At 35.6% G+C, this 115,159-nt stretch overlaps 4 protein-coding genes across 5 annotated transcripts; 3 read left to right on the top strand and 1 right to left on the bottom strand.

Annotated features, from left to right (window-relative positions):
- Positions 1–2,571: 2,571 nt before the first annotated feature.
- Positions 2,572–7,065, top strand: ND-B15 (NADH dehydrogenase (ubiquinone) B15 subunit). Its single transcript, XM_089637210.1, has 2 exons — positions 2,572–2,809; positions 6,776–7,065. The coding sequence occupies exons 1-2, from the start codon at positions 2,666–2,668 to the stop codon at positions 6,986–6,988; spliced, it is 357 nt and encodes a 118-aa protein (XP_089493336.1). The 5' UTR covers positions 2,572–2,665; the 3' UTR covers positions 6,989–7,065.
- A 1,984-nt stretch (positions 7,066–9,049) lies between these two features.
- Positions 9,050–30,557, bottom strand: Trs31 (trafficking protein particle complex subunit 31). Its single transcript, XM_089637209.1, has 5 exons — positions 30,192–30,557; positions 13,270–13,396; positions 11,287–11,370; positions 10,916–11,014; positions 9,050–9,304 (listed from the first exon to the last, which is right to left on the bottom strand). The coding sequence occupies exons 1-5, from the start codon at positions 30,341–30,343 to the stop codon at positions 9,206–9,208; spliced, it is 561 nt and encodes a 186-aa protein (XP_089493335.1). The 5' UTR covers positions 30,344–30,557; the 3' UTR covers positions 9,050–9,205.
- Positions 30,558–35,205: 4,648 nt separating this feature from the next.
- Positions 35,206–78,056, top strand: iPLA2-VIA (calcium-independent phospholipase A2 VIA). 2 transcript variants are annotated; one of them, XM_089637197.1, is made up of 12 exons: positions 35,206–35,313; positions 41,047–41,251; positions 43,694–43,784; positions 47,971–48,138; positions 49,324–49,455; positions 51,622–51,805; positions 53,473–53,917; positions 55,180–55,353; positions 57,815–58,083; positions 58,777–58,905; positions 65,418–65,660; positions 71,807–78,056. In XM_089637197.1, the coding sequence occupies exons 1-12, from the start codon at positions 35,301–35,303 to the stop codon at positions 72,139–72,141; spliced, it is 2,388 nt and encodes a 795-aa protein (XP_089493323.1). In that variant the 5' UTR covers positions 35,206–35,300; the 3' UTR covers positions 72,142–78,056. The 2 variants fall into 2 exon arrangements, with proteins under 2 accessions (XP_089493323.1, XP_089493324.1); XM_089637198.1 differs by lacking the exon at positions 35,206–35,313 and having other exon boundaries at positions 41,088–41,169.
- Positions 78,057–78,400: 344 nt separating this feature from the next.
- LOC149419632 (uncharacterized) lies at positions 78,401–91,959 on the top strand. Its single transcript, XM_089637201.1, has 6 exons — positions 78,401–78,614; positions 78,748–78,814; positions 78,901–79,086; positions 83,491–83,630; positions 85,595–85,786; positions 85,979–91,959. The coding sequence occupies exons 2-6, from the start codon at positions 78,775–78,777 to the stop codon at positions 86,828–86,830; spliced, it is 1,410 nt and encodes a 469-aa protein (XP_089493327.1). The 5' UTR covers positions 78,401–78,614; positions 78,748–78,774; the 3' UTR covers positions 86,831–91,959.
- The last annotated feature ends 23,200 nt before the right edge of the window (positions 91,960–115,159 follow it).

Below are 115,159 nucleotides of genomic sequence, written 5' to 3'. Positions count from 1 at the left end.
TTGTGATATCCAGACACGCAGATATCGATTGCCTTGTTCGAATTATCATCCATCAGTTTTGTTTGGTAAGCGGAGGAGCCAGTCTTAACTTGAAAAAAATTCATTTCTTTTCCTCTCCTTCCCCTCCCAAAATATATACATGGATGGCGCCGACAACTAACACCATAAATTTATCGTATTTATATATCACATATATAAAATCTAACACTTTATTATATTCACATTACCCTACGATAGGTAGAATCGAGTAGCTAGTGGGGGGGGAGCAGGCGACTTAGAAGATAAGGTTTATAAAATGGTTTTAAAACACAGCGGTAATGAATTCAACTCACTCTATCTCAAAAGAACCGAGGGATACCACACATACATACATAACTAGGATTCTAAACCGAGAAACAAAAAACCAACACAACGTTCGGTGAAGCCTTTTTATACTTACCCGTCACGTGAAATGAGTACGTTCAAGGTCGTACGTCACGTAGACAACCTAGGATGTACACACTTGAAGGGGTGTGTAAAAAATAGAGGAGCAAAGGCTTATAAAGACCACAGGGAGGATATTCCTACCCCGGATATACATAACCAAAGCCTTATGGAAAAGTTACCTACGGGACTTAAGGAAAATTATCGTAGAAAGTAGAGAAGGAAAAGTTTGAAGTAGAAAGGGCAGATCATTACAAGCTGTCCAACAGATCCAGCAATAGGCGACAAGTATCATCCATTTCGAAAACGTGCTCAAGCTGTCAGTAAGTAAAGTTGTCACTTTGACAGATGAAATTATGTTCCTCGGCCGCTCTCGAATTCAACTGACCCCCTCTCCTACCATAGGAAGAAATATTTGATAGCGTCGTGTGTCGGTAGAAAAGATGATGCGCTGTACATTAACTTTTGATGTGAGCTTTGCGTGTGGCAGCAGCTTAATTATGGACGTCTTTGATGCGACTGGCAATAAAATCGCTAATTGATTGTTCATTGAGTCAATTGTCAATTGAATGGATATACAATAAGGAACTCCAGTGAAAAATATATATTATGGCTTATAAAATTTAATATATTCATATAGATCAACAAATGCTGATTCTGGATACATTTATAATATTTAATAATATATTATAAAACGTAGAATATTTAAATAGTCATTTAAAAAAAAAAAAGTACCATCCTATTATAACACATCGTTTGATTGGTACGACTGGACTTAACTGCTATTATAACTATAGCAATATATAATATATTCAGGTGTTTATATTAGAACGTTATTATTGATTTTTTTTTTTAAATGGAGTGCATAAGCCTTTAGTCATAAATGGGAAGTATTTTTTATCAATATCCTGAACAAATTCTATGTTTTTCTGCTCGGACATATTGCAAAGTTCTCGAAAACTGACAGCCATCTGACAGCTTGTGAGGCGCAACGGCGCAACATGGGTGCAACCATAGGCGCATCATAGGTGCACCCAGGCGCAACTGGCAATTCAACGCACTATATTATACGACCGGTCAGTGGTTGAGTGGGCATAGCGCTTGGGTCTCACCCGAGCGTCGCGTGTTCGATTCCTCGGCTGGCTAAGTCCTCCATCACAACACAAGCAACATTTTCGGCTTTCTGTGGTGGTAGTAGGAGATTTTCAAACATTGTTGGGTTATTCGTAACCTGGGAATGTTTGTCTTTCTTTTTAAAAAAAAAAAAAAAAATTATACCAAGCACGGTGCACGGCTAGCAAGGTGACATAAATGAACCATGAATGAACCACTCACAAAATACCACACGGTGATTATCGAGAAAGTGGTTGATTCGGCGTTGAACACTGATATTTAAGAAGTTACGTAGCGTGCGGATCGCCCATAAATGAATCACTCTAGACCGCTATTGAAATACACAGGACAGCAACTTTAATTGCCAACTGGTTTTTTAGTTGCCCAATTAGCGGATGGACCTACGGTTTAAAAAAAATTACAAATCTCATTCTATATTTTTTTAAACTCTTTATTATTACCTATTAATAGGAACCCACTGAGAATCTACGTGATTAAATTCAATTTATAAAGGTCACGTTTTGATACTTTCAGGTAAAAAAGGTTGGCAATGTTGGGTTTCGATGTTACCCAAATTTACTGCCTTGCAGTTGGTGCCTAACCATTAGGGCTGCCAATTCGTGGGAAATTCCCCAAGTTGCGGGGAATTTCTAATATTTTTTAAGAGTTTTGTATTTTGGGGGGGGGGGAGAACCTTTTTGTTGTGAAAATGCGAGGATTCTGGGCGATTCTCGACCATCCAACCATTATGAAAAATAATATTTCCATTAATGTTGAGAATGTAGTATGATTCTGTTTTATTTCGCATCCAATTAATAAAAATCTACTTTAACGACTGAACGAAATATAAATTCTGAAAATAACTATATAATAAAAAATAAATGCTAATTTCAAAAGAGTTTAGTTTCATTATGGAGGTGAAGGATATTGTGGGGATTTTAAACATTTATTGTGGGTATTTTAGAACATACGCATTGGCAGCCCTAAATACCATAGACATAAATAAGTGGAATTGTGGCATAGACAAATAATTCTTCCAGCTGTTCTGTTTTTTCTTGTCAAAAGTCAAAAGATATAATATTTATGGTATAAAGTTTTCAGTGGGAACTGGGAATTGAATTTATCGAAAATGGCAGATAATCAGTACGGTTTGTCTGCTAAGCAGATTGAAGTATTGAAGGACCAGGCAGCTAGGAGGCTCGTAAATCGCCAGTATTTCATAAAAGAAACTTACAACCCTCACAGACATGCCTCCCCTCACTGTGAACCAGTGGTATGAGCTTACTTTTTGATTACATAATAATTCACAATATCTTGTTTTGGAGTTTATAATCATTTAAAATTTAATAATTTATGTTAACAACGATGCTAGCAACAACTGAGAAATCCCAACTTGGTTTTTAAGGTTAATATTTTGATTATTGTCAGTTGTGATGTCACTTGACAAAATTTTCTATCCCTCTGCCCTATGACAACTGCAATTTCTTTAATAAATATCTTTGTTCCTGTCTTCGGTAATTATTTCCCTAACCACCGCACTTTTAGGCACAGATTATGGAAATTACACTTTGTCTCAATAATTACTACAATAAACAACTATTTACGTGCACAAAATAGGTTATTAGCTTCTCAGTTTGGGTTAGTTAAGTAACTTATGCGTATTTAGATTACCGCCGCACTTTTAGGCACAGATTACAGAAAGTATACTGTTTCAATAATTACTATAAGAAACCACTATTTCCATGCACAAACTAGATTATTATTATTAGGTTCTTAGTTTGCGTTAATTAAGTAATTTATGCGTGTTTAGATTGAAACGAAACTATCGCAGGAGTCATTCCATAGTCAAGTCCAAAATGGCGACAAACAGATCGAATTCGGAACTTTGATTGAATAAAAATGTAATTGTAATGCATCTTTTACCATCCTTAGTTGTTTCTTGTAGTAATTCAGTTGGAACGAAGTGTAAATATACCTACTAATAATGCAGTGGTTAGGGAAATATTTACCGTTTAATTTGTTTTTTTAAATTAGTCTCGCCACTGTCAAACAATGATGTATTACAAATATTTAAATAAGACACGGATAGAAAATATTGGTTTCACGTTTTTTAACTTCAATGCTTTAACAGTAAAGACCCGAAAGTACCGAATCCGTTCCCCGCACACTGGTTCTCGCATGCTAATAGTGGAATACGTTTTGAAGAGATATTAGTATCCAACAGCGCCTCTAATTGTATAGATCTATATAACGTCTCTATCAAATGTCATACATATCTTTGTATTTGTTTAGTTTACCTTTTATCACATAGACCTTAGAGCAGTCGCCTGTGTTTTTTTTTAAGGGCGGAAACGGTTTATATATAGTTCCCGTAAGCACTTAGGTTATAGGCCCATCTCCCATTTTACCTCAATCCTTTAACAACAACCCAGTCCCTTTAATAAAGTTCACCAGGGTTGTCATTGGGTATGTGGCCATGTGTTCTGGTTCTACTGTATGTCTCCCCAGGTATCTGAGCCTAGTTCCCACCAGGGCAGGACATCGGCACCATAGGTGAATTGGAGTATCTTCATCCTTTTTACATTTCCTGCATCTATTGTTGTTTTCCACTCCCAATATCTACATGTGTCTCCTGAAATGGCAGTGTCCCGTTAGTAGTCCTAGTCGCCCAGGTTACAGGTGGTATTGGCAATTTCTTTCGTCAAGGTACATCAAACAAACTTACTTATATTTGTTTATGGTGGTTAATTCCCAAGGAATCGATGATGGCGCAATGCTGTAACTACTAAAAAATTCGCTTCTTTAATGACAGAACATTGCAATTTAAAATACGGCATTCTGCCAGGACAACCCCACAAATACGCTGTTTTGCCATAACAACACTGTTGAAGTGCAGGAGTCAGGATGTTTGTGTTACAGCGTATTGGCCTCACATATCGACAGCTATCTGTGCCACGTAAGCGTAGTGTGATGTGTCAATATGCTGTATCTCCACAAAGCTAGTTTTGAGATAATTTACTTTTAATTCTAAACTTTTTTTGAATATTTTGTTATTTTCCTCGCAAAACTAATAGTAGTGACAATTTAGAAATTAGCGAATGGTTTGATTGAGAAATAATTTGAAATGCTTAAAAAAAACGAAACAATATATTTTTTAACATTTTAAATGAAGGGTTAATCTAACCTTTCACCAATTTGAAATTGTTACTGCTCTTATTTGGGAAGCGGGTTTAGGTACCGCCGCCCCGGGAACAATGTATAGTATAACCAACACCTCTGCTATAGGTCACCCTAAGTGGTTCGCTGCGTTCGGCGCCATTTTTAGTGGTTCGGCACCTTTTTTTTGCTAAATCACCTCAATATTCGTATGTCAAAAGACCCTTCACATAGCATCCAAAAAGATGACATAGGCCCCGAGGAAAATTATTTTCAAGGGCCTGCTGTGCGGTGTTAATCTAAAAAAAACATATATGTATTTTAAGTCATTATCTCAAAACTAGCTTTTTGGAAATACATCATATTGCCACTAAACGGGCACAGCGATGATCAACCTTTTTTGTTGGAGGGCCAATTTATTCACTTTCAATTTGTTTGCGGGTCGCGGGGGTAGCTTACATACAACTTTAATGGTTAACTTTGCAGTCGGTGGTGTCACCAACCAATTTTTCATTTTTAAAACGCAGAGTTTTGTTTAAAATAAAAAAAAATGATTTGAAAAATTTGAAGACTGAACGCAGTTGGTGCTAACAAAAAATTGTCCAAAGAAGCGATGCTAGCAGTCTACAATGGAGTTCTGGTACCTACCCTGATGTATGGAACTGGCAGAGAAAGGATGAAAGTAAACTGAATGTTATAGAAATGAGATTCCTGAGGCGTATCTGCTGTAAAACCACGCATGATCGTGTGAGAAATGTGGAGATCCTCAAAGAGTGCAAGGCTGATGTAAGCGTAACGAGTGAGATTAAGAAAGGGACGCTTAGATGGTTTGAGCATGTAGAGCGAATGAGCGAAGAAAGGAGTGTAAGGCGAATATATGACGCAAATACGAATGGTAGCAGAAGTCGGGGACGCCTTAAGAAGACATAGTACGATCAAGTGAATCAGATACTTGAGCCGGGCCATGTCAAGAGTCAGAATAATAGAAGAGTATGACGATGTATGAATGTGAATGAGGCAGGGAATGTGTGCCAAGACCGAAAGAATATTTAATCAAAAGGAATCCATACTAAACCTATACCTGTAGAATGGGTAGTAAAATCCTCAAACTTGTGGCAATGGAGATGCAGAATTGAAAGAATTTTGTAATGATTTTGTACAAAAGTAAAAATCATATTTTTGTAACGTATTAAAATATGTACATTTTTTTACACACCAAATGGCCCAAAACTGACTTTAACTTCAGTCTATGGAGTTGTATTATAAAGAAGACTTTAATTTCAGACATTACTTTTATAGTTGGGGTGTGGTGAGACTATGTACAAAAAAATCAAATATATGTAATACTTTCAAAGACATAGCCGTTTAAAGCAAAATACATTTTCTCAAACGGGACCCTATTTTTGCCCACTTGAAGGGTGTTAACCTACACCAATACAATCAACTGTGTGACACTGCTACGCGAAGAGTGTGCGAGGAAATGACACGCTATTGATGTCCCGTTTTTGTTCGCTATGCGGGAACATGAGAAATCCACACGTCCGCAGTTTTATTTTGATCTAGACCATCGATACCTACGACCGCATAGCTGTGTGTGTGCGTCATCCGGCCGTCAGTCGGTCGCGGGCCGTCGTTAGATATAGACTCCTCGCACGTTTTTTTTAGCATTTGCCGATGGTTTTTTTCATGTTTTCAGCAATTAAATTACAATTATTATCACTTTTGATATTAAATATAATAAACATAAGCGATTAGCTATGAATATTAATATTTTTCCGATATTAAATAGCTTATTTTGAGATGTGTATTGACTACACAGCACCAGAACGCGTGGATTTTTTTAGCACAGTAAGGGAAAGGCTAAGGTTGAAGCACGAAATTCTGTCTTTTCAGGAATACCAATAAAAAACCTTATTTTTTGAACAGCCGGTTTGAAACTTTGAAGTTTACAGCTAAGACGCAAAGAACAGAAACCGCTGAAAACATTTTACTACCTTTTTAAAAATATTTTATTTAGGCTCACGGGCCGCGGATTGCTTATCACTGCTTTAGAGGAAGTTTACTAATTGTGTTTTGTTTTCAGTTTGACCCGGCAATCCAGAGGTTCCAGTCGATGCAGGTGAGCCACTTGGATCACTTCAGGCCCAACCCAAAGACGACCTTCTTAGGCCTGGCCTTGTTCGTGGTGCCCTTGGCCCTGATGACCTGGATCGCCACGTCCGAGAGGAAGAGTCGCATCGACCTTTACAAGACCGGACAGGTGGCCTACCGCGATAGGACCTTCAAACTGATTTAAGCACATACCTACACCCTATACCATAGCCAATACATACATTAATACTTAAATCTGTACTAAATAAACATTCTGCAGTATTTTGGCTTTTTATTTGGAGAACATAATATTTTTTAAATTAAAGATAAACGTAACATTAGTTATCATTTATAATCTTCATGTTCGATGGAATTCATTTAATTATTTTGGAAAAAATACTTTTTGCACGTTGAAATTTAACCTTTTGAACGCGTTAATTTGCTCCGTTTTATCTATACCCGCACGCGGTACATATTTTCAAATACCTATACACGCAATTAAATGTCAAATTATAGCATTCTGGCATGATTTATTGGACTATATAGACAGAACAGATTATTCTCCACAATATGAAAATAAATCCTCGTGTGTCAACACTCTTAGATGTTTATAAAAACAAAAACATAAAATTTCATACAAAAACATACCGTATCTTTTGAATGTGGTCCCGCCATTCACTCGGCGTGTGTGTACTTAGGTGATAGACACAAGTGGGACACCATGATCACTCATCATTTTTAATTATGAAAAGTTGTGAATGACATACTAGTACTAACGCCATCCGTTGACAAAAATGTTAACTAAAGGACTAAAAGGCGCACTTGATTATCGAACTTTTTTTATGAAATACAATTTTATTTTTGAGAAATTCTTGTAGATGTCAGCATCGTGATAGTTCTACAAATGTCCAAGTGAGCAAGAAATACATTTATGACGAAAGAGCGCTGGAATATCGGCCGTCAAAGTTTCCGTATCAACTGTTGATACAGCCGCGTGTGAGTATAGACTTTTCGTCGTAACAACAGTTGATACGGCCGCGTGCAAAGAGTTAAAGTATTAAGATGAACTGTTTGTTGATGGGTGCACTATTGTAATATTGGATTGAATCATCAACACAATATTGTATTTGAATTTGTTTCTTGAAAGACAAAACTATTTATTCATATTCGTTATCTATATGTACACCCGCCTACAAACAATTCATAGCAATATTTGGAAGTATAATGTGCCAAATAGTTTTTTTTTCTAAAATATTTTTCTCAGCGTCATCCGTCAGCTCCCTTGAGGTGATTTTAAATAAAAATGTTTGTTCAAAATCTTAAATCTCCGAAAGTTCTCTATCTGCTCAGACAGACTGAGCCAGAGCAACGCGTGGCGGGGTACAGCTAGTATTAAATATTATGAATGCGAAGATTATAAATTGTAATATTTAATTATTGAAGATAATATTAGCGATTCTCAAATAAAACAGAAAAATCTAGGACTTGAACCCTTGCCAGAACAGTGTTCTACCAACTGCGCTAATCCGTCCTTATTTCCTTCGGTCATATTTAAATATATCATACCTCAAATAAGAACTACCAACATTATCATAATTCATCCCGGCAAGACAAAGGTCCTGAGTCCCAGATGCGCCCATGTTTTTTTCAGATTTTTCTGTTTTGTTTGAGAGTCGCTAACATTATCTTCAATAATTAATAATTGTTCACTACTTTGGAGAATTTATATTAGGTCGGGGAATACATTGTTACTGGAGGGAGATCTCGTGCACCAATTTACGCTTCAAAAGCGAAAACTTTAAGCACATCAGAATGCGCCAATCAACAGATCGGTTCAACTGTTTAACAATGCTTGACCGTTTGCTGTTTTAACATCACATACAGACAGTTTATGGAATATCTTTTTGCCGCATGTCACAAGATACCTATAAAGCTCTCGTTTCATTTCTTTGTGTTTAAATTTTGAGGTTAATTTTTATATTGCACTATTTCTTTTTATCTGTACTTTTTTGGTCTACACTTTTGTAATCTCTTTATAAAATAATCGCAAATAACTGTCTTGTTGAGAGCATGATAATTAAATAAAAAATAGAATAGGTTTTAGACCGATCAGTGGATGAATTGGCATAGTGTCTGGTTCACATCCAAGCGTTGTGAGTTCAATTCCTCTCTCATAGCACAAGCAACATTTTCCGCTTACTGTGATGGTAGTAGGGGATTTTCAAATTTTGGCAATTTTCCTACTGTACATGCATTATAAAAGTGACTAATAAATAAAAAGAATATGTTGTAATTTTCTTCCGACAAATTATACTTAAGAAGAAAAGTTGAGGTATTTGAATACAATAAGTAACATGAAATTAAATACAATAATATTTATGTAGACTTGTGACAAGTATGTGAGTCAGATCTGTGTACATATTTATCTGTCTTCAAGCATTTTGTCTCTGGCTATAACTGTGTCGTCAAACTTGACCATGTATGTTGTTCCTTGATGCCAATGAGCCGTCACTTTTGCTGGCTAGAAACAGAAAAAAAAGAAGTTATAATAGCCTCAGTAGCTGGGCGCAGTGTACCAAAACTTCCTTGTGATCTACGACATTTTGAGTGTACAGGGCCCATAGATGCTTTAACCTCTTGAGTGCCGACGTACCGATATGGCACAATCAAAAATTCATTTCTCTTAGTTATTCTGGGAAATTACTTATGGTAGATTATATGCTATTTTTATAAATATAATAACACGTTATCTGGTAAGACGGTATAATTTACAAAAACATAGTTTGTGTTGAATTTGGTAGTTTTCTGGTCTGGAGTCTCAAAATGCCAGAAATAACACTTGACTGCAGAAATGAACAGTCCGTTTGATATATTGCCCTATCTTAACCACCCGAGCAAGGGCTACCCAAATTTGGGTAGGGCAGTTTTATGAAATAAAATTATTTATAAATTTAACTTTTTTTTTTGTATTTTATAAAACCTAAAAATATGGGATAAATGGTTAAATCTAGAATTTATTGGCTTTAAACCGCAGTTTATATGTTTCCATATTATTGTTTGAAGGTATCATATAAATTAAACTGAACACCCGGAAATCTCCATCGCTCGAGTGGTTAATAAATAATAATAATATTTGGATGATTTGTATAGCACCGTTTTAAGGGCGCTGTACAAATATATAATACATTTCTACAATGATCTATGTTATTACTACCTAAATATGGAGATAATACTTACCTGGTAGGTCTCTTGAGATTAACACTTAATTAACATTAAATAATTGTTTATTAGAGAAATTTAGATACAGGATTTAGGACGTAATTGGAAAATTGGCTATAACTGGACTATCTATCAGGAATGGTATATTTAATTTAAGGGTATGACAGTATTAAGAGTAAAGATTGCAAACTATGGAGCACAGGATATGTTGACCTTGTTCTGCTGCTATTTCAATGGAAGATGCTCTAAGGAACTTTTGTCATTGATCCTTTTGGCACTGGTGCACAGCTGGGAAATACCCGCCTAACACAGTTAACATTTTGTCACTTCAGTTGGACAGGGTTCTAACTTCACTTTACCTTGTTCTGAGATATGAGGTGTCAAAGTTTGCAAAGACGATTTCTCATTTTGAGATAGAATCTTGTATAATTTATTTATGTTTTAACATATGGTTAGATTGAATATGGTAACACGAAGTTAGAACCCTATCCAACTAAAGTAACGAACTTCACTGCGCCTTGTAAAAACGATCAGAAACAAAAAACTGTCAGATACAAATAGATTGGAAATTGCGAAAGATTCAAAGTGATGTTAGAACCTTGTAAAATTAATGAAAGCTTTTAAAATTTGACGTTAGAACTTCATCGTCTGAAAGTTATTTTGGTTACAGAAATGAGCCAAACAAATGGTTTTGCTTCCAAAGGTTATTTTTGAATGTCGCCTGAATGGGTCGCCTCTACGACTCTTTCTTGTGTTCAACAGCTCGGTTGTGGAATGTTTTCCCGGCGTTTGTTCCTCTCTCCTACAACATGGGTCTTTTCAAATTATAGTGATTGAGAGTTGGAGAGGCAATAATAATAACTAGCAAATAAAAACCTTCAATATAATACTCATCAGATTAAAATATACTTACAAATCCACTCTTGGTTAGAACAGCCTCAATGATCCCAGCATTAAAGGTAGCACAGTTGAGGGATCCCTTGTCTTTAGGCACACTGATATATTTATTGACCTAAAATATATAATAATACATAAGTACAATCACAGAGAGATAACGATGCATGATCACGCAAAATGTACAAAGTACGAAGGTGTAACTTAATCCTTCAAGCTTCTTAGGGCCAAATATAACCCGGTGTCCCTATAATATTATTAAAGTATTTTAATCTTTTTTCCTATCATGGGGAAATACGTGATTTTTTTTAAGAGAAATAATAATTGTTCTCAGTTTGTCTGAAAAAATATTGAGTTGGCTAAAACTTATGTATTTGAATAATTACTTACCAGAGCTTCTTTTTCAATGATGTAATAAGTTCTTTCATCATCATTAGCATGCTCCAGCTTGTCAGCTTCCTTCCCAAACAGGGTCTGTAACATAACAACAGAAGAGTTAACAATACATTACAAATTATTATAAGCATTAATTACTCGCCTTAATATATTTATGCAAATTGAAAATATCTCTAGAGTAAATTAAATGCCGCCGACGGGAATTGAACCCGCACCTTCTCCGGTCGGGCAGGTGCTCTGGGCCACTAAGCTACGTCGGCTTATTCCCAACCAAATAATTCAACATGTACAAATACTTCAATCGACAATTGCTGCTTATTATTTTTTTTCACCTGCAAACAACCAAATTTATTTTTGTAGGAAAGGCTTTGTTAGTGCTGAATTTCCCACTAGATGGCGTCGAGATATAGTATATACGAGAGTGGTCTGAAAAGTTTCCGACCTCAACGCAAAGATGGCGGTACTCGTCAATAAAAGCTAGTGAATGTAGTTGTGCATCTTTTGACAGTTACTCACCAAAGTTTCGGCCATTTTGGACAGGCAGTTTTTAGTTGACAGTCGTTTGAGTGAGTCGATGTGTGTGTTTTTATGAAAATGGAAAAAATATAGTATCGAGCTGTTATTAAATTTTAGTTTTTGAAACACAATGCGCCTACGCAAATTAATGATGAGGTGAACTCTGTGTATGGGGACTCTGCACCATCATTTACCATGGTGAAATTTTGGGCAGCTGAATTTAAACGTGGCCGTAAGAGCTTAGGAGACGATAAACCTTTGGGATGTCCAAAAACTGCAACTACTGACGATAACATTGCTAAACTTCACCAAATAGTGTTAGACGACCGCCGAATTAAAGTGAGAGAGATAGCAGAGGTTGTGAAAATGTCTAAAGAACGTGTCTGTCAGATATTAAATCAAGATTTAGACATGAGAAAGCAGTCCGTGCGTTGGGTGCTGCGTTTGCTAACGTTAACGTGTTCGAATGAACATTTCCAACGCTCTGTTGGCGCAGTTTAGGCGCAATAAAACTGAGTTTTAGCGCCGATCAATTACTGTAGACGAAGCTTGGATACACCATTATACACCCGAAACAAAAATACAGTCAAAACAGTGGACTGCAAGGGGGGAACCGGCTCCAAAAAAAGCAAAAACTGTTTTCTCGGCCGGGAAAGTGATGGCGACTGTTTTTTGGGATAGTCATGGAGTTATCTTAATTGATTATCTTTAAAAAGGAAAAACTATAACAGGAGCATACTACGCATCATTACTTGACAAGCTGAAGGCAGAAATTGCGGAAAAACGGCCACATTTGCAGAAAAAGAAAATCCTGTTTCATCAAGACAACGCGCCGTCTCACACTTCAGCGGTTGCCATGGCAAAAATCCACGAATTACGGTTTGAACTGCTTGACCATCCGCTTTACTGACCAGATCTAGCCCCAAGCGACTTTATTTTGTTCCCTAATCTAAAAACTACGCTCGGAGGACAGAGATTTTCGTCAAATGAGGAGGCAATCACCTTTGTGAAAAATTATTTTGCAGAGAAAAACGTCGAGTACTATTTGGACGGGTTAGAGAGATGGGAGCATCGCTGGGAGTAGTGTGTACATTTACAAGGAGACTATGTAGGAAAATAAATAAAAAACTTAAGAAAAAAATACTTGTTTCATTGTTAGGTCGGAAACTTTTCAGACCACCCTCGTATCTACATTTATTGGTGAAATATTTTGACTTGTCAAATATTACCATTTTTTTAATCATAAACTAATGATCGGACATCACAGAAGGTGCGGCTTCAATTCCCGTTGGCGGCTTTTATTTTTACTCAGGAGATATTTTCAATTTGTATGGGTATTTCAGGCGAGTAATTAATGTTTATAATAATTTGTTATCCTTTGTGCTATGCATAAAAACCTCGTCTTATAAAATAACAATACATAATATGTATTTATTGAGGCCACTGGCAACTAGCACTTACCTTCCACAGGGTGGATTTGATGAAAAGTAACATGTTTAGCAGCTTGATCTCTCTCTTGCCATTCCGTTCCCTCATAAAATATAAATCTATCACCCGGCTTCCAACATCTTGTCCCAATTCTGCTAATCTGTAACAAAACAACGGGTTCTTAGTTAAAGTATGGGAGATCCTGATTGAACATTCAAATTTATTTTGCTGTCATTTATTTGTATTATAGAAGAACTGCAAGAGGCCTTAACAACCATGCAAAGCATTCTTCAAAACAACTACAACATGAAGATAAATAAAGACAAAACAAAGCTGCTGACTGTAGGCCGAACGCAACATCAGATGAGAGTAGAGATGGCAGGAGTTCCACTAAAGAACACCAAGGAGTTTGTCTACCTCGGGAGCAAAATAACATGGGACGGTCGGTCTAAGAGCGAGGTCGACAGCCGTATACATCAGGCTAGGCTTGCATTCAATAAAAGGTCGAAAACAATAGAATCGAATAATATAGACCTAAAACTGAGAATACTCCTCATCAAGACCTATGTATGGAGTATCTTGATGTACGGCTGCGAAACATGGTGCCTATCCGAAAGAGATAAACGGAGACTAGAGGCTTTTGAGATGTGGTCCTATAGAAGACTGTTAGGAATTTCCTGGAGAGACCATATTACAAATGAGGAGGTTCTCGAAAGAATCGAAGGAGGAAGGCACCTGCTCAGGACCTTGTCCGAAAGGCGTGCAAGATGGATCGGCCATGTTATACGACAAGAAGGCCTCTTGCATGTCATAATAGAGGGTATGACCGAGGGGACCAACTCTAGGGGACGCCCACGCCGAGAGTACTTGGAGGACCTGCTGGTGGACGTGCGCTGCTCATCATATGCACAAGTCAAAAGAGCCGCACAAGACAGGAAAGAATGGAAGAGGAGATTAGATAAAATTGCTGCAAACCAATCCCAGGATTGAAACCAGAGAGAGAGAAACAAACAGTACATGATTTACAGTGATTAAACAATATACAGGAATTATATACTTCATATTGGGTTCCATGATAACTCAACACAGTGACTATTCAACACACATTTCAAAAGTGATATAAAGTCATTAAAAACAATGAAGAAAAAAAAAATAAACCTAACCTAACCTACTTAACTCAATTAAAAAAGTTTTTGTTTCATCACTTTCCATGTATATATACCTATATATATATATATATATATATATATATATATATATATAGGTCCCACAACATTTATTGCGTCCGTGCGTAAATCCGTCTTTGGGCGTCCAGCACTTCTAGTTCTTTTTTTTAGATTGTTTTTGTGAATATTGCACTATGTTTTACTCACAATAATCGCTAATATCATATTTTTTTAATATTCATAATAATGCAGGTTTTGATGTTTATTACACTTTCATACATTTCTAGCGTCACGTACATACTCACGTCCGGGTGTATATTTTTTATATATTGAAGGTTCCTTTTAATATAGGTTTCACGTCCGTTCACTCTAATTCAATTGTTACGTCTTCCGTATATTGCTGACTATTCTAATAAAGGTTTCACGTCCATACTGAATAATTTATTCTAGCGTCCGAGTGTATATTATTTGTTTGTTACATGGCGTTTTGAAGGTCGATTTCATTTTTACGTCTTCCATATATAAGGCCCTTAAGACTCTTGGATTTGTTTTGAGAGTTTCAAAAGGTACATTTAGGCCGTTGTTATGCCCCTTATATTATAAAACCCCTTAGGATTGCATGACTTATTCTGATATGGGAGATATATTTTACCTTAAAAATAATCAATATAAATATTGTTTATTTTAATTCTTTTATATATCTAGACAAATAGACATATATATTTTTTGCAATCTTTTGTTGATTTTGAATATCTACTTATTTGAGACTTCTTATCATTTTTACCAATGTATCTTATTTTATTATACGCTTTTTTGTAACATTTTTTTTTCATTCTATTTTGTTTTCTCTATTGTTTTAATTTTGAAGAATTTATAATAACTGCGATACTCAACTATTAAACTAGAATGTAAAAGTCTATTAGGTGTAATAAATAAATTAACAAATAAATAAACAACACAAAATATTTCTTACTCTTCTAGTGAACTTTTCACGTTCATAGTGAATTAATTAATTAAATACAGCATCTGTGGTTGAGAGGTAAGACTCTCAACTCGCAATCCGAATCCCGTAATCTGACGGTCAAACCCGGCGTGCCCAGATAATTTTTTATTTGTTTCTGTTATTTCACAATTAATACATTAAACATAATATAAAGTGTGTTTGCAGCACGTTCCAGAGTGAAATATACTCTCAGTATCGCCCTGATGTGAGACCACCATTCCGAATGGAAACGTTATTTCTAAGCTTTTGCCGTGTTTGGTGACCAGATATAAATAGCCAGGTACTTTTCTACATTTCTCTTCCCCATCTTCTTCCCCCCCCAAAATACCTTCACCCTAGTACTCAGATTGGGGATGCCACAGTCTCGCTGTTCCAGACGGGAGCGGTTGAGACTCTTGTGCGGTATATAAAAAAATATATGTATATATATATATATATGTTTTATTTTTTTGACATCCAGAAACACACCAGACCTGACAAAAAACTGTCTATTGATAGTGAGAATTTTGAATGAATATCTTGTTGCATCTTGTATACAAAAGTATCTACTGGGCGCAGGCGTGCGACAATCATTTTTACAACGATATCCTGAATAAAAATGTATCATTTCATAATTCGCCAGTTTGCTCCATTGCAGAGGGCGGTCGGACCATTTTAGGTCGGGATATCAATTTACCGTCTACTGTAAACCATCTTACAAAAATGTCCACCCGCGCAGGGTGATTTTTAATTCTGAGTGCTACGTGGCATCGTTGTAAATGAACTGAATGTTGCCAAATCTACCGTTTTGCTTCACCAAAGGCTCAAACAATACATAAAAATGTATATATTCGCAAACTGACACGAGGACGCAATACTATCGACGTAATGCGTGGACGCAGCACGGCCGTCGTTATGTATACAAAATAATATCTACTCGTGATCGGTCACGAGGATACAATACCATCGACGAAGCACTTCCGTCGTTACGTATTCAATATCTGTTTTTTATATCTAACTTAATTAGTTCAACCTCGAATTGTAATATTTTAATTAATGAGTTAAACTTATTACTATCATTAAGTTAAAAATAAAAATATATATTTTTTTTTAACATCTATTTCTTAACATCTTTAGCGTTAGAATATTTACTTCATAATATTATGTAATATTTATGTAAGTGACATCGTTGTAAATGAACTGAATGTTGCCAAATCTGGCGTTTTGCTTCACCAAGGACTCAAACAATACATAAAAATGTACGAATTCGCCAACGGCCATGGGGACGCAATACTATCGACGTAATGCGTGGACGCAGCACGGCCGTCGTTATGTATACAAAATAATATCTATTCTTGATTGGTCACGAGGATACAATACCATCGACGCATCACTTCTGTCGTTTCGTATTCTATATAATAATATCTGTTTTTATATTTAACTTAATTAGTTCAACCTCAAATTGCAATATTTCAATTAATGAGTTAAACTTATTAATACCATAAAGTTAAAAATAAAAAAATATATATTTTTTTTTTGTTTCTTAACATCTTTGGTGTTATAATATTAAACAACATAATATTATATAATAATTCAATCACTTTTCTGATAAATCAGATGCTTGTGCTTAGGAGAGGACAACTATATATTTTTACATATATTTATATTGCAAATATTATTACAAAAACTCTTAATAACCTTACAAGAAAATACAATAAAAGTAATAAAAACAGGTTAGATATAAATAATACCAAGAAATGATACGCAGAAACATAATATGTGGAGTTTATTAAGCAGAATTGATTTGAAAGTACCTACACGGCACACACGCTCATGTAATCTATTTAAAGAAAAACACTGTAAAACCAATTCAAATAAAAATACTTGTCTTAGAAGAATATGTTCAACATATGTATAATAACATTCTCTCTGATTCTATCTTCAATGTAACCAAAATAAATTTAAAAACTCAATTTAAAATGTATTAAACGTGTACCAAACTGCATAAAATGTAATTATACTATATAATGACTAATGACATATATTATGTTATAATAAGCTCCCTCTTGAATAACGTTATATTTTTTACAAAATAAAACCGTACTTTGTTTTAAACCACTTTATATTTATTTATCACAATATTTGTGTTCAATCCAAACCGGTCAACGAAATATAAATTAAAATAAAGTCTTTTAAAACAAAGTATTTGTTTCATTTTGTATAATGTCAAGCTACAAAGTGTTTGTTTTCTTCGATAAATTTAGTATTTTTTAGTTCTTGTAAGTATAGTGTTTTTAGATACATAATAGAATAGTATATTGAGGAAATCTGTAATTGGTTTCTTAGTTAGGTAAATTACACATGTATTAATGAACCACATTGTAAACTGTTGATTTCCCTGAAATAAAATAAATAATATGAAACAATAAGAAAAGTTATGAGGTGGTATTAGAGAATTTTAAATCGATTTTCTTTGCAATTAAATAATAATTTAACAATAACTTTGTAAACACCACTTTTATTTTTTATATTTTGTTTCGACCGGGTTTCGCTACCACCGAATGTTCTTCAAAAAACAATATTGTTTCGTTCTTCGTTCGATAATGATTTCAATGTAAAATAGTGTGTTTGTGTAAACTCCGCTCATACGAGTTTTGAAAACATAGTGTAGAGATATAATATAAAATAATAATCATCCTAGACATGAAGAAAAGTCAATAGGTGTTGCATATTAATTAAAAATTGATAAATGTATCCAAGACACTATCCAGATAGCATTTAGTTCGGGTTGAATCCTGCAATGATACATAAAGATAGCAGCCAATAAAAATATGCATTAAGAAAATTAAGATTAAGTATGTTTTATTTTTATAGTGAATATCTCACAAGAGTCCCAACTGCTCCCGTCTGGAGCTAGTGAGACTATGGCATCCCCAATTGGGGTATATTGAAAGGGGAAGAGATGGGGAAGAGAAAGGTGGGGAAGTACCTGGCTATTCAGATCTAGTTACTAAACACGGCTAAAGCCACTTGGAGCAACGTTTCAATTCTGAATGGTGGTCTTCCACCAGGGCGATACTGGGAGTAACTTCCACTCTGTTGGTAATTCTTAGTCGAAGTATATTACAGTAAATATGACCGAATCAGATAGGGACACATTATCTCAGTTGGTAGGGTCACGGCTCGGAAACCCAAAGGTCCTGGGTTCGAGTCCCAAATGTGACAGTGCCTTTTTCAGATTTTTCCGTTTCAGATGTTCGATTGAGTTTCGCTAATATTGTCTTCATTAATTAAAAATAATACCTAATCTAGATCGGCCACGGGTACGCAATACTATCGATGTAATGCGTGGATATAGCACTACCATCGATATGTATTAAAAATAATATCTATTCGTGAACGGACGCAATACTACCAACGTAATGCGTAGACGCAGCACGATCGTCGTTATGCATTAAAAACCACGCAGGATGCTTCTTAGTTCTAAGCATCAAGCGGCATCGTTGTAAATTAACCCAATGTTGCCAAATCTGATGATTTACCCAACCAAACGCTCAAATAATATACAACAATGTACTCGCAAATGGCCACGGGGAAGCAGTACTATCGAAGTAATGCGTGGACGCAGCACGATCGTCGTTATGCATTAAAAACCACACAGGACGCTTCTTAGTTCTGAATGTCAAGCGGCATCGTTGTAAATTAACCCAATGTTGCCAAATCTGATGATTTACTCAACCAAACGCTCAAATAATACATAACAATGCACTCGTGAATGGCCACGGGACGCAGTACTATCGAAGTAATGCGTGGATGCAGCACGACCGTCGTTATGTATATTAAATAATATCTACTCGTAATCGGTCTCGAGGACGCAATACTATCGACGTAATGCGTAGACGCAGTACGATCGTCGTTATGTTTTGAAAATTATTTCGACCGTCGTCGTATATTCAAAATAATATCTACTCGTGATCGTTCACTGGGACGCAATACTATCGACGTGATGCATGGAAGCAGCACGATTGTCATTATGTGTTAAAAATAGTATATTCTCATGAGCGGCTACGGGGACGCAGTACTATCGACGTAATGCGTGGACGCAGCAAGACTATCGTAATGTATTCAAAATAATATCTACTCGCGAACGGCCATGGGGACGCAATACTATCGACGTAATGTGTGGATGCAGTACGACCGTCGATATGCATATAAAATAATATCTACTCGTAATCGGTCTCGAGGACGCAATACTATCGACGTAATGCGTAGACGCAGCAAGATCGTCGTTATGTATCGAAAATTATATTACTTCGTGGACGCGGCAAGATCGTAGAAATGAATAAAAACATACACTGCTCGATATATACATTGTGTAGCGAACCTGTCGGCAAAATGTCAAACGTTCAATATTCGTTTCCAGACATTCCGAGAGATTTTTTGCTTCCACAAAAATTTTTGCCATACGATTCTACATGGGGTAAGCATCGTTCTGGCCAATTTTGACGTCAAAACATTGCAGCGTCCGTATATCGGACGCTGTAAGTCGGTGGACGCTACAATGCTATGGAGTTTTTAGGGGTCGGACGCAACAAATGTAGCGGGATATATATATATATATATATATATATATAGGTCCCACAACATTTATTGCGTCCGTGCGTAAATCCGTCTTTGGGCGTCCAGCACTTCTAGTTCTTTTTTTTAGATTGTTTTTGTGAATATTGCACTATGTTTTACTCACGATAATCGCTAATATCATATTTTTTTAATATTCATAATAATGCAGGTTTTGATGTTTATTACACTCTCATACATTTCTAGCGTCACGTACATACTCACGTCCGGGTGTATATTTTTTGTATATTGAAGGTTCCTTTTAATATAGGTTTCACGTCCGTTCACTCTAATTTAATTGTTACGTCTGCCGTATATTGCTGACTATTCTAATAAAGGTTTCACGTCCATACTGAATAATATCTTGCGTCCGAGTGTATATTATTTGTTTGTTACATGGCGTTTTGAAGGTCGATTTAATTTTTACGTCTTCCGTATATACGGCCCTTAAGACTCTTGGATTTGTTTTGAGAGTTTCAAAAGGTAAATTTAGGCCGTTGTTATGCCCCTTATATTATTAAACCCCTTAGGATTACATGACTTTTTCTGATATGGGAGATATATTTCACCTTAAAAATAATCCATATAAATATTGTTTATTTTAATTCTTTTATATATCGAGACAAATAGACATCTATAATTTTTGCAATCTTTTCTTTATTTTGAATATCTACTTATGTGAGACTTCTTATCATTTTTACCAATGTATCTTATTTTATTATACGCTTTTGTTGTAACATTTTTTTTTCATTCTATTTTGTTTTCTCTATTGTTTTAATTTTGAAGAATTTATAATAACTGCGATACTCAACTATTAAACTAGAATGTAAACGTCTATTAGGTGTAATAAATAAATTAACAAATAAATAAACAACACAAAATATTTCTTACTTTTCTAGTGAAGTTTTCACGTTCATAGTGAATTAATTAATTAATTACAGCATCTGTGGTTGAGAGATAAGACTCTCGACTCGCAATCCGAAGCCCGTAATCTGACGGTCAAACCCGGCGTGCGCAAATAAATTTTTATTTGTTTGTGTTATTTCACAATTAATACATTAAACATAATATAAAGTGTGTTTGCAGCACGTTCCAGAGTGAAATATACTCTCAGTATCGCCCTGGTGTGTGACCACCATTCCGAATGGAAACGTTATTTCCAAGCTTTTGCCGTGTTTGGTGACCAGATATAAATAGCCAGGTACTTTTCTAAATTTCTCTTCCCCATCTTCTTCCCCTCCCCAATACCTTCACCCTAGTACTCAGATTGGGGATGCCACAGTCTCGCTGTTCCAGACGGGAGCGGTTGAGACTCTTGTGCGGTATATAAAAAATATATGTATATATATTTATGTTTTATTTTTTTGACATCCAGAAACACACCAGACCTGACAACAACTTGTCTATTGATAGTGAGAAGTTTGAATGAATATCTTGTTGCACCTTGTATACAAACGTACCTACTGGGCGCAGGCGTGCGACAATTTTTTTTAAAACGATATCCTTAGTAAAAATGTATCATTTCATAACGCGCCAGTTCGCTCCATTGTAGAGGGCGGTCGGACATTTTTAGGTCGGGATATCAATTTACCGTCCACTGTAAACCATCTTACAAAAATGTCCACCCGCGCAAGGCGCTTTTTAGTTCTGAGTGCTAAGTGGCAACGTTGTAAATGAACTGAATGTTGCCAAATCTGGGGTTTTGCTTCACCAAGGACTCAAACAATACATAAAAATGTACAAATTCGCCAACGGCCATGGGGACGCAATACTATCGACGAAATGCGTGGACGCAGCACGGCCGTCGTTATGTATACAAAATAATATCTACTCGTGATTGGTCACGAGGATACAATACCATCGACGCAGAAACTTCTGTCGTTACGTATTCAATATAATAATATCTGTTTTTATATTTAACTTAATTAGTTCAACCTCAAATTGCAATATTTTAATTAATGAGTTAAACTTATTAATACCATTAAGTTCAAAATAAAAATATATTTTTTAATTTTTATTTCTTGACATCTTTAGTGTTACAATATTTACAACATAATATTAAATAATATTTAAATCACTTTTCTGATAAGTAAGATGCTTGTGCTTAGGAGAGGACAACAATATATTTTTACATATTTATATTGCAAATATTATTACAAAAACTATTAATAGCCTTACAAGAAAATACAATAAAAGTAATAAAAACAGGTTAGTTATAAATAATACCAAGGAATGATAAGCAGAAACATAATATGTGGAGTTTATTAAGCAGAATTGATTTGAAAGTACCTACACGGTACACACGCTCATGTAATCTAGTAAAATAAAAATGCTTGTCTTAGAAGAATATGTTCAACATATGTATAATAACATTCTCTCTGATTCTATCTTCGATGTAACCAAAATAAATATAAAAACTATATTAAAAATGTATTAAACGTGTACCAAACTGCATAAAATGTTATTATATTATGTAATGACATATATTATGTAGTATTACGTTATAATAATCTTCTGTTTTAATAATCTCCTGTTATAATAATCTCCAGTTAAAATAATCTCATGTTATAATAATCTCCCTCTTGAATAACGTTATATTTTTTACAAAATGAAACAATACTATGTTTTAAACCACTTTATATTTATTTTATACAATATTTGGGTTCAATCCAAACCGGTCGACGATATATAAATAAAAATAAAGTGGTTTAAAACAAAGTATTTGTTTCATTTTGTATAGTGTCAAGCCACTAAGTGTTTGCTTTCTTCGATAAATTTAATATTTTTTAGTTCTTGTAAGTATAGTTTTTAAATTTTTACATACATAATAGAATAGAATATTGCGGAAATCTGCAATTGGTTTCTCAGTTAGGTAAATTACACGTGTATAAATGAACCACATTGTAAACTGTTGATTTCCCTGAAATAAAATAAATAAATAAATAATTTAAAACAATAAGAAAATTTATTAGGTGGTATTAGAGAATTTTAAATTGTTTTTTTTTGTAACTGTCATAATTTTCCTCAGATATATCCAGGAGTAATTTATTGAATAATTTTATACCGTTAAATAAATAATGATGTTTTGCTGTTGTAGTTCGAACTAGTGGTACGGTTAGTCCTCCAATATAAATAATTATTTAGCTTAAAATTAATTATGGAACATTATTTTTATCAAATAAATCTTTATGTAATTGATGTTCTTAATGTACGAGTATTTTTGTCATAAATTTTTGTGAGAAGGGGAACCGGGAAACCTTGGAAAACATTTATTGTTGGATAGTTATATGGCTTTTTTAAATATGATTTTTATTAATATTTTTTGAATTGTCAAAAGTGGACGTAGGTATGATTTATACGCACCCCCCCCCCGCAAACCACGATTTCATATTGTAGTAGTGTAGAATGTGCAAGTGCAAAATAAATACCTTTAAGTATTTTTAATGATACAGTATTTCTAAGTCTTTTTTTTATTTATTTTTTATTATTTATTGAGTTAGTTTATACATTTGAATATAAACAAGATCATATTTCATTTCGTAATTTTACATATTTTTACAATAAATATAACATTTCTTTTTAAATACATTCATTCTTCCTTCATTCTTCAGACTTTCAGGCATTTCATCATACATTTTTAGTCCTTTGTACATTAGGCAGTTCTGTGATTTTGTTTTTTTCATATGTGGCAATCTAATCCTATTTACATTTCTGGTTTCGTAATTATGAACATCTCTATTAAAAACAATTTCATCCTTAAAATATTTTGGCATTTGGTTGTTCATGATTTTATGTACAAAAATTAACACATTAAATAATAGTCTCTTTTTTATAGAAATCCAATTTAGCTGTTCTCTCATTTGATCTATGCTTGCGTATTTTCCTTGTCCTACTATACATCTCATAGCTCTATTCTGTATAACATCTAGCTTGTTCAAGTTTCCTTCATTGGCCAAATACAACACAGTAGAACAATAATCTAAATGTGGAGCAACTATAGTTTTATAAATCAGCTCTGTAGTGTTTCCATTTAGTTTATTTCTTAATCTTCTAAGAAAATTGACTTTTTTAGATACCTTCTTTAGCACATATTCAAAATTTGCTGCGAAAGTTAGTCTAAAAAACATAAAGATGAGTTTTCTCATTCTGTCTACTGTGGAGTTTATTTGACTTTTCCATTTGATGTTATTATCGATAATTATTCCAAGATGTTCACAGCCTAAGCACCCTGATCAAGTTTCTGAAGGAATCGCTTGGGTACCTACTGGATTATAAGGGTATAACGAGCTATGTATTCGATACATGTGATTATATTAATTGGCTAATTATTTAGATTCATTAATTGACAAACAGTTTGCATTACATATTGGGATTTCGTTAACATTGATATCAGTAAATTTTTCTTTAGCATAGACTACAATTCCACTACTTTTAATTTTGTGATAATTTGTGATATATTGTTTGTAGTTTGGAATACTTGGTATATTTTTATGTATTGCATGCGAGTGTGCCTCGGATAGTATTAAAAAATCTGGTTGTGGACATGATGTTAAATACATAGGTATACCAGAAGTTCGTCCATGTTTCAAATTATACTCCTTATGTTCAAGTGCAAGATTGTTAGTAGATTTATTATATTGTTCTAGATTTTAGTGCATTCGCTGTATGTTTCACATACGTATTCTTCTATATTTTGATTTTTTGTTGATTTCATTTAAGTTAATGTTTTCATTGCATTTATGAAGGTGTGATAAAATATATATTTATAATTCTATGAATATATTAATAATAATCCTCACAATTTGTGTTACGATATTCTTGCTAGATTTCAATTCATATCTTGAGGTTTTTATTTTATTCTATAAGATTTATTTTATATTCAGATAATATTCGGGAACTTATAAATTGTTTGTTTAATTGACAACAATATTTAATTTAAAATAAAACAATAACTTTGGTAACACCACTTTTATTTTTTATACTATGTGCCGACCGGGTTTCGCTCCCAAAAAAAACGCTTTTTCTTTAAAAAAAAACAACAACGGACGCAAGACTACCAACGTAATGCGTAAACGCATCACGATCGTCGTTATGCATTAAAAACTACGCAGGATGCTTCTTAGTTCTTAGTGTCAAGCGGCATCGTTGTAAATTAACCCAACGTTGCCAAATCTGATGATTTACTCAACCAAATGCTCAAATAATTTATAAAAATGTACTCGTGAATGGCCATGGGGACGCAGTACTATGGAAGTAATGCGTGGACGCAGCAAAATCGTCGTTATGCATTAAAAACCACGCAAGACGATTCTTAGTTCTGAGTATCACGCGGCATCGTTGTAAATTAACCAAATGTTGCCAAATCTGATGATTTACTCAACCAAACGCTCAAATAATATTTAACAATGTACTCCGAATGGCCACGAGGACGCAGTACTATCGACGTAATGCGTAGACGCAGCAAGACCGTCGTTATGTATTCATAATAATATTTCAACGTGATCGGCCAGGGGGACGCAATACTATCAAAGTAATGCGTGGATGCAGCATGACCGTCGTTGTATATTCAAAATAATATCTACTCGTGATCGTTCACTGGGACGCAATACTATCGACGTGATGCATGGAAGCATCATGATTGTCATTATGAGTTAAAAATAGTATATTCTCATGAGCGGCTACGGGGACGCAGTACTATCGACGTAATGCGTGGACGCAGCACGACCGTCGTTATGTATATAAAATAATATCTACTCGTAATCGGTCTTGAGGACGCAATACTAACGATGTAATGCGTAGACGCAGCATGATCGTCGTTATGTATCGAAAATTATATTACTTCGTGGACGCGGCAAGATCGTAGAAATGAATAAAAACATACACTGCTCGATATATACATCGTGTAGCGAACCTGTCGGCAAAATGTCAAACGTTCAATATTCGTTTCCAGACATTCTGAGACATTTTTTGCTTCCACAAAAATTTTTGCCATACGATTCTACATGGGGTAAGCATCGTTCTGGCCAATTTTGAGGTCAAAACATTGTAGCGTCCGTATATCGGACGCTGTAAGTCGGTGGACGCTGCAATGCTATGGAGTTTTTAGGGGTCGGACGCAACAAATGCAGCGGGATATATATATATATATATTTTTTTTTTTTTTTATAATAACTCCACACGGGAGGCCCTGAAGAAAATAATTTCCCTCAGGGCCTATGTCATCTTTGGAGATGCTGTGTGGAGGGTCTTTTTGTGGAGAGGAAGGAGTGAACATCTTGAAGAGTCCCATGTTGTAGGAGGGAGGAAACACAGAGGCCGGCAGTTCGTTCCACAGCCGAGCTGTTGAACTTAAGAACGAATCGTAGAAGCGACCCGTTCTCATGTGACAAATGTCAACCGTGTACAAATGTTGGGCGCGCGTTTGGCGTGTATCCCGACTACGCACCGGTGCCGAAGGGATCAATGACGCTAGTTCCTCAGAGCATCTTCCATTGTAATACCGATAGAACAAGGACAGCATACCTACCTGACGCCTGTGCTCTAAAGATTGCAGTCCGTTTGTTAAGATTGGGGTTAAGTTAATTATTTATATAACTTTTTAAAGATGTGATGAATTATCATTTTGATGCTTTATCCGGTCACCACCATGATATGTTTCCTTGTAATGTCTGCTAAGTGGTATGTTTATTCCTTAATTACAAGATGACGTGTGTAGTATGTAGGTGTGTGTGTAATGCAGAGATGTGCAAAATGGGTACCCAAAACCATTTGAAATGCAAAATAGAAAAGAGTCAAAATTTTTCCATTTGAAAATGCAAAATGCAAAATGGTTTTTAGAAAAGCATTTCAAATGCAAAATGCAAAATACCTATTTTCAAAATGCATTGAAAATGCAAAATGGTTTCTCAGGTCAAACAATTAAAATAATTATAGAGTTTTTAAACATTTTTGTCATTTAATAATGGATATCAATGTAGAACAAACATATTACATGATGGTAAATCCAAAAACACCACGACTACAGATTATGAAACCACAAAAAATTTGCGCGGGACTAACGTTGCCAACGTAAAAACATAGAAACTGCTATCTAACTTTTAATATTACAGCGTCATGGCCCCATGTTCAGTATTTGAATCAGTATTTTTTTTAATGGTATCACTCAATTGCCAGGGCTCCTACCAGGGAGCAACTTGACAAATGTAAATTATCTCTCATAGCGAGGTTGAGGACCGACTGATATTTGGGGCTTATGAAAAAAAGATGAGTGGAGATAGTAGGAAGAATGTTGCAAAAAAGCATTTAAAATGGAAAATGCATTGAGAAAAGCATTTAAAATGCAAAATGCAAAATGGTTTTCAGAAAAGCATTTAAAATGCAAAATGGAAAATACCCATTTTGCATTTCCATTTGAAATGGATTTATTTGAAATAAAGCACATCTCTGGTGTAATGTATGTGTGAGTGTTTGTGTGTGTGTCTGTATGTATGCGCATTGAATAGTTTAAATTATAGATATGATGCCACGTTTGAATTTGGGCAGTGAATCCGAAAAAATGTCAATGTTAGAGTTAAGACAAATATTATTTAGAGTTGTATTAACTTAAGTATTTCAGGTTTAATTTAACCACAACTAATTTACTTTCCTTTACTCTCAGGTAGATGTTCTTCACACTGACTTTTCTAAAGCCTTTGATAAAGTTAACCACCCAATCCTTATGGCCAAACTACATGTCATCGGTATAAGAAATACATAATCATCCTTCTTTAATTCTTACTTGAGAGAAAAGAAGCAAAGAGTTAAAGTAAATAACTTTGAATCTATTAATATTGAATGAAAGAGAGAGTACGAAAACAGTGTGCAATATAGTTGTGAATGAGGAATACTTGGAGGAGGTGGGTGAGTTTGTGCATTTAGGAAGTAGGTTTAAGGGAGATGGGAAGGCTGACAGAGATGTAGAAAGAAAGGTAAATGTAGGTAACTCCGTTAATGGAGGACTGAACGCAGTTGGCGCTAACAAATAATTGTCCAAAGAAGCGAAGTTAGCAGTCCACAATGGAGTGCTGGTACCTACCCTGATGTATGGAAGTGAGGCATGGAACTGGCAAAGAAAGGATGAAAGTAAACTGAATGCTGTTGAAATGAGATCCCTGATCGTGTGAGGAATGTGGAGATCCGCAAAAAATGCAAGGCTGATGTAAGCGTAGTGAGTAAGATCAAGAAAGGGACGCTTAGATGGTTTGGGCATGTAGAGCGAATGAGCGAAGATAGGAGTGTAAGGAGAATATATGATGCAAATGTGAATGATAGCAGAAGTTGGGGATGCCCGAGAAAGACATGGCACGATCAAGTGAATCAGATACTCGAGTCGGGCCATGTCAAGAGTCAGAATAATAGAAGAGTATGTATGAGACGATGTATGAATGTGAATGAGGCAAGGAGTGTGTGCCAAGACCGAGTTGTTTGGCGGTCCGTCCTCTCTGCCTACCCCTGCGGGAAAACGCCGTGATGGTTAGTTAGTTAGTTAGTAAAGTCTGGTGTGTCTCAAGGGGCTCATCTAGCTCCGCTTCTTTTTAACTTTTTTATTAATGATATAATCGGTGTTTTTTCTTACACGCGTTTTTGACTTTTCGCAGACGATAATAAGATCCTCAAAAAAATTAAATCCTACCAAGATTGTTTTCTTTTTCAATTAGATATTAACTCATTTAATCAACTGCTTGGATGTGGCAAAAGTCGTGAACTTCGTCAAAACCTTGTTCTTGTGTTGACTTGACAGTATCTTTATTGTTTATGTGGCCTATTTTTGTCATAGCAGTATTTTTTTTAATTATCCTGTATTGTAACATTTCTCCTTATATTAACTTTGTGTAATATGTAATGTGTTGAAATTGGACATGGTCCGTTAGTAAATATATAAATGTTTTAAAAACTCGTTTTTAGAGACAAACATTCCCGTGTTTCGAATAACCTTACAATATATTATTAAGGAAGAAGATAATACTAATAAACCTAAACGAAACATTGAACAGAATAAGACACAGAAAAATAAAAAGGTAACTGTCTCAACTGGGAATCGAACCAACGATCTCTGTCTTACCGGGACATCCCTCTAACCACTCGGCCTACGTCATTTTTGTCAATCTCATTTATTTCAAATTCAAAATTAACAATATCATCTTGCAACTAATTTTTCCCATATTCTTGGCAGCCATCTTTTTGAATGATTATAAAATTCTAAAGAATTTGTTTTTAACCTAGATAGAGTCTCGGATAAACATATTCAATGTTTATTTTTATGGGACACCTATCATATTGGAATATTTATAAGACAGAGACGCTGGGTTCCATTCCCAGTTGAGACCATTACCTTTTTATTTTTGTGCATCTTGTTCTGTTTCATTTAGATTCATAGACATCATAGAAAGACTCAAACGTCTTCCCCATTGCGGAACACATCTACAAGTTTGGTCTCCACCAACGCCGCTTACACCTGGTGTTGATCTTCGACATGGAGGACTTGACGCTGACAATACCCACCGACGCGGTGTCGATCTTTGGCCTGGGGAATTCACCGTCGATCTACATCCAACAACTGCGTGAGCATCGGTCCGGAGTAATCTCACAGCTGCACTGACTCAAATAAAAGCTGTGACCTCACAACAAATTTTATTTGTCTCCTTACCAAATCCCCAAAAATACTTTATCTAGTACCATTTAAAAAAAAAAAATTCATGGGTGGTCTGCAAGGCTTGAATGAGGTACCGGTCAGTGGCTAAGCTGGCATCACGTTTGGGTCCCACCCAGGCGTCGTTTGTTCAATACTTCGGCTGGCTAAATCCTCCATTACAACACAAGCAACATTTGTTATGTGGCGGTAGTAGAAGATTTTCAAATATTGTCGGGTTATTCGTAATCAGGGAATTTTTGCATTTATTTATTTTTTTAAATTAAATTAAACTACGTTAAAATCAGATACCTTAATAATAACTAGCTTTCGCACAGATTAAACGATAAGAACATGATAGATTTCAAAATCATAATTTTGAAGTTTATTATATGGGTTGCTTCTTTTATTTTTCCTCCCTCTTTAAACATGGGTCTCCTTCCTTTCCTATAAAAACCTCAGCATTCTCATAGATGATATAGTGTGGAGTTAATATAAAATATGTGTAAAGTTGAAGACTTACTTATTTTGCAGCTCTGGGACTGTATAAACCCTGTTCTGACAATATTGAACCATCTCAGAAAACAAAAGGGCAAAACAACTCAATGAAACTTCTCCTTTCCCGCGACTCAAGGGCTTGTCGAGTATGCTGGTTTTCATTCTGGTAGACGACATGATAGTTCAGAGATGAGCACAAAGCTTATTTATTCAGAACATTACAACTTGAACAAGACTACTTTTCTAATATGTAATTCGAAAATGTAGCATAGAACGAATATTTATTTATATAAATATTGAACTGAAAATCACCAATTTTATTGTTAAAATATAACGATATCAGAAGAAAGATTTCACGTCAAATGAAGAAATAAATTTATGTTTGACAGCTTTGACCATGGCTTTGACAACTAGACAGTGCATAGAAAACGTGCAAGGCATAAATAAACCTGAATAAACTAGTGATGGGCAGGATCGAAACATCGAAAGAATCGAGTGATTAATCGATTTAATCGCTCGGAGTTCAACGGCAGCACTAGGGGGGACGGATATTTATTTACTTATTTGATTCATTACAAAATAATACAAGATTTGGAATTATAACAGATTATGATTTTTTTTCCTTATAATTCGACTACTCCATAAGGTAATCTCCAGAAGCTCATAAAAATATGGTTCATTCGTATAGAAAACTTTTGGTAGGTTTAAAAAAATATGGTTCACTCGTATGGCAAACTTTTAGTAGGTAACTTCATTAATTTACAATAAATGTGCAAAACTAATGTTTTCATACTGGCAATGATATGTTTATTGTTTACTCTTTACGCCCATTTTCATTGACTACGAATGCGAATTTATTTATTGGATAATTTGTATACCGCCGCTTTTGTGAGATATCACCTCAGGGGCGCTTTACAGTTGATGCAGCTATACTTATACTTCAGTTAAGTCATTCTTCGAAATACTAAATAATAGAATATTTCATCTCCACGGACACTAAACAAAAACCATATATAAAATGTATTTATCGGGCTGATTGGGTTTTTCAAAACATTTACATATGTACCTTTAAAATACATGGCAACCCTAGATTCTTCATTGTTTTTTTAGGTTTTTCCAAAAACGGCGCCATACATTTGTTTTTATTAATAACTTTCCCAATATATTATACGTTATTTGTCTCGGACTGTGTGATGATTTTTGACAAAATCGATTCCTTGTTCGATGACGTTTCAAAACGATTGCTTCGGTCTTTGGTTTCAAATGATTTTTGACAGAATCGATTTGTCCATAACAATTAATCGAAATATTTCGATGGTCAAAAAGATCGAACTAATCATCGATTGTGTCCATCGCTAATCTCATTCGCCCATAGATATACCGTGAATAGTACATCTATGTATATACGTGAGTGGTTTATTTATGTATATACTGAGTGGTTCACACATAGATATATAACACCCATAGTAGACTAGATCGCCAATCACCCTACCTCCCGTATAGCAGCGCCCGTAGTGATTTGAAGAGCCAATCCGCCATCTTGTAAAGGTCAGCCGTGATTTGCCTGCTTGTGTACAGTGGAGAATTGATTGCAAGTTTATCAAGTATAATTAAATATTTTGGATTGTTTTAACCATGGTTGTGGCGTGTGCAGCATGGGGATGCACCAACAGACGCGACAAGAAGAAAAAATTTGAATTTAATTTGAAATATAGTATACATTTCATAAAAAGATGTTTACACAAATATTTATTTATTTATTTATATATATATATACGCCTAAAAAGGCTTTTACGTAGAAGTGATACATGATGCAGTGTACATAGGAGAATATGTATTATACAGGAGATATTGACAGTAAATAGATATAATCCATTTTAAAGAAGGTACAAAATACACACTTGTAAAATTGTGAAAACAAGTATAATAAGAAAATATTAAAAAATATGATCAATATTAGTAAAACGTAAGAGTAACATAAAGTAAAAAATAAATTACAACAACACTACATATATGACAAAACATTTAAACTAATTTACCAACGCTAATCTAATTTGTAGGGTTCAACAAAGTGTTGGTGTAGATTATGCTTAATTCTATATATGGAGTCAATAAATAAATCAATAGCGCCCCCAAACTTGTTGCCCAGATCATGCATCCTATTGGTCAGTGAGTGTGTCTGATAGTTGGTCGAGTATGTATTACAGAAAAATGTTATATTTTGTCTTGTATTCCTAGTCGGCACATGTAGTTTAATAGTGGCAAGGATGGCAGGACTATCAATTAAGTTGTTAATGACTCTGTGTAACACAACCAGGTCTGAAATAATTCTCCTGTCAGACAGTGTTATTAGATGCAATTGATTTATCAAACTGACATAATTAATGTAATCAATAGGAATTCCGAGCTTAAAATTTACGTACTTAAGAAATTTGTGCTGAACTCTTTCTATATTATTGGAGTGAACTTTATATAAAGGGGACCAAATAGGTGAATTATACTCCAATTGACTTCTGACTAATGAAATATAGAGGGTTCTCATACAATCTATGGACTTAAAATTAAGTTAATATTAGTTAAAGTTCTGCAAAGGAAGCCAAGCATCTTTAAAGCCTTATTAGATATATGGTTGATGTGTTCAATGAATGACAAGTTTTCATCGAATATTACACCCAAGTCACGAATATGTGATACTGGTATTAATTTAATGTATATTCATGTAGTATATTATAACTGATAATATACTACATGAATATAATAATATAGTAATAATAATATAATGTAGTATATTATAACTGATAATATACTACATAAAAATATGTTCTTAATGTACGATAGAATGCATGTATTTTGAATTCCCGCCGTAATCTGACTCTTTCAAGATGGCTTCAAATTCCTACGGCAATGGCCGCCAGGTTGGCGATCTAGTCCACTATGGGTGTTATATATCATTGGGTTCACAGTGTTTCATTTATGGTATATACCAGAGGTTCCCAAAGTGGTCTATATGGACCCCCAGGGGTCGATATTTGCATACTGGGGGTCTATGTTAGGGAGAAAAAAATTTGGGGGTCCACGAGATGCAAGTGGGGGTACATACGAGCGGACCCCCATTTACCTCAAGTCAACATTTAGGAGTTCATTAAATGACACAATAGACCTAAAACAAATATAATAGACTGAGAAATTACTTATTTGATATTTGTATTTTTATATTTCGTAAAGTTGTTATTTGAGTCAACATTCAATAAATAGAGTCTACGTTCCTTTTCTCGTCAGAATTAATATATTCAAGCTGTACCGGACGTACCTCCACTGACTTAAATTAATTTGCATAAATCTGAATTTACGCAGAGGCAGTTCCTTTACAAACTCATCTCTGCGCATATTCGAATTTATGCAACAAATTTCTCTATAAAAATCTGTAATTTTATCTGCACTTGTGTAAAACTGTAAATCTTATCTGTTGATTAATAAATAAAACCACGGGGTCAAGCAGTCATCATTATAGACAAAAAACAAAGGCTTGACCCCCCAACACCCTCTTATAAATTAAATACCTATCATCTGTACAAAACATGGAAGATTTGCACAAAATTGAATATTGTGCAAATCTTCCCTTTTAAATATATGTTTTCTCTCTTTAATATGTAAATTTGCACAAAATTTGAAATTGTGCAAACGCAGTTTCCTTTACAAAACTTGCCGTTTGCACAAAATTGAATATTGTGCAAAACTGCCTTTTGGATGTCAATTCCCCTTTTAATATGTAATTTGTGCAAACTCACAAAAATGTATTTAAATAAAAATGACCCGGGCAAAGTGGATTGAAGAAACAGTCAGGGACCTAGTCAAAATCATCCCCTTCCAAGTTACGCAACAACGGCGCTCAGTCCTGTGACAAATTCCGGGAACCCAAAAATAAATCTCGGAATTTGTCGCTAACAAAGGGAGAGCTAGGCCCGTTGGTCCTTTAAAAGGCGGACAACTTGTGCAATTTGGCAGAGAGCCAGCAACGATCGGATCATCAACATCTCTCCTGGACTGCCCTGACTGCCATCTTCAAGCCACTTCTGCCCTGGACCTTCACTGCAACCTGGCCTTCTTCTTTCTCCCGGCTCCCTGGCGTTCATCAAGAAGAAACTGTTACAATAGTCGAAGCGTCCCTAGTCAGGGCGCAGGTTCCCCCCTACCTTCCTCCCCCTGCCTTATACCTTTCTCCCACATTTTCCCCATTTCTCCCTTCCCTATATTTTTCCCAATTTTTCCCCACATTTTTTCCCATTTTTCCCGTTAATAATTTTTCCCCATTTTTTACCACATATTTCCCCACTTTTCATTTTCCCCATATTTTTCCCCATTTTTTCCATTTTTTCAACATTCTCCCTACTTTTTCCCGACCTTCCCTTCCAAGGCGTCGAAGCGGCCAGCCGGCCACTCCCGCTATATCGTCTGTGCGGCCGGCGACTACAGTGCCGTCCCGTACACAAGCAAAACATTGCACATTCGAAGCGGCGAATTTTTCTAGTTCCCCAACTTGTTTTTGAAAAACGTCCAGGGTAATAATGACGTTCAACATTTAAATGCTCTTCACACTGATTTCAAAACTAAGTTTGAGGACATTTTGACTATGGAAATGCAACTTTGAAGAATCTGATATCATGTGACAAGAAGAACTGACCGGAATAAGCACTGACAAAGAACTTAAAGGGGAGTTCTGTAGGGCCAGCTACAGAAAGAAATTCCTGTTGCTTCATTTTCATTTGGTGTAATACCTCACAAGGGCGCCCCCGTCTGCACAATGTAAAGACAGAGGAACTATGCCGCCACCCGGTTGTTGAACAGGCAAGGGAAGGGAATCTTTTTACTTAAAAAATAAATGATTATCACATGGGACGTTAAAAGTTTTAGGAAATTTTAATATTCAGAAGGCAGGGGGTCTACGGAAAAAAAATTTGGCAAGTGGTCTACGGGGCAAAAAAGTTTGGGAACCTCTGGTATATACCATTGTGCGCAATTGTTGGTACTCCTGCACAAATGTCACTTTTGACTGAACTGTACAAATTACGTCAAAATAAATATTATTCTTTATTATAATATTAATATTATAGGCGAATTCAAATAATAATCAACAATGCTGAATGCAAGTAAGTGATATGTATCTAATTAGATGTTACAGTAACAATATTGTGCAAGTTAATTATTATCACCTTTCTTTATTTTGTTATTCTACCATGTCTACCATATTTATATTATTACCACTTGACCAAAATCTTTTATATACATATATAATTCTAAACCGGAATCTGAAAATAAACCCCTTTAATTAATTACTCATAATTATACACTTCATATCGTCGGGTTGCTGGCAGAAGTTGGTAACTAACATTTTGGTGTTTCTGAGATATTTGAATTTTAATATTTGAAGAACTCTATAAATCAGGAATCATAAGAAAAACACATGTTGCATACTTCAAAATGTTTATTATTTTATAAAGATACAGATGCAAAATAATTTTTTTCACAAAATAAGGAGGTTTTTATAATTTTTGAGACAAATCAAAAATTGGTTGCACTTACTGACTTCTGCTTGTCAATAGTTGAGCCTTTTAAGAAACTTATGTGAATGATTTCTTATTATCATGAATTATCAGTGATTAAAATAAAGGCAAACCTATTATTTTGTGGCAGACAAAACTAATTTTGATCAACTGTTCATAAACAAACATACAGGGTGCGCCAGAGAAACTTACTTATTTGAAAGTTCAATAAAAACAAAAGCACTGTAGTTATTGTTGTAATTCTTTTTTTATTTGAAAATGCAGTGTACCAAGTTTTTTTCTATACTGTCTTAAAAATTACATCTTTTAAATGGCGACCCTCATCGCGCATACACTGGTTAAGTCGTTTTTTGAAGTTCTCGTCCACTCTTCTCAGCATATCAATCGGAATATTGGCAATAGCATCGCGAATGTTGTTCTTCAGGTGATCTATGGTCCGTGGTCGATCGACATAAACAAAGGATTTCAAATAACCCCATAAAAAAAAATCACATGGAGTCAAATCCGGAGAGCGCGCCGGCCATGGGAGATCGCCTCGGAGAGAGATGAGGCGGTTGGGGAAATGTTGTCGCAGCAAATTCATTGAGTTTCGTGCTGTGTGTGCTGTGGCTCCATCCTGCTGAAACCACACGTCCCTAACGTTCATTTCTTCGAGGCTTGGAATAAAAAATTCCTCGATCATGCTCCTGTAACGAGCTGCATTCGACCGTTACAAAAGAAGCTCTCTAGACCACAGCATAATGGCAACTGACGAAAATGGGAAACAAACTTGGGGAAGTCCCCCTCCAGATGCGCCCCCTCCCGCCCCTCTACCTGCCCAACTCAACGGTCGGGAATTTTTTCAAATAAGTAAGTTTCTCTGGCGCACCCTGTACTAGTAATAATAATTTAAATATTTAAGACATATTTTTTTAATCGTAAACTAAAAAATTAATGCTACATAGTAGGTAACATTCATTCACCGTCTTCAGAGTCATCTTCATCAGACTCTGGTGCCACGTCTCTTGCAGTCTGACTGACGGGCAGATTATGGTACCATTCTTGTACTTCAATAGGAATTATTCCCAAAGTACACAATCTTTCCAAGTCTTTCTTTTTTGCCTGTCATATGGGCAGTAGAGTTGAGTATGCCTCCTTTATTTCTGTAGGCATGACGAATTGCCGACCTCTGCTTTTGGTAAATACAATATTACTATACGACGTGGTAAAGTCATAACGATACTGGAAACAATGTGGCTTAGATTTCTCAAACTTGACACATTTTATTTTCAGCCATTTAACGGTATCACCATTCTCATCTTTGTTACGGTTTTTTTTGATAAATCAGACAAATCTAACATTTCAGAAAATGCCAGTTGATGGACATTAAATGGCTTAGCATTCTTTCGTTTCCTTGAAGACCGTGCCAATCTGAAAACTGTCATCCAATCATTTATTGAAAAAATTGGTACATTTTTCTTTTGAGCTTCGATTGCACTGTGCATGGAGTCAACTTCCATGTGAGTGTGTCCAGTTTCTAAGAATTTGTGCTCAATGCAATCGAAATGAAGTGTTTGCACCACATACATAAAAATGCAGCTATGTGTTGATTTCGATTCTGACCTCCACAGCAATCTGAAAATAAAGACAATTCTTTAACAGTTTGGGGAATTTATTTCAGCCAGAACCACAAGGCACTTCCTATTTCCGAACTACCCAATCATTTCTGTCCAAACATTGCAATACCCGTCATTAGGCAAGCGTGATTCGTATATCGTCAAATTGTAGACACAGATCTTGCGAGAGTAGTACAATTGAGAAGTGTCACTAGACGGTATTTGTAGCACACTTTGGAGATCGAAGGTTGCAGATAAAAAAGACGGATCAATGTTCGATCGCTCTTTATCCGTAGTTTTGGCTAACCGAGCATATTCTATCCTTTTTCGGTGAAGCTGGTATCCTGTTGACAATGTTAGTTTAGCTTCATTAGAGGCACTGTCGTGATTGTTACATGTCACGCATTGATCCTTCTTAGGTTTAAAAAACGAATAATTATAGTTCGTTGAAAATATTCGTCTGTACGATATTTTTGATACTGGAGATTTATTCTGGCTTGCACACTCTGTCGTGTAAAGCTCGTACATCTTTGCAATTGAAAGCTTGGAATCAAGGTACAGCCTTTTGCTTGATCGACAACAATAGTGTGATTCCATTACAGGAAACTTTTCTATGTGTGATTTTACAAAATTTAGAGAATCTGCTGAGGTTTTATTTGACGGAGAGTGTTTACCTAGTTTATCTGGTCCTTCGAATACTCCCATATTGTTCCGTGTTTTAAAAGCGTGGATGATAGGTCCATCAGAAATACATAGTGTATTTTTAAAGAAAGTTTGACAAATTCGCACCTTTGCGTCACCTTTCTTGAAGAAATAAGACCTAGACAATTGTCAATTTCCTTTTCTTGTTTGCAACTTCTTTCTTGGCAAAAGAATTGAATTATTTTCTTCATTATAAAACAATAATACTCACATGAGATGTCGTGGATTGGTAGCAAGAATCATCATTTTCGGAACACGTTTTTTTCACAAGATTCACCATTTTTAGTGTCTTTTTACTAACTTTTTCAGTAATTGACATGTTCTTTAATGTTTCAAACAAATTAAAATGAATAAATTACTTTTTTGTTGTTTGTTTTTGGGGTGTTATGCCGTGTTGCGCTAACTCCTTCTTTAGCCGACGTTTCGGACAGCGTTGCAGTGTCCATCATCAGGGCAGATCCGGTAGATGTGTCCGGAACGATGTGCGCAACACGGCCTAACACCCCAAAAACAAACAACAAAAATGCTTTTGGCCGTGAGAATCTAAAAACTTACATGAATAAATTACGTTTTACACTGTTTAAAATACTCTAAATAATATGAATCTTCAACCGAAGCAAAAAGCACACACACCAATCTGACAGGAATGACAGTTGGGTTTATGTTATGTTATGTTGTGTAATCAATTTTATCCTGTAATTTGTTGTATTTATTAATAAGAAAAATGTTGTAATGTATGGCCAAGATCACTCTTAATGGGTGAAAGCCAATATAAAGAATAAAAATAAAAAAATGGTAAGTGCTGCCACCATACGGGAATATTTTCAAAATATGTCAGGCAAAAATAAGTAAGTGACTTTGCCAAGCAGTGTTGCCCATAGTGTGAGCAAAACCTAATCACAGAAGTCAGTAAGTGATGTTACAAATCTTAGCCTGTTCTATTTTGATCTTAGGAGCACTTACATTTATTTTGACTATGAAAAAGAGTAATTTATCCTTATAATATCACTTACAAGTTTTTACCAGACGAAGATATTGACCAAGTGATGACAAATATCAAAAAATATCATTTAAGATTAGCACTTAATTAACATTAACTAATTGTTTATTAGCGAAATTTAGATACAGGATTTAGGACATAATTGGAAAATTGGATATAATTGGACTTTATCTCAGGAATGGTATATTTAATTTAAGGGTATGACATCTTAAAAAGGTAAGTTTTTAGTTAAGACCTGAATTCTGTTGGACTTGTTATGGATCTTAGTTCCGGAGGGAGTTTATTCTAAGCCTTCCGATGCTCCGAAAGCGCGATCACCAAATCATCAAGCCGTTTTGGGATGAATAGCCATATAACTCAGTCTCGGCACACACTCCTTGCCTTATTGACATTTATACATTGACCTATGCATAATCTTTTCGTCTCGTCTCGTTTAGTCTTTTGTTATTCTGACTAATTATTATTTTGACATTACCCACCTCAAGTATTTGATTCAGTCGATTGTGCCTTCCTTGCACACCATTACCATTCACAGCAAAATTTTACCTGCAACTACCATTCAATACTCATTTTTTTAATGAACAACACTTTTATTCAACATAATTACAATAAGAAACAACTATTTCAGTTGTAGGAGATGGAAAACAGTGCAATTTAACCTCTTGAATGCCAGCGTGTACATTTAAAAATCATCTGAATATAACTAGCTATTCTGGGGAAACTACATATGATAGATTATGTGCTATTTTTATAAATATATTCATTTAATGTTATGAAATATTATATGTATCAAATAATATGTAAACATTAATTTATGTACTCAATACGTCTGTCTCGACACAGGTTTATTCTAATGAGACAGACATCGAAAAAAACACCTGTAAAAAAACTTTATATCGTTAAAAAAAAAATTAACACGTTATCTAGTAAGTAAAATTTACAAACACATCACTTTGCAAAAACAAGTACTTAAGTTAAGATGAAAATAGAGTCAGTTGGCGTTAGAGTTCATATCTATTTCATTCAAATCAAAATGAATATTTTACGCTCATAGTATGGCGGCTAACCGTCACGTTCATAGAACTATCACTAATCTCTAAATTGTATAAAATATAGTCGCTTTTTGCGTCTGTCTGTTTGTGCGCTTAGTTCCTCTAAAGTACGCAACGGATTTTGATAGGGTTTTCACTATCATTTAGAGAAATTCTTCCGGAAGGTTTATATATATAATACACGCATATTTCGTGCATATAAAGTAGAGAGAAGTCGATGTTTTGAAGTCAAGTCATAAAAAAAATATTTTCGGGCGCTAAAATTGTCAGAATAGTATAGTAGAGTTTAGAGAACTTCCTGGAGCCAGTGAGACTATCTTATTATTATCTTATTGTGTCGATCAGCTGATATGTATCTAATGTAATAAATTTACACACAAAATTACAAAATGGATTAAAGAACAAAAAAGACAATATTACCAAAATTTCATAGCATAAAATAAAAATAAAACCTACACGTAACACACAAAACCAATATAAACACACATCACTCACAAACACACAAGATTATTTTCAATGTACTATTTTTTTTTTAATTTTAAATATATTATTATGTATTTTTAATTTTAAATGTATAATTTTTCTCATAAAATGTATTATGTAGTTTATATTTCATATTATAAAATGAAGGCCTCAGCACGGGCAAGCCACCCAGTGAGGCCTACATTACTGGAAAACTTGAATTGTAAAAAATATTGTACCTAATAAAATAAATAAATAAAATGTCGCAATAAGTTCTAAAATAATTGAGTTGATCAAAATTTAAAAAATAAGTTAATCCTTTCTTCTCTCCAAATAGGAATGCAATAGAGCTTTAGATTGATTTATATTTGTAGCTTCGATGAAATGTTGTGGAATTTTACAAGATATTATTATGTACATCATTCCCCTTGACCTATTCGAGTCAGGGACCCATCGCATCAACGATGCTCCATACGTTAATATTTAATATTGTTAAATTGGCTTTCAGTATTCCGCAGCCTACCAACCGCGGCCACGACTGTGATTACAGTCTCGCAGGACAAGTATGAGACCCGACTGCCATATTGCCGCGGCGACGGCATCCTCATGTACAACCCGACGCGTGGCACAGGTGGGTTCTTCTCCACCAACACTGACAATTATGATATAATCATACCGCGGCCGGTCAACGAGAGTGTTAACGAGGCTTTCAGGTGAGTTGCTTTATTTTTTTACAACAAACAGTTAACATTTAATGTTATATTCTATCAAAACGGGGACTTGAAGTTGCTTGTTTTTCAATGTCTGAAAAATGGAGCATACATACTATAGACTTGTAGCTATCTTGTGGCATTGTTTCTCCAAAAAATTTCAATGCGATCAACTTATCTGTTGTCCATTACTGACTGATTCAAACTTATTTACTCCGAACCGTGCGATGAATATGTACAATTCGTCTATAATGACATGCTTTCATTTATGTATTCGTGACTGGCGGAGGAATGCTTTATCGGTCTTGACTTGATCAAAGTATCTATTGGTTTCATTCCAACTCCGCTTTCAATATGGCGACAAAATAATTCAGAGAAATCAATTTCACGGCTTTCTTCATTCACTTCGCAATCCAGTTTGCTTGTTGAATTTATGTGTTACCGGACTAAAGCTACTACCATTTATCCACGCAGGTGAAAAAATCTGTCACCCGCACCTTAGGCGTTAACATGTTCCTGAAGTGCAGTCATTCATTTTATTCCAAAGAAGGGTGACCGCTCCAACCTGGCCAACTACCACCCCATAACGATCACATGCATTCTATCCAAGGTGATGGAACGTGTGATCAAATCAACATCCCCAGAGAGGACATAGGCCCTGAGGGAATTTATTTTCCTCAGAGCCTCCTGTGTGGAATTAACCCCTCCGACTTTTCGCGAACTTGAAGCTAAGATGTCTTTACCGAAATGTCAATTTCACGAAAACGTTGTGTTATTACCGCCTCACAATCAAAGCTCTATAAATGAAACATTACTGAACGGAGCCGAATAGTAAAAACTGTTTTAGAAAGGTTACAAAATAGGCTTTCAAATTGTTGTATCATAAATAAATATTAACATTTGTAAATATTTAAATTTAGAATGGAAACATGAAAAAATTGTAAAAATGACTCACCTGTAATGTTTTATGTAAAAACGATACTAAAATCACGGATAATGTAAAAAAAAAACACTTATTTCATCGTACAAATGTACAATAAACAATTCTGTCACTTCACTTTTTGACCATTTCATACAAAATATATTTTTAAAAAAATAATTAAACTTGCGAGGCGGGTCGGCACGTCAAACGGCTTTCTTGGCGTCGTTTTACGATTTGGCGGGTAAAATTTGCTTCCACTGAGTAGGTCTTTTTACGGGTTTCTATGGATAACTTTGAATAGAGATGTGAAGCTTCATTCAATACGAATATTCTACTTTTTGTTTTAGGGATGTCACTAGAAGAATAACGGAGTTATGACGATTTTTGTGGAAACACACGCGTTGACGTGTAAACACGCTTATTGTACTTGACTGCTATCGTTATTTTATCGTGTATATCTGCTTACGTTGCTGACCGGTTAATATAAAAAAAAAACTTTTTTGCTAGTGTTTATATACGATGCAACGCCTCAAGTATGGGTTTGACGTCAGTTGCACGCTACTGACAGTGCTAGTAGCACGCTATGCATGTTGCATTCGCATCTTTTACTCCTTTGACAGAAATGAAGTCCGAACATGATTTGAATGTTAAATTTGTTCCGGGGGTTGGTAAATATCCACATTTATTTAGCTATAATTTACCGGATTACATTACAAATTATTTAGCAGAGAAGGTGTGGATTGAGGTTGGAAATAAATGTTCATTTGACAACAATCTCATTTAGTTCCTTGCCGGCCACAAATGCCTTACAATTAACATTTATTTTGTCAAATCGGTGAACCCAAAATCTTCTTTTAGTTCGTTTTTATGCTTGTAAATATAAAGAAGAAGCGTGTACGTAAAGATGGCAGCCAATAAAAATATACATTTAGAAAATGAAGATAATGGTGGCAGCTCTCAGTCGAAGTATGAAACGGTAAAAATGAGGTAAGTTGTTATGGTCGAATTAGCTCAATAGTCAGAGCACTGCCCCGGTAAGGCTAAGGTCCTGGGTTCAATTCCTAGATGCGACTGAATCTTTTTTTGTCTTTTCTGTTTCACAATTTTCGTTTGAGATTCGTTAATATTGTCTTTAATCTTTGGAACAGCAGACCCTTTCCGAGGCGCTAGATGCGTGAAATCAACAATGAACTCTAAAGTGTTTCAAGTGCAAGTGATTCTGTAAAAAAAAATTATGCACTTTCTCATGGCATACAGGTTTAAATCACATCTAAAAAAATTCCAGGTAGGGCGAAATCCATTTGTCGGCAGGAAAAAAACTTTGTCACTGGCGCACAAACGGTTTTCCAAAGAGAATTACATTAAATTATTTTGAAGTTATATTGTGTATTATTTATGATTTACGTAAAAGTATCCATTACAACATTTATATAATGTTATTGAACGGTTGAATTATTGGTTGTTTCCTTACTTAATATATTGAATGGAAGTGGAATTGATATACATATTTCTTTCTATTACAGTTTGTACAGATCCAGTAACGAGACTGAAGCAATGACGATGTTCACCATTTACAGCGAAGTTATTCCCCTCTTCCTTAAAGTAACCCGCAAGGTTTGTGTAGCATATTCTTTTGCTCATTAATCTTTTATGTTTACATCAATAGCCCTACTAATAAACATATACGTAAAAACCTTACTGATATATGTACCTTTAACTTCTCGGAGAGTGAGCTTTATCGAACAAAACTGTGTCTCAGGAGTGAGCATTTTTGAAGTGCACTTAAATTCAAAACCATAGTTTTTTCAAAATCTAGCGATGTAATAGTATTCGAAAAAATATTATTATTTATTCAATCTTAATAATCATAGACGCTATAGTACGGCCATTCTCTTTGGGGAGTATTTTGTTCTGGCCGTAATAGTATGGTCGTACTCGCCGAGAGGTTGACAGCTATAAAATAATTTATGGAAAGATGCATGCTTTTTTTAAAAATTTTAAATTTTATTTAGGAAACAGTCATTTATATATTTAGCATAAACAGCAATTATTTACAATATTAGACCAATATGCGACGGCCGGCATAGTCCAGTGGTAACGCATTGGACTGCCATTCCGAAGGTCGCGGGTTCGAACCCGGCGTGCGCAAATAAATTTTATTTGATTAATTTGTGTTATTTCACAATTAATTAATTAAAATAATATATAGTATATTTGCGGCACGTTCCAGAGTGGAAGATACTACCAGTATCGCCCTGGTGTAAGACCACCATTCAGAATTGAAACGTTGCTCCAAATGGCTTTAGCCGTGTTTAGTGACTAGATCTGAATAGCCAGGTACTTCCCCACCTTCCTCTTTCCCTTCCCCACTTACCTTCAGCCTCACAACATCCCCCAATTGGGGATACCATAGTCTCACTGGCTCCAGACGGGAGCAGTTGGGACTCTTGTGAGGTATTCACTGTAAAAAAAAAAAAAAAAAATGTTCCATTAATTCTAGTCTTTGATTCAATATTTGCACCTATACAATATATTTATAAATGACAAAGAAATATAAAGAATATACATTATAAGGAATTACAAAATTTTATAAAAACAATTATAGACAGTTAGTAGTAATACAGTTTTCGCATGATTATAATAAAAACAATAAAATAAACTAAGATGATAGGATTATTTCACAAAATAAAAAATTAAGTTATCAGTTTAGTAAGTTGCATTTTATGTTTTCAAGTTACAGTTGAAAATGTGTACATCTCTAGAGGCATTGTGAGTTTTATAGATACGCTCTATTAAAGAGTTTTGTGCATATTTGGCTTTACAGTGTGGTGTTCTAAATAAGTCGTTCAATCTGGTGTTGTGTTCAGGGCGACGAAATGCAATCTTTTCTAGCAGATATGATGAATCAACAAGACATTGTTTATGCAGCCAAAGAGGGTTGTTTATCTGTTGTATAAACTTAAATTCTCAAAAAACGAAATTACTTTTTGTGACTTTCTTTTATATTTTTTACTTCTTTTATAATTTTTAATTCTGTGATACGCGATTTTTATTTTTTTTATTTTTCAGTTTCCTTTTTTTACCAAACTTTGTTCAAAAGCATCGGTAATTGCTCAAAACACTTATTTTGACGATTCAAACCTGAGCGCATGCGTAGTTTTAAAAGAAAGTCGAAAAAAGAAAAAATTGATATACGCAGTGTTATAAAATAAGCATATTTCTTAAATACTATATTTCTTTTTTTTCAAGATGTCGTTAAAAGCAAATACCATTTTAAAACTTTTTAGACCTCCCTTATAGGATTAAATTAAAATAATACTAATTATTATTTATTTAATCCGAATTAAAAAAACTTTCATATTATTTTTTTCTTGTAAATACTATTTTTGTCAATAAATGTGTAGTTATATTTCGTATTCTAAATATTAATAAGTAACTACTGAATTTGGCTGAAGCGGTTTTTTATAACACATCCGAAAAATAAATAAACGTAGAAAGTTTGGGCTGCTGCATATTTGCTCTGTTGGTTTATTGCTGGTTCTATCACTGGACCTCTCTTTGGCTGATGATGAGGACGATGTTGCGTGTATTCTTCGGGGTCACCACTGTAGTTATATTTAGCATTCTAAATATTAATAAATAGCTACTGAATTTGACTTGAGCAGTTTTTTATAACACATCCGAAAAATAAATAAACGTAGAAAGTTTGGGCTGCTGCATATTTGCTCTGTTGGTTTATTGCTGGTTCTATCACTGGACCTCTCTTTGGCTGATGATGAGGACGATGTTGCGTGTATTCTTCGGGGTCACCACTGTAGTTATATTTAGCATTCTAAATATTAATAAATAGCTACTGAATTTGACTTGAGCAGTTTTTTATAACACATCCGAAAAATAAATAAACGTAGAAAGTTTGGGCTGCTGCATATTTGCTCTGTTGGTTTATTGCTGGTTCTATCACTGGACCTCTCTTTGGCTGATGATGAGGACGATGTTGCGTGTATTCTTCGGGGTCACCACTGTAGTTATATTTAGCATTCTAAATATTAATAAATAGCTACTGAATTTGACTTGAGCAGTTTTTTATAACACATCCGAAAAATAAATAAACGTAGAAAGTTTGGGCTGCTGCATATTTGCTCTGTTGGTTTATTGCTGGTTCTATCACTGGACCTCTCTTTGGCTGATGATGAGGACGATGTTGCGTGTATTCTTCGGGGTCACCACTGTAGTTATATTTAGCATTCTAAATATTAATAAATAGCTACTGAATTTGACTTGAGCAGTTTTTTATAACACATCCGAAAAATAAATAAACGTAGAAAGTTTGGGCTGCTGCATATTTGCTCTGTTGTTGGTTTATTGCTGGTTCTATCACTGGACCTCTCTTTGGCTGATGAAGAGGACGATGTTGCGTGTATTCGTCGGGGTCACCACTGAAGTTATATTTAGCATTCTAAATATTAATAAATAGCTACTGAATTTGACTTGAGCAGTTTTTTATAACACATCCGAAAAATAAATAAACGTAGAAAATACAACAGAATGTTTTACGAAAGGAAGATTCGAGAATGCTTCCAAGCGCGTCACGTAGGCAAAATAATTCGATGTCGATGTCAAGGTTGCTGGTACTGTACTGTCGATTTCCTTCCCGCTGTCGCTTATATAGGTGAAAAATAACACGTTCTCTAACATTCCAGTTGCTACAGTAACAAATATTAAAAAATAAAAGAAAATCCAAGAAGCTTGTTTGGAAACTTCTAGAACGACGTCTGACTAAAATAGTGGCGTACCACTACAAATGCATCTTGTTCGTGGGCTGGTCTATAGATTTTTATATTGTCAGTTTAAGTTCTATACTGCGGAAGAACCATTTGTAAAAATGTTCAGGAAGGACTAAAAACTATCTTGGGATATTCAAACTCTTGCTGGCTTATGTACTGGGGACGGTTCATTCGCGGTACTTATCGACTTTAACGTGGTACAAGCAGTCTATTGGTCAATGAATGCCTGCTCTATTCATTCCCCATTGGGATTGATGGGGTCCCCAGGACGCCGTCTGAGGCCCTAGACTGGCTCACCGACCTAAATGTTCCCTCAGACCCCGCCACTATACGAAAGAAAGGTCAATTTCAATTTTTTAAAGCACCAATCAATCAATTATTGGCTTATGCGCTGATTCATAAAACTTTATTCTATGGGTGTATTGAATTGACTTTATTTATGTATTTAACGCCCAGAGGGCTTTTACATGGTTGGTAGTATAATTTTATTTTGACAGATAATTTGAAACATAAAAAATAAGAATAAAATTACATTTGAAAAAAGCTATGCAACAAGTCATACAAACACAAGAAACAAAAACAGAAAATTACAGCTATTTGTAGGTTTACATGATGTGTTTAGGAGTATTGTTGAAATAAATGTTTTAAATGATCCACAAAACTTGCCAAGTTGGTATTGAATATGTCAACATCACCCAAGTAATGATTTCCCATGGTGTGAAGTCGTTGTATCATAGAGTGGGCAATGTAGTTACGCTTATGTGTGCTGCTGTAGAATATTGTATTTTGTCGTGTTGTTACTGTGGGTGTATGAATGTTATTTAGATTATATTTGATAGTAATCGGTACATACTTCAGCATCCCTTATACAAAAAGTTACCAACCACCACAGTTCTGTAGATGAGTAGATGAACAAGGCAGGCGGTGTCCCCGTGGTAACGTGTTAATCCATTTCCAAGTGAAGGTGCTTTTACGAAAAACGATAATACAATACGTTATGTATGTTGTGACTCCAGTGTTCCGTGGCCAGCCTGCAGGAGGTCTGCGATGTGATGAGGAACCACCGCTCTTGGTCCATCGGCCACCTGCTGGCGCACATGGACCTCGTCAGGTACTTCAACGATCCCGAGATTCAGTCGCACATGAACGATGTGGAGCCTCTCAATGGGATGACTCCTATCATGGTGAGTTACTGTAAACAATTTTATCTTAACAACTGGCCCAAACCTGCAAAAAATCATGGGATAGCTTGAATTCTTAAAAAATCAGTTCCAACATAAAAAATATTATAATGACACTTATATTTGAAATTTTGAGTTCATTGAACCAGATTTCACGCTGGACACAGACATCTGCAATTATTGTTTTTGATAAAGTGCCAGCATGCTATGTATCACGCTTAGACATTTCCAAAAATAATTCCCTTTGTTTTGATATGATTTTAGATTTTTGTTGCCAAAATTATTATTGTGATTAATTTTTGGGTTATTGTGCCATGTTGTGCTTTCTCCTTCTTTAGCTAACTTTTCGGACAGAGTAACAGTGTACTTCATCAGGGCAGATGTAGATTGTGGTGAAGTGTGTGTTAATGTATCCGTAAGCCATATTGTATTTCAGTACCATAATATGGGGCGACTTTGATCATCTCAGAGATCTGCGTAATTTTCGCTACCACTTAGAAGTTATTCGCTTATACAATGACACTTTGAAAATAACTGTCAAATAAGTTGTTGTCACTTCAGATGTGTAATGGATTACACATCTGCCCTGATGATGGACACTGTAATGCTGTCCAAAACATTGGCTAAAGAAGGAGGTAGCGAAACACGGCATAATACACCAAATAAAATATACAAGTCACTACAAAGTCATATTTACAAATGAAAAAGTTCAAGACAAGATCAAGACAATAAACAGATAAACTATTGACTTGATTACTGTGATGTATGGCAATAAAGTTGAGTATTTAAGCTATAGATGGCGCTAGTCATAAAGCTTACTCCAGAGTCCGTCAGATGTCGCTAGAGTGTAACAATTACTTGTGAGATGAGATTGACAGGGAAGAACAGGGAAGATTGAACAGTGCAGCTAAATCCAGACCTATTATTTTTAACATAAATAAACACATTTATAAGTAGAACCTTTTACTTTTTACAGAGAGTTCCCAACACCTAAATCTGCAAAGTAAGGCAGATATAACAATTATTACATAAACATATATATTATTGTCCCGATGAAGGTTGAGATCAACCGAAACCGGTCGACGTGTATAACTCAAATAAAGTGGTTAAACAAGGAACTTTTTCCATTTGTCAAGTAACAAAGTGTTTGCTTTCTTCAATAAAGTATGTATTTGTTTGTAAGTCCAGGTGGCCATTGCGGCTGGCAAAAAGAACATGGTGCAAGCCCTGCTGTCCCTGCAGTGTGACTTGGATATCCTAGCCCACAATTACTGCTCCGTCCTGCACTTTGCTGCCAGCACAGATAAGGATATTTTGGAAGTAAGTTTATTCTATTCATTTGTTTTATTAACACACTTTATACTGGAAAAAACAAGGGTACATTTCGAAAATCGTGATCTTGTTTTAATCTTTGAAAAAAAATGCTTAATCTATCTTCTAGATATTCATATAATATGGATATAAAGAAGGGTGTACCGGTGTGGGTGGTTTGTATTTTATACAAATCTAGAGTTTTATTCCGATATGGATGAACTTTTGCACACTCGACCTTCAAAACAAGAAGAAGGTTACTGTCTAAATAACATTTCAAAAATTAACCCTCATCCCCTTTTTCCACCCCTTAAAGCGGCCCTGAGCCAATCTACGCCTGGGGCAAATAAATTATTTCTCAGGTAGTATTTACCACACTCCAATTATAAAAGTATTATGTATCTGAAAATAAAGCTTGCTTTGTGATATAACTCCATAACTCAAGTTAACCGGTTCTGCGCTAAGCGCGTTCACATGATCTTCGTTACCGTGTACGGCAGGCCGGACATACAAGATTAACGCCTTTACTCGCTCTTCTTTATTCCTTTGTTGCTTGGTTATATCATGTATTTAGAATATGGAACACATAAACACATCTATTTGGATGATCGACAAACACTTTTATACTACAGTTTATTAATATTACCGACTTTACAGTGATCTAATTTTTTGTCAAATAATTCTCGGCCAGCCATGCACAGCCATACGTCATATGCTTTCCGGTATTAAAAAGGTTAAAGTCAGTGTTGGGTCATTATACAGGGTGTCCAGGGGTAAAGTGCACTAACTTCGGGGGTGATTCTACATGAATTTAGAAGTAGAAAATATAAATAATTTTTTTCGAAATTCCAACATTTTAAGGTAGTTTTTAGGTAAAGAGGATGAATTGTTTGTACAGGAAAATAAATATTCTTCTATGGAAAAATATTTTAGTATTGGAAAAAAAGTTATTTATCTTTTTTTACTTCTACTATCATGTAGAATCACCTCCCAAACTTAGTGCACTTTACAACTAGACACCCCGTATACTAGTCCCAGTGAGAGATTGTACGTGATGTCATCATTCTAGAATATTTAGTCTTTTTCAAACAAGACGTCTGAGAAGGGAGAGGACAAACGTCGATGACGTTCGAACGAGCTCTCGCTGGGACAAGTTTAGTGATTTATTTATTTAACACCCAGAGGGCTTTTACATGTGGGTGGTACAAATTTAATGACAGTTTTGAAACATAAGAAAGAAAAGAAAGAAATAATAAAAATAAAATTACATAAGTATATGCGAGAAACAAAATTAAAAATATCAAGAACATAAATTAAAAAATACAGCGATTTGACTGGTTTACAAAAATATAACTTCCATTTAGGAATAGTATTGAAATAGGTCTTTTACATAATCCACAAAATTCGCAAAGTTAATGTTAAATATATCGACATCACCTAAGTATTGGTTTCCCATAGTGTGAAACCGTTGTATTGGGGAGTTCGCAATGTAATTTCGCTTATGTGTGTTGCAGTGGAATAGTGTATTTTGTCGTGTTGTTATTGTAGGTATTCGTAAGTTTATGAGTTGCAGAAGTTCGCAACAGTCGAATTTAGAGTTAAGAATCTTGAATAAAAAAGTTAAATCGTTTATTTTACGCCTGTCTTCCAATGTGTGTATTTTTAGAGTGTTTAATAAGAAATGATATTGTAAGTCTTCTAGTGGGATATTTAATTTAAAATTTATAAAACGCAGAAATTTTTTTTGTATTCGCTCAATGTTATTAATGTGAATTTTGTAAGAGGGAGACCAACTCTTTTTATTTATTAATTTAAATTTTATTTATTTTACTTTTTATGTGTAAAAAATTTTACTAATTTTAAAACATAACTACTTAGTAATTATTGATTTTACTTAGCCCAAAATTATTACAATAAATATATTTTCCACATCTCCAGTTCGAAAAGTTTTGATTTATTATAAGAATTTATTACCCGTTCTGCGGATTAAATATAATATTATGTGGTTTTGATAAAATTATCATTCCGAACGAAAAAGACGAGGATAAGAAGATGAGAAAGATTCTTATCTAATTTTTTATGGATATATGTTGTGACCTTTACAAAAAGATTTTTCTTCTTCTTCTTTTATTATATTCTGCGGAGTTAATGTGACATGAACAATTAAATTTGCAGTGCCTTCTGAGCAAAGAAGGCGCTCGCCGCTGGGTGAACAGCTTCAACGGAAACGGCCACACACCGCTGCACGTGGCGTGCCTGGCTGACAAGCCCGACTGCGTCTCGGTGCTCGTCATTTCTGGGGCCAACGCCAACGTGGGCATGCAGATGCAGGTCGGGGACGGGTCTGCTAACCTCTGCGGTACTTATTGCCCTATTCAATAACTAACTACTAATAGATAATCAGTTGTGTGCGCCACCATTGCTCGTCATTTTATTTTATTTTGTAGTGTACACAGCAGACATAACATCAAAAAATAACAAAGAATAGATATATGTAAGAATAAAATAATAACCCCTAATGAACTAGGCGAAAATATAACGTGGCGCATAAGGCTGGAACAGTGAAAAACTTGACATACTACATATCACTTTTGTATGGTTAAAATGACCTTAAACCTGGCTTAAGGCCGGCTTTGTCATACCAACGTTGAACCGGCGTTTAAGAATCTAATTAGTAAGACAGTAAGTAAGTAAACAATGAAAAAAACAGGTGACAATAAAGTTTTGGTCAAGTGAAATCAAGTGAAAACAAGAGATTTGACAAATTTAGTAAAGTCTGAAAACTTGCCACTACAGTGGATGTTATATATAAATGGCACCAGTGGTTTGGAGAAGGTTATTTTGGTTCATTGAAAAGGAGTTTGGTAAGTTTCGGTATTTCTTGGTAGACGCAGGGCCCGAGGCAAACTGTGCCTGGCGCTAGTAAAACCTCAAGGGTGATGTTTTAGGTTATTATCAGCGCCTTGGATCCTTGGCTCCTTTAAAAAGAACACACTTTGAAATTTTCAGGGCAATCGGTCCAGTAGTTTTTGTTTCAGTAGCAAGCAGTGCGTGTGACGACTGGAAACCGCATTGTGTCACCATAGTGGCAGTTAAGAGTTAACTGTTGTAAAAATTATAACCACGTTGGCGCCATTGTGACAATCTGAAAGGGAACCAACATCGGGTTGTTACGATTGCAATAATAAAAGAATTAAGAATTTCAACATTGCATTTATTATAACAACGTAAAAGAGCCAGAGCAAGAGATCTCTAATTAACAAAATAAAATGTTACATCCCAAGGGTTAGCGTCAGTACTAAGTACTGGGCGCACGGACATTATTTAAAATTGGTAGCAAACGAATTGGTGTGACATTGTGTGAAAACATAATATTCTGACCTGTTTTAATTAGAGGAGGGCGCCAAACAATACATCACGCGTTGTTAAATTTAGATTTGGAGCAAAACGATGACCAGAGAAAACGTTTAACAAGCTGCTGCGTCATTGCCTTGCGCGGTAGAATGTCGTGCGGAGCGCTCGCTCGTGTCCCTCCTGAATCGCGTCGTCGCCAGCCGGCTGCTCGTTTGGTACTGAACTCGCCCGGTCGTGTCGTCCGTCTCGAGCTCCCTTCTAGAAGGCGCCAATGTGCATACGTCACATAATAATTATGAAATCGTAGCAGGGCATCATTGAATTGCTACATGCGGACAATCCGATTTTATTCTAGGTATAAGTTCCTACTGTCCGATACAGCCACCATCTCGAGGGCTTGATGGTAAGTGCGGTCAAAGTGAGATATTGAGTTTATTCAGCAAGTCGAAGGCATCTTTTATCTCTCGATTAAGCGCAGATGTGCCATAGGGAAAATGGCAAATGGGACGTTCTTCTCAGTTTCTCTAAACTTTAGTTTTTGCATCATATACGCATAGCGACTGTGGATGCACCTAAATGCGATTTAGTGAGACCCACATCTTTCGAGGAAGAGATAAAACTGGCAGCTTAATAATTATTTTATATGAATGCGTTTGTAATGTTATTTTTCAGCCAGTCCTCTCAACGTCAGCAGCGTGTTCCAAAGCAACACTCTCAAGTTCAGCCGGGATGACATGAAGTACGGGGGCACCCCGCTGCACTGGTGCCTCTCCAAGGAAGTCATAGAGGCCCTGCTGGAGACCAACTGCAACATGGACAATCTGAATCTCAATGGTCAGACGGCCCTTCACCTCATGGTGTTGGGCAACCGGCTGGACTGCGCCGTGACTCTCCTTTATCACGGAGCTAACCATTCCTTCGGAGACCATGATGGAAACAGTCCCCTGCATCTCGCCGTCAAGAACACCTTTGTTGATATCCTCCAAGCGCTCATTGTCTTCGGGGCGGACGTGAATGTCCTGAACCGCAAAGGCGAATCACCGAGGCATCTTGTTTATGACACAAAAGCAGGTGCAGATAAAATGGCCTATATGCTCCACGTTTCTGGAGCTAAAAGGTATTGTATTTATAAATTCTATTTATATTTAATTTAATTAGCGTTATGAGCAAATGATGGCCCAAAAATAATTATTATATTTACAAATGTTACCATCGCCGTTACCGGTTAGGTCAAGTTTACTTATTGGGCTAGCTGTAAGAAATAGGATGTTGTGGATAGGATTGATCTGGATAGGATTGTTGTGTCTCTGGGGTCTTCTTGCAAACTCTTTTAGTAAATAAAACTCTAGCTCAACAAAACACTGGGTGATATCTCAGTTAGCAGGCAATTGGAATAATTTAGACCCCGACCTTGAAGTTCCCACCTTATTTATCATACACTTGATCTCTACAATACTTAACAGTTAAACGCCATCTATGGGTAACCTAATATACTAATATCTAGTGTCATCTGTGGGTGAGCTCTTGCACTAATATCAAGGATATTCTACAGGGTTTTCCAATAAGAGGTGTTATTTTGAATAGCCTGCTATTTCGGTAGATGTTACTTTTGAAGCCGTCATTTTTTGACATTTGACAAGTAGAAACTACGCCATTAATAAAAATGGAACGATACACGCTTCAACAACGCATTGAAATTACTTAAATTCACTTGAGTGAATCAAATGCAAATCATCTTGAGTGATGAGGCCCATTTCCACCTCGGTGGCTTCGTCAACAATCAAAATTGTCGCATCTGGGGCACGGAAAACCCAAGAGTTATTGTTGAAAAGCCTCTCTATCCTCAACGTGTCACTGTTTGGTGCGGTTTATGATCCGGCGGAGTCATTGGACCTTACTTTTTCGAAAATGAGGCTGGAGCAACAGTTACGGTGAATGGATTGCGCTATCGAGAGATGATTAATGATTTTTTATGGCCGAAATTGGATGGTATTGATCTGGACAACGTTTACTTTCAACAAGACGGCGCTACGTGCCACACAAGCAACGAAACCATTGATCTTTTACAATTGAATATCAAAATAACACCTCTTATTGGAAAACCCTGTAGTTATTTTGTACAATATTGTTTTTTTAAATTTGGACAAATGCGGTTAGGTTGCCACCCTGCAATCATGGGTTCAATATTTTGCTATATAGCCCAATAGCTAAGTCCTCCATTATCGCGGAACCATCACTTTACACTTAGAATAATAGAAATATGGCAATTCATATTTTGATAGGTTATTCGTAACGACGGGATTGTTTGTCTCCTATGAAGTAAAAAATTAGTTATGTACAATAAATCTTAATTTATTTTTGAATGGTTTGTACTTCCAGGTGCCCCCATACAATGGGAGGTTGCAGCATAATCTGTAGCCACGATGGAGATTTTGATGGAACGCCAGACCTGTGTGTTCCCCGAGCTCCAGCTAGCTCCGTGTTAGAGCATATGCTGACGGTGGCTGGCATGGAGAGGGCCTCCATAGAAAAAAGGCCCATCAAGGGAGGAAGGTGGGTCACCAATTGTTTCTAAAGATACAATTATTTAACTTCAGCAAATCCTTCCAGATATGAACACGCAACCTTCTGACTTCAGATCATAAGGTTACGTGTTCATATCATGTCGGGGTCATTAATTTTAGCAGTTGTTAACTGCGCCTTACCTCAACGCAGTGCTTAATAGTTCGCGGTTTGTAGAGATGATTGAAGAAGGACAATCGTTCAAAAGATTACTTTTATTTAAAAACATAAGATACACGCGACAATATTATTACCAGAAGGGAACAGGAGAAAGAAGTATGTAAGACATCGGGTCGGAATTTTCATTGGTTCACCGCGCCACTGACGGGAGCTACATGTCTTTTCAGGGTGGGCAGTAAAAAATACCTGAGAGCAGTTCCTACAACGACAAAGGACTCGCTCACAGAATATATTATTATTATTATTATTATGTGCAGAGCAGGCAGCATTCTGCTGATGCGCTCATATCTGATTTCATAACAAGTTTGACAGTAATTAAGTTGTTTTAAGTTTGAATTAAGTCCTTTCTTCTCTCCAAATGTGAATCCAATAGAGCTTTGAATTGATTTATATTTGTTGCATCGATGACATGTTGTGGGAGTTTGTTCCAAGCATCCGCTACTCTATTTGCAAGGAATTAATAATTTTATTTAGAAGGTTCTCCAATACATTATCATAAATCTGTCATGTTGTTTTGCTGGTCAGCTGATCGCAATTTGATCAAGCTAAAATGGGCCGAGACGGAGAACATTTAACGTCAAAAAATCAAATGTCTTTTTATTCGTCTTTATTTCGTTGTTTTATTTTTATTTTTGTTTTATTTTTATCTGTATGTTATAACTATGTACTTATACTCTCTATGGAATGTGTGGATTATTATTAGTCATTAAGTGTGATTGAGTTCGAAAAATCTCAACCTTGAAGTGTGTTATATCTGTGCCTACTTTGCAGATTTTAGTGTTGGGAACTCTTTGTTAAAAAGTAAAAGGATCTACTTATAATGGTGTTTATTTACGTTACAATAAATAGGTCTGGATTTAGTTACACTGTTCATTACCGAGGGTTGGTAATGCTCGGGTTCGAGAAGCTAGTTCCTTGTCAATCTCATCTCACAAGTAATTGTTACACTCTAGCGACATCTGTCGGACTCTGGAGTAAGCTTTATGACCAGCGCCATCTATCGATTAAATATTCAACTTATTACCATACATCACAAAGTGTCAACAACAAATTTCTTTAATCTTGTATATGCGGCAGTATATATGGATCCATCAGCGGTTATTGTAACGGACGTACTGCTCCGGGCTCGGCCGCGGTCGCCCACGTTAAAATCTAGCTAATTATTAAATATGTTCATGTAAAATATACTTAAATATGTCCATGTAAAATGTAAAACCTAAATGTCAAATATGTAAAAACAATAAATAAAAACGTCGGAGCTTGGCTAGAGGAACACGGGCAGAGAAGTATACTGTGAGAGCTGGGGATAAAATCATGATAGCATTTTAATTCAGGCACGATTATGAGAATCGTGCCTATACGAGAGGGAACGTTCGGCCACAGCCCGAAGCAAAAGGCCGTGCGCCGTCATGGCGTGAGAGATGATTCGCCGTCATAACGTTCCACAGGCGCGATTCTGAGGATCGTGCCTGAACAAAGAAAGGCCGTGGTCGCGTTCGACCACGAGCCCGAAACTACCGGCCGAGCGGCGGTAAACGGCCCGGCGGGGCGCCGCGATCGCGTCACAACACGGCCTTCGATTCCAGGAATCAAAGAGAAAGTGGGCCCGTGTGAGCGTCGCGCGACCGCCGGCGGCCTATAAAACGGGAAACAGTCCCTCAGAGAGGCAGATAGCCAGCAACCACCACCAGCTCTACAACTCTCTCTCTGCTCTGCCTTCTACCTCGCTCCGACTTCTGCTTCTACTCGCCTTCTTTTCTTCTGCCCCTCGCCTCACCCCGGACTACGGACCTCTCTGCCTCTACGGACCCGACCCGGACTCTACAACAAGGACGAGAATCAGCATTTGGACGAGCTCTACAACGGCTACAGAGACGCCCCGCTCTACCCTCCACGCCACTGAAGGACGACATGTTCCGCCTCCACGGATTGGGATCACCGGCCCATTTACAGTCTTGTGTATCTCACTTACGTCTGATACAGTTATTCTCAAGTTAAAATAATAAAATAATTCAAGAGTCGATGCTAAAACACAGCTAAAAAAATGTCTTCCAGTGTGTAAGCAATATGTACTTTTTCATGAACTCTATACGACTGTTAAACATTAGTTTAGTCTATGTAACGTATATTAATAAGGTTTTTACATAAACTGTTGTTTATCAGTTGGGTAAAATTTAAAACACGTTTATTAGTAAGACTTATGGTTTTTTGTGAATTGGCTTTAATACTGTTGGTGGGGCAAAAGGAAGGCTGAAAATGAGGTTTGTTCCAGATTGCTCTGCCTCGACGGGGGTGGCGTCCGGGGTCTGATCCTCGTCCAGATCCTCCTGGAGCTGGAGGCGGCCACCAAGAAGCCCATCATCCAGTGCTTTGACTGGGTGGCGGGCACCAGCACCGGTGGCATCCTGGCCCTGGCGCTGTCTCTCGGCAAGTCTCTTAAAGAGTGCCAGATGCTGTACTTCAAGCTGAAGGAGCAGGCCTTCATCGGAGACCGGCCCTATTCCTCGGACGCTATTGAGAAAATACTAAAGGATGCAGTGGGTAAATACACATTCCTAATCCTAATTACAACTTTACCAACTGTGTCAATATTTTTATAGCGGAATAATGAGTAAAATATTTATAGACAATACTAACGACTCTCGGACGAAAGATGTGAAATAGAAAAGACAGAAAATGATTCAGTCGCATCTAGGAATAGAACGCAGGACCTCTTCTTTGACGAAGAGCTCTAACCACTAAGCTAATTCGACCATATCAACTTGATTCACTTGATTCAGCACAGATGTGCCATAAGAGAAGGAGACAATCTTCTACGATACTTTCTGTTGTTTTAATACGTCCACATTCACACAGTTCATAATCCTTTAGGCCTCTTAATGCAACAAATACACACAACGGCAGTAACTGCATCTGGATGCGGTTTAGTGAGGTCCACGTCTTTGCAGGGAGAAAGAACCCTGGCATTTTAATAGTCGAATCCACAACGAGTTTTTCATGTCTGAAGTCTGCCACTGGGTTCGCTACGACTCTTCAGGGGAGTGTCTTGATGGAAGCAGAGTTTCGCCTTCAGTCCAATGGGGAGGCTGACCAGGAGGTTCGTTTGAAGGGGAATCTGGCTATTCATGTCATTCACTTTTCAATCAACGCTTAGATTCTGAATGGTTTTTGATTCTGGGCGATACTGGAGTTGTTATTGTTGCTATTCATCTTAATGTATTTCTTTCTGCTTAGGACCGGCTAAGAAGATGTCAGATATAAAAAAGCCCAAGCTGATGATCACCGGAGTGTTGGCGTCTGAAAAACCAATGAAACTTTGTATATTTAGAAATTATCCATCACCTACTGAAATTATTACTAATTGTAAGTATTTATTTCATGATAATTTTTATTCATATTCCACCAAAAAGCTACTAAAATCAAATAACACTTAGTAATATGGCATTCTGTGCATATATCTAACAATATAATAAATTATCCATGTTAAATGAATCAGAATGAGCGCACCCAAACGCGGGTACATAAATATGCTCTCGAGTTATAATGTCTTCACTCTATCTAACCGGCGAACATATCTTGATCTCATGACTCTGTATAATATCTGTAACAACGTTATTGACTGTCCCGACTTACTGAAATTAATAAACTTCAAAGTACCACCCAGAGTAACAAGGCTTAACGACTTATTACACATTAGCAGGACGCGTACAAATGCTTTTCCTACAAAGTTCAAAGTAAACAACTTAAACATACTTTGTTTAAATATTTTTTTTTTAAATTTCTGTTTAACATTGTTTATCTATTTATATATATATATATATATATATATATATATTTTTTTTTTTGTTTTACCCTCTAAATTTTTTCAAAAATAATTTGTAAATTCTTATAAGGATATTGCGCATTTCTTTCAAATCTCTATTTGTAAAATAATATTCTTATGTATACACGGTGTCCGGAAACTCGTAGTACAAGCGGGAAACTGGAGAATCTACACCACATGGGGAACCCAAAAAAACATAAAGTTTTTTGATTGGAGCATTTTCAAAAAAAAAAAAAAAACCAAAAAAAAATATTTTTCGGCTATTTTAGGGTTAAAGTTTTTTCTGGTGTTTAGGGTTGAATAACAGATGTTTTAACCCTGCAGAGCAGAAATATTTTATGATTACACCGGGTTAAATGAAGGGTGATTTCAAAATAATGCTTCAAATCCGAGTTTCTTCATTTGTTTTACTTTCAAATAGTTTTAATTAGTTGGGTACTTTGATCTTCAGTAATAATTTATAAGAATTTGATTAAAAAAAAAAAAAAAAAAAAAAAAATCAACTTCAAACTCGATTTACTCGATAACGAAAGCTCAAATAAAAAAAAAATATACTACAAAATCGACTCCAAATGTGATGTAGATTCACCAGTTTCCCTCTTGTACTACGAGTTTCCGGACACCCTGTATATTTGCCCCTATTTATAAGTCAAAATATTTGTATATGTTTTTAACTGCTGTTTAAGTCAATTCGTGAGAAATAGTTTAGATGGAGGTGAATTCTCTAGTTGATGTTTTGTATATTCATGTCAATTGATATCTGTATCTGTTTTTTCTCCTACATAAAAAAAATATATATATAAGTTTGGTAAACTAAAGAGTTACATTTGTCATCTCAAAACTAGTTTAGGTTTCTACAGCTAGTTTATTTTAGTATCGATTTTTATGATAACTTTTTTTTGTACCACTTCCTAAATTAATAAGGAAGATAAAAGAAACACTTCAAATAAGGAAATTGGTTTTTCTGAGATTACCACACAAAGGTACATAATTTCTTAGAGCCAGCGGGACTATGGCATCTCCAATTGGGATATTTTTTGAGGCTGAAGGGACTGGCATATGAATTATTCGGTTCCATGATCACTCAACACAGTGACAATTCATCACACTTTTAAAAAGTGATATAAAGTCATTAGAAACGATGAAAAATTATTTTTTTTAACCTAACTAAACCTACTTAACCCAGTTAATAAAGTTTTTGTTTCATCACTTTCCATGACTTTATATAACTTTTTAAAGATGTTTTTATTTATTTTATTTTGTTTATTTAGGAAAACCAACAGATTTTTTATATTCTTAAATAATCAACTTATAAAAAATACAAATAATATCTAATGATAGGTTTTCACTTAAAAATTTAATTATAATAACAAACTAAGGGTCCAGTGGGCAAAAAATATTTACAGAAAATACAAAATAAAGTAAAAATAACATCGGATATAAGAACACAAGTAAATTACAAAATATCAATTTTATCCTCACACAACACCAATAATCACCAATATATGTATATACCTACAACTAAACTGAACAGATGTTTATAAAATGAGTTACTTGTAACTGAACAGAGTTCATATCAACAACATGATAACTTGCAGTATGTGATGAATGAATGAATGAATGAATGATGTGATGAATTATCATTGTGATGATTTATCCGGTCACCGAATTATTCAACATTATGAACTTTCACAAAGACAAAGCAGAAAGCGCCACAGATAAAAAATTTCTAGGTCCAAAGTCAAATCAATATAAATATTTTCGATTTTTATGATCGGAAAATATGTTTTCAAACAGCATTGAGTTGCGAAATCTTTTGGTGTTTTTTTATAAACGGTTACCTTAAAAACTTTTTAAATTACATAAGATACCAACAAAAGAGTTTGTTTGGTACATAATTATGATAGGTGAGTATGTATGAGATGATGATGTATGAATGTTAATGAAGCAAGGAGTGTACCAAAACCGAAATGTTTGGCAGTCCACCCTCTCTTTGTACCGCTGCGGAGAAACGGTGTAGTGGTTGGTTAGTTTAACAAAGAGAGAAAAAGGTCACTGCAAAGTTGTCTGAAACGTTGGTAAAGATGGAGGAAGCGCAACACAACATGATGACCCTAAAATCAAACACAATAATAAATAGGATCCGGAATCGCGGTGGCTTTTTGAAGAATTCCAGGGACGCTCATTATTAAAGGCAAAACAATTAAATTATCGTTATTCAACGGGTTAAATTCGTTTTAAACATACTGTCCTTTTGCAGCTGCATGTAGTATACATACTAGAGGCTTGGTCTGAACAAATTCTCAATTTTACATTATTTTTTAAAGAAATTAATTTTCATACGGGGAATATTATTATTTATTGGATAGTTTGTATAGCGCCGCTTTTGTGAGAGGGGCGCTTTACAGTTGATGCAGGTATTACAGAAAATATAAATATTACAAAAATAGAGTGAAGTTAAGTAAAATGAAGTATAGGAACAGGTGACACGAAAATAGACGATGGAGACTCTGCAGCAAGAATCCTAGGTGGTGAAGAAACTGAAACATTCCACTTGAAGTGAAATAACACAGAAGTGCGCTATATAAATGTCATGTTATTATTCTTATTCCCTTTCCCTTCCCTTCTCGCCCTGCTTGTTTCGACACTAATCGCGCGCAACACTAAAATTTAACAAAGTTTCATCACAATAGGATGAATGATATAGAAAAAAGAGAATTTTGATCAAAATTTCATAACGCAGAGCTCACCATTATTTACAGAAACCTTTCCTAGCATCCACACAACTGGCCAAAGTTTCATTGATATAGGAAGAATGTATAGGAAAAAAAAATTATACACACTTAATAACGCCAGAGCTCACTTTTATGTATAGAAACCTTCCCAGGCGTGTGCACAACAACTTGCACAACAACTCGCTAAAGTTTTATCGCAATCAGATGAATAGTATACGAAATAAGGGAATTTTATACAAATTTCAAAACACCAGAGCTCACCATTATATAAAGAAACCTTCTCTTGCATCCACACAATAACTCACCAAAGTTTATTTGCAATCGGATAGGAAACAATAGATTTTATGCACAAATTTTATGTTGCCAGAACTCACTTTTAGGTACATAGAAACCTTTCCAGGTGTGTGAACAACAAATTGCCAAAGTTCAAACATCCAAACATACATTGATTTTTATGTATATTGAAAATATGAAATCAAGGTTAAAATTAAATTTAAACAATATTAATAAAAGACAATACAGTTTCCTTGTTGGTATCACTATGTAAGCCAGTACTGTGATTCAACTACGGTATACAAAATTTGAGTTTATGTGGAAAGGTTTATATCAATCACACTAAAATAATATTATGTGACGTACTGCTCTTTGTCCTTTTTGTGGTAAAAATGACTTTACTTGACTTGTTAACTGAAGCTCAGCCCAGGAAATATGAAATCCGATACTTTTGTTTATCGTACCACATTGGCAATCGATAATAATAATTTCGTCTTTTTCTATTCAATGAAAAAAATATGAGAAAGAAAAGAGACAATAGGTAATGGTAAATCGGTATGTCTTACTTTAAAACAAATATTTTTAAACGACAAGCCGATAGGAAATATTTCATTTTTTAGAAGTTAGTTACGAATTAGTATTCATCAATCATCACCATGGCCGTGTTTATAGTACCTTCAATTAATCTAATAAATAAGTGGATAAAACCCCATCCTGAGCTAAAATTTGATCGTGGGGTGATTTATTGTGACGTGTGTGATATTTCTTTAAAACAATTAAAAAACATACAGTAACTAAGCACGTTTCAAGCAGAAATCATTTGATAATGAAGACAAATGATAAGTGTAAAACAGATTTCTATTTTGATTTAGCTATGTTTTTAATATGTTCTAATATTCCATGGACAAAACTAGACAATTTTAATTTCCGTCTTTTTTTTCGAAATATTTGTGTTGTAAATGTTCGACTATGGATCTTCCGAGTGAATCTACTCTCCGAAAAGTGTATTTAAATAAAGTGTTTTGTAGTGAAATTAACGATATCAGAAAAAAAATGGGACATTCATATATATGGGCGACAGTTGATGAAACGACCGATAAGTTTGGACGCAATATAGCTAATCTGGTCGTAAAACCACTAGGAGACATTGTAACTCGGTCATATTTGATTGCTAGCAAGGTTTTACCAAAAACCAATGCCGAAACCATAAAGGATTTTGTAAAAAACAGTTTAATTTTTTTGTGGCAGGAATCTGCAGTTAATAACTTTGAAAAACTTTTAATTTTAACAACAGACTCTGCCCCTTATATGCTAAAAGCCGGACGCGAACTTAAAGATGTGTTTCCCAATATGATACACTTTACCTGTTTGGCTCATTCACTAAATCTAGTTGCTTCAACTGTGCGGGATAAATATAAGAAAGTGGATGATCTTATTTCCTGTGTTAAAAAAATATTTTTGAAAGCACCAACAAGAGTAGACATATTTAAAACCATGATTCCAGATATTGCACTACCACCAGAGCCGATATTAACGCGTTGGGGAACTTGGCTCAAAGCTGCTGTTTACTATGGTCAACATTTCGAAAAAATAAAAAGTGTCGTTTCAATTTTAAATGAAAAGGACGTTGTGGCAATAGCGAAAGCTAAATTATTGTTTGAAGATGCGAGTATTAAGGGTGACCTAATTTTTATAATGGAATATTTCGGAACAATTCCAAATGCTATTAAAAAACTCGAGGATCCTAAGCTTACTATCGTCGAATCGTTCGAAATTATAGATGAAATAAGGACTCTTTTATCGTGGAGCAATGAAGAGTGGGCAGAAAAAAGATTCGATGCCATATTAAATAGAAACCCTGGCTACGATAAATTACGGAACATTAGTGAAAATTTAAATGTTACCATCGATTCAACACAACTCTATAAATTTGCTCCGCTGACATCTGTCGATGTTGAACGATCATTTTCTATATATAAGTGGATTTTTGAAAATAGGTATAATTTATCACCAGAAAATATGGAACAGATTCTTATAACAGTATAAGAATCTGTTCCATATTTTCTGGTGATAAATTATACCTATTTTCAAAAATCCACTTATATATAGAAAATGATCGTTCAACATCGACAGATGTCAGCGGAGATAATACAGATTATAAAAATAATGTTGACGTCAAAATGAATTGATCCTGCATCATGTACAATGTACATTCTGTTCGAATTCACAACAGGTAAGCATTAAATAAAGATATTATTAATAAGAGGTGTGAAAGTTATTTCTAATAGGCTTCTCCGAGAAAACTTTTCAATGTTGACAACATACTTGACTCCTGGCATACTAAAACTGGAAAGCGGTCTATAAATAAGTGTTTCATAAGTAGGTAATTATTTTTCCCTTGAGTACAGCACTGGTAAAGCCACCGCGATTCCGGATCCTAATAATAAAATAAAGTAGTGAAAATCTCGTATCTCTCATAGTAATATAATCTCATCTATGTATTCATATAATATAATCTCTTATATTCATATTCTCATAATAATAGAAAAACTCATATCTCTCATAATCTCATAGTAATATAATCTCACATCTCTCATAATCTCATTTAACTTGTAGATTATTTTGCAGTTCTTAAAGTGTTTTTTAAAACTAATCAACGGCTGTATATCTAATAGTGAAATTCTGGCACAATTAGATTGATTCTCACACTCAACACCACAACATATTGTACCCGATTTCATCGGTGGGAAGCGCGATTGAACCTTGTGGACGTAAAATTATTTGTTTTCTTCAAAACCTACAATAAGTTTGTAAAGTTTTTAGAACTAAATACTCACTTTATCAACGGTACTTTTGCAATAAATTAGATAAGCATATTAATTACTATGTGCACAAATAAAATAAAATAAATAACTGTCATGTTTATGTTCATGTTTTTTGGACATTCTATTGAGGGCACCCACCCCAGGACGGGATGGGTTTTAATGATCAGATGGGTTCCTCTATGAATATATTCTCTATTTTATTAAATGTGTTTTGGTCAGTAAACAGCGAAGATCCAATCCCCATGACTGACGAGTACATCTGGGAGGTGGCGCGCAGCACGTCGGCCGCCCCCTCCTACTTCAAGTCCTTCAAGTCATACGTGGACGGGGGACTCATCGCCAACAACCCCACCCTCGACGCTCTCACCGAGATCATCGAGCACCGCCTCGCCATCCGCGCTTCCCGCACCTCGCACCAAGACTCCACCGAGTCCGTCAGTCTGGTCGTGAGCTGTGGCACAGGTAATATTAATCTATCTTTATTAATTTCCTTCTGGTAGTAACAAGTACCTTGCAGATGACCTAAAAGATCACCTGGCAATACAATATCTCATCCCCTACCTGAATGAAACATATTCCAGAATCTAGGTAAAGGTCCCCTCTTTATGAGTATATCGTTCTGCTGACTTAATATTTGCGATGAACCCATGTTAAATTTTCAACGGGTATGTTAACATTGTCAGTGAAAAAAAAGGCATTTTTTCACTTGAATAATCGCGTCTGCCACAGGGTTCTCCTCAATATTATGTCGGTAAAATTATGTATTTTTAAAGTGGGAACCTGTACCTAAATATGAGGTATTCTGAAATATTGTCATTAATGGCCGTTGTTCCCAACTTTTAGATCGATCAATCTGAGGCTCCAATCAGCCAAGCCACTTATTCAGTAACGCTCGATTCGCCTGTTTCCAAACATCTTTATCATATCTTCAGTGGCCCCGCCCACTTTCATAGACAATAAAATGACATCAAAGTAAAATCTTTCAATGTTAAATTAATATTGACAAGTTAATTCTTTACTTATTATTAATAAAGATAATTTGTTTTAAGTACCGTAATACATAAACCGACTTTTTATATTCTTTAACAAACGCATGTAAATGTATTAAAAATAAAGCATTAGCTTGACTTTTACTAATGCTGCGAAAACACAGTAGTACAAATTTGACAATTGATGTTTCTCCTCCGTGTGTTAATATGAAACTAAGCAACTGGGACAAAATAAAAATCAAAAAGTAGCAAGAACATCCAGCATTCGAAATGGCATTTTTGACAATCGAAAATGGTTAAAGAAATCGTTGTCATTCAATGTTTGGCGCTGTCTTCGCCTGTGTAACTCGATATTATTGTGCATTACGTTCGTCCATTTCGCAATATCTATTATAAATATTATCATTAATATCTTCATCTTCGCTTTCCATATTGATTTGATACTAAAAATAATAATAAAATTGTCAATACGCAATACGAAAAAGAATGCGTGAAACAAATGACGTTCGACATTTCGTTGTCATTTTTACTCTGTTGACACTTTTTATAACTAACCCTTTTACTGAGCCAGAGATTAATCCAGCTGTTTGGTTCCTCTAGCTTGATAAGAGAGTTGCATTAGGAAGAGCGTAATTGTGCATTTGAGGAATGTTGAGCCAAAATTTCAGTTCAACAGTTGATCAGTAGGATTGGGAACAACGGCCGTAAGATACCTTAAATGATCTGTCAGATTCATGATTGCTTTCTTGATCATGGTGGCTTCTCGTTATATAATTAATATTGCGAACGCGACCTGCTGACAAACTGCTTTGACAGTTTAGCAGGTGTTTATATTGTAGAATAAAAAAATTTAAAAAAAAAATAATATTCCCTATTGACATTAATTTTTATTTTTTGAACATATACCAAAATGAAATGCTGCTTTTAAAGCAGATGAGAAAGACTTTCAGATTTTAGTGTTACATACAAACGAACATATGTAATGAAAAATATTAAAAGTTTGATTTATAAAATAGGGTAATTTTTTATTTCGTTTAGCATTTGCTTTTTTCTCATAAACTATAAATATACCCCTTTATTCGAAACTAAAAAAAAGGAATTTAATTACACAAACGCATTATAAAAGTTAGTGTCACTTCACTTGTGTTTCGTTTCACAATAAAAATAATGAATAAAAAATCACAAACTTTGATAAACCTTTCGCAACGTGAAAGCAATGGTAGTTGATGACTTTTTAAAATATAATAATTATTTATAAGTGTCCGTGGTTTACTTTTAAATGCAAATGCTAGCCGTAAAGTACCCAAGAATTAATATTTTACTGATCTCGGTTGATATATCGTCACTTTCATTTGATAAGAGAGTTGCATTAGGAAGAGCGTAATTGTGCATTTGAGGAATGTTGAGCCAAAATTTCAGTTCAACAGTTGATCAGTAGGATTGGGAACAACGGCCGCAAGTTAATTTGGTAGGCGGGAATGGGTACCGCCGCCCTGGGAACCATTTATTGGATGACCAACACCTCTGCCACAGGTCACCCCAAGTGGTTCGCTACGTTTGGTGACTTAGCAGGGGTGCCCGGGTTCATGGGTTAAGGTTTGCCCAGGTCTTGGTGGCGGGTGCGTCGGCCCACCTTCTGCGTGGCGGGCCGGTTGGGAGATGCTGGTTGAGGGAGACCCTTTACAACCGGTTACCGCTGTCCGGGCCGCTCGATAGTACAGGGGCCCGACCCTCAGGCTCACGACTAAGGGTGGGCTGCCCCATCAGCGAGTGAAAAAACCCTGCCACTGCTGTTGTGCCGGTTCGTGACCGGAGGGGACCCAGCAGCAGCGTTTGGGGCGCATTGGATGCCCTCTCCAGCCGGACTCTCCCAGCCTATCGCCTAGCACCGCAGTGAGTGGGCTGGAACCAAACGCTCATCACTCCTGGACAGCCTGATCCCCAGATTCCTACCCACCCCTCATACCTTTCCATTCCAGACCTTCCTTTCCCCTCATACCCTTAAAAAAGAAAATATTAAAATCATGAATATACAAAAAACCAAACTTAACATCATTACAGCGGCGAGTAGCAGGCGTCCCCGGTGCGGGCCAAAACTGTTGGTAAATTTTGCCAACATTCGCGGCCTGCACACAAATTTAAATTCCGTCCATTACCATCTTTTGTCCCAACGTCCCAACCTTCTTTTCCTATCCGAAACTCAGATAGCCGAGCCGCCAGACTCCTCCTATCTGGACTGCCCGGGCTTTACCCTCGCAAGCAAATTTCGACTCAAAGGAGGAGTCTGCCTCTATAGTCGAGCTGACGTCAACTGTGTACGACTATTGAGTCTGGAAAATTCCAGATTCGACGTAATGTGGGTGCGCGTCAATCTTGCCAGTACGGCAAGATTCTACGCATGTTTATACCGCTCACCGAACCAAAGCGAATCAGACACTTCCGAGCTCTTCAAACATTTGAGCGATACTATTGATGATCTCTTGCCCCGCTACCCTTCGGCCGAGTTTGTTGTTCTGGGGGACTTCAATGTTCATAACGAACCATGGTTGAAGTTCTCAGGCCCAACGGACTCGGCTGGCCGACAGGCGGAATCCTTTGCCATTTGCTACGGATTAGAGCAATTAGTTCAGGAGCCTACAAGGGTTCCTGATGTCCAGACTCACCGCTCCAATCTGTTAGACCTATTCTTAACTACTGTGCCACACGGTTATAAGATTGACGTCACAGCGCCTCTGGGATCATCTGACCACTGCCTAGTGACGACATCAATCCCTGTTAGCTTCAGACCAACCAATGAGAGACTGAGGAGAAAAGTGTGGCACTATAGGTCAGCAGATTGGTTCGGTATGCGGGCCCATTTCAACGCTTTTCCGTGGTCAGCTGTTTGTTTTCGGACTTCGGACCCTTCAAGATGTGCCCAGGAGATTGGTGAAGTCATCAAATCGGCGATGGATGGCTTCATTCAATCGACTACTAAAGAAACTGGTGTGGGCTCAAAGCCGTGGTTCAGTCGACAATGCTCCGAAGCAGTTCGACGAAAAAACGCGGCTTACCGAGCCTACAACACATCTCGAACGCCCGAAAGCAGATTAGCATACAACAAATCGGCAAAGGAATGCAAGAGAATCATTAATAGGTCAAAATTCGAACACGACCTGCAGACCAGCAAAAAGCTGGCTGCCTGCCCGCATGGCAGCAGAGCATTCTGGTCGCTTGCGGGCTCAATAGGTCGAAATTTTTGCAAACCCAGTTTGCCACCTCTTACCAGACCTGACGGCTCACTAGCAAACACCGCCACCGAAAAGGCTAACTTATTAGGGAAAATGTTTGCGGAAAACTCGACCCTCGACGACGGGGGTGCTGTTCCGCCGTCGGTTCCTCACTGCGGCTTCTATATGAAAAAGCTGAGGATCCGGCATCGGGATGTACTCCACGTCATACGGGGGCTCGATGTTAACAAAGCTAGTGGACCTGATGGAATACCTGCCCTGGTATTGCAGAGGTGTGCTGCGGAAATAGTTCCAGTTTTGACAAAGCTCTTCAAAATGTCCCTGAAGTGTGGCACTGTGCCCTCTGGTTGGAAAAAAGCGGTAATTCACCCTATTCCCAAGAAAGGTGACCGCTCCAACCCGGCCAACTACCGCCCCATAGCGATCACATCAGTTCTGTCCAAAGTGATGGAACGTGTGATCAACGACAAACTGCTCACATACCTCGAGAAGAACAAAATTATCAACGACCGTCAATACGGATTCCGGCGGAACCGCTCGTGCGGTGATCTTCTCGCGTATGTGACGCATGTTTGGGGGCGGTGCCTGGAACGTCACGGTGAGACCCAAACGGTCGCACTAGACATATCCAAGGCCTTTGACCGGGTCTGGCACCGAGGACTTGTCAACAAATTGCATTCTTACGGACTTCCCGCATCCCTGTGTACGTGGATTGCTAACTTTTTAAGGGATAGGTCGATTCAGGCGGTTGCTGACGGTTTCACCTCTTCCTCGCACTCCATAAATGCTGGCGTCCCACAGGGATCGGTTCTGTCTCCGACTTTGTTTTTGTTGCACATCAATGACCTTTTGACATGTGCACCGATTCATTGTTACGCGGATGACAGTACAGTTCATGATAGCTTTTTGTTTGATAAGCCCCCAAAGGGCACACAAACTCCAACGGCTCGGAGGGCTTTGAAGCAGAGAATGGACGGTTATCTCGAGAGTATTTCCTCCTGGGGTAAAAATAATCTCGTCGAATTTAATGTTTCAAAGACCCAATCCTGTCTGATTACGTCTAAAAGGGATCCAAATGATAATCTAGTCTCCTTCAACGGAAGCAATCTTCCGAACAGGCCTTCCATTGATATGCTTGGTGTAACTATAAGTGACCAGCTCAGGTACGGGGGCTCCATCGAAGCCAGAGTAAAGTTGGCCTCTCAGAAGCTGGGCGTACTGTACAGGGCCCGCAGATACTTTAATAGTACACAACTGCTCACCCTGTACAAATCGCAAGTGCGCCCTACGGGCGAATTTGGCAGCCATCTCTGGTCTGGAGCCCCTAAATACCTGAAAAAAACCCTTGACTCTGTGCAGAAACGGGCGGTCCGTTTGATAGATTCCCCAATCTTAACAAACGGACTGCAATCTTTAGAGCACAGGCGTCAGGTAGGTATGCTGTCCTTGTTCTATCGGTATTACAATGGAAGATGCTCTGAGGAACTAGCGTCATTGATCCCTTCGGCACCGGTGCGTAGTCGGGATACACGCCAAACGCGCGCCCAACATTTGTACACAGTTGACACTTGTCACATGAGAACGGGTCGCTTCTACGATTCGTTCTTAAGTTCAACAGCTCGGCTGTGGAACGAACTGCCGGCCTCTGTGTTTCCTCCCTCCTACAACATGGGACTCTTCAAGACCCATGTTCACTCCTTCCTCTCCACAAAAAGACCCTCCACACAGCATCCCCAAAGATGACATAGGCCCTGAGGGAAATTATTTTCTTCAGGGCCTCCTGTGTGGAGTAAATATAAAAAAAAAAAAAAAAAAAATAAAAAAAACTCTAGTTTGTGTTTATCCAACAGATCAAAATTTAAATCGGGAGAAATAGCGCTTCAAAGTTTTTTTTACGAAAAACGCATACACTACTAAATTGGCTCATTCTAAGCTTAATAAATGATTTGTAGGACAAAGTGTTGGATAAACACCCTCGGAATGTTGTTTAATTTTGGTGAACTTAAGACAAATTGCGTCTTGAAAACACATTCAAAATACATACTTGTATCGTATAAATAAATAAATAAATGCTTTCTGAGAACAACTGCATACTTAACTCAATTTCGCCAAGAATGGTCAGTTGGACAAAAACAAACTAGAGCGACGATATGAACAAAAAGACCCAAGGGGAGTTAACGTGGTTTATTGATTGATATACCGATTTAAGGGACTACTATTACAGCGGGCTACTGTCTAACTTGGATGATAATCTGCTATAGAAGGAGTGTGAGTGAGATAGCGCTACTCTTTATATAAAACTGCGTAAAACAGCTTAGCGTCTTTCTAACCCCACAAAACTGCCTGCAGGACTTTTATTGTATAGTTTTGTAATGATTTATATATCCAGGTCTGGTACCCGTCAGCAAGATGCAGTCCCTCGACGTGTCTTGGTCCAGAGGAATCTGGGAAACTATCAAGATGGCATCTCGCCTGGCTGAGCTGGGAACCCTTCTTGTTGACTTGGCAACCTGCACAGACGGTCGAGTGGTGGACCGCGCCCGCGCCTGGTGCTCGATGGCCGGCATCCCGTACTACCGCTTCAATCCGCAGATGTCCAAGGACGTGGCCATGGATGAGACCTCCAACAAGGTCATCATCCAGATCCTGTGGGAGACCAAAGCACATATGTTCCAGAACAGGTCCATGGTCATGGAGCTAGCCGAATTCCTATCCAGAGAATGACATTCCTCCTGAAGTGTTAATTTTTATTGTTCGTTGATTGCAAATGTTCCAAGGTGTTTCAATGCATAGTTCACACAAGGACAGGACAATACTGTCTTGTCCCAGCTCCGCACCCATTAATCTAGTGTGAACAGAAGTTTGGAGGACAGGACAATGGACCAAGACATTGTCATAGAGATAGACTGGCCGCCTATATCCGCAGAACAGTTCTTACTCCCCCACAAAATAATGTATTTTCGCTTTGAATTTTTGGCGAAATGAGGCTTAGTAGCGATCAAAGTGCTCTGCCGATATGCACAATTTCACTCCTGAGGATCTTTCTCTTCTAATTCTTTAAGGATCATTGCAGACCATCCTATTGAAGATCTTCGCCCCATCCAATTCATAATCCACGGTTTTATCTTTTTATTATTTATTTCGTCCTCCAACAATTCCAATCCATCTTGGTATAAAAAAATTAATATTTTTCACAAACTCCCTAAATAAGATTCTAGGTACTTAATAGGTGTAGGTACATATGTTCAAGTCCAGATGTTAGACGCCGTTCATGTCTCGGAGTATGTGATAACAATTTAATGGCGCTGTGTTTCTAAAATATCTCCTCATAAAAAGAGTAACTGTTCAATTGAGCCATGGTACGGTTTACCGGGAGTTGTACGAATACGGCTCATCGAAAAGAGCTGGCTCATGAACGACTCATAGCTAGTTCACGAAGCTGGGACAGGACAGTATCGTCCTGTCTTCTGTATTGTCCTTATGTGAACTCTGCAGTGTTAACTGTTCCCTGTAAGGACGGGTTGTTTCGAAGAATTTGAACAATTTATCAAATTTCAACGTTCATTTTCAAGTTCTGCGAAAGATCTTTTCAAGTTCTATTTTTATTTCAGTTCTTTCAAGCAATATAATAACAGAACTTGAATAGGATTTTCACAGAACCCGAAAATGAACATTGAAATTTGATGAATTGTTCAAATTCTCTGAAGTGTTTGGCATTGTTTTCACTCCTGAAAAGCAGTGACACCTTTTTGGCATTGAACAGTCGATGTATTATGAATAGATAGAATATAATTAGTATTGAAGAATATGTAAAATTTATTATAAGTGCGAGAATTGTAATTTAGTGATAAAGTATTTCACTCAGTTTTACGTTGTGATAATATATAGTTTTATTTGACAATATGATATAATCTTACTGTACTGTTCTCCAGAAATGTCTGTTTTTTTTCATTTTTGATCCAAGACCACATTATATTTTATCCATATTCTACTCTGACTTAAAAAAATCTGGGTTATTTTTCACCTTGTAGATAATTATAGATAATGTATTATGAAATGCAATATGCATACTCACATGATCAGTTAAAAAGAAGCGGTTGCCTGCTGTCGTGCATGAAATGCGTGTGCACTGTGTGCAGTGAACCCTCGGATTTGCAAGTAACATGGTTTGCTCGTGTTTCACAGGGTGAGCTAAATTTTAACTCTTGATAATCGAGCAATTTCTTGCTTTACGAGCAACTTATCTGTGAAATATGGGAAATAGAGAAAAGCAAAACTGTCTAACAACAATGCACTGTCACATTTCTTCATAATAAAAAGTATATTATATTATACATGGTATCCGGACGCAGCACAAGCGGGAAACTTGTGAATCAACATTCCATAGAGAATCCAAAATAACTTTTTTTTTCAATGTGAACAGTTATTAGCAGAGGTTAAAAAAAGAGTCTTTTGGAGTCGGGTCTCGCTTCGGTGCATTTTAAAATGCATTAAACAGCTGTTATTAACAACCTAGTGATCGATTTTTTTTTTTAATTTACTTAAAAATTCCAACTTTTGACTTGAAAATGAAAGCCCTAGTAATAAAAGTGACACTACAAAATCGACTCCAAATGTGATATAGATTCACCAGTTTCCCGCTTGTACTTCTTTCTTGAAGTTTTCAGACACTGTACATTTGTATAAATCATTTTTCTACGAATACATAAGTTTATTCTCTTTTTGTACGAGAACAATGTTTATATTTTTCAGCTAAACTATCAGCGTTCCTCCTAGCCCGTCGACCTTTCAAAATCCAATTTTTCCAGTCTTCCTTTTTCTTCAGAACAACAGATAATTCTTTTTTAAACTTCTTGCAGGTAGGTTTTTTAAACTTTCTTCAATCATTTAGGTAGGTACCATAACATAATTAATGCATAGATAAAATAACCAAAGTAATAAAATGAAATTATTTTTGTATTATGACATTATTTTAATATAACACCAGACTCGTACTTTATTTTATTTATCATATAAAATTGTTTGATGAAGGAAATTGTCGCATTTTGGAACCAACACCGTAGGCATACAAATTGATAAACCAGCCAATCAGGGAGAGGGGAATAAACCAAGTGCGTGGAGCCTGACCGTCTCCCTTTCTGTGATTTGTCAATAAGTGAATCTGACAGTATACAGGCAACTCGCATTGTAATATCACTATTTAGTCCTCGAAAATAAAATCTGCTCACAAATTACTAGTCCTTTATACAGTGGCGTGCAAATTGATAGCTGCGTGAAAATCTTAACTGCTTAAAGTTCGGGCTTGTTACCAAAATCGAATATTTTGTTACAACATACGTTAGGCACTTTTACAAGTGTGATATAATTAACTCACCTCACCTATTTGTGTGTCGCTCCGAAATCTGTGGACTGTGCTGCAAACCGTTACCTTACTTTGGCGAACTTTACTTTTCTGCGCAGATTGTACAATGTACAACTGATGTCACAGTTTATTCAAAGCATTCTCGAATCATGCTGATGTCAAAAATATGATCACATGGTTTGCCTCCAACTCATCAAGTTAATACCCAGAATTTATGTTAGGACAAGTCTATCACTTTAGATGTCTATGATGACTACCTAGTTTCAATATTGTCTATGGGGAGGTTTGCTTAAGAAAGGAAATTTGAATTATGAGCATGTTTCCGGAACAAATTCTACACATAATCCGAGGTCCCACTGTATGTTATAATGTTATTGTTTTCATTTTTTGACTTTTTTGTAGATTTGTGATTTGGAAATAAATCGCTCCAGAAAATAACTCTTTGTGGGGAGACAATCTTTTACTTTTGTATAGCAACTCATCCACTAATCATTCTTTATCGATCAATGCAATCATGTCCTTATGAAGTAAGAACTCTGCTCTATGTCTAGATTTAAATTAATTTAATGTAACACTCAATGATGTAACAATACATATAGACTTGTTATTGTCTCACAAAATAAGGCGAATTGTGGCAAGTAAGAAACACTTATGTTCCCGATAAATTCTTGATTCAAACTTTGTTCATATATGTCAAAGATAGACGTTCAAAGAATATGTGTGTATGAACGAAATAAATTATAGGATCAGGCGGCATTTTCGTATTTTAAAGTTGCATTGAATACTACATTTTACATCACGGGTGTGAACAGAGATGACAAGATAAGCTTACAGTAAGATAAATAAGGAATACCGTAAGAGATCACCTACTGATAGCAGGTTGTCCTTATAAAGGGTTTTTCCAATGAGAGGTGTTATTTTCAATAGCCCGCTATTTCGGTAGATGTTACTTTTGAAGCTGTCATTTTTTGACATTTGACAAGTAGAAACTACGCCATTAATAATGGAACGATACACTCTTCAACAACGCATTGAAATGATTAAAATTCACTTGAGTGAATCAAATGCAAATCATCTTGAGTGATGAGGCCCATTTCCACCTCGGTGGCTTCGTCAACAAGCAAAATTGTCACATCTGGGGCTCGGAAAACCCAAGAGTTATTATTGAAAAGCCTCTCTATCCTCAACGTGTGACTGTCTAGTGCAGTTTATGGTCCGGCGGAGTCATTGGACCTTACTTTTTCAAAAATGAGGCTGGAGCAACAGTTACGGTGAATGGATTGCGCTATTGAGAGATGATTAATGATTTTTGATTTTTATGAATTGGATGGTATTGATCTGGAAAACGTTTTCTTTCTACAAGATGGCGCTACGTGCCACACAAGCAGAGATGTGAAAAATGGGTACCCAAAACCATTTGAAATGCAAAATGGAAATGGGTCAAAACTTTTCCATTTGAAAATGCAAAATGCAAAATGGTTTTTAGAAAAGCATTTCAAATGCAAAATACCTATTTTCAAAATGCATTGAAAATGCAAAATGGTTTCTCAGGTCAAACAATTAAAATAATTATAGAATTTTTAAACAATTTTGTGATTTAATAATGGACATCAATGTAGAACAAACATATTACATGATGGTAAATCCAAAAATACCACGACTACAGATTATGAACCAACAAAAAATTTGCGCGGGACTAATGTTGCCAACGTAAAAACATAGAAACATTTAATATTACAGCGTCATGGCCCCATGTTCAGTATTTGAATCAGTATTTTTTGTAATGGTATCACTCAATTGCCAGGGCTCCTACCAGGGAGCAACTTGATAAATGTAAATTATCTCTCATAGCGAGGTTGAGGACCGACTGATATTTTGGGCTTATGAAAAAAAGATGAGTGGATATAGTAGGAAGAATGTTGCAAAAAAGCATTTAAAATGGAAAATGCATTGAGAAAAGCATTTAAAATGCAAAATGGAAAATACCCATTTTGCATTTTCATTTGAAATGGATTTATTTGAAATAAAGCACATCTCTGCACACAAGCAACGAAACCATTGATCTTTTACGGGAAAAGTTTCTTTGAATATCAAAATAACACCTCTTATTGGAAAACCCTGTATGTACATGTTGCTACATTCGCTATCTCACTTTCTCTAATGGCGCTGAAAACCTTCATGAAAAAATCAAAACAGTTGTATTTTATTTGCATGTATTTACGAATTAAATGTTATTCCTTGGATTTTTCTAGTGTTTGCCGTGTAATGCAAACACTTTCTCATCACACACGAGGATATGTTAGCGCTTTTCATGCAATTTAGGTAGCACACAACCTTACATGACTCGTGACAGTTGAGTAAAACTAAGAAATCGAAAGCACGACAATTGACGTTTCTTTTGCTTGCCACTTTGAGAGCTCTACAACGCTTCTTTATGTACAACGTCATTGGTAGTAACTGTGATTTTTACCAGTGTATATATTTTAAGTTTGCAAATCAATGAAATTAACCTTTTGACTGCCTTTGTGACTTAAAGGCGCTAAGACGACATTACTTGCACGCCAATTTGTGCCTAAAGGTGCGTTTTTTTCTATGTGCATGTATATTTATTGATTAAAACAAACTAACTAAAATAATCCCTAAAAGTATGTGTGTATGTAAATGTTGTATTAGTAAAAGTGATGATTTTGAATCCAGTGATTGAGTTTTATTCCTGTCAATAAAATATAGGTAATTAATATTGACTTTGATATTTTTTTTAAGTTGAAGTGCTTCGAATATTATTGATCCCTTGGTAAAATTCTAGAATTCCGCTTCAATCTTAATACGCACAAATTATTAAAATAGCACTCTGTTTCAACACTATTTACATTGGGGGAGATACACATGCACAAAATAAGTTAATAGGTTCTTAGTTAGGGTTATTTAAATAATTTGTGAATATTATTGAAACAGAACCTTTTAACAAACGTCACATCATACTAACAAGAAAAACATGGCATCGACACGGGAAATTTTTAACTTTTATTTAAAGAAAATCTAACTTTAATCCTTATTTTACCACCCCCCTTGACGTAAACAATTGTTTCTTGTGTTATTTAAATAATTTTTGCATAAAGGTTGAAACGGAAGTCTATAATTTTGCAAATCTCTTTTCAGATGAAGCAATCTCAATTTTACCCTATTCTAAACCAAAACTATTTTTTCATGATATTGTTTTTATCACTATCTAGTTTTGTTTTAAAACTGCCTGTTGAATAAAATATAATTATTGTTACAAAACATTATGCACTATTGTTTTATTTTTACACATTTGCAAGCACCTATCAGCAAAAGGGTTGAAGTTAAAAAAAAATTGTCTGCATTTACAAAAATTTTCTTTACTAGAGTACAAGCCTTTATAATTTTTTTAAACAGAAAAAAATGTCAGTTTACAGTTAGATAAAGTTATCGATATCGACTATTTTTTCTTTTCTTTATTTTGATAAAAGCAATTTATTGTAATACGGTTTTTGCTATGCCTGTCCGGGAGGAGTTCCCAATATTCCCAAATTTTTTAATCTTTTTCTTATAACAACGGTTTTTCTCACTAATAATTATTCGTTTTCAAAATAATAAATATAATCACGCGAAAAAGTGTTGTAGTTCGTGCAAAACTAGTATTATAAGGCCGATTTTCGCGTGCCGTATGAACGTAGCTAGGTGGCGATTTAACCGTCGCTAATTCACCAACATTCTAGTTATGGAAAGTACCCAGCCAAAAAACAAGTACTGACAAGCGTCAACGATCACGTTTCAACTCGATTCGGTGAAATTTAGATTAGGAAATCGACGGGTAAATTTATTCAGTCTATTTGAACATCTCAATAGTGTAACTTTTATTTAATATACTTTCAGCCTGCCGCTGAGCCCAGTAGATCCAAAATACAACCGTTTATTGTTTGTAAATAAAGTATTGTTTCTTTCAGCGAGGCCATTTCCATCGTGTTTAGAAGATGAATAGTTTTGATGTCGCTATACCTGGTTCTTCTTATAGTGAGTGTTTTGAATTGTGATTGCTAACTTGTGTTTAAGTGTTTTACGAGTTGAAGATTTCTAAATGAGAGTTTATAACGTTTCAGACTACTTGGATTGGCGCCGTAGCCGCCCAGCTGGGCCCGATAATATTCCCGTGAGCGAGATAGGCATCCCGTCCAACTCTAGAGATCGAAAACGAAGATGGAACTATTACATTTTGGAGAGTGAATCGTCCCAAAGCTCCGACGAAGGGTCTGAGAGTACCCTCAGTATCCAGGGAAAGGAAACTGGTAGGATTCAAACCACACAAAAAACAGTTTACTTTAGTGTTTGACATTTCTGAGTGTACTTACCTATAATACATACATTGTGGTGTTTCTTGGAACGATTGTATCATGTTATGTTTTGCTGTGCATTTGTTTCCAAATCATTTAATAAGCCTAACACAAATAACTTATCATTGACATCTGACTTATTGCTATTTCTGCTTAGCATTCATCTAGGTTAAAGTAATTGGTACAAGTGGAGGAACACTAACCTAAAATGTTACTATGGGGTTCAAAGAAATCCTGAAAAAATCATTTGGTTGCATTCAAAATTCAGTGCCAATTCTACACTGTTAAAGCTGCTAAATATTATAACGCTTTTCAAAATATGCTAAACATGAATCATAATGACTACACTTCATTTTAGTAGTCAAATTTATCCTGCCCAAGAGAAACATATATTTACATTTAAAATGTCATATTTTGTTCAATTTGAGATGATGCAGCATTTTAGTTATCAGTTAGTTATTATTAGATGCATTCAAACATTATTTTGTTTATTATTTTAGTTGTGTCTTTGTCATGGCCTGATTAATTGAGAAAATAATTGTAATTTATGTTTGTTTGTTTGTAGCAATTGTGGGTAAAACTAATAATTGTCTTGTGTTTCCATGGAATATATCTTCTTCTTATATGAGAATGCATTTATTTGACAGGAAAAAGGTTAAAAAAAGAATTTGCCTCAAAGAAATGTTGGTTTGCTTAAACTGAGAGAAATTTTGGCATCCATCATAAAAAATAAAGAGCAAAATCTTTTCCTGTGTAAGATTCGTGTGGCGTGAGTTCTGTGAAGTTATAGTATAAGCTGATATTTAGTTATGAAACAACTGAGGATAATAGCTTTGGTGCGCAGTCAGTATACTGGCTACTGCACATGAGCCATTCCCATCTCGCAAATATTAAATTATTGTTTTAGTTATGAATTAACTGAGGATAATAGCTTTGTGCACATACAGCGCAGCCAGTATACTGGCTACTGCACACGAGCCGTTCCAATCTCGCAAATATTAAATTACTGTCTAAAATTAAAGCCTCTTTTTTGTTATGACTCCATAAACTGAAGTTAAAGTCGGTGTTGGGCCATTTAGTGATATTTTATGTGTAAATAATATACATATTTTATTACGTTACAATTTTTTTTTTGTGTACTCACAAATCATTACAATAAATCTAAAAACTTCCGCATCTCCAGTGCGATAAATCTAATAGATATATTACCTGTTCTACGAGTTTAAATATATTTTCCTCTTGTTTAAATATTCTTCCACACAAAAGATAAGAAGTTGAAGATAGGGAAGACTTGGTTCACATTTTTAAATGCATATAGTTGGGACCCGCACAAAAAGATTGATTTAAAATTATCAGACAGCACTGTCTTTCCCGCCATTCAAGTAGGATTGGTGAGAAAGTTAGAACCACCCTTTCAACCAAAAGTGTGTTAGTATTATTATGTCAAAACATGGCTTGAGGAAAAGACGTCAAATTATCCATAATTTTAATGAAATAGATAATATTATTTATTTGCTAGTTGGGAAATTACTTGTGCGTTGGTCGCATGTTCTAATGAAACTAATGACTACCTTTCAAAATAATGAGAATATGTTAACCTACCTATTATGCCAATAATGGATATCAGCTTATGCCATTACCCAGCAGAGTTATTTTCTTTATAAGTTTTTCATATCATTATAAGAATTTTTGAACATTTATTTGTATTTGTTTTCATCTATCCCTTAAGGCCAAAGAAACATATTTTTCAGATTTTAACGTAAGAGTCCAAAAACAATTTTAATTTAATTTCACTTTGATAAGTTTTTTTACATTTATTTGTTCTATTATGCTATGTACACACGAATACCCATGCTCGATGGTTTGGCTCGACAAGAGACAACGCAACAAGACACCATAAATATGCCACCAAGACGCTCAGTCAAATTGTAAATTTCTGTCAAACTTCAAACAAGAATTACGGACTTTGCGCCTTTTTCGCATCGAGCGAGGCGATATACACGTTGAGACATGTTTGAATGAGCTCAAACTATCGAGCATGAACAAGCTTGGATACTAGCCTTTACGTTTAACATTTGGGTACCTACATTTCTTTGTCTGTTAACAAAATAAAATATTGTTTCTTTGTCTTTTGGGCTGCAGGTTTGTGCATGTTTTGTTTGATAACCGTTATGTTCATAAGGTCACCTAATAGTTGTAGATTGTTGTAACAAAATAATGTACAGCAGTCATTTTCGATTTGATAAATTTATACATTGGTATAAAAAATGTAATTATTTCTACCGATTTATGATTTAACTCATTTAAAAAGGCTGCTAACTATAGATTACCCAGTTTTGGAGGAAAACGCCAAAGGTGTTAGCAATTTGATTGTAAAATAACAAGGATTAGTAATCTATCAAAATTTTACCTTTTCACAATGATGCTTATAAAATTATTTAAGATTATTAATTTGATGCAAGTCAAATCATGTTTTATCATTTCTTAATTTGATTAAATATTTTTACAGTCTCTTTGTCTACAGTTTTGGCTCCAATTAAGAAATTCGCTAATTATCGCCATCTTTTGCTTATAAATCGAATATTCATTTTTTTTTTTTTAGTTAAATACATACATTTTTCCTTGTATTTTTTGATAATTAATTAAAACCCCACTCGGATGGTATTAAAAAAGCATCTGGCCTATTCTTATAGCCACTAAGAGTGGGTTGTTTCATCTGTGGTATAACTGAAGCCGTCCTTTAGCCAAAACAAACATTATTAAATCCATCCTTATTTAAAGTTATCAATTTTGAAGGGCTTCTTACAATGTGGGTTAATAAGGTGAGGTTTTGGCTGAATCACAACTTTTAGCTATACTGCGGATGATATAACCAAACCTAAAAAAGTTGTTTTTTTTATACTTGTGGCTGTAATTGGCTAGAAATAGACTTTAATCCCTTCTAAATGCGGTTTTACTAAGAACAATTATTTTTAAATGTCGCATAGTTTTAAATTCTTAAAGGTGATTGATTGATTGAGTAATTGGATTCAGCAGAATAGAGAACGGTGACATGTCATCATTCGTTTATTAGACAACTCTCAACTTGATCCGTTTGGTACCGGTGACTAATTCAACATGTTCTCACCTGTTTCATACTGGAGGGCATTGCACATCTTCAGATATTTGCAAGTTAAATATGCACTTCATTTCACCTGCTACTTCACTTTAGTCTGAATAATTGAGACTAATTTACGCTAACAGGATAATTAATACTTTGTGGCTAACTTTAGTTTGTTAACCACAACGGTTTTTGGTGACGGATGGTGATAATTACATATTATTGTTTATGCTAACACTTTTGAATATTATTCTTAGTCGTGTTTGTCCAAGGTTTTGCTTGCTTTTAAAAAATTATACTTTTTATTCCATTGTTACGCTATTAAAAAAAAAATTATGAATTTTAACTAGCTAATCCATTTTTTACCATGTGGTTCAATTAAGATTTTTTAATTCTAGTTGAGATTTTTATTGGCTGGCCAATCGGCCAATTTTACTAAATCAATTTTTATTGATAATATTACAAATTTTAGTTTTATTCTAGGAATATCTCGGCGTTCGTTAATTTTGAAGTGTTTTTTTTTTTAGATAACATGGAATTTTTTTCACTATAAAATTAGCATGCAAAACCTTCTGCTATATTATTGAAATTATCTTTGATTTTATGTAAAAACTTAAGTGTATTGACTCAATACCTTCATATATAAAAAGCCTGACATTGACAGCAACACCTTTGGTTGCAGATTTGCTTCAATTCATAAATTTATATATTCATTTTTACCAACTTATAAACCTGTAATAATATTCATTTTTTGTATAAAAACATACATATTATTTTTTATAATGTTGAAGGCATTTGTATTGGAAGGTGTTGTTGATTGACTGGTCATAGTGTATATATTATGATTCGTATACAATGTTCAACTACAGTGACTCACACTAGGACATTCCAGCAACAGACTTGCCTGAGCTTGTACAAATGTCCGTGTGTGATGTCATGATACTGCAGAACCAATGTATATTCTACTCATTATCATAAAATTACCTTAAACATTATTAAAAAAATTATTTATATAATGTAAAAATTAAGAAGAAAAAAAAAAAAAAAAAAAAACCGACATTGAAAAAAAATAATTGCATTTACACAGAAATATAGCAAAAAAAAATGAAGAAAAAAACTGCTATACAAAAAAATTGAAACTTGAAAAAATTATGAAAAAAAAAAATATTAAAAAAATGGAACGACGCATGAATTTGCGGTTATCGTTGGGTGTAATTTGCGATGTGTTGGTAATTTTTTGTATGTTCCGATGTTATCAGATCGGGCGCGAGACACAAGTGACCTGGACAGCGATGCACCGCGCGAGGTCCTCGAGTACGAGGTTGTGTCTTCGGACGAGGAGGTCGAGGGGGATCCAGCCAACTTTGTGGACAGCCACCAGTCCAGTAGCAGCGAGGATGTTAGTCATATTTACTATAAATTTTTTTAAACCACGCCCAAAGGAATAATTGGACAACCTTGTTATTGGAATCATATAGGATAGGAATGGCGAACCTATTTCTTTAACCAACTCTTTGCATTTCATGAATGCTGGCATGTCACAACAAGACACTGGGACACAGGAAATCACATTTACTTCTCACTTGGATAAGGTACTCGACTAGCAAACGGAAAGTCGTGGGTTCAAATCCCATGCGCAAGTAAATTTTGTTTGAGTTATTTCACTATTTATCAATTTAAAATGAAATATAATATACTTGCGGCACGTTCCAGAGTGGAAGATTGCTTAAAATGGTTTTAGCCATGTTTGGTGACCATGTATGAATATCCAGGTACTTCCCCACCTTCCTCTTCCCCATCTTCTTCCCCTCCCCAATACCTTCAGCCTCACAATATACCCCGCACGGGGATGCCATAGTCTCACTGGCTCCAAATGCTTGGGAGCAGTTGGAACTCTAGTGCGGTATTCACATAAAACTGTGGTATTTGCGTGGCTATGAATAAAAAAAATACACGACGGTGCATGCTCTTTGATGTGTGATGAAGTGCTCCATAAAAAATTCTCTATAAGGTCGATTAGGCTTCAGGTTCAGTCCTCCATCATGACGATAATAGGTGGATCATCATTTATTTTTGGGGTATTATGCCGTGTTCCGGTGTCTTTAACACATCTTCCCCGATGATGGACACTGTAACACTGTTCGAAACGTTGGCTAAATTTAGTCAGTGTAACACGGCGTAATACCCCAAAAATAAATCACGATAGTGCCTGTAAAATCTCAATCATAAATATTGTCGGGTAATTGGAAAGTTTTCTTTTTTTTTAAAAAGAGAAATAAAATAGGGATTGGAATCTTTGTTATTATTTTTATGTAGGGGTGTATATAGGCTTATTGATTATTTCATTATCTGCTTATAATCTTGGTAGGCTATATAATTCTTATCTAGAAGCAAGACTAGACAAGTTGAAACTTGATAATTTCTTGTTTCACCATCTAACCTTCCAATCATTCTTAATCCATTAAATAAATATAAGATTAGAGTTGATATGTAAAAACAGGGCAGTGGATACTGAATTAATTTTATAGTAAAAATTATAATTTTGATTACCCACTTGAAAACTTGTTTATTTAGTAAAATACTTATTGATATGTTAGGTTCGCTTCCATGGTAATTTTTTTTTAACATTAACTCCATGCAGGAGGCCCTGAGGAAAATAATTTTGCCCTGGGCCTATATTATCTTTGGGGATGCTGTGTGTAGGGTCATTTTGAAAGGAGGAGGGAGTGAACATGGGTCTTGAAGACACCCATTTTGTAGGAGGGAGGAAAAACAGTGGCCGGCAAATCGTTCCACAGCCGAGCTGTTGAAATCAAATGACAAATGTCAACCGTCTACATATGTTCGGTGCACATTTGGCATGTTTCCTGATTATGCACCATAGCCGAACGTATCAATGACGCTAGTACCTCGGAGCATCTTCCATTGTAATACCGGTTGAACAAGGACAGCATACCTACCTGATGCCTGTGCTCTAAGGTTTGCTAAGTGAGTGACTGCCCGTTTCTGCACAGTCAAGGGTTTTAAGGTATTTTGGTGCTCCAGACCAGAGGTGGCTGCCAAATTCAACAGGTCAGCAGTTGTGTACTATTAAAGTATCTGCAGGCGGTGTACAATACAGTACACCCCCGTGTCTGAGCCGGTATAATGATATTCCCAGCAAACAACCAGTATAAGGACAAAGTGACGATCGTCATACATCAGACAACATAGTAGGTGTAACGGTATGTACGCATATCACATGTATTGGTAGTATAGCGCTACATCCCTTTCATAATTGTTCTCCACTGGCTGTGGTCCCTCACCATCCGTCTCCAGTCCTCGATCACATTTCTGTTTTTAATGATGTGTTGATGTCTGCAGGAGCTGGTGGAGGCCACGGTGATCCACGCCGTGCTGACGGAGGGGGACTTCATGTTTGCCGACTCGGAGGACTCTCTGTCCAGCGCCACCTCGGTGGACTCGGAGATCAGCCCATTCGATTACTGGAACTGCGCCCAGTGCCGCAACACCAACAACAACCCCATGTTCCGCTACTGCGAGAAGTGCTACAAGGTAACGTACCACAAACCTACCCCTGGCTCTTCACGTCTAGTCCATTCTGTTCTACATTATATGGTTTTTCCTGGCAAGACCTTGACTAGTGCAGTTATGGATTATTTTTAACAATATACATTTCTTTTTTCTTTGCGTGTCATTTAGTGATGGTAGGAAAGTGTCCAATGGAAAGTGTCTCGTTTGTTGCAGGTACGTAGAGATTTCTTCCCGCCACCGCCCAAAAACAAACGCCGGAGGACCAGGAAACGATCCAAGAAAACGAGGAAGTCCAAGGACGATGTCTCCGCCAGCGAAACCGTCGCAGGGATAAGGAGGCAATCCCAAGGTACAGCGTTAGATTTTCAGAGTATCAAAGTACCTGATCTGGTTAAGTCCGACTCCGATAGAGCCACCGTCATCTCCCTAGACTTGGAGTCATCCCCCGAGAAAGTGTGGAACTCAAAGCATTCCCTTGCGGAACTCAATTCCAGAAAGCGAAAGTATGAATGCTCGGACGATGAAGTCGATATTAAGAAATTGAGGGCAGACTTATTTAATAACATATCTGTGATAAATAATGTAAATAACAAAAATCTTATTCTTTCTGAGAGCTACAATGCACAGACTCTTTTAAATATAGACATTTCAAACGCGAAGGATACAACATCGTTTAGCCAGCCTATGTTTTCTGATTTTGCCGTGGAGCCTGTATGCAAGTCCATGAGCGATCCCGCCATTAACTTCAGTAAGGACGATTTGGACGTAATAAGCGAAGGAATCAATCACTTTTCGGACAGCGAGACAAACAAGAGCCTGCCTAAGACGGAGGTGTCGAGTATGTCGAATATGCGGCGATCCATTGGCTCTCTTTCCAAAGACAATAACCAGTCGGACATGTGCATCACATGTCTGGTGGAACCCAAGTCAGGGGTGTTTGTCCACGGGAGGATAGCACACATCTGCTGTTGTTACAAATGCTCCGTCAAGGTTTGGATGAAAACCAAGCGCTGTCCCATTTGCAATTGTAAAGTGAGCAACGTGCTGAAAGCTTTCGTCATGTAATGGCCTTTCTATTCCCCCTTTTCATTTTGCACACGCGGTAAGGTTTTGTCTCGACGAGGAAATATTTGCGTAATGTTCGATGGGAACTTTCAAAGTGCCATTTATGTTGTTATCCACATTATGAATTGGCTCTTTGGAGGCTTTCTCTTTGCCTTTTTACGCTGCAAATAATATTTCTTCATTTTGCATAATATCAACATCCATCTGATATGTAATTCAACACCCTACCACACTGTTCCTAACTAAATTATTTGAAATTTTTCAAATCAGATTTGATATGTAATAACTTTCTGTAAATACATATACCAAAATGATCCATACGATGCTCAAAGATTGGCGTTCTTGTCGTTTAACCGCTGGCGCCCATTAACTTGAAAGTTTCTGTAGCTTATTTGTCCGGTTTTTTAATTTTCTTAAACTTATTATCATTATATTCTATTTAGTTTTTAGTGCCTTTCCGTAGCATAGTTAATTTATCTTTAGGTTAGTTTTAACCAAGAGGAAAAATATGATTTCTTATTTGATTTTGCAATATTCAAGCCAATGCTTATATGTAAGTACTTTCTACGCAGAAGTTGCACAGTGCTTCAAACAGTAACCCGTGGCACACTCTATACCGAATAAGTGTTCCTCATATTAAATGTTAGCCGATTAATCGTTTTTAATCCAACAATACCGTAAATCTGTAATTTAAAACTTGTACGAGGGAAAAAGATAACGATATTGAGTTAAAATTTTCATCGATAAGGAATAAACTAGGTGATAAATTAATTAAACTAAAGGAGTTGATTAAAATTGACACGACACATTGACAAATCAGAAATAAAACTCGTATTGGTGTCGATGGAAGGTATTGATTAAACCCCGAATGATATATTGTTTAAAACGATGGGAAACAGGATTTTAAATACATTACGGTCAGCGCGAAGTAACTGGTGGTTTTAAAACCTGTCTTAACTATTTTTCCGAATCGTTGCCATTTTTAGGAATTCTATATCGATGATTTTATTTAAATGATTTCTCTCGTATCGGAAACAAGTATGATTTTGTAAGTACGTTAGTTGTGACGATATCCACTCGGCTCGGTTTCAGGAATAGCTTATGGTCAACGGTTTTGTACATAATTTTATTTATTTTAAATTTAGTCATTCGTAGTACAATGTCAGTAAGTTCGATTTTTGTATACAATAAATTTTTTTTAAAAGCGAAAATGATTTGTAAGAAAATGGCAAATATGATAAAATAATATGTTACCGTACATAAATTTTTTTTAAACTTTTCTTCTAACTTGAAGATATTTAAGCATTATATCGTGAAATGTCAAATTTCTTTTGATAAGCATGTGGTGGTTGGTTTATAGATGACACAAATAGACCAGTTTGTCACAGTAAATAATATATATTATTATGTTAGTTAGTGCCCGCTGTTAAAAATAAAGTTTTAATTATTGTATTCTAAATGCTTTATTAAAAAAAGTATCCCTGTTTCTGTAAATTTGTATATTTAATTAGGTTTATTTATTTTAAAATGCGACTGAAGAACATTAAATCCCTGAATCGATGCCACCGAATTGTTGAAGTGTTAAATAAAAGATATATATTCTGTAAATATTTTTGAAGTCGTTCTAAGAAATTTATATTAGTTTTAGGTCGCCTCCGACAGAGAGACAGTTCTATCTCGCGGTGAACTTGTTTTAAAGTATGCTTTTAAAAATTTACTAAACGGTGCTCGCATGATGAAAAATTATAATAATTTGTGTAGTTTATTTCTGTTAACGACACGTTGTAAAGCGGTTATGTGTAATCTCAATGTTACCCACGTTAAGTAAATATAACCATGCGTTGCTTCGTGAAGTTCACAGATCTTGCTTTTTTTCTAATCCAACTACAATTCTGGTAAGAATAACCTCTTCATCATGCATGGCCGGCCCTGTCCGCTCTGGGCGCCACCTTGCCAAGGTGCTGATAATACCCAACACAGCTCCTTGAGGTTTTTTAGCACCAGGTGCCATTTGGCTCAGGGCTGACCGTGTCATCATCTGCAATGTATATTAAACTATAGACTGGGATTTAGGTGAACAGGAGATTCATTGTTACTGCTGTAAGAAGTGCTGTTTTGTGGAGGAGTTTATAAGACGAAACTTTCGAATGTACATAATATTATTGTATGTAATACCATTCTGTCACCCTTTATTCCTACAAAAGCACTGCTTAGAAGAATAACAGTTTATCTCTTAGTAACTGAACTTCCCAATTCAACATTATTATTATAATAAATATTTTATTTATTTTAGCAACAGTTGATGATATCCTCTATTATTTTTGCCGTATCTTCATTACTTTTGTTGGCTGATGATTGGCTTTGCAGTTGTTCTGAAATAATTACGCAAAATTAATAGAAAATTCTTCCAACTTTGCAAATATTTTTTTATGCTTTTCCACAAAGTCGATTAAACAAATTATTATTTCTTGTACTCTATTATTTTTATTATTATTATTATTTATTTTATTCCCTGTTACAATAAAAGTTTTATTACATATAATTTTATTATTTTCTTTGGTGGTTGTCTGCCTTATAGTTTTTGGTTTGGGTAAAATGTATGTTTATGCCGACAATTTGAGTAGCAAGGTTGAATGTTGAGTTCCACACTATTTCACAGATTTTTCCGAGTCTGCTCTGATGATTTAAAAAACATGTACGATTGTAATTAATGCTTGTCAAAGATTTTAATTTTCATGTACAAAATGATTGCCGAAAATATTTAAATTACGCATGAACAATAAAAAAATAATAATACGCACACATTAGCAACGATGTAATTTTTTTGACCTGTTGACTGCGATGACGTCCGTCACCTTGAGAAAAGATGAAAAACTGTAGAAAATGTATTCTAAAGCTGTCAAAAAATTATTTTCTAAAACAATATTTGGCGCAAGCGATTCTGAACTTATTCTTCATAATATAGTTCCTTTGTACATAAGGGTTAAAATCGCTTAAAAACTTACATCGATTTTAGTATTGAGGACACTGGTATCCCATCCACAGTCGACAGGTTGAAGCAACAGCAGTGGGCAATGTTGCCAGAATTTTTTTTATGTGTTGCCGTTTCCAAAAAAAACTTTTTCTCATGTTAAATCAATCAAGTACTTGCCGTTATTTTTTTTAGTTTTCTACTCAAATTCAGGATATTGTCGATATCCTAATTTCTAAAAATATATTAATGTTCCTCGTCTCAATTAAATTCAGTTAAACTTCTTTCCACACCAGGAAAACTATTCTTAGTAAATACATTAAATCTCTGAGGTTTGTTGTACAAATGAATTTCACATTACATTATCCACTCCATACAATATGCCTATAAACTAATACTCTGTTTACTTCCAAATATGCCCAAATTATTGAAATAACACTTCGTTTCAACTTAATTTATACAGACTTCATCGGGGGAAAAACATCAACAAAATAGATTACTAGGTTCTTAGTTTGGGTTATTTAAATTATTTGTTGCGTATACAGATGGGTGCGGAATTTTCATGAAATCAAACATGACAAACGTCATCAGTCAAAACTCAGGAAATAAGGAACTTTTATTGAAACAAAAAATGCACTTTATTGCATCTTATACTATTTCCCCTCAAAGTATATAGTTGTTTCTTGTAGTTATTAAGTTTTATTTAAATAATTTGCGCATATTAAGAAATAAGTCGAGAACGGAAATTTATTTTAACAAAAAATTTGTGACTAGGAATCTTATATTGGCATATTTACGTAGTGGGTATTTAATGTTATGGAGTTCATTAGTACAGAAAAAACGTTGTAATTTGTTTTGATGCATTACCCAAGAATTATTTTACATGTTGTAGTCAGAAGCTTGATGGAAGGACACACTGTTCTCACATACGCCAACGTACACACTTGTACTATGTACGCAATGCAAATTCTGTTCAGAAACTCATTTCACTTTGTTGAAAATCTATTACTTGTTCATTTCCCATTTTAACAACAAAATGTAACATTAAATATCGAAGCATAATGCTAAATCACTATTTTGATCAATCTTTATAACAAATTGGTGTACATTATGAATACCAAAAAATATGCTTTCGATAAATTGAAGATTTTCCTATCGTTTCGCTTGATTAGAATACAAATAAAAAAATAAATTACTCAAAAAATATAAATGTAAACTACTAAAAAAAATTTTTTTCAATAGAAGTGTATGATTGCATAAAGGAAACAACATTAAAAAAATTCAGTGTTTTTATAGCTAAGATTATTTGTGACAGTTTCACTTGATTAACTTTTTTATTTTCTTAAAAAAATATTTACAAAATAAATAAAAACCATATATTATAATAAAACAAATACGAATTATCGGTCTCAAAAATAGAAAAAAAAAAAATAAATAAAAACCAGTTTTGTGCTGGAAATCATATGTTTGTAGACTCCGTTTGTCAAGTGATTTTAATGCCCCTTACCTACAATATAAGGTATACCAAGAATATACACATTTTTGGCTTGTAGCTTCCTCTTAAGGTAGGCGACACATTACGCTATACGCATAATGGCTTAGCCTATTCGAGCATATCGCTCGCCATACACTACTATCAATGGGAATGTATGGCGAGCGATATGCTGAAATAGGCCAAGCCATGAAAATATAGTGTGGTCTGTCACAGGCTTAATGGTCAAATCAAGTGATGCGATTACGTTACATCTTGAAACAACGGTCACAAGCGTTGGAAGGCGTGATCGCTATTCCCTCCATCAGAGTAGGAATGTGTTGTTTCTGACACATGCATTCATTTTCCTAAGAAATATATTGATTGTAAGTTGCCCAGATGTCTTAATGTGTCGCGTACGTGAGCCCAGTGTGTCGTTACCTTCACTGAATTTAACACTTAGTTTTGCCGTGCATATTTTCAACAAAAAAGGATAGTTGATTGTGCCGGTTACATTTTCCATGTTTTTATTATGTTTTGATCCTCTTGTGAAATGATTTATTTTTTTTATGAAACAGATTTGTGTATTGAGAGATTGTAATGGTCATCCCCGCCATTATTTGGGGTAAGGAAAAAAAAAAGAAAAAAAAAAAAAAACTAATAAATTGATGTTTTTTTACAGGTTAATTGTATTGTTTTATTTATTTGTAAAAAAACCTTTCCCAATTTACGAAAACAGCATTTAAAAAAATTAATTGATTGTATGCATATTGAATATTTAAGCCTTTTTTGTAATTAATCCAATTTTTTTCTCATTAATGCCTGTTATAGCCATAAATTTCTTCAAAATATGAGCTGTTCAAAATGGCAAGTAATCTAGAATGCTGGAATAAGTCAACCGTTAGCACCAGTAAACCGACGGTCGTGCTAGCTTTCAATCTTTGTTTATTCTTTTCAACGACCAAAGTTTGATAATTGTAATTAAAATGTCTCAATGTTGCATTGTGCATTTGTGCTCCCAAAGAAAGTCTGGGCTTGCCAAATGATGAAAAGTTAGGAGAAAATCTACATTTTTTTTGCTAAAACACCAGGTGTCCAGTGGCAGATTTCAAAGTTTGAACAAACGTAGTTTCTGAACACAACGCGTGGGGGGCTTCGTTGAAAGCTTAATACGTTGAACGCCATTGTGGAAATGAAGAAAAATTACCATTTTTTATTTAAAAAAAAAATACTCAGATTGCATCGGCGACCATCAAAACGTATTCCTTTTTTTTTTTGACCAAAATTTTCCATGAAAATCAACAAAATTAACTGCGGTCACCGGTGACCGTCATTTCAAATGGTTTTTTGCTGTCGATTTAATAATCGTTACGGTATTTGTCCATTATGTGATGGACCATCGATCAACCTCATTCAGTCTTGGGTAGCAAAGTTTAGAGCTACAGGATCAACCAGGACCTACACCAACGGTAGCCATGTACGAAAATGCTGAACGTGTTTTCTGTGACTGAAAATCCCCGTTTATCACTTTGTACATGTTCATCGATATTAGGAATTACTAAATTAAATTTACAAGTCGAAGATGCGAAAAAATCTCAAGTTCCATCCGTATAAAATTCAAATCATTAAAGATTTACACCAGAGGTTCCCAAAGTGGTCTATAAGGACCCCCAGGGGTCGATATCGGCATGCTGGGGGTCAATGTCAGCGAGAAAAAAATTTGGGGGTCCATGAGATTCAAATGGGGGTACATATGAGAGGACCCCCATTTACCTTTAGTCAACATTTAGGAGTTACGTAAATGACACAATAGACCTAAAACCAGTGGCGGCTCGTGACTTTTGGGTTACTAGAGTGCTAATATTATAAAAAATGGCATTTCTGATGTTGTTATAGCTGAAAATAATTTTTTATTTTTTTTAGAAAATAGATTTTTTGTATGAAGATTTTCAGGAATTCCGTGTGGCGCACGGCTATACTTTTAAAAAATCATGTTTTTTCCTGTCACAGATGACATCTATATGATATACATGAAGAACTAACGGAGATTTATATAGATTCCAGTATATATATTCGAGGCAAACTGGAAAGAATTATTATTTCTCTTTAACATGAAAAAAATAAGTATTTCCGCATGATAGAAAAAAAATTAAAATATGGACACCTATAATACTAAAACGGTGGATGGGTTACAGAAAATATTCTAGATGAAGTTAGCAGGATTCTCCAGTCGCTCTGTAAATGCGTTTTTGAAAACATGCGTGCTAGACTCGAAGAGTGTATCAGGCTCGATGGTCGCCATTTGGAAAATGTGGTTTTCAAAAAATTAAATCTGTGTTTGTTGTTTTTAAATTACAATAAACATACTTTGTATTAGAGGTGTAGTTTTTTTTTTCGAACTTAGAAATCAGCCACTGAACCCCCTGTAGATCTATTTTTTATTGATAGATGTATTTAAAAACATTATTGTATTTTGGTTTGACTGAGGATTAAAACTTCCTCCCCAAGGACTGGAGTCAACCGCGCTAACTGCTGAGTCACATCCCATTATTTTTTATGTGAATGCCGCACAAGAATTCCAACCGTCTGGAGCCAGCGAGACTGGCATCCGTTATGTTGTGAGGCTGGAGATAGTGAGGAGGGGATGGAGATGGGAAGGCGAAGGTGTGAAAGTACCTGGCACTGAAAGTATCCACGCTATAAGCGTGCTATATTCTCGTGGCTTGTCGAGAGCCTTACCACGAATGCTGTCAAAATCGTTGATGGACTGACATCCGCGTGTGTATGCGTGATTGCTACCAAAAGTTTTAGACTGCATTGTCATCGACAGCCAGTCTATCTGCCGAGTTTCAGCTCGATCGGAAGTGGGTTAATTTTCAACCGTGATGCACAACCCGCGGCCCAATTCTCGCGGCCCGCATGGCAATTTCATACGGCCCACTTGGATATAGAGAAAAATCTAAATGTTTTGGGTAATTGCTGAAAACCCTGGCTGAGAACATTTTTTTAATTTACGCTGAATTTCTTAAATACAACCATAATTGAAGAACCGTTTTGTATAATACGAAATTCAAAAAATCAACACTGTCATCTGTCAATTTCCCCCTCAATGAAAACAAACAAAAAATTCTCTTGTAGGTCGCGGCCTGTTTGAAAAATAAGTTCAAATTTCGCAGATTTTATGACAATTTTACATAGTGTCCGATGGATAGCAATGGTTCACACAGCCGACAATCTTATGCTACGTATACATCCGCGAGCCGAACTGCCAAACTGAACCTCAACTTACGGGAAAGAAACGAAGCAACCGCAAATGGCCCCGAAACGCCGCTTGCAGTTGATTCGTTCCTTTCCCGTAATTCGTGGTACGGTTCGCGTTTCGGTTGGCAAATGTGTAATTTACACAGGTAATGATATAAAAACATGAACCGTCCCTAACGGGGTAGGAAATTCTTGAAAAATTCCCAACAATGTTTTCAGACCAACGACCTCCGGTCCGGTCCTTTATGTCCGCGTTAAATCTTCCCCACAGGAAAAACTAAACCCTTCCCCACATTTTTCCACAAATGATCATCTAGTCCAGGGCTTCCCAAACTTTTTTCAACTGTGACGCCCTTGGGAAGTTGCCATATTTTTGCGACCCCCCCCCCCGGTGACTAAAAATCTAAGCCCCCCGCCGCTCATTTGTACCAAGCGTAGTATTTCGAAGCCCCCCCCCCCTGAACGGGTCACGTACTATGGGTACGTTACCTAATAACAATTTGTCAGAAAAACTCCAAATAGTATCTAATTTTTTTATTAGAAAATAAAGAACACAACATAAACACAAAAATGGAAGCAAACAAAAAAGATAAAGAAGCAATTTTTTTATTTGGTATTAATGAGAAGGATGTGCTTGCTTTTCTGAGCATAGTTTCTCAAAACGAGGTTGAACTTTCGAAATCGCCACTCTCGTCTCTGCCTCTAAATTTATTTTTGATCTGTACTTATTCTTAATTACTGCAAGTGCAGAGAAACCTGTCTCACACAAGTATGATGTCGCAAACGGTAATAAAACCCTTTCTCGCTATAAAGATTGCCTCACGACGCACAGTGGGCTGAAAATCGCCTTTCATAGACATAGAGACTTGAATTTTCAAGGGTATTTTTTTTGGCTAGAAATGGATTTTGCTGATCATTACTATGCTATAAAATTTCATATGAAGCAATTGCGTGTACAAATGAAGGAGTCATCATTTTTTAAAGAAAAATTTGTATGGCATTGACATTAAAAATGAGGAATGTATGTCTATTATACTTATGTCTATGAAAGGCGATTTTAAGCCCACTGTGCACAGTGTTTTGGCTTGCAGTGTAAATAAAATATTGTAAACTAGATAAATCATACTCATATGTAAAGCATTTAAGCATTAAAATGAATCATCAACATAAAAAAGTTTTTTTTTTCAACTTGAGGATTTAAAAAAAAAAAACTCACGTTGCGTCACAATACGAAGTATGTCAAAAAATTACAAATAAATAGTAGTATTTCTGTGTGTAAGGATAGAATGGCCAACCTTATGATTCCAGAGATAGCCTCATTTTTAATGGCAGTGCCATACATTTTTTTCTTAAAAAAATTATAACTCCTTCATTTGTACACGCAATTGCTTCGTACGAAATTTTATAGCATAGTAATGATCAGCAGAATCCATTTCTAGCCAAAAAAAATACCCTTGAAAATTCAAGTTTCAATGTCTATGAAAGGCGATTTTCAGCCCACTGTGCGACGCCCCTGGGATGATCCCGCGGCGCCCCGGGGCGTCGCGACTCACAGTTAGGGAAGCCCTGATCTAGTCAATCAACACTATGCAAGTGCATTATATAAGCATAATAAATACAAAACAAAACAAAAACAACACGTCAACTCACCAGAGATCAAATGGGAAAATAATTCACCGACTCCAGATATTTTCAAATCAGAGGGTTCGGCTCGGTAGAACTTCTAATTGGACCTATAAATCCTACTGAACCCTCAATATAAATATTTTAAAAATCTTTCGTAATCCTACATGTATTCATAAATTGTGTTGACAAAATTAATTGCTCGGTATATCAGTGAATTTGTAAACACCTGAAACCTCATTTCAGTATTTGAGTAAGCACCTACCTCATACCTTCACCTCCTCCGTGTTCGGGGGTAAGTCTCTCGCCTAGCAAGCCGAAGGTCGCGGGTTCAAATCCCGGCATGCGCAAGTAAATTTAATTTGTGTTATTTCACAATTTATTCATTTAAAATATTATATAGTATAATTGCGGCACGTTCCAGAGTGGAAGACACTCTAAGTATCGCCCTGGTGTAAGAACACCATTCAGAATTGAAACGGTGCATCAAATGGCTTCAGCCGTGTTTTGTGACCCCACCTTCATGTTCCCCATCTTTTTCCCCTCCCAAATTCCCCTGCAATAGCTTCACTGATTCCAGACGATTGGGAGCAGTTGAGACTCATAAAAAACACACAATACACATAAAAAATAAAAATAAAAACAAACAAACTCATTCTGAAATCTTCAAAACTCTAGACGTCATGTCAATAAGACAACTTTACGCCAAAACTGCTCTCCTACACCTCATCCGTAATAATCTTCATATTACAAATCAACCAAAAGCCATAATAAAAACCAGGTCATCAACAAATAAAACACTGAACATTCCGATAACACACACCACACACGGACAAAGACACTTTCAATACTACGCAACCAAACTTTTTAACAGTATGCCCATTACTTTGAAACAATTAATGACTACAAATACATCTACAAACTTTTTCAAAAAACATATCGTAGCCTGGATAAAAAATCACTTTATTCAAAAGATTATAATTCCAAATCAAACATAACCAAAATATGATAAATAAAATTAAATATTATACACGTTCTTCAAGAATTATCCAAAAATACATACACTCACATATAAATGTGTGTTTTCATGTTTCAATACAGGGTGTATCGGTACGTACCCGACAAACTTTGACCAGCTATTCCTTAGCATATTTGGAGTAAAAAATCCTGTGTGCACTTTGCTGTCCGGTAACGTTTTTTTTAATAAAAAAATTATTATTCATATTTTCACCACATGTCACCACTGTTTTATCCTTTGTCAAAGTTTAAAAACCCATCTGGCAAATATTTTTTTCTAATTCCGTTGAATAATGCACGTGTGTACCTATATTGGCGCACTTTTACAAGCACAGCGAAATGGCACGGCACCATTCGTCTCATTTTTAACTATTATTATTTAGTGTGTGCGAAAGAGCGAAGACGCTTTTTGACATACTTGCTTATAACAGCTGTTGAACACGAAACGCAATGCCAATGACAGTGATGTAGTGTGGAAATTTTTTTTTTTTTGTTTTCAATTGAAAAAAAAAATGCTACCGGACAGCAAAGTGCCCATAACATTTTTTACTCCAAATGTGCTAAGGAATAGCTGGTTAAAGTTTGTCGGGTTAGTGCCGATACACCCTGTATATGTCTGTGAAAAAAAAAAACTTTCTACCACAACACATAAATACCTGTCACACTTAATCACAAACACGTTAACACCTCAGCACAGGTTCTCCTAGTGAGGTGTTCACGTAACATACAATATCACCCACACACAGTTTTACCTATGTTTTTATTTTTTACACCTTTTTCTGTACTTTTTTCACTGTAATTTTTTCTCTGTACTACAATATAAACCACTGTAATCATTTGTAAAATGTGTATTCAAGAATAGACATAAATAAATCGTGTCCTTCGCTCCTACCCAATACTACATTCAAAGAAGTCCTTGTTGTCTTTCATTGGCTAGAAAGACTGAGCGCTTTTAGTTCTGAACAGATTTTTTATCTCCCGATGTTTTTAAAACCTTGATCGTGAATTTATCCATCTTTTAAAAATAATTGCTTGTTATCTTACAAGAATCTTTCAAATCTATACAGGATGTGCATAAATTCGTTGATTTAAATAGATTTAAAATATTGCTACCCAATAATGAAAAGTATTCATTGGCTTCTCTAGCCGTCTTCACGTAATAGGTAGGTACGTTTTATTTGATTCACAAAATTACATAAGAGTCTTGAAATCCGTGTCCTATAGACCAGTGCTCCGCAACCGGTGTGCCGTGGCACACTGGTGTGCCGTGAGCCGGATACAGGTGTGCCGCGGTCAAATTCAATGTATTTGACATTTTACAATATTTCATTATGTATTTAATACACAATGACAAAATATTTTAACAACCGATATTAAAAATAAAGCACAGTTGATAGCTATTGTACTTTTCGTTGACGAGGACTTTATTTAAGAACATTATTTATTTTGTAAGGAGGTTCCAGAGCGAACTACCGGTGAAGAATTTTTTCAAGTAACCGATGATTTCTTCAAAATATATAATATTAAATGGAGCAATTGCATTGCTGTTTGAACGGATGGCGCTGCGGCAATGACAGGTAGTAAAAAGGGTTTTGTCTCTTGTGTAAAACAAAAAAATCCAACGTTACAATTTACACACTGCTGCATACATCGAGAAGCATCGATGGTCAAAAATTTACCTCAGGAACTTTTGAACACGATGAATGAATGCATTAAAATCTTAAACATAATTAAATCAAAAGCCCCAAACTCGCGAATCTTTGGAATACTCTGTTCAGAAATGGGAGCCGAATATGAATCCTTATTGTTTTATACTGAAATGCGTTGGATATCCCGAGGCAAAGTTTTGGCTAGATTGTTTGAGCTTCGTCACAAGGTGCGTGAGTTTATTTTAAATCATAATATGCCCGAACTATATCAGCACCTCGATGATAATTACTGGATAGCCCAACTTGCATACATGGCTGATATATTCGAGCATTTGAATGAACTTAATGACGAACTTTGGCAGAAAGAGTTGCAAAAAGGATGTTTGGAAATGTACCAAAGGATCAACCATAGTACAATTGAAAACAAACAATTAACTGTGGATCTGACCCAACAACATTTAAGTATACTTCAGCAGAAATGGTCGGTATTTTTATTCCATTAATACGGAACAATACGATTGGATTCGAAATCCTTTTGCAACCAATGCAATAAATTCTACGGAAGCACTGCCTCTGCAAATTCGAGTGAAATTTACAGATTTAAATAATGACATGACATCACATGACATGACTTCACTTCTCCGAAGATCAATTAGATGTTTTCTGGATTTACATTAAAAAAAATATCCTCACATTTCCGTCAAAGCATTCTTAACACTACTTCCATTTTCAACGACATATTATGTGAGCAAAGTTTTTCAACGCTTATATTAATTAAAAATGATAAGCGGTCATGCTTATTTTTTTTTTTTATTCATTCAAAAAAACAGTTTTCAACATAAAAAAACGTACTCTGCACATCTCACTAGGGCATTCCTGTATCAAGATGTGCAGCTTTACAATTATATCATTTAAAACAATACATATATGTAAACTTAATATAGTAATAACATTAACATTAGTCTTGACCAACAACTTCGGGTTGCACTGTCAAAAATCGAGCCGAATATAAAACTTTTGTGTTCATTGAAACAAGCGCAGGTTAATTTAACAATTAATAGCTCATTAATTTATTATTATTTTATAATAATTATTAAGATTGCGTGAAAATAAATATGTTATATTTGGTTCCATGATAACTCAACACAGTGACAATTCAACAAACCTTTAAAAAGTGATATAAAGTCATTAGAAACGATGAAAAAAATAATTTAAACCTAACCTAACCTACTTAACCCAGTTATTAAAGTTTTTGTTTCATCACTTTCGATGACTTTATATTTCTTTTTAAAGATGTAATGAATTATCATTGTGATGATTAATCCGGTCACCGTTATATTTATATCTATGTATGTATACTTTTCAAATAAAAACAAGAAGTTATTGTAAAATTTGTGCATCAATTTAATATCTATGTATTTTAGCTTTTGGTGTGCCGCAGAATTCTAGGAAGAAATTTGGTGTGTCGTAGGCGAGAAAAGGTTGCGGAGCACTGCTATAGACCATTCAATGGAAGAATACAGATGAGATCTTCACACCGGAACTAATGCCAATTAAAGCCAAGCAGACGGGTCAGATTACGGTACCAACACCAACTAGAGTTCCTTAACTGCGCGCTGGCATTTCGGATATTGCTGAATATTACATATTTATAATATAATAATATGTAGGTACACACGCCATTGTGCAGCGTTTTTATTTATCTCATCGTCAACGTAGACATATTAGGTTTTTTCTAATGATACTGTTGTTTTCAGGGGCTTTGTTTGCTTCTCAAGTGTAAAGCTTCATTACTACCACCAACTGAATTATTTTTTAGATTAACGTAATTTTCGCCCTCCTAATTGGTCCTGTCGAATATCTATCAAAATCAAAATGGCGGAAATTGTATCGGTCCAAAACATCATTTTTGAATGATTTTGATAATAAAACAGGTTAATTTGACTGTCCAGGAGAGAAGAAAAATGACACACAATTTTATTATTACTCATTCGGTTATACGTAGGTATTGTCAAAAAAACGATAATTTTAACAAATATTCTGTGTTTTGTGAATGAACCCGGAAAAGTACCTACCTACTTACGAATCGAATGGCTTTAAGGCCCCGTAGTATGCGTTCAAAGATGGTTTGAAAGGGAGATATGTAAATACGAATGATAGAGGGAGAGCGCTAATATAAAAAAACGATAATAAGCGAAAATGATGAAAATATTTAATAAAAAACGATTCCATTGAAATAGAGAAAAATCTCTCGACAAATGCTTTAGTTGCATTTAAAGGTACACTGCTGTGATGTTTTTCATGCCTATAAAATATTAAATAACAGAACAAAACGTGTTTTAAATTATTTTCAGAGCCTACTTTGCGTTTTTTTTTCTATCGAGGGAATTTCAAGCAACTAATGTTTCGGCATGGCATAACAAATGTATAGATATTATCTTCAAAATAACATACATTTTTTGGAACTTAAAAACTTAAAGAGGTGACGAATAACTTGTTATAAATCGTTAGAAATTGGCTATGCAGGGGCTTAAAACATCACTTTTATAAAATGTCATAACTTCGCCGAATGACCTATCGTCATCTTTAGGAGCTAAAAACTGATGTTTTAAAAGTTACAGATTGTTTTTTAAAACTACAAAAATACGCTTTGTAGTTTTAGATGCAATATTGTATGTAAAAGCGTAATCAGTTTTTACCTCTCAGTTACGTTTTTGACAAATGGGAGGTATTTTCGCGTTGACAACGCTATCCTATCCATTGAGTTATATATAAATAGATTCTACATTCCTTGCAATATCAGTGTGAAATATTGCTCCCGTGCGTGAAGTAGGAAAGGGGGTGTGGCGGCAGTAGATGTCGCCCGAATCCTTCCGACCGCGAACGAACTCAACGAGCGGAGTCAAAGGTGACCGGCTTTACACGACTACTGATTATGGTAAAACCAATTCAATAAAACTCTCTTCAAATCGAGAAACTTCCTTTATTCACAATAAAAATATCACAATTTCAAACATCGTGGTCGGACACTGGAGAGATATACATATAGAAGTGTGGAAAAAAATCATTTTGGACTAAATAACATCGATAATGTGAAATTTTCCAAACTTTTATCACACTCAAAAGACACGAGCCGCCACTGATAGATTCACGTAATAAGATTTCCTTACTTTACTTATAAAAAGAATGCAAGGCGTTTAAGAAATAGTCGCTTAGATGGTTTGGGCATGTAGAGCGGGTGAGCGAAGAAAGGAGTGTAAGGAAAATACATATAACGAGGAAGTTATTGGTAGACGAAGTCGGGGATGCCCGAGGAAGCCTTGGCACGATCAAGTGAATCAAGTACTGGAACAGGGTCTTGTCAAGAATAATAATAACGATGTACCTTTGAGGCGATGTATGAACGTGAATAAAACCAGTGGTGTGTGCGAAGACCAAAGATATTAATATCTTTGGCGAAGACTGAGTTGTTTGGCGGTCTGTCCTCTCTGCTTACCCCTGCGGGGAAACGACTTGGTCGGCTTGAGACAAGAAGCCAAATTTTAACATGAAAAAAGATTCTAATAAATAAAATAAGAATTTTAACAATGTTTTGCATACTTACGATCAGAGGCGGTCTTGAGCGAAACGGTACCTGGCGCTGCACTAGGTGTTGGGTGTTATCAGCGCCTTGGCTTCCTCGCTCCTTGGCACCTTGGCAAGTCGGCGTCCGGAGCGGATGGCTCCAGTTGCGCCCGTACAGGCCGGCTCAAACCCCTTTAAATTATATTCGGATGCGTTGCATACAATGTGTTTGTACAGAGAACATTATTGCATTCAAAATAAACCTTTGAACAAGGTTAGGAACCCAATTAATGAGAATAATGTCGTTTTTTATCACACAAAATTCTGTTGCAGTTTCCTTTCTTTGTGGTTAGGATTATTTTTAGCAAGTCCACGTCATTTTACGTGCATTCTTCGTTAATACATTTTTATTAGAGATTGCAATCCGGATTTCGAAAAAAGCAGATTATTCACAGAGGAATCAGAATTCGGATTTTAAATATGAAATCCTGATTATCCGGATTTAAAAATGCATCGCATCAAAATGACAGTTCAACATACCTACATGAAAAGTGATGAAACAAAAACTATTTTAAATGTGTTACATAGGTAGGTAACTATTTAACCTAGTTTTTGTTTTATCACTTTTAATGACTCTATATCACTTTTTAAAGGTGTGTTTAACAGTCATTTTGATGAAATATCATGGAACCAATACATACACCTATAATATGTAGACATGGACGAACGTATCCGTGGATAGACATAAGGTTAATAACCAAATGCCCAAAGCCACATCATGCACAATACAAGATTTAACACTTAGCATAAAGAAGCGCGTTTATTATTTAGTTTTAGACGTGTCTAGTTTTAATAGACCTGAATAGCCAGTCACTCTCCCACATACCCCAATATTGGGGATGCCATGGTCTACCTGGCTCCCGACGGTTGGGAACAGTTGAGATTCCAAAGCCATAAAATGTTGAACTAAAAAATGACAAATATTAAATGTAAGAATAAGGAATAGAACAAAATATTGTGTTGTCACTAAATGCATCCTATTTAGTGTGCTTGGTAAGGGTTTTTTTAAATAGGGTCACCAATCTCAGGACGGGCTGTTTCCCAGAATTTGAACAATGTCAAATTTCAAAGTTAATTTTCAATTCAGTGAAAGTCCTTTTTTTTCTTTTTTTAATAATTTTTTTAACTAGTAAAAAAAGATACACGAATTACATTACACAATATAGTACAGTAATTAATTACATAATATAATATAATATAAGTATTTGATGTACCCCCATAAATAAGCAGGGCTTGTGTGTATGGGGGTGTTGTTTTATTGGTTTATATTTGATATGATTCAGTTCAACTGTTCGGAATACTTTTTAAGGTGGCTTTTGAATTCGTTTATATTTGCATTCATGTTTCTAATTTTTTTCTGGTAATGAGTTAAAAAATTTAACTCCGAAATATTCATGGTTGAAGGAGTACGGACGTTTGTCTAATAAGATTTCTGTTATTTTTAAAGGGTGCAATTTTATTTTGAATATTGTTTTTATAAATTTGTAATGTTGCATGGTAGAAGTATAATGCACTTAATTTTCTGACCTTAAATTGTTTGAATAAAAGTTCGGACGAATATGAATAGGGTTTTTTTAATATGGTTTTTATTATTAGTTTTTGTGATATGTAAATTGTTTGTGTTTGATTTTTATATGTACCGCCCCTCCTATGCAAGTTATGTTACTATCCGAAGACTGTGAATTTTAATTTCGTAATTCGATGATTTGTTAAAATTCTGTGAAACACCCCGTCCTAAATGTTCTACTATGTGAGAAAAAATGAACATTTTTGGTTTGAGTGAGGATTGAACCTTCATCTCCGGGGACTGGAGTCAACCGCACTTAAATCTGCGCCAAATCCGACCGACATTCATTTCATATGTAAGCTTCTGTAATGACATCCAATTTTAGATAAATGAGTATATATCTGCTTGTGTATGCGAGATTGTCACCAAAAGTTGATAGAATGCATTGTCATCGACAACGAGTCTATCTGGCTAACTCAATCGGATGACGGAAAGTGGGTTAATTTTTAGTTTAAAAAATTCGGATATTTTTTAAGACTTATCCGGATTTACAATCCCTAAAAGCGCATTGCCGTTTTATTTTAATCCATGCATCATCTGAATTCTAAATTAAACGCACCCAACTGCCCAACAAGTACCTACTTAGTGCATCAGACCTCCGGGTGTTGCCTCCTTTCTTCGTCTCAATGCGTGTTTAAAATACATTTGGTAATAGATAAATTGTCCCTATTAAAACTTTCTGAAAGGAGAATAAACACAGATTTAATAGTACTACATAAAATACTTCATTACAAAATTGACTGTCCTGAGTTACTCCAATTAATCAGCATCCACACACCCAAAAGATCTTGCCGAAATTTACTACCCTTTTATTTTTACAACACCAGGACACTGTCTTGTCAAAATTCCCCGATTCCAAGACTTCACAGTCTCGGAAATAAATACTCTGATCTGGGAGATATATTTCATCTTAAAAATAATCAATATAAATATTGTTTATTTCAATTCTTTTATAGATCGAGACACAAATAGACATCTATAATTTCCGCAATATATATATATTTTTATTTTGAATATCTATTTATGTGAGACTTCTTATCATTTTTACTAATGTATCTTATTTTATTATATGCTTTTGTTGTAACATTTAATATTTTTCTTTTTTCGTTGTATTATGTTTCCTTTATTGTTTTAATTTTGTAGAATCTATAATAACTGTGATACTCTACTGTTAAACTTTGTAGTGTGTAAAAGCCCATTAGGGCGTGTAATAATAATGAATAATAATAAGTAATAAGAATACTTACATTAATATAAACAGTGTGTATATCAACTATACCAGTAATAATAGAGCTTGCCTTTTAAAGGAAGCTTCACCTTCAGCTAAAAATGTCGATATCCGAATTGATTCTGTTCAACAGCAAGATTGCTCTCCCCACAGGCATGACCATTGGCAAGTTAGTTCTGCAGGCTGGGAGATGGGAGAAAATAGTCGGTGACGGAGATAACCATCGGGAACATAGAAATGAATGCTCTCCATGATGACCGAGTTTTCAAACCATCCACAAATCCTGTCATCCGAGATAAAGCATTGCGTTAATTACAGTTTATTGACTATTATTCCACCATCCTAATATCTGCCGTGATAACTCAACATAATGACAATAACAACACACCTTACAAAATGATATGAAGCCATAAAACCATTCAAAAACTAACCTAACCTAACCTAACATACATAAATCAATGCTTTTTGTTTCAGCACTTTTTAAAGGTGTGTTTAATTATCATTTTGATGAGTTATCCGGTCACCTCTCCACTGTACCTACCCTTAAAACTTTTAAAATCAAATTAAACCTTCATTGTACTTAAACAAAACTATTATATTTTTATTCTATTTTTGCTTTTACTATGTAATATTACAATTTCCCAATTTGTAACCATAACAAAACACTTTTTGAAAATGGAACTTACAATTTGGGAGGCGGGTTTGATAACCAACACCTCTGCCATGGGTCACCCCAAGTGGTTCGCTGCGTTTGGTGACTTAGCAGGGGTGCCCGGGTTCATCGGTTGAAGTGTGTTCTGGATGGGCACCGGCTGTGTGGCGTGCAGGATCTGGAGAGGCTGGTTTGGAAAGACCCTTTTTTTAGCTCGCCAACTAGTCTCTTGAAGACAATATTAACGATGCCCACCACTGAGCTAATCCGACCCTATTTCCTTCGGTCACATTTAACTGTATCATACTTCGACTTAGAACTACCAACATTATCTTCATTTTCTTAACGTATATTTTTATTGGCTGCTGTTTTTGTATATGATCGGAAGTTTCATCCCGAACTAAATCCAATCCAATAGTCTTTTTTTTCTATTTTCTTTATCAATTTTTATTTTTACGTGCGACATCTATTGACTTTACTACAAGTCTAGGATAAATACATATATATTTTGAATAACTTATTGAGTAAAACCTCAGATTGTAATATTTAATCATTGAAGACAATATTAGCGATTATCAACGAAAATTTGAAACAGAAAAATCAGAAAAAGATAGGTCACATCTATGACTCGAACCCAGGACCCTTGTCTTTCCGGGGCACCGCTCTACCACTGAGCTAATGGGACCCTATCTCCTTCGGTCATATTTAACTGTATCATACTTCGAATAAGAACTACCAACAATGACTTCATTTTTTCACAGCTATCTGTATGTGTGATCGCAAGATTCAACCCGAACTAAATGCAATCTAGACATGTCTCCATTGCATTTAAATTTTCGTTAAGGAATCGTAATATTGTTTTCAAAAATTCACCATTCAATTTCAAATCAATTAATATAATACGTTTGTATGTTTCCTGAAAAAAATTAAATTTTAAAAAGAATAAGTCTTTGCCTTACTTGACTCGATAAAACGCATATTTTGAAAGTCAAAATGAAACGATTCATATAATGAACTAATTGATTGATCACATTCCTTCCAAATGATCTCTTCGTGCAATGGTGCAATGTTAATTGCTGAAATTGCTTTATTGTCTCACGAAACGTAACCGCCCAAATTACAGTCGTCGAAACATTTCAATGTTTGTTAATTATTTTGCACATGCGCTGTCTAATGTTCTCAACAGCAACCAGCAACTAGGCAGTAGCAGTAGGCAGCATGCTAGAATGATCCGACTATCAGCATTATCAGAAATGTGAATGCACATCGCACATACGAGTATGTACGTTCATAGAATAGTACTTACAGGGTTTTCCAATAAGAGGTGTTATTTTGAATAGCCCGCTATTTCGGTAGATGTTACTTTTGAAGTAGAAACTACGCCATTAATAAAAATGGAACGATACACGCTTGAACAATGCATTGAAATTATTAAAATTCACTTGAGTGAATCAAAAGCAAATCATCTTGAGTGATGAGGCCCATTTCCACCTCGGTGGCTTCGTCAACAAGCAAAATTGTCGCATCTGGGGCTCGGAAAACCCGAGAGTTATTGTTGAAAAGCCTCTCTATCCTCAACGTGTGACTGTTTGGTGCGGTTTATGGTCCGGCGGAGTCATTGGACCTTACTTTTTCGAAAATTAGGCTGGAGCGACAGTTACGGTGAATGGATTGCGCTATCGAAAGATGATTAATGATTTTTTATGGCCGGAATTGGATGGTATTGATCTGGACAACGTTTACTTTCAACAAGACGGCGCTACGTGCCACACAAGCAACGAAACTATTGATCTTTTACGATTGAATATCAAAATAACACCTCTTGTTGGAAAACCCTGTAGTTGATGTTGGAGTCTGTGGCAGCTGGAATATATAGGTGGACGAGTGTTGGGTTGCAGGTATGTTGGTGGTAGCTGGTGTGAAGGTTGCACGAAGGTTATTTACCTCTGCTGAAAATCGGTAGACCGTCTCCAGCGCGTGATTAATGATCATCTTTGCTGAATTATTAATTATTGCGCAGGGATGAAGCAAGGATATTTTGCGCTCTTTTCCTGACTATCGATCGAGCTAAAAGCTGAGCGGATAGACTCGTGGTTGATGATAATGCATGATATCAACTTTTATTATTATTTTACGACTTTATGTCCGGGTTAAATCTTCCTCACAGGAAAAACTAAACCCTTTCACACTGTAACGTGTTCTATCCAGAGATGTGCAAAATGGGTATCCAAAACCATTTGAAATGCAAAATGGAAATGGGTCAAAACTTTTCCATTTGAAAATGCTAAATGCAAAATGGTTTTTAGAAAAGCATTTCAAATGCAAAATGCAAAATAGCTATTTTCAAAATTATTGAAAATGCAAAATGGTTTCTCAGGTCAAACAATCAAAATAATTATAGAATTTTTAAACAATTATGTCATTTAATAATGGACATAAACGTAGAACAAACATATTACATGATGGTAAATCCAAAAACACCATTACAGATTATGAAATCACAAAAAATTTGCGCGGGACTAATGTTGCCAACGTAAAAACATAGAAACTGCTATCTAACATTTAATATTACAGCGTCATGGCCCCATGTTCAGTATTTGAATCAGTATTTTTTGTAATGGTATCACTCAATTGCCAGGACTCCTACCAGGGAGCAACTTGACAAATGTAAATTATCTCTCATAGCGAGGTTGAGGACCGACTGATATTTGGGGCTTATGAAAAAAAGAGAGTGGAGATAGTAGGAAGAATGTTGCAAAAAAGCATTTAAAATGCAAAATGCAAAATGGAAAATACCCGTTTTGCATTTTGCATTTCCATTTGAAATGGATTTATTTGAAATAAAGCACATCTTTGGTTCTATCCAAAATAAAAATACGACAATGTAAAGCTCATTCAATTGGTTTTGAAAAATCACGGGAAAAGTGGAATGAAGGAACGAACAACCTACCTTGAATTCCTATGAATCCCGGTAATAGGGCTCTCGAGGAACTTGCACTGTTCACGGGGTGAAATTTCCCCCGCAACGAGATAATCTTTAATATGATTTTGATATTTGCAAACCGAACACAAAGCATGTGCATAATACGACGAGGACACTACGATTGCACCTTCTTGCTACACGACACGAATTCGAATGCTGTACTTGCGACAATTTACAATGCAACAAATCATCTTCTTCTTTTCAAGTGTGGGTAAGGCTGTTTTTAAGGAAAGAAATGGATAGTATATGACAGTAGGTATATGATGGGAAAATGGTAGCTATTATCCAAAACTGTTTCAATACTAAAATAATAAATAATAGAATATAGACTAATAGAAGATAGACGTAAATTAAACGATTTAACGTTCTTATTCAAAATGCTTAACAGTAAATTCGACTGTTGTGAACTCCTGCAACTTATAAACATACATACACCCACAGTAACAACACGACAAAATAAAATATTCTACAGCAGCACACATAAGCGTAACTACATTGCCCACTCTCCGATACAACGACTTCACACCATGGGAAATCATTACTTGGGTGATGTTGACATATTCAATACCAACTTGGCAAGTTTTGTGGATCATTTAAAACATTTATTTCAACAATACTCCTAAACACATCATGTAAACCAACAAATAGCTGTAATTTTCTGTTTTTGTTTCTTGTGTTTGTATGACTTGTTGCATAGCTTTTATCAAATGTAATTTTATTCTTATTTTTTGTGTTTCAAAGTATTTGTCAAATTAAAATTATACTACCAACCATGTAAAAGCCCTCTGGGCGTTAAATAAATAAATAAATAATAATAATACTAAACACACACACTTTTCCACAAATGATCATCTAGTCAATCCACATTATGCAAGTGCATTATATAAGCATAATAAATACAAAACAATACAAGAACAACACGTCAACTCACCAGACATCAAATGGGAAAATAATTCACCGACTCCAGATGTTTTCATATCAGAGGGTTCGGCTCGGTAGAACTTCTAATTGGACCTATAAATCCTACTGTAAAATTAATATTATGGGTTGTTTTTTAGCTCTCTTCTGAAGGTTACATTGTGCTTTGCACTCTGATGTCGCCGTGTAAAATTCATTTCAAGAATGTCAAGAATTTTGTATATACCCTCGATCCGTCTCTGGCGAAGGAAGTACTTGTAGATTATATGAAACTATAATAAGTGGTGCTCTGAATTTAATACATATTATATCTATTTGAGTCTCTGTTACCCACTTATGAGCAAAATCACAAGTACGTAACAGAGGATAATGAACTATTTTTTTAAGAAAGATTTAGAAAAAATGTAAAATGCATTCTTAGGTAACCTTCAATCTTATATTTATACTAGCAGACGTTTTCTCGGCGTTGCTGGGTGTTATCCTTAGGAGATATACATTTACCATCGCGAACTTTCCTGTAGACCTTTTTAAGATATACAATTCCGTAATACATTATTTTGATGGATCTCATAAGGTTTACCCATCGCAATATAAGCGCCCGAAAATATTTTTTTACGATTTGATTACAAAACATCGATTTTTCTCTACTTTACATAAATAAAATATCTATGATAATATAATATAATAATTAAACTACATTTTTGACAAAAAAAAATTTCAACATACACAAAATAACACTAACAGACCAGTTAGACAAGCGTACAAAGGAAACATAAAAGCTCCGACAGTAAATTCAAGCTTTGGACAAAGACACTACCAATACCATGCAATAAAAGCTTTCAACAGTGTAAAACTTGAAATTAAAATTGAGGAAAGTAAAAATAAATTCACACACATAATTGCAAAATGGATTAAAGAACAAAAAAGACAATATTACCAAAATTTCATAGCATAAAATAAAAATAAAACCTACACGTAACACACAAAACCAATATAAACACACATCACTCACAAACACACAAGATTATTTTCAATGTACTATTTTTTAATTTTAAATGTATAATTTTTCTGTTTAAATGTATTATGTAGATTATATTTTCATATTATAAAATGAAGGCCTCAGCACGGGCAAGCCACCCAGTGAGGCCTACATTACTGGAAAACTTGAATTGTAAAAAAATATTGTACCTAATAAAAAAAAATAATAAAAAATACACAAACCTTCCGGAAGAAATTCTTTAAATGATGATGAAAATCCTATCAAAATCCGTTGCGTAGTTTGGAAGTACTAAGCGCACAAATAGACAGAAGCGGATACCGACTTTATTTTATACTATTTAGAGAAGTTTTTTTTTACCTTTTTTTCTTTAGTAGTACAGATAATGTATGTCAGTTTTGCCTGTCTTAAAATGAGATTTTCTCCTAGTTGGACAGACAAAACATTTTTCCAATATATAAATAAGAAGTTGAAGCCAGTCTCGTGTTCAGAATGCACGAAACAAATTCCAGTCGCGCAGTTATCTATTGACGCATTTCGAAGGAACACATTCTCGTGTTCGAAGCGCATTTTAAAAATTCTTTTTGCAGTCTACATGGTGCCAGAATCGAAGGAAAACCATCATAATTTTCTGTGTATAGTTTTAATTAAAGTAAGTCCACTTTTCAATCTGGGAGGCGGGTGTGGGTACCGCCGCCCGGGAAGCGTTTATTGCATAACAAACACCTCGGCCATAGGTCACCTCAAGTTTGGTTTCGTTTGGTGATTTAGTGGGGGTGCCCGGGTTTATCGGGTGAGGTGTGTCCAGGATGCGTCTGACGTCTAGTCAACATTTATAATGTTTTTATTCAAAGAATTCTGTATAAAAACTAACTGTACCCCGCCACGCGTTGCTGTGTCTCATTTTGTGTGTACAGATAGAGAAAAAATAGCGTGTGTTGCTTTTAAGTCCAACAGATAGCGCTGTTTTTATCTGTCACTGATGACATCTATAATATAGGTTTATAAAAACACACGCTCATTTGAAATAGGGTTGTGTCAAAATTTCAAAACAATCGGTAAAGAACTTTAGGAGATTTAGGATTTTGTACAAACGAATATTAACATTTTTATTTATATAGATATAAGAAAAATCGGTATTAGGTAAAACGAGGCCATATTAATATATTGTGATCCCCAAACCACCCGGAGGTTTCCGACCTCTGGTCTAAAATAATTGCACCACAAACATCACACATCTAGCCAAGCAGCCATAGACTAATACAGAGGTTCCCAAAGTGGTCTATATGGACCCCCAGGGGTCGATATCGGCTTGCTGGGGGTCCATTTCAGCGAGAAAAAAATTTAGGGGTCCACATAATTCAAATTCATATGAACCGACTCCCATTTACCTCAAGTTAAATGTTATGTTATGTTATAAACCTGTTAATGTTCCCAATAAAAATAAAATAAAATAAAATAAAAAATAAAGTCAACATTTGGGAGTTCCGTAAATGACACAATACACCTAACACAAATAACACAGTTTACGTAATACTAATAATAGACTGAGAAATTACTTATTTGATATTTGTATTTTTATATTTCGTAGAATTGTTTATTGAGGTATATAAACAGAGATTTACGTTCCCTTTCTCGTCAGAATTAATATATTGAAGCAAAACATTGCACATCGGAAGCCGCGAATTTTCCTAGATCCCCAACTTGTGATAAAAAGAAATGACCGGAATAAGCACTGACCACAGACATAAGAATATATAGACTAGAAATTAAAGGTGAGGGGTAAAATCAACTGTTGAAGAACGAAGGGGGTAAAGCTGACTGTGATTCGTCAATAAATCAATCTGACAGTATATAGGCATCTCGCATTTTAATATCACCATTTTATTTCTTAAAAGTAAAATCTGCTTTTGAATGAATAGACATTTTTACATGGGAGCGCAAATTACTCGCCACGTTATGAACAAATTTGCTAAGTCCAAATTCGGCAAAAAAATTTCTTCTATTTTCAGAGTCGAATATTTTGTTTACGTATTTAGTTAAGACACTTTTATAAGTGTTCATAATTTACTTCCCAGTAACAACGATGCGCACACTTGAGAATCGCTACATTCGACCAGATGTATCTCGATGTGATAGTATATGTTTCTACAACTGATTCATATTATACGATGTGAATAAGCTTAAAATGATGCTTACATATGGAATGTAATACGACAATTGGGTTTATTCTCTTTTTCAAATCTATTTTTACAAGTTTTCATATCACAAGCCACTATTTTGCCGTGTTATTTCATAAAATGCCTCGACCATAGCTCGACGCTAGTTCAAACAAGAATGATGACGTCACATTCTCAAGATTCACGGGAAGCCATACGCGAGCCCAGCCGGCTCCAATGGAACCGGTATGGGGAGTGGGGAATAATACGCTTTTAATCACTTAGGGCAGGTCTACTAATATTCATATGTCTATGGCACTGACAAATAAAAGGGGCAGTTCTGTAGGGCCAGCTACAGAAAGAAATTCACGTTGCTTATCCTGCTCCATTTTCATTTGGTGTAATACCTCACAAGGGTGCCCCTGTCTGCACAGTGTAAAGACAGTGGAACTATACCGCCACCCGGTTGTTGGGCAGGCAAGGGAAGGGAATCTTTTTACGAAAAAAATAAACGATTATGGGACGTTAATTGTTTTAAGAAAATTCAATATTCGGCAGGCAGGGGGTATAAGGAAAAAAAATAGCAAGTGGTCTACGGGGCAAAAAAGTTTGGGAACCTCTGGACTAATACATCAATGCAGCAGCATTTTTCAGACTTATCTTCAATGACTTTCCTCGTTAATTATTATTTTTATTGTTTCTATATTTTTGAGATAACAACGTTGATAAGTGGTTCAAGTTTAACAGGCATCTTCAAGTTCAAGTTCAAGTTCCAAGATAAGGGTGCATTAGCCTTTTTGGGCTCAGAAAAATCTTTATTTGTTTCTTGTAATAAACAACACAATGTCTATAGATAAGAAACGTCGTTATTCAACGAATAATGAATAGTTATAAGTGACTAGCTCTAATCATAACGCCGTTTCTCCGCAGGGGTAGGCTGAGAGGATGGACCGCCAAACATCTCGGTCATACTCTTACAAAACGTTCTGTTACTCTGACTCTTGACATGATTCGAATATTTGGTTCACTTGATCGTGCCATTTCTTCTTCGGGCGTCCGCGACTTCTTCATCCTGGTGTAAGACCACCATTCAGAATTGAAATGATGCTTCAAATGGCTTTGGTGACCAGATCTGAATGGCCAGGTCTTCCCCACCTTCCTCTTCCCCATCTCCTCCCCCTCCCCACTACCTTTAGGCTCACAACAACCCCAATTGGGGATGCCGATGTCTCACTGGCTCCAGACGGGAGCAGTTGGGACTCTTGTGCGATTTCAACTATTTTAATTACCTTCAGTATTTTAACAAAAATCAAATAAAATAATATTCTTGATAATAAAATACATTCTATACAACGTGTTCGGGGGTAAAGTGCACTAACTTCGGAAGGTTATTCTAGATCAGAGGTTCTCAAACTTATTTCAGCCATTTAAAAAAAAATCTAATGCTCCCATATTTTGAATTAATTTTTTACATTATCATCTGTCGCATATCTTAAAAACAGTTATTGCAAATAAATATAATTTTGAAACGTGCATTATTATATGGGTAGGATAGACAGGGTGGGACTAGGGCCGCCACCTCTCCGGGTTTGACCCGGAGTCTACGGATTTGCATGGTGCATGTCCGGGCTACGGGTTTAACATCGATATCTCCGGGTCAGACCGGGCGGTGGCGCGAACCGACAGACAACCATCACGGCGTGGAGCGCGTGACTGTTTGACTGAGTGCATTGAGGGTCTTCTGATGGATCAATTAAAAAAAGAAACCAATGAGGTTTACAGGAGAACTCTTGAATACATACGGAAATGATTTTGAGGATTCTGTATTCAAAATCTTTTCCAAATTCGATCTAACAAGTGCAGTAAGTTACGAAGATACTGTGGAAGCTGTCGAATCACTTGGTTTAAAAAATGTCGACGAAGATAAACTTTATGACGAGACCCGAAAATTAAACCAAGTATTTCCTCAGTTCGTACAATCTAGTGATTCAACATTGCCTGTTACGATTATTCAAGGTCACCTCAACCTTCACCGAACTGCCAAAAATAATGAGATTTTTTTTTCAATCCCTATAAGCAATGCTTTTGTTGAACGCGTCTTTTCTTTAATGGGAAATTTGTGGATAGACGAGCGAAACTGCTTGTCAGTGGACATTGTGAAGGCAGAGTTAATTGTGAAGATTAATTACAGTATGAATTGCCAATAATT

The sequence above is a fragment of the Hesperophylax consimilis genome, chromosome 11 (genome assembly GCF_061612785.1).
Source record: "Hesperophylax consimilis isolate HC1 chromosome 11, BYU_Hcon_1.0, whole genome shotgun sequence".
NCBI lineage: Eukaryota > Metazoa > Arthropoda > Insecta > Trichoptera > Limnephilidae > Hesperophylax > Hesperophylax consimilis.
The sequence above is the reverse complement of the archived record's forward strand: the minus strand, read 5'-3'. Positions and strand labels throughout refer to the sequence as shown.

Bases quoted from the DNA above. Each gene is read 5' to 3' on its own strand.
- ND-B15 (XM_089637210.1), top strand. From the start codon at position 2,666: ATGGCAGATAATCAGTACGGTTTGTCTGCTAAGCAGATTGAAGTATTG. The intron at 2,810-6,775 runs GTATGAGCTTAC...TTTTGTTTTCAG, and splicing joins CCCCTCACTGTGAACCAGTG to TTTGACCCGGCAATCCAGAG.
- Trs31 (XM_089637209.1), bottom strand. From the start codon at position 30,343: ATGTCGTCTACCAGAATGAAAACCAGCATACTCGACAAGCCCTTGAGT. The intron at 11,371-13,269 runs GTAAGTGCTAGT...GTTATGTTACAG, and splicing joins TCAAATCCACCCTGTGGAAG to ACCCTGTTTGGGAAGGAAGC. The intron at 11,015-11,286 runs GTAAGTAATTAT...TATATATTTTAG, and splicing joins TCATTGAAAAAGAAGCTCTG to GTCAATAAATATATCAGTGT.
- iPLA2-VIA (XM_089637197.1), top strand. The intron at 43,785-47,970 runs GTTTGTGTAGCA...TTGTGACTCCAG, and splicing joins TCCTTAAAGTAACCCGCAAG to TGTTCCGTGGCCAGCCTGCA. The intron at 48,139-49,323 runs GTGAGTTACTGT...TTGTAAGTCCAG, and splicing joins ATGGGATGACTCCTATCATG to GTGGCCATTGCGGCTGGCAA.
- LOC149419632 (XM_089637201.1), top strand. From the start codon at position 78,775: ATGAATAGTTTTGATGTCGCTATACCTGGTTCTTCTTATA. The intron at 79,087-83,490 runs GTAGGATTCAAA...CGATGTTATCAG, and splicing joins TATCCAGGGAAAGGAAACTG to ATCGGGCGCGAGACACAAGT. The intron at 85,787-85,978 runs GTAACGTACCAC...CGTTTGTTGCAG, and splicing joins ACTGCGAGAAGTGCTACAAG to GTACGTAGAGATTTCTTCCC.